Raw genomic sequence first — 144,179 nt, forward strand, 5'->3', positions numbered from 1 at the left:
CGCAGCTTCTTATCTCTAATCATCAGAAAGTGGGGGGGGGGGGGCTGACCGACTTCTGTGGAATCTGAAATCTAGCTGCACTCGCTGCTTTATCCTTGTTAGTTGGCCCCAAGAAATGTTTCATGAGGACACGCTCAGGCATCATGCAGACTAACCCCACCCCCGAAAACCCCCCGATGTTGACAGAGAAAAGCGTGTGGCTCCTCGAATTGTGTGGGAAGCGAAGGCGACGGCGAGCGACGCCCCGGCATCAGCAAGAAGCGAGAGTTCTGGGCGCGCTCTCGCACCCCCACGCGCACGCGCGCGTTTCCCCGCTCCCGTCGCGCGCCGCGTCCCTCCCTCGGCAGCTAGAGCCAAAGCCGCCCGCCAGCGATTGGAAGTTCCTCGCCCAGGCGGCTGCGCGTCCGATTGGAGTTTTGCTTTCCACACTTCGACGCGGGCTTCAAAAATACCCCTGGACTCCCGGAGAGGGAGGAGTAAGTGGGAAGCGCTCTCCCGCTCGCAGGCAGAGTCCGCGAAGGCAGCGGAAAGAAGCTTTGCTCCGAGTCCGGCTGTCGCCCAGCTGCGAGGGACGGTCTGAGGGGCTGGTGGTGCTGCCTTCGTTCGCCCCGCTGCCTTCCGAAGCCCTCGCCCGCTGCGAACGGAGCCGCTCCTCGCGCTCTGAGGCGCCTCACGCCTAGTGTAGCTGAGGCGGCGCTCCTACTACCCACGCCTTCCCTCAGAAAGATGCTGCTGGGCTTCGAGGCGTCTGAGGCTACAGCTCCCAGCCAGGTCCGAGGAGGGCGCGCTCAGCCCTGAAGCGGAGGGAGAGGGAGAAGCGCTGCCACCGACTCGCCGGCCCCGCAGCCACCAGCAGCCCGGGCTCCTTCCCCGCGCCTGCCCTTGCCCTTCTCTATGGGGTTCCTCAGCGAAGGTGAGCAGCGCCCAAGAGGAAGGCACACCTGCCCATGGAGTTTCTGACTGGGAGCGCCGACCTGTAGCCGAGCCGGGTGGGAGCGCCCCGCGCCACGAGCAACCTTTGCCCAACCCTCTTATTGCCCTCTCCCCCCCCCCCCAACATGCTACCTGCCCTGACATCGACCAGGCGCCTCGCTCCCGGGTTCCCGCCGTTCTCTTTCGCCGTCCTTCCGAGGAGGCTGCCCGGAGGCCATCGTCGGGGCGACTTGAAAGTGCAATAATTAAGAGCCCGCGCGCCGCCGCCAGTGACATTTGTTGGCTCGCTTGTTTGTGAACAAGAAGACGCTCGGGAGCCCTTGCCTCCCAGGCAGGTATTTCTGCCGCCCTCCCCCCTCCCTCCCCACTCCGCCGCCTCCTCTTCCTTCCCCTCCGAAAAGGACGAGAGACGGGAACTTCGTACAGGGTTACTATGCAATTGCGACTGGTTTCTTGGGTCTTTATCACTTTGAACTTGATGGAATACGTCGGCAGCCAGCAGAACCCTTCCAGAGTCCGGCGGCAGGGAAGTAAGTGCGCCCTTTTTCCTGGTGCGGGGCTGGGAAGGGTATGGGGATCACCTGTTGAGGATCTCTCGCTTCTCTCGTGGTGCCGGGGGTGTCCCAGGGGGAGTCACGCTGAAGGGGGGAAAGGTATTTTGGTACGGCAGCAGCAGGTCTCGGGCAACCCGACCCTCTGCATGTTGGCTCGCTTGCAGCCTCGGTGAACGACGCTGTTCCTTAGCCGCGCAGCGCTAAGAAGTAAGTGCCGCTGGTCTCTTCTCCACGAAGTGCCGCGCACAGGGCTGCGGAACTCAAGGAGACTTGTCTCAAAGGAACGAGGATAGGATCCACTGCGCAGTTTTTTGTTTTTTAAAAAAACAAAGCTTGCATAGAGGAGCAAAGGAGGATCACGCCCTTCTTGGGAAGCTTTCTCCCAACCAACTTAGAAACACATCATCACTGTTTCACACTATCATAAAGATTGAACTAAAGCTATTTTCCTTACGTATTGTACGATGCATTCCACACACACGTGGTTCAGGATCGAGGAGACATCTCGGTGTCTCCCTCGGTAATGCAGCAAAGGGTCGCGCAGGTTCCTTTTGGGTGCCTCGTGATCTTTGCCTGGCGGTTTGAATGGGATCTGCCTCCCACTTTAAGTGAATAGGGGGCAAGTTGATACTGTCTTGGATGAGTGCTACTACGCTGTACCTAATAAAAAAGGAAGAATAACATTGACCCCAAGCATCTTTTCTCTTTCTCCCTGGTGGTTGCTCGGCTTTGTAATTTCTCTGAAATTTGGGGGTGAGAGAAGCATCCAGTGTACGCATCTCTGTAGGTTATTATAACATCACGTTTTTACAATCAGAAGGTGGTAGAGAGGGCCAATCTGAAAAATGGAAACATGTTATACATCAAATAATGGTGACAATGTTCTACTAGCGAGCAGGAGTCGGCTAAAGTTAAGCACGTTGCAGGTTTGCCTCGAAAGCTAAGTGCATCTGAGTTAAGTTGGATTTGCAGGCCCCATTGATTTCAATAGGCGAGATGAAAGCACCGGACAGGAGCCCAGTTGAAGTTCGTGCAAGATCGAAAAGTGCCCCTGGATCGTGCCCCTGTTTAATTCACACGGGCATCGTCCTCGGAGGAGTTCGGAGACATCGTTGGAAGTGTGTGTGTTGGAAGCGTGGGGCTGTGGGTTGTGTGTGTTTTCCACCGAAGGAAGGCCAAAGCGACCCTGTTTGAACCTTGGATTCCAGTAGATTGGCCTGGTCAGATTACGCAGGAGACACTGGTGAAGTTTGTGGCGAATGGGGCCATTCTTTCCAGGTTAGACAACACCTAGGTAGGACTTGCCCGTCAATGAGCCTCAAGGGAGAAGGCAGGGCGAGTGGGTAGAGGGGTTGAATGAGATAAACCCAGATGAGCGGGTGCAAATTTGGTCTCTCCTCTTCATTTCGTGCAGTCTACTAGGAATCTCTTTCCTCCGTCGACCTCGATAGGGATCCTCCTCCCCTCCCATATCTCCCCAAAGGCCCTTCCTAGAGAACTGGGCGAGATGTTTCTGAGCTTCCTTTGGCGCTTTGTACTACTTGGTGAAAGGGGCTGTGTATTTCCCTCTTGCTTGACAGCTGTGCCCTGATAGGAGAGGCCAACACACACAGCAGCCTGTTTTCATTCCGCCGCCCCCCCTCCAAAAGTACACAAGGTTATTTCCTAGGTTTTGCCCAGCCTTCCCTTTCCCCACCTTGGCACAAGTATCCCTTGAAAGCTTCCTTTGTGCATCGGCTTCTCGAAAACAAGGTCTGATTCACCGAAAGTGCCCTGGAAATATCGCTTTCGCGAGGGATCTCTCCGGGCACGCTCGTGTCCGCTTCTCCAGAATGAAAGGCTGACGACGGGACGCCCTCTTGTTGCCCCGGGGCCACGGAGCGGTTCGTTTCCTCCAGAGCTCCCCAGAGCCCCTTGAGCCCCTTGAGCTGTTGCGAGATCTGGACGTGGTTTCAGACTTGGCAAGTACTGGAAGGCACAGCACACCTTTCAGAAAAGGAGGTGCTGAAGGTTCCTCGTTCAAACAGTGCTATCTAGATGGACCGATGCTCTGGTTCAGTATAAAGCAGCTTCCTCCGTAGAAGGGGGAACCTTCTTTCTCTCTTTCTCAGGCAATAAGCATCTGACTAAGGACTGATCCGAGAAAGACGTTTCGGCATTTGGTTTTCTACACATCTGGACTCCAGTAAATAGACTTATCCAGGAGAAGTAAGGAAATCGTTCTGCAAGACCAAACTAGCCCCGATTCCTGCGCTCCTCTCTCATATATGAGGTGGGGCTGTGGGGCGAGCTGTTTGGCACAAACTTTAGGCTTGCACATCATGGAGCGGTGATCTGCACGCTTGTCTCCGTGGGGCACCACAGATCTAACGCGGAGGACTGGACTTTCGCTTCTCCTCCGACGCGGTGCTTACATCGGAGTCTTCGGCACGCAGATCAGCCCCATTAAGTTCAACTGGGTAGGATAGGGTTGCTGCCTCACATAGCTGCCCCTCATTGAGTGCAGAGCGATTAAGTGTATGCCAGTGTATTCGAAATGTTCATTCATTTCGTATGTCAGGCAGCCGAGAGCGCGCGGGAGTATCTGATATTACTTACTCATGGAAAAAGAAAGCAACGCCCTGAGTTATTCTTCTTCTTGGCATATGAGGATATGTTGTTGTCTCTTTTAGTTCGAAAGGACTGAGGATAAATTTGTTAGATGGTGATGGTGGCACGTTGTTTGGGCGTCATCTGCTCAGCCCAAGGTGGTTTGCTTTCTCCAAAGCCCAAGGATCTTGCCCTCCTTCCCCCTTGCCCTGAATCTCCAGAGTTGTGAAAGGCGCGACCCCTGGCGTCCGCTGCAATAAGAGGGAGAGGGAGGGAGGGAGGGAGCGCTCTTTGCAGGTGCGGGCTCTTTTCATAGGGAACTTGTCCCAAAGCTACGGAAAATTCAGGGATGCAGGGGTGTGGTGTGGCCGGCCGAGCTGCGAGCGCCAGTGTGTTGGTTTGACCCCCCACCCACCCACCCACCTGGCTTCGTCCCCTACCGAAGCTTTTCCGTTGACTTCAAAGGCAACTATATCGGTCCTTAAACTTGGATTTGGAGACAATGAAACAACCTCCCCCGCACGCGCACACACAACCAAAAAACGAGCGCCGGGATCAGATGACGATGACGAGATCAGAAGAACAGATGTTTAAACAGCACGGTAGAGAATAGCTTCTTATCGCTCTTACAAACTAATCAGGCAGCGCAAATCAGGCAGAAGATTTACTTCAAAGGCAGATACACCCCTTACTTGACTTCAGACCAGAGAGAGAGAGAGAAATATTCAAGGAGAACCAACGGGTGCAATTTTAGAAGATGGCTGGGAAGGGGATTGCTACATCTGCCTTCTTTATGCATCTCAATGAATGGTGGGAGCCATATAAAAAGGAGCCTTGGGGCTGTAATAATATGTTGCTCATTACTCATCATGCTGCTGGTATTTTCCAAACTCCCCAGCCTCGTTGTCAATAATTAAACCCATCAATCCCAGCACATGCAAGTCCTGGAGGGGGGTGTCCAGTGCTTCTTCCTCTGCCCACAGAGCATCTGTAGCATGAGAGACAGAATGTTGTGGGGTTATTTGTTGATGGAGGAGAGGCAGGCAGCATGCTGTCTCCAAATGGGACTTAAGTAGAGGGTAAGACGTGAAGGGGACTGGTCCCTCCCTCCCCCCAAATTCCCAACTTCAGTCCAGGAACTTGGGAAGCAGGCAAAGAACAATAGGGAATATGGGAATGGGAAAAGTCCAATAAATTAGGAGGGAATTGGGGTGGGGTGGGATGGGGGTGTCCTGCTGCTTTCTGTTCACCCCTCCCATCCCATCCACCTCACCTGTGAAACGTTATGTTATGTCTGGGTTCCAGACAATGAAGATTTTTTTGACATTTTCCTCCTTTGAGCCCCAGAACCTCAGGCTAAACCATAAACTGCTTTTGAAACTCTTTTAAGTTTTAGACTATAAGACTTTGACTTATGACTGAGAAAGCTAAGACAGTTAAACCACAACCAACAGAAGAACGGGGAAACTACTTCAACCACAATGCAATAAAATGGTGCTATATGGTAAAAAAAGAACCCTCTCCTTTAGTGGGCAGCCAGTTCAAAAAGAACCTAAGCATAATTGTGTCCTGTATTCATAGGGGTTTGGCATTATTTGGCTGTGTACACCATACATCTAAAACACATTTTTCCGCACCTGCCAAAGAATTATGAGAACTCTTGTTTACAGCTCACAGAGCTACAATTCCCAGCATCATTAACAAACTACAGCTCCCATGATTCTTTGGGGTTTGTGCTTTAAATGCGCTATAAATTCATAGTGTGTACACATACTATGTATAAACAAAAAATGGTCTTTCAGCATTAAGTTTTTTAAATGTTTTATAAGACAGATAATGGTGAAAATAACAGACTATCAATACAACCAAACAAATATTATTTACCATATTTCCCCATATGAACCAACCTGGACCCTGTGATCATGATCTGAGGCCCTTCTTTGTGTACCTCCTCCATGAAAGGTCTAGAGGGTGGGCAACATGAGAATGGGCCTGCTCTGTGATGGCTCCCCGCCTGTGGAATGCTTTCCCCAGGCAGGCTCACCTGGCGCCTTCATTACATATGTTTAGGTGCCTCTTCTCCCAGGTCTTTGGATAACGACAATAATGCTCATTTAATTAATCACAATGAAAAAGGGAAAATATTTGTACTCCCTCTTTTACAATACACAGATTTCCTGTGCTGTCAAACTTGGTTGTAAATATAAATTGGACTTTTGAAAATTGTCCTTTCAGAGAAAGAGAACAAATATTTTCTAATTTTCACTCTTTGGATCTGTCAAAATACTTTGGGGCTAAGCCTAAAGAAATTAGTAGCCTCACCGCATTGTCAATAGAGCTACTCACTCCCTCTTACCTACCGTACATCTCCTTCTTCACTGAAGTCAAACATCCATTTCAATTATATATAACACAGTGAAAAACCATTGAAAAATATCAGCTGTATAGGTTTATATTATAAAGGACTCTGAAGGAGAGTCTGTTTATGGAGAAATCACCTGTCTAAAGTTAAGTAAATACCTAGTTTGATGCAGTTAAAGCACCAGTCAACTTCTCCTGATCCATTTTCTTAACATGTTACATGTATGCTCAAAGTAGATTCTGCTAAGAAACAAGCAAGCAAAATCTGCAAAACTGTTTACAATTACCAAGTAGAAATAGGAGTGCATATATATCTTTTGGGAGATAAGTTGTTTGAAGTTGCGGACCCACTCGCAGCGACCCCTTCCCATGGAGCAAGGCCTAAACTAAGGAAGGTGAAGAAACTGGACAAAACAACATTCTGGGCTTTAAAAAGTTCTGGGGTCAGGCGCAACGGGCTTTTATTGGGGGCAGACTAGAGTGAAGCCTGGTCCACTCTGGTCTGCTCTCAAACCATGCCCACCCAGCCTGGCTGGATTGATCCAAATTCAAACACTGGCTGGCGGGAAAGTCTGCCCACTTAAGCAGCTGGCCAGGGGAAGCCCACAATTGCCAGCTGACTGTCCAGCAGTCACCCACCCCAGGATTGGGTAAGCAGTCATTTCTTTCCTCTCCTCTCTCTTTATAGCTATTTGCCCTTACAATTTGAAGGATGGTACAGAGGGCTATTTTGGAGAAGAAGGGGAGAAGTCCCACCTGCCTTTCATCCTATGGGTTTCTGCTCATCCCATCTCCTTCACTTCTTCAATTCTTCCCTCTTCACTTCTCACCTCTCTTCTGCTACAGCCTTCCTTCTGTACAGTACCTATTTTGTTCAGCAGCCACCACAGCCACTTCTGTTTCTAGGCACGAGGTGAATTTATTGTAATTGTAACTAACTCCTGTTTACAGTAATAGCTTGGGTTGTGATCGCTGTGGGTTGCGTGTTTTCAGGTTATGGACGCGCCAAACCCGGAAGTACCGGAACGGGTTACGGCACTCGCGCATGCGCAGAAGCGCTAAATCGTGCTTTGTGCATGTGCAGAAGCGCCGAATCGCATCACGCATGTGCGCAGACGTGGCACTGAGGGTTGCGAACATGCCTCCCGCACGTCAGTTAGTCATATAACTAACTGACTTGCTAAATAATTACCACCTCCTTTCCTGATGCACATGAGAATTGCCTGTGAGAAAAAAGTACACACACTCAGGATGCTAGACAGTATGTCTTCTTTCCCCAGATGTATGCAGTATGGAGAGATAGGAAAGGTGAGTTCCTCCACCCACATGGCTCCCATGCTAGACCAAGAACTGGTTTCATGTATGGGAGAAATGAAGTGAGGCATCTCTGATCAGAGATGGTTTTACTCCCTGTCTCCTTCTCCTTCTGCAAGTCAGTTGTCTGACTTTTCTATCACACTCTAGTGCAGCCTCCCTCAATTTGGTGCACTCCTGACGAAGTAGGACTCTCCTCAACCCCAGCCAGCATCACTGATGGTCTGAGATGGTGGGAGTTGCAATCCAGAAACATCTGGAGAGGACCAGTTTGGGGAAATCTGCTTGCTTTTGACAAAGAAGGGAATGTTGGGAAGTGGCTATAACAGATGCTTGTGTGTGCTAGCAATATAAGAAAGAACAGAATATTGGGAACTGGCTATTTAATACATGAGTGTGTGCGTGCACACACACATGTATGCTGACCTAGATACAAAGAATGGTGTCACATGGTATGGTTACATTGCTAGCAGATGTGAGCCTGGCTAGTGCCTGGTTTGGAAGCTAGGTGCCCCCATGTCTGCTGCCCAGAGTTCCATGAAGGGCAAATTTGACCTTTGCAAGGACCACTGTGGGTTTTCTTCTGAAGTAAGTTTGGTTCAAGTGCTCCTTAAGATGCAGTGGTCCTAAGCCATATCATGCTTTAAAGGCCATAATCAGCACTTTGAATTGAGCCAGAAGCCTGGGCATTTGGATCAAGACTGGCAATATATTTTCTGAATACCTGGCCCTGGTCAGCAATCCAGCTGCAGTGTTGTGCACCAACCTAAGCTCAGGAATGATTTATTGAGTCAGCCAAATGTAAAACACATTGCAGTAATATAAGTGAAATGTCAACACATGGATAAAAGTGACAAGGTTGTCTCTGATGAGGAAGGCTCTGACTCCCTGGGCTCAGCTGATGAACAGTGCCTCATGCACTTGGGCTTCCCAGAACAAGCCTGTAACTAACAGCAGCTCCAAACTGTGCTTGTTTCTTAAGGGATATGCAATCCCGCCCAGTTCAGACTGAATTCCACTTCCCTATTCTGATAAATCTTCAGTTTATTGGCCTTTATCCAATTCACCACCAATCTCAGACACTGGTTCAGGACTTCAATTACTTCACCTAAATAAGATAAAAATGAGTGGCAGAGTTGGCACTGCATACCAGGCCCCCCAATTTAAGAGAAATGTCAAACAGCATGGGGGACAGAATAGTGTGCTGTGATTTACCATGGGGCCCCAGGCTGGCCAGTACTTCTACTGATCACTTTCCTCCTCCCTGTACTCCTCCTCCCATTGCTGTCTTACCTGGGCATCTTTCCATACTAATTGGCAGTGGGAGCAGTAGATCAGCAGGCTGACCACGACCACTTCTGGATGTCTTCTTCCTCTCCATATTGCTCTTCCTGCTGCCGCCTTACCCAGACTGACTCTTCGTCCTAAATAGGCAGCAGCGGCAGCACTGGATCCCCAGTCCAACCACTGGTTCTGCTTACCCTTCTCTGACATTTGCGGGAATGAAGGGGAAAATGGGGAGGAAGAAGGCAGCTAAAATTCACAAAGTTTCCTGGGAAGAGGGATTGATTGTTATACCACTCTGGGAACCATAGCTCTCTTAGTGAAGCAGGAGTCTCCTAACAATTCTCAACATCCTTAACAAATTTCAGTTGCCCGGATTCTTTGAGGAAAGCTATGAATGTTTAAAGCGTTATGATACTGCTTTAAATGTATAATGCAGATGGGGCCTATGGCTGGTTACAGAATACTGTTTATACTGGTTCCAGTGTGCTCCCACTGCTGGTTTTTCAATCTCTGTTCACATAGTATTATCCAGGGGTAGGCAACCTAAGGTCTGTGGGCCAGATATGGCCCAATCGCCTTCTCAATCCAGCCCGTGGATGGTCCAAGAATCAGCATGTTTTTACATGAGCAGAATGTGTGCTTTTATTTAAAATGCATCTCTGGGTTATTTGTGGGGCATAGGAATTTGTTCATTCCCCCCCCCACATGGTCTGAGGGACAGTGGAACAGCCCATGGCTGAAAAAGGTTGCTGACCCCTGGTATTGTCAATGATCCAGATGTATTTTGCAGTTTTTGTGAAATACTGAGGTTTGATGCATATCCCACAAACCAGCTTTGATCCAACTTAGAAACTGTAGCCTTATTCAATTAACAGTGAAGCCCCAGTGTGTATACTTGAGACACTGACCTTTCCTTCTGGGTGTGGCTCTACATGTGTGGTGACAGTATGGGCATGCATGCGCAGATGAAGATGGTGCCAGCAATATATCTGCTTCTGCTTAAGTTTAAATACTTTCCAACTGTTTTGTAGTGGACTTAAAGCTGTTCTCAAGAACCTGTAATATGAGGCTCTGGTTTCCTAGCTCCAAGTGCCTCTGGGCTTAGCTTTTCACAAGTTAGTTCCAGCAGGAGAGAAGGTAGGTGGAAGGGTGAGGACACCCACCAGGCAGTTTGCACTGGGATATCCCCACTCCATCTTCACTCAGTGGTGTGGGCAGGCTGTGGGTGATGTGGAAACATGTCAAAGCATAGGAATGCAAATGCAAATTGAAACACAATGGGGGAAAAACACCTCATTGTGTTTTAAGATGGTAATGTGTAAGGATGTGTAGTTCAGGTAGGACTTGGATATGTTTACCTGCCTGGTATTACCCGGTAACGTCAGGCTCTGTTTTATGTTGGAGTGTTTTTGAACTGAGTCCAAATATAAATCACAAAATAGAAATGACTAGCTGATGTAGAAACACCTGCAGTGCATCCCCGGATCCTCATGCACAAATCCAACTGTAAAAAACATGGCACTTTAATGTATTTTATAGAATTTATGTTATGAGCTCATCCAACAATACAACAGAATTTACTGAAGGTAACTTTTAGAACATGATATTTGATTCCTATCAGCTCTGTGGGTCAAAGAGCGGGAAACCACCCATGTTCCCTGCTGCAGGTCTCCCACAGACACGCTTAGCAACAGTAAACATTATTCCAGTGCTGCTTCTCCAAAGCTACAAATACCAGCATCTGCAAGTATTTTATGACTTTTACTACATCACCTTCTTGACATTGTCATAACTCACCCATAAACTTTCCTCCTATTCCTAAATAAGTGCTTTGAAAACTTACATACTTAGCTGAACACCAAATCAAGCCTAAAACTACTTACAAACAATTGGCTTCAGTGGGATTAATACAACAGGGGTGCAATCCTGTGCATGTATATTTGAATGTAAGTCCCATTATGTTAAATGGCCTTATTCTCAGGTAAGTGTGTTGGAATCCTAGGCAGAGGTTACTTCTTAATAAACATGCACAGAAGTGCAATGTGGAGTATATAAGAAGCAAAGAGCTGTACTATTATTTTATAATTAATATTGTATAAGAAGACAGGGAAATATGATTGCACTACTTAAATGAAATCCACAACTGGAGTAAAAAAAGAGAGTAAACCAAAAAAGTACCGTTATTATTATTTTACTGGAGTAATGACTTTCAAGCTGCTGAGAGCAGAAAGCCCATAGGTTAAATTACTGTATAAGAATACATGTTAAGAGACTTTGTCTGGAATGAAAAATCTAAATAGACAACAAAGGTTGGGAAAAGGAAGCACCTCAGGATTATCTTGAAATATTATTGGGCTTACCACTCCTTACGTTCTTTGCCCCAAGGCATTACACATAGAACAGACCATAAACCTTGACAAAAGTAACCTTGAACTGAAAAGATGATGACAACTAGGGATTGTTCAAACAAACATTCAACTCCTCAGTCAGGATTTTTAAAATTTCTTTTCTTCACAACTCTCAAATACCAACCACAAAGTAGTATATTGCATTATCGTCACCACCATCACCACCAGCTTGCCTTGATCCGTAATAGAGTACTATCAGGGAGTGTCCAGCACTGCTTGGGAATTTAAAGAACTCCCCTTTCAGAATTATGATTTTTAAATGGATTGTGTCATTTGTGAGTTTGGGGGTTATGTCTGTATATACAGACAAGCCAGGGTGCACACACATGCTACACAGGGCTCCAAACTAACCCGGAGAGCACCTGACCGAGTCCTGAATCATTTTGGTGTGTGGAGTTAAAGTGCATTTGGGGTTAATTTGGTCCACTATCTTCATTCAAAATGGTGCCTGGCACTCAAGCCATTGATGAAGACTGCTGCCTCTACCTTGGGAACTCTTGTGTCAAGTAGAGTGATGATATCTTGAGAGGCATCCAAATTGGTACAGGTGAGGATCAGCAAATTGGGCAACAATATCTTCAAAGGCATCCAAATCAGCAGAGTTTGGAACAGTCAAGCCAAAAGCCAGGTGAAGTCATGCCAATGTTATGTTTTGGTCCACCATCTTGATTAAAAATGGTTCCCAGTGACCCAATGTCAATGAAAACCTTGTGCAGAGTTTGAAAGTGGCACAGTTTGGACCCCTTACACCAAAAATCAGGTGAAGTCACATCAAAACCATGCTTTGGTCTGCCGTCTTGATTCAAAATGGCACCTGACATCCAAACATCAACAACAACCACTGAGCCCATCTCAGGAACCCTTGTGTAAAGTTTGGCAATGATATATCTAGAGGTGTCCAAACTCATAGAGAACAAATGGACAAACAGACAAACTACTTTTCAAAATATATACAGTGACCTCACTACGTGAGAGTTCAGTTCCGGGCATCCACATGCAAAGCCAAATTGTGTAAAGCTTCCAGCATGTGTTTGACTAAACTGCGGGAGGCAGTGGAAGACAGAAGTGCCTGGCATGCTCTGGTCCACGGGGTCACGAAGAGTCGGACCCGACTAAATGACTAAACAACAACAACAAAGGAAACCCTCAGAACCATGCCCCCCTCCTGTGCAACCATCCCTACCTGTCTGGAGCGAGCTTAGTCCTCTGCCTTGCTTACCAGGCCTCACACGACCTTCCCAGAGCCCAGTAGGCAAGGTGTGGGGATTAAAAAACTCTGTCCATCAGCGGCGTAGCGTGGGTTATCAGCACCCGGGGCAAGGCAAGTAATTTGCGCCCCCTAACCTGGGGCAAGGCAAATAATTTGCGCCCCCTAACCCGGGGCAAGGCAAGTACAGTAATTTACTCTCCCAAGCAGCAGCAGCAGCGAGGCTTCTCTTTCCCCCGCGCTCTCCTGGAGCTGCCTCTTTTCTTTCCTTTTTTCCCTTTCTCCAAGGCTTTTCGCTTTCTCTCCTTAATTGATTCCTCCTCCACACCACAGCGTTTCCTAGCTGCTTCCCCCCCCCTTCCCCTCTCTCTCCTCCTCGCTCTGCTTGCCTTGCCCTGCACCGGCAGCAGCAGGCGCAGCCAGACCCCCGCCAGCCAGCCCGCCCGCCCACCCGGCTTCCTCTCCTTTTTTTGCCCGCGGCAGAAGGCTTCGCTCTCCCCCTTCCGCGACCTCCTCGCCAAGCCGAGCGAGCGCGGGCTCCCTAACCCGTGGATTTTAGTAGGGGCAGAGAGCTGCTAGTGCGAGCACGCCCCCCGCCCATGTTGCGCCCGGTGCGGCCGGCCCCCCTGGCACCCCCCACGCTACGCCACTGCTGTCCATGGTAAGTTTTCCCCACTCTCCATTTATTTATTTGGAGGCTGCAGTCGCATAAGTAAATTATGTGGAAGTGGCAGGCCCAGTGTAGTAGATAACAAAGCAGGTCCCTACCCTGAGGTGCTTTCATACTAAAATTGACACAGGGAAACATTAGAGGAAGAGAGGGAAGTGGAGGCAGGGATAGGCATTGGGAAGAATGTAGCTTTTTCAGTTGCACATTCTTAGACTTTGTTGCAGGCTAAGTCAGCGTGGTACAGAATGGAAAGCTGGGAATTTCATCAAAGAGCACATGGAAAAGGTGAGTTTCCTTGGATATTTTATAGAAATGTGGGGCATGTGACCCCATATCTCTCCAAAATCTGCCCTGGAAGGCTCCACAGAAGAGAGCGTAGAAGCAAGGGAAAATGCTTGTACTGACAGAATGATATCCTTAGTGCTACATTGTTCTACCCATAGTTTGCAGATCTGCTTTAAGCCATGGTTTGCCAATTTGGATGTTGCAATTAACCACATCTAAGTCTTGTAAACCATAATTTGGCATTTCAAGTGAAAGATATGTTCATATGTGAATAATTGTCAACCAATGGCTCCAGCATTGTGATGACTTACATGTGTGACAGCACCAAAAACAAAAAATGAAGAGAACTTAACCTGATTATTTTTGGGGAATGCATTCCTTTTCAGCAGAGGCAGTAATTTGTGCATTCAGCTGTGAGTTATTAAGTGTTAAGCATCTGAGTGATGAGATACCAAATGGTGTATGTGCATGTGTAAATCAGCCCCAAGTAGAGTTACCTTTTCTTTAAAATGGCAATGTAATCAAAACCAGCACTTGAAACAATGAGTATGATCTAATGAAAGTTAAGCTCTTTTAACTCTCATTGATTCTAATAGGAGGGCTGTAAACATGTGCTTAATACTCCCAGTGAAATTAATGTAACTTCACTGAGCTTTATTTTGGCTGGACTGTGCCCAGCAAGAGTGTCTTGAGTGTGGAGGCACTGCTGGACGTCTTGGTCTGCCTCTACACCAAGTGCAGCCACGACTCTCTGCTCCAGAGGGACAGGCTTGTCTTGGACTTTCTCGAGTGGGAATGGACCCCCTGATTACTATGCTGAGTCAACATATCCTTTACCACTGGTGATAGGCCTGAGAGCCCCACTGCCTCCACCATGGCCCACTCACTACCCAAGAACCCCAGCTGGGACAGCATTTGCCTGAGCTGTCTTAACAACAGGCATTATGTGTGTTTTATTTTATTATTTAAATTCCAGTTATTTCATTTCATTTGACACATTTTCCAGATTTTGAATATATACATCATACATTTCCCAAAACAAAATAATGCAGAACAAAAATCACTTTCTCCAGGACTTCCCAGCCCATCCCCTGTGTTTTAATGAATAGAATGGAAGATAATAAGACATGTGATCGTGAAGAGTGTGTGTACAGACTTGACTGTGCATAGCTCTCTCTCTCTTTTTAGTTGCTATTTTGTTAACGTTGATATTGTTTTATGGATTATAGCGATGCTTGGCTTATTTTTCAGTTGCTGCTTTGTTAATGGTGTTTTATAGATTGCAATTGTTTCGTTGATGATTTGTAAAAAAAATTCTGTGATTCATGTTGTATTCATGATGTTCCGTTCTGTTATTGTTATTTATTGTTTGTAAGCGGCTTTGAGATGATTTTGAATGGAAAGTGGCATAGAAACACAATGAATCAAAATCAAGTCAATTGGATCCGTGTTAGCGACTGATCGCAGCTTGAGCTTAAGGAAAAAAGCCTGTTTTATCTTGCACTTCAGCATATACAGTATTTGGATGTGCTGGAGCTTTTGGAACTGTCTAAGGTTGCTCTCCATCAAAATGACTTGAAATTGTCTAATGCTGATGCTGAAACAACAAAGGAAATACCCCAAGAGCCCGGGGGAAGCAGCTGTAGGGGCATCTGCTGTTTTCACTGTTACATGGGACTCTCCCTGACATATTTTTTACTATTTTTTAAAGTACAATCTCTGTTTCTTATGCCATAAATATATTCCCCATGCTGTAAATAAATAGCTTGCAAGCATCATAAAGCTGATACAGAAGAATAAATCTTAACTACATAATGTCAGGTCAGAAGTATAAATCTTATCTAATATGCCAGGTCAGAAGGAAAGAATACTTTCAGTGAAAAAAATAGCAAGCACCTTCCAGTAACAGAGCTCTGTGGGGTTTTTTTCTTCACTCCTCTAAAAATATGCTGCTGCCAATAAGATGATTTGAACGGTCTCATTTTAGAATTTCCAAAAGAAAAATAAACATGCGGACCAGAATTAATTTATAAAATGCTCCAAGGTTTATTTTGGCAGAACACTTTTCAGCAGTGAGATTTTTCTCTCCCCTGCTTTCTTCCAGACATGCACACATTTACTTTCCTCTACTTTTCTTATAAAATGGACAAGTTATTTAGCTGTAATATAATAGAGCAAGACTGTGTATTCTATTTATAGCTAATACAGTGGTACCTTGGGTTAAGAACTTAATTTGTTCTGGAGGTCCGTTCTTAAACTGAAACTGTTCTTAACCTGAGGCACCACTTTAGCTAATGGGGCCTCCTGCTGCCGCCGACATGCGATTTCTGTTCTCATCCTGAAGCAAAGTTCTTAATCCGAGGTACTATTTCTGGGTTAGCGGAGTCTGTAACCTGAAGTGTCTGTAACCTGAATTGTCTTCAATCTGAATTGTCTGTAACCCAAGGTACCACTGTAGTAGAAGCCATGGTTTTTTCAACATAAGAGGGCTCTCATTTCAAATACAGTGGATTTTGTTACAGCAGGGAACCCCACACCCTTGGTGCTTTAGCCCCAAACTTCATTACTTTCTGTGGGCCCTGCAATGGGATTCTTGCTCTCATCTTACCAAGAAGTAATTTATAAATTCATTTATTTCCCCTAAATAAATAGGAAATCATGATTTGCCATACCAAAAATATTTCTTTGCTGTTGTCCCTTGTCCTTGTCCTGTTTTTCATGGACAAAGCTATTCTAGGTTAATGCAAATGCCTAAAACCAGTAAGCCATTTTTGAAAGCCTTGGGGACAAAAGTAGTCCCTCCACCCAGTTCCCTCCTTCCTGTAAAAGGTTGGGGAGTTATAGCAGGATGCCATAAGTGAACAGCCAGCTACAAGATAGCATTGTTTCTTGGACCTGGTGGGAGACGGGATGCACCCCATTAGGACTGGGAAGAACGTGCTTTTCAGGAACCTTGTAAAAATGATCCAGGAAACCTTCAAACTAAATCCTGTGAGGAATGGAGGCAAAAGCCCAGAGCTGTATACTGAGTCAAGTACTAGGAAGAAGGCAAAAGAAAAAAAGAGGCAGTACAATGGAAGTGGGGCCTGGTAATTTTCAGGTAAATACAACAGCAGGGAAATTGGGAAGGTGCAGTGGCCATGTTCTCTTACGACACAAAATATGGGAAACAAACAGGAAGGATCTGGCATCCTAACCAGGAAATTAAGGTATTACTGAGGTGTGATGAGGGGAGACTCATGATTGGAACATAGCAGCTGAAGGGTATGCCTTGTTCAAAGTGGGAGGGGGGACAGGGAGTCTTATTATATGTAAAGAATGTGTACACCGAGTTCAAATTCATAAATCTGAGAGTGCCTCCACTGGGATCCCCCCCCCCCCCCGGTTCTTAGCAGCCCTTCCTTCCTTTCAATGGTGGGAAAAGCAAATGGAAGCTCTGGATGGAAGGTGACTTTGGCTCCAGGAAGTCTATTTCTCTTATGACCTCTACACTTACAGATTTGAAAAGGTGTAAGTAACTAAGTAAGTAAGTAAGTAAGTAAGTATGAAACTTGATCCCAGGCTTGGCTTGCTACTTGTAAAATTACCTAAACGTAGAGGCCCAGTCATAGTGGGAAGATGCCAGCCACTCCTAAATTGAAAATATTAGATAGTTTTACAAAGTATTCCTCTTGGCTCCTGTAGTTTGTATGGATCTTCCTCACTGCATTTTAAATCATGCATGGCTGCGTTGCTTTCACAAAAATATCACAGTTGAGTGCTGTTGTTGCTCCATAAAGGATGCAGAATTAATAGGCAAGGACTCTGTTAAAATGTTCAGGCAATGGAATGAAAACTTTGGGCAGATTCACTGCACCTTAACAACCCTGACTCTGCATATATTGTACCTTGACCAAATGCATGTGTGTTAATTTGACTGGTAGCTTCTTGGTTCATGTTCTTGACTGATCATCTACCCTGTATATGTACTGACTATGTGTTGCTATCCTTGGCACTAATATTTGCCTCACTAGTATCCTCCATCTGTATTTTTTCAGGGTTTCCCCCCCTACCCTTCCTCCTTTAGCCTAGATAAATTTACCCATGTTACAAATGCTTAATTCCTTGATAATATACTACATACATGCACCTTGTGTTTTGTGAGTTTATGTGTAATCTGCAGAGGAGATCATGTGCTTTAGTTAATTGGCTGTACAAATATTTCTAATATTTTGTTTTGTGCATGTGTCACATTGTGCTACTTTGGATTATGGTAGATTGATAGTGGGACCTCATATCTTTGGGGGTCAAGACCTTCTTGTGTTAGAATTCCATCTCTGATTAATTGCTGACAAATGGTGACATCTAGTGCTATGTATTTATTTGCCATTGGAATTAGAACAGTGATATTGCCATACTTTTCTGTGTATTAGACGAGGGTTTCGATTGGCTGCCGCTTCAGCAATTTGGCTTGCGTTGCTTGCTATTATTAGCATTTGCCAGTTGGGTAAGTGATTTTCGGCATCCCCACCCCCCACAAAAAAATTGCTCAACAGCTTTGGGCCATCTCCCCCCATTTTCTTTAATTTTAGTCCCCAAAAATGGGGGCGTCATACACGGGGGCTGTTATGCATGGAAAAGTACGGTAATTAGAAATGCTTTTTAAAAATTTCAAATGCCTTTTCTGGTTGTCTTTTAAAGCAAATATTTCATTTGTTTAAATATATGTAATTTTTGTTCTGGCGAATTCTAAAATGTGCTTGTCTGTCCAACATTTGCCTTTCTCAGTTCTGTGAAGGGTTTAGCATAAATAGTCTGAAGGAAGGCCACTTAAAATTGATTTCTAGACTATTTTAATTCAATGTAGACTGCAGCAACCAGTTTACTCTCTCTCTCTCTCTCTCTCTCTCTCTCTCTATATATATATATAGGTTTTGGCATTTATATACTGCCAAGTTAACCATGTCCTCTGGGCACTTCACAACTTTTAAAAGCAATAAAATACAGCTGCAATAAAATAAAAGAATTCTAATCAATATAAAGCCACTATGATGGTGGGTAAGATCAAGAATGATAAAAACAGCACTGAAGTCTGGCCAAGGGAGAAAACAAAATACCCTAGGTCAGAAACAAAAATGTTCTGGCAGAGCAACCCAGACTTTAGCCTGGCAGCAGAGGGTGTGGCAGAGCTGTGTACTGCCACCATACCTGTAGTTCTTGGTGCTCATGCAGGCTGGGATGGGAGTTGAAGGTGGTGCAGGCAAAAGTCTCATCTGCAGCAATTGAACCCATATTGAGCCTGATGCCTAATGGCAGTGGCACTGACTCAGGATCCAGCAGATCCTGGGCTCGCTCAGCCCATTTCCATCCCCAGAACGCTATCTTTTGGGCTTTCCATGGGCTACCATTTCCTGCCAGTGATACTTTTGCCCACCTGCACTATCAGCACATGGAGTAGGGAGCTCTGCACCATCTGAGTGATTCTAGCAGAGAGCGTTGGAACTATTCTGAGCTTGGCAGATTGTGGGTTTGGATTGCACCCTAATTATTAAATGACCTGCACGAATAGAAGTGTTTTCCCCTGGCACTGAAATGTCTTTATATAGGTTCCAGGCTGCCAGGCAAGCCTTTATGGAGAGAAGGCTTTATAATGGGGCACCACCACTGTAGAGGTCATTTCTCAGGACACCTTTAGTTCACTAAGGGTGGAAATTTGGAGAAAGTCTGGACAGATTTATATGAGAGGAGGTGATCATTCAGGTATATGGGCCCCAATAAAATTAGGGCTTTAGAGATTAATGCCAGCATTTTGAATTGCAACTGGGACTTAGGGTGCAAATGACAAAACACTGAAGTAATACACTGATAGTTGTCAGTGCCCATCAATAATCTCACTACCCTATGTTGAGCCAGATAGAGCTTCCAGGCAATTTTGAAAGACAGCCCCACAGAGGAGTTTTTGTAGCCTACACCAACCTAGTGCCTGATGGGAATTGTAGTTCAGACCATCTGGAGGACACCAGGTTGGCGAAGACAGTTTTGCCGAATAACATTTCCACTTGTCAGGAGTGTGGTTTCAGTAATCCATACAGCTCCTTGTCTTTTTTTACGGTTAACAAAAGCAAAATAAACCATGCATGTAAAGCTCCAGAAAACCATGCAAAATAATTCAGTTTGCATAATTTTCACAGATAAGGAGGCGCCTGGGAGCGAATTTTTTAGAGGGAGTTTCTGCTAATGTGGCTTGCGTAACAGTCTACAGCTGCCACATATTTTTTACTTGGTTTCCATCTTGCAGAATTTGGGTTTCCTTGTTGCAGAATTTTGTTTTTCTGACTGCAATTTTATGCACCCTTGCCCAAGAATAATTCCCATTAGTGTAGAGCATTCACTGGCCTTCAGGAGACTGGGAAATCACAGCCAGTTGAGCTAAAGTCAAGATGGTAAACCATGCCTGTACTTGGACCCACCAATTCAAACATAGCCATATATGGTGGGTCCCAAGGGCTTGCTGAAAGTTTCTTGTTTAGGTTGCCTGTCTAGGGCTTCAAAAACAAATGGGATGTCAACAAGCACCAAAAAGGCTGTAATACATGGCTGGTGAGCTGTGTTCAGTTTGGTGGGTCACAATTTGTGTAGGCATGCAATAAATTTGAGTGACTACATTAAGTCTTGTTTCTTAACAGTGCAGGCAGCGCTATAACTTCTAAGATGGAATTATGGGCTTTTTGTAGTTTATATTCTCTGGGATGGGGGAAAGGGGACTTTAAATATGCTCCTGCTGTCCCCCCCCCCCGCCGTGGTTTCTATTTCTTAAAAAGCCTGTGTGACATTAAAACGCTTGCCTCAAAAGGCTGTATGAGATACTTGCTACTGTAGTTGTGTAAAGCTGATGGTATGAACTGAATGATCTCTGTACAGTTTGAAAGCTGATGAGCAAATAGGCAGCGTTACTAGCCAAATAGCTAAACTCAGCTTTTGGTTACATTAATACATACTCAGTAACTTCTCAGTATTTCCTACAACTGCATTTTTTGGTATTGTGCAAATTATCAGTGGCAGCTGTAAAATTTGGCAAGATGCTAGGGTTAATTGTAACTATATATTTAGGCCTAAATAAAGTCTGTGGGAAAGTTCCATGCAATTTTCATTTGCATAAGGCCTGTAGTTTGATTGCATAGTGGAGCCTTCCCAAACAGGAGCTTTCCATAACCTAACATTATAGTCCTGGTTCATACCTAACAGGAATCCATTGTTTGCCACTCTGTTACCTTAGGTAGGTACATTTCCCACCACCCCTTATTTTGGACAGCAGAGGATGAGATCAGAATTTTCCATTTCCATTTTTAAACATACCACAGTTCCCACACGGAAGTCCCAATTTGAAGAACCATGATTTGATTAAACTCCAGTTTGTTATAATCAGCCAGGTTTAAACTGTGGCTGAACCACTACATCTGAACGAGACCAAACACTTTAGAGCATGACTGATGGGTTGTAGCTGTGCTTCCCTCTTACTGAAAAGGCATCACAGACAAGATCTGAATAATCTATTTGATCAACTAGTTCCCTAGGCCAAAAGGCAATTTAGATGTTTTTCATGAGTAGCAGCAACTCTGCATTTCACATAACAAACTGCCTATAAACCTGGAATCTCAAAAGTAGGTTGTGATTTGTGTGTTGCCCAGTCAAAAGTTTCAATCTGTGCATGAAAGTCCATGGGACTCTTACGAATCCCAAACCATTTGTATAGGCATGAGTGACTAGATAATCATAGGAATCTGTTATGGCAACAAAGGGTAGGTGTATTTTGCTTTGCATGTCAGAACAATTAAAGATCCCCACAATGCCATCTTGAATGTTCACATTCTTAAAGGGGTACCACCAGAAGAAGCTGGCAGTAAATAATAGGACCGCCCTTGAAAACTGGATATTTTAACACAGCCAGTTTGTATGATGTGTGTTGAGCGAAAGGAATCACAGCCAGTTGCACCACCTGTCAGGAGCACAGTCCTGCCTCTGGGTGCATGTGCACAAATGGATCTCACATTTGAATAGTAGGTACGTGTAGGGAAAACCCCCCAATGTTAATAGGCACAAAATGAGCAATTAATATTCTGTTCCTCCACAATGCATGGCTGGTCAGATTGTCTGAGCCTAGCCCATAGAAGTTAATAACTTCCACAGTCCTCACTGTAGGGAATTCATTATTTTATTCCATAGTCCCTTAATTATTGTAGGCTCTTTTTTCTTGCATGAAAGAAAGGTAATCATACAGTCTGCAGTCTTCAATTATAAGAAGTATCAGATTTTATAGACCTCTTGTCTGAGTAGAACAGGGTCAGATTGGATTGAGAGTGAAAAGTAAGTTGCCTTTGCCAGTAACAATGGTAATTATTTCTAGAAATTTCTGTTAGTGCCTTTCTTGGGGGGTATTGTTATGTCGTGTGGATTTTCCATTCAAATAAACCTCAAGGTACATTGACCCCTGTGGAATTATTTGCATTCTTTCCTGAACTGATCTATAAATATAGGAGAAACTAGATGGTATATTGGAGGAGGGGGGGGGGAATATTTCATTCAATATGAAAATAATTATTATGCTTTTATATTATATTATTATTACCATTATTTTTATTTATTTATTTTAAACCAACTGGATTAAGCTCAAACCAGTTGTCATTCATGTGGCTAATCAAAGCTATTTCTATTGTGGTAAAGAAACTTAACAGACTGAATAAGTTTTGCAGACTTCTCTGGTAGATTTTCTCTTGGAACATTTCTCAGCAAATTCAAGATCCCAGTTTTCATAGTGCAGGTTTAGGTGTTTGACCTGTTATCGAAGAACAGACCCATTTTGCCTGATATATTATTTGGTCTTTAACATTTCGTACTCGGACTGCATACACCCACCCCAAAGCCACATCTGACTTAGCGCCTGATTTGGTGGTTCAGACCAGCCTGACCTAACCTGGAACAATCTGAACCTGACCCAACCCCTGGATCCATATCACGATCTGGAGAAAACAGATTGTCGGAAATCGCACTTACTTGTATTGGGAAATCCAAAATGGTCACATCTTTGCAAGACTGGGAACCTGTATTGGAATCAGATATATTAAATTTTATAGCACAAGTTAAACCTGGACAACCTCCAGTTTAGTTTTTATTCCATTTGAATTACTCTACTCTTATGCTGATTGGTGTGTCACAACTCTCACCAGACTATTTACCCACAATGCTAAATCTGGCCATGTCCCTCTTAGTGGGTTCAAAGCAGTGGTGGTGCCAGTTTGTTTAAATGGCTCCAAATTGCACCCAGTGAATTACAGACCAATAAGCATATTGTCAACCACTGGAAAACTGTATGCCATACTGTGGTGCCTCTGGATACGAACGGGATCCATTTCGGATCGCAACCTGCGTCTGTGGGTCGCGATTCGCTGCTTCCGCGCATGTGCGTGACATCATTTTGACCGTCTGCGCATGCACGAACGGCGGAACCTGGAAGTAACGTGTTCCATTACTTCCAGGTCACCATGGAGCGCAACCCGAAAGCACTCAACCTGAAGCATATTTAACCTGAGGTATGACTGTACATTGAAATTCTATATTGCTGAAGTGGATCAATATCTTGGAAGCTGAACAAATTGCTTTTCAAAAACGCTGTTTTCAATATTAAACAGCAACGTTTGTAAGTTTAGTTTCAGTGATATAGTCTTCAGAATTGTTTAGGCTCAGAAGGACAGTGAAGAAAGTATACATATTTGAACCTTCTCATTTTTAGGTCTCATTGGTGATGATTATGCATACATATGCAATGTGGAGAAGACAATAGGTTATTCTTATTGATTTTTCTTCTTTCATGGCTTGTGATGTTCTTCTTGGATTGGTTGAACCAAGTATTGTTTTAGAGCTGATTGCAAACGCACAAAACCTCAAGATAAAAACCTGGCGAACCAAAGGCTTATATCGCCTAATAGACTTTTATAAAAATAACAAACCCTTGTCAACACAAGAAATACAAGACAAACTAGAAGACACCCAAATGCCCTGGTTAACACAACACCAACTACATGCCCTCTTAAACAACCCAACAGTAAAATCAGCAGCAACTAGGCCCCTGACAACCTTCGAAAACCTCCTCCTAACAACAAAGGGAAACGGTAAAGGGACGGTATCCGCAATATACAAAATACTACTCCAAAATCCCGCAAATCCCCTAGACGCAATCAAAAAACAATGGGAGAATGACATAGGCTATGAGATTAACCCCACTCAATGGACCAGAATGTGGTCTAAACCCCCCTTTAAATCCATATCAACGAAAAGAAAAGAACTCACACTGAAACTCACCTACAGGTGGTACCTAACACCAAGGAAACTAGCGCTAATACACCCAGGAACCTCACCAAAATGCTGGAGAGGGTGCATCTCCACAGGCACATACCTCCACATTTGGTGGGAGTGTCCCAAAATCCAACTATTCTGGACAACAGCCATACAAGAAATATGTAAAATAACTAAGCAAGTAATAGACATCACCCCAGAATTGGCCCTACTAAAAGATCTTCCAAGACAACAATGCCCATTTACACCACAAAGAACTCATAACCCACCTGCTCTCAGCAGCCAGAAACACCATAACCAGACACTGGAGAGACCTGTCAGGAGTAAGCATGGACCAATGGTACCAAATAGTATGGGAAACAGCCCTACTAGAAAAATTAACTAATAAACTGAAACTGACACGGGGACAAACAGAAGAAGACGCCTTCACCCCGGTATGGCTCCCCTTTATCACATACACAGCCCAACAGGACAATGACAATAATCCACCAACAGCATACAAATCAATATGGCTAACCTGATCCAAAACACCCACCCACCTCACTCACACATGAAAACAAAGATCACCACAGCCAATCACAAGCAAACAATCACACCCTAGGCCAACCCCAACCTCTCTCACCACCAAAGGAACACAAGTGAACAACACAAGCAACGCTGACACCAAACTCTACATACATTAAACATAATAGAAACACCGCCACCCGACCCCACCCCCATCCATCTTCCCTCTCTCCACCCCCCCTTTCTTTTTTCTTTCTTTTTCTTCTCCCCCTAATGCCTCAACAAATGAAACGGATTTGTAAAAATGTTACATGAAAAAAAAAAATACGAGGCACTACACTTCTGTAAAACAAGAAAATCCTTAATAAAATATTTTTTTTTAAAAAAGAGCTGATTGCAAACTTAGTTCAATTTTTTTTTTTACGTAGGCAATAACAAAAGCAAGATTGCAAAAACCAGGTGAACCAAACAATAAAATAAGTAAGCCAAAACACAACAAATTACAAAACAATTAAATTTAAAATTAAAATATTCTTAAAACAACATACAGCATTCACATCTGCATAATATTGCTTTGATTTCTCTGTTGTCAATGCAAATGAAGCTACAGTGGTGCCTCGCAAGATGAAATTAATTCGTTCCGCGAGTTTTTTCGTCTTGCGTTTTTTTCCGTCTTGCGAAGCACGGTGTCGGAAAAGCTTTGGAAAAGCTTCAAAAATCACCAAAGTCTTCAAAAACCTCAAAAAAGGCTACCACACCGCGTGCTATGAGTTGCTCCTCGAAGTCAAGTCGCAACTGTATTAACGGTTTTAAGAAAAAGGAAACAAACTTGCAAGACGTTTCCGTCTTGCAAAGCAAGCCCATAGGGAAAATCGTCTTGCGAAGCAACTCAAAAAACCAAAAACCCTTTCATTTTGCGAGTTTTCCGTCTTGCGAGGCATTCGTCTTGCGAAGTACCACTGTACTTTTTCTATACTGTGACTATTTTTGCTTTTCAAAATGACTCCTCTGTGAAGGAACTCTTCCTCGTGTCTGTTATAAAACTCCAGCATGTTCTAGGTCACATGTTCAGTTTACGTAAGGCATTGGATAGGCCTTTTGGGCTTCACCATTGCCTCAAATGAAGTAAAACTGCAATCTGAACATCTCCACAGTATGAGATATAGGAAAGCAATAGGTAACACTGATGGTTTTAATAGTAGTATAATAATCTACTATTATTGTTCCTCTCAGTAGTAAGGTTTTGCAAAACACAGAATTCCCTAGAGCACAGTTTTTTGGGGGGGCAAACTTACTGGATCAGTGGATAAAGATTAAGGCTGTATTAGTCTCTCTTTTTAAAATTTAAATATTTATTCAAAAGTTACAATACAGCTTTGTCCACTTGCCATAATATCACAGAATGATCCAGTCCTCAATCTACTTACTTGGGAGTAAGGTCTAGTTAACTTATTGGAAGGAATATAATTTAGTAAGACTTTTGAATAACATGCACATGTTCTTGAGGTTGCAATCCTACAGACACTTCCTTGAAAGTAAGCCTCATTGCGCATAACATATTATTCCAAGTAAACATATATATGTTCAGGCTGCTGGTATATTTTGTTGTTTTTCTCTCTTTTCATAAGGATTGCAGAGCTTTATTTTGCACGAGAGTGATACTATTAATCATAGTAAAGAAATAATGCCCCTTGTGAAATGTGGGGTTCCAAGCTGCAAAAAAACCCCAAAAACCCTAATGAGGTTTCAGCAGAAGATTTATGGATTACGGAGATGTTATCTAGCTAACTCCCCTTTGTTTGTTTGTGTTACTTTTCTTCTTAGTGAATCTCGATATGAGCCAAGACTGCCAAGGATGTGCAACATGTTCCCAGTTCAATGGATGCTTAACATGTAAACCTCGACTCTTTTTTTTCCTGATGAGGAGTCAAATTAGAGAGATAGGGATGTGTTTTTCATCCTGCCCCAATGGATATTATGGACAACGGTACCCAGAAAGAAATGAGTGTAAAAGTAAGTCGAAGGAAAAGTTGCAGCTACTCTTTTTATGCTGTTTTGTGAACTCTTGTCATGGATATGAGCCACTATTCCAATGCTACCCCATCAGATAGTCCACTGACAATGGGCTCCTCTGTTGTGTTGCTCTCTTCTTGACACCACCTGCTTCTCTGTCAAACCTGGGGGGGGGGGGCAGTGGGGCTCTCAATGACTTACCATCCATTTACTTTAGAGTTGAGTGATGGCCAGCCAAATTCCCAGTCTCCACCACGGAGCTCCTGTCCTTCACCTCTCCTGATCTCCTTTTAACTTAAAGTTAGTAATGTAGCTAAGCATAACCCTCAATGTTAGAAAAAACTGGTACAGCCCAGGAATCCAGTTTATTTGAGTTTATCTAAGGGAGAGAAAGCAGTGGCTATGCACAGTGAAAATAAAATGCTAAATATTGGTCTCTCCTAGGGTACAATATGTTGGCTGGTTGTCTTGCTATTTAAAAAATAAAATAAAGTAGCATAATATTTAAATGTTTGTTGTGTTGTTATTAATGATTATGGTAGGAATGATGAAAGTTTTTTATCTAAGACAAGCCTCATTTTAAAAGAGATGTAAAACTACTATGGTAGTATGTGGGTAATGGGTTTTGTGAGGTTGCAAAGTGGCAGGACCTGTTTCCTTGAACCTTGATCCTGGATAGAAAATTATACAATGGGACATAGTATGTTGAGTGTGCTTCCACAGAGGCTTAACCACTCAAAATGATTCTGTCTGTATGCACCAAGCTTTATAGGCTAGCCACATTGAGAAGCAGAAAGATCATGGGCCAGCCTAGAGCTATAACTGTCAGTCCTTCCAGCCAGATTCTTCTTGCAATGGGGTTGACTCGAGCATCTTCAGTTGCTGATCCCTAATGGATACAAACTCTGTCTTGTATATGGCACCACACTAACTTAAGTAGATCATGGTATACATGGCAGTAATTGCTTATTTCTCGCCCTTCAGAATGTAAAGCTGACTGTGAAACCTGCTTCAATAGAAATTTCTGCACAAAGTGTAGAAATGGGTTTTACTTACACCTTGGAAAGTGCCTTGGAAACTGCCCTGACTGGCTGGAAACCAACAATCACACTATGGAGTGCAACAATATTGGTGAGTAAGCTGTCTGTCCCAAAAAGCTGTACCCAGTACATCATTTCCATTTGTGGAATATAGTCTCTGTTGGTTTTTGCTTAGACATGCAGTTTAAATCTTGCAACGGGGAAATATTCACAAATAAAATGTTTGTACTTCAGAAAAGGGGTTTCCCACCTTCGTAGACATTTGAAAGATTTTTTGGGGGGAGTGTTCTGTGGACTTACTTGTTATGATGGTTGTCATAACTTTTTCTGTGGTTGTATGAGTATGGTGGAGGCCTGCTGGTGTATGGTAGTATTCCTGCTAGCGGATCCTAGTTGAAATACAGTAAACTGAGTGTTTCAAAAGCATGGTGGGATGGGATGCACTGGATCCCAAGCCAGTCTTACAGACATTGATCACCAACATCAGACTTCATCAAGATCACTGTACCAGCTTGGAACTCACAATGGGGTGAAGCCTGGTTGTCCTGCCCCCTCCCTAGATTTTCTGCTACTGCCACCATGAGCAGCTGGGCTGCATCATTTGAATTAAATCCTAAAGTACCAATTCATTTCAAAACATAATACCACAACCCAAATAAATAATTCATTTTTTTTCAATTCTAACAGTTGTGCCATTTTAAACTCACTATATAATATGTATATGCATATGTATATGTATATGATGTATATGTATATTTATGTGTGTGGGGGGGGAACCAGTGGCCCATCAGATGCTTTAATTTCATTTCACTTTTGATTTGCATACCACCTTTCTATACACAATGTGGTTTACAAGCTGGAAAAAAAGCAGAATATAGAAGATCACACCCACTTATAACAATTCAATACGAATGTTGTTGAACTCCCAACTTCCTTCAGCCTCAGCCAGCATGGCCAGTGGTGTGGCATTATGGGAAATGAGCAACATCTGGGGGAGGGTGCTACATGTTCCTCACCCCTGTGTTAAAATACATAAACCAGAGTCAGGTATGACAAAACTTTCTGGCGCAGTTTATTATTACAACCAGCAACCAGTTCCTCAAAAGTGCCAAGTGCAGGAAGTGGCAATCAGATTTCTTGGACCCTGTAGTAGATGATCTGTCTCACATGCCCCACTGTGTATTATTTCCTGGTGCAGTTCTTAAAAGCAGCAACAGAGACAGGGTTGCTGTTCATTCTCTTCCCCTTTGCTCTGGATGCTCCCGGTGCTTCCATACAGTTCAAGTGTATCTATTTTTTATGTGTGCATTTATATTTTGACACATGAACTTATGTCTACATCCTCTATAAGGCATTGCAAGTGTTTAGTCAGAGATGACTGGTCACAACTTGGATCCATTCAATGGCCTCATTCTGCAAGAACCATGTTTATTTGACCAATGCCTAAATCTGTACATAGGAATCAATTCAGCCAGTGCTACTTTCCAAGGAAAGCCTATTCGTTTAGTTCAAGCTTTTTCTTCTTAGGAGTTGTGTTTACTAGATTACATGCTTAGCATATTGATTCAAGCTTTCTGCTGCGAGCAGGTGTGACTCTCACCAAATTAACAGAATCACACCTCTGAAAGCCCATGTTAATATGTCTCAAAGAGTACAGAACATATCAAGTTATGTCTAATCACACTGATGTGCTAAAGCCATCACTATAAGGTTACCATTAGTAGTAGGACCTCTGTTGCTGAATCTTGCATCTTACATTTATCTGAAATACTTGAATGATACTGTGATGGGACGATGAGCTGCTTGTGTGTAAAATCCTAGTCCCTCAGAGTTTGGTCAAGTTTGCAAACCTCTGTCTGTAACGGAGCCCCTTAAACATGGCTCCGTCAGTCGCTGGCAGATTCCGACAGTGGTTGCTTTCGGAATCGCTTCCAACATAAAAGCTCCTTAACGGAAACACGTCTTCTGGACTCTCTGCGTGACAGTTTCCGGCGAGGAGTGGGTGTCCCTACAGGAGGTCCTGAAACCTCCCCACTGTTTTCGCTGGAAGTGTCTCTGAGCCATCCCTCCAGCTCCCTTTCCCTCAGCCCAGCTCCTCTCCCCCTACTGGTTCCCTCTTCAGCTGCTGAGTCTCTCCCAACCTGTGTGAGCCCTTTCACTTCCCTTCCTTCCGATGGCAGTTCCCTGACATCCACCTCCCCTCCAGGGCCCCCTTCATCCCCTCTCGCCCCCTCCTCTACGGGCGGTGAGGAGGCAAAACCCCGGAATGAACTTCCTTCATCTTCCGATGTCCCGAACACTTCTCTCCACCTGTTGCGGTTCCTGGTCTCGAAGTACTCCTCCTCCTCAGAGTCCATCTCCCCTTCCCCTTCCGATTCCGAGAATCCTTCCAACTCCTCCTCCTCATCGGTGGTCCCAAAGTATTCCCTCCGGAACCTCTCCACAGGCTGAGGTTTCCTTGGGAACCTTTGATGGAACGTTTCTATCAATACCTCGTCATTGATATCTTCTGCCATTACCCAAGTGTTTTCTGACTCCGGTTCTCCTTCCCACGCTACCAAATACTCCACCTGATCCCCCTTCCATCTGGCGTCGAGGATTTCTGCCACATGGCTGCTGCATTCCCTTTCTTCTATGACCGGTCCCCGAGTGGCCATCCCTTCTCGTCCCCCCTCATACGGTGACAGTAACGACCTGTGAAATACTGGGTGCAGTTTCATGTGGTTGGGTAACCGGAGCCTGAAAGCCACTGGGTTGACCTGTTGAATGACCTCAAAGGGACCCAATCTCCTGGGTCTTAATTTCTTACAACCTCCTTTGAACGGCAACCCTTGGGTTGACAGCCACACCCTATCTCCCACCCTTATGGTTTCACCTTCCCTTCGGTTCTTGTCTGCCTGCCTCTTGTATTCTTCCTTCGCCCTTTCTAAGTTGAGTTGGAGCTGACGATGGATTGCTTCCATTTCTTCTACAAAATGCTCGGCTGCCGGGACACCCCATCTCTCCCCTTCTCCCCCTGGGAAAGCCCTGGGATGACACCCATAATTAGCCAAGAAGGGGCTCATCCCTGTGGACACATTCTCGGCATTGTTGTAGGCAAATTCCGCCAGCGCCAACTTTTCTACCCAGTCATTCTCTCTGTCATTGACATAACACCTCAGGTATTGCTGGAGGACCCCGTTTGCTCTTTCCGCCTGCCCGTTGGTTTCAGGGTGCCGGGCAGTCGAAAAGTTGACCTCCACCTGCAGTAAGCTCATGAGCTTCCTCCAGAACCTGGAAGTAAATTGTTTTCCTCGGTCTGAGACCACCCTCAATGGCACCCCGTGCAACCTAAAAATGTGTTCTACAAATAACTTCGCTGTCTCTTCCGCCGTGACTGCATGCGAGCAGGCTACAAAGTGGCACATCTTTGTTAGTAGGTCTACCACCACCATGATGGCTGTTTTCCCCTTGGACTTCGGCAGATCAGTCATAAAATCTATCGACACTGCCTCCCAAGGTCGTTCTGGGGTTGGTAAGGGTTCTAATAGCCCCGCCGGTGCCCGCCTCTCCCCTTTGGCTCGCTGGCATTGCTCACACCCTCTTACATACTCCCGTACATCTTCCCTCACCTTAGGCCACCAAAATTCCCTGGTGACCAACCACATGGTTTTGTGTTGTCCAAAATGCCCCGCCGTGGGGCTGTCGTGCAACTGCTTGAGTACCCTCCCCCTTAAGTCTCCTTCAGGGATATACAGTGCCCCTTTGTAATACAAAGCTCCATTTCTTTCCTCGAAACCCCCTGGTTCCTCTCCCTCACCCCTAAGACCTCTGAGCTTATTCTGGGCGTATTCATCATTCTCTGTTTCCTCTACCAGTTCTCTTTGTCCCACCAATGCCGCCCCACACACCCAGCGGTCCTCTGGAATGACATGTCTCTCTTCGGGTGCTCCCTCCTCCTCCAAATATTCAGGTTTGCGTGAGAGAGCGTCCGCCCTAATGTTCTCTGGGCCTGGCACGTAACAAATCTCAAAGTTAAATTTGGAGAACTCCTGGGCCCATCTCACTTGCCGTTGGTTGAGCACTCGTGCCGTCCTCCAATACTCTAGGTTCTTGTGGTCAGTGCACACTTGCACCTTATGTTGTGCGCCAATTAGCAGGTGCCTCCATCTCCGGAACGCCTCATGAATGGCTAGTAGTTCTCGGTCATACACCGTGTAGTTCCTCTCGGATTTGTTCAGCTTTCGCGAAAAAAAGGCACACGGTCTCCACTCTGACTCCTCCTTCCCTGGCTGCAGAAGCACCGCCCCAATCGCTCTGTCTGATGCGTCAGTTTCCACTCTCATCGGTTTTTGTAAATCCACATGCAGGAGTTGTTGTTCCGAGGCGAAGGCCCTTTTTAGTTCCTCAAATGCTCGCTCCGCCTCCTCAGTCCAAACGAACTTCTTCTTACTGCTGAGACAGTCCGTAATGGGCGCCGTCAGGTGGGCAAAGTTTCGGATGAACTTACGATAGAAGTTCCCAAATCCTAGGAACCTCTGCACATCCTTCCTTGTTTTGGGTGTTTTCCATTCCAGCACCGCCTGGACCTTGCCGGGATCCATGGCCAATCCCTTGTCTGACAGGCGATACCCCAGGAATTCCACCTCCTTGGTATGAAACTGACACTTCTCCAGTTTCACCCACAGCTGGTTGGCTTGCAGCCTGCTCAACACTTCTCTGACGTCTCTCACATGCTGCTCCTCATTCTCAGAATACACCAACACGTCGTCTAAGAAGGCCACACAATTCTTGTAAAGCAAAGGCCCCAGGACGTGGTTCATAAACGATTGAAAGCACGCGGAGCCTCCTTGTAGGCCGAAGGGCATAACTAAATATTCAAATGCCCCCAAAGGGGTGAACATGGTGGTTTTCCATTCATCCCCCTTCCTTATTCGTATCAGGTTGTACGCCCCCCTTAGGTCCAGTTTAGTAAAAATCTTTCCCTTCCTGACCCTTGTCAAAATGTCGTCAATCCTGGGCATAGGGAAAGCCACTGGTTCTGACACTGCATTTAAGGCCCTGAAGTCACACACAAGCCTCGGCTTGTTCGTGTTTTTTTTATCCACAAAAAAACACTGGGCTGCCCCCCACCGCCCTGGACTCTCTGATGAACCCTCTCTTCAGGTTCTTGTCAATGAACTCTCTTAGCTCCTGCATCTCTCTGTCTGACATGGCGTACAGCTTGCCTACAGGGAGCTGTGCCCCAGGGAGTAAATTGATTTGACAGTCAAAGGGTCTATGCGGGGGTAATTGGTCAGCTTCCCTTTCGCTGAAGACGTCGCGGAGATCTGCGTATTGTCGTGGTACCTTCACGTTCTCCGTTACTTCAGTCCCTGCTAGGGTGGCTTGGGCCCCTGCCAAACCCTTTCCCTCTTTGCAGTGTTCTAAGCAATGTGCTGAACCAAAAGAAACCACTCTCTGATGCCAGCCCACCAGCGGATCATGTAACGCTAGCCAGCTCATCCCCAATATAATGGGAGCTCCTCCCAAGGTGGCCACATTAAACGCTATCAGTTCGGTGTGCCTTGCCACCTTCATTATCATTGGGACGGTCTGCAAGCTGACTTCTCCTCCCAACAGCTCCCTGCCATCGATCGTGGTCACCTGCAGGGGGTTGCTTAAAGGGATCGTCTGTATCTGGTGTTCAGCTGCAAACTCTTTGCTCATGAAATTGCAGGAGCTGCCTGAGTCCAACAGCGCCTTTATCTTTAGAGGGTGTCCGTTTGGCAGCTCTAGCGCCACTTCTATCACTAGGGCGGGTTTAGGAGATTCTGGCGTGGGCACTTTCACTGCTCTTTGGCCTGACTGCTGTGCCCCGACGGTGGCAGCCAGGCGTTGGCTTTTACTTGCTTCGGTATTTCTTCCTCTCTTCCCTCCACAGCTCCTACCATCCCTTGCCATTCCTTCCTCTGGGGGCAGACTCTGGCAAAGTGACCTGGCTGTTGGCAGAGATAGCATTTCCGGGCGCCTTTTCCCTCCTTCTTTCCCCCCTCACTGGGCTTTGAAACTGCGCGCGCGCGCGCTGTTCCGATTTCCATCGGCTCTGCCGGCGGGAAAGTTGGCTCTGGAATGTCTGGAATGCGGAACTCCTTCCAACGTTCCCCCTTCCCTTCCCGCCTCTCCAATGCTCTCGCCTCCTGGCGCGCTCCTATGGTCAGCGCTGATTTGGTCAGCTGGTCCATAGACTCCGCCCTGGGCGCCCGGGAAAGTTCGTCTTTCACAGCCGAAGAAAGCCCTTCTTCAAAAAGCATTTGAATGGGTTCCGCCGATAGATCCCACCCCAATTTATGGATCAACATGGTGAATTCAGTCCAGTACTCACGGACAGATCGGCTCCCCTGTTTGCAAGCCATTAACTGTCTGCGGACCACTCCCTGTTCAATATCGCTGGAAAACATCAGATCCATGGCGCGAAAGAACTTCATCGTGTCCTTTAGGACGTCACTATTCGCTGCCATCAGGGGTCTAACCCAGTCTCTCGCCCCCTTTTCAAGATGCCCAATCACGAAAGCCACTCTTGATTCCTCGTCAGGGAATTCATCAAACTGCAGATTGAGGGCATATTGCATCTCTGTCCGAAAGCCATGATAGTCTTTGGGCTCCCCCCCAAACTTCTGCACCAATCCTGGTACCTTTCTGACGAGCTGGGTGTCTTTCCCCTTTTTGTCTGCATCCTGAGCCCTCCTCTCCTCAAGCCTCGCCGTCTGCAGCGCTAGCTGGACCTCCAACACCCGGTACCTTTCTTCCAGGCTTGGACCCGCTCCAGCTCCTGCTTCTCCGGTTCCGGCTGGGTTGCTCATGATGCCTTCTCCTGCACAAGCTGCTCACGAAGACTGTCGGAATGCTGTGATGGGACGATGAGCTGCTTGTGTGTAAAATCCTAGTCCCTCAGAGTTTGGTCAAGTTTGCAAACCTCTGTCTGTAACGGAGCCCCTTAAACATGGCTCCGTCAGTCGCTGGCAGATTCCGACAGTGGTTGCTTTCGGAATCGCTTCCAACATAAAAGCTCCTTAACGGAAACACGTCTTCTGGACTCTCTGCGTGACAGTTTCCGGCGAGGAGTGGGTGTCCCTACAGGAGGTCCTGAAACCTCCCCACTGTTTTCGCTGGAAGTGTCTCTGAGCCATCCCTCCAGCTCCCTTTCCCTCAGCCCAGCTCCTCTCCCCCTACTGGTTCCCTCTTCAGCTGCTGAGTCTCTCCCAACCTGTGTGAGCCCTTTCACTTCCCTTCCTTCCGATGGCAGTTCCCTGACAGATACAATACTTGTTTGGCAGCTAACTATTTGCTAAGCTGTTCAAGTTGTCTCACTTAACAGCACTGAAAACCCAGTGTCATGCTAGGTGATGGTTTCCAACTGGCCCAAACAGATGATCTTGCATCAACCAATGAACTACTAGTCACAATGGCTACTACCCACAATGCCTATGTTCTACCTCCACTGTGCAAGCCTCTGAATACTAGTTGCTGAGAATCACAGGTGGGGAGAGAGCTGTCGCACTCAGGATCTGCTTGTGGGTTTCTCATGGGCTTCTGGATGGCCACTATGAGAATAGCATACTGGGGCGGATGGGCCTTTGGCCTGATCTAGCAGGGCTATCCTTATGTTAAGCTTTTTGCAGCATGGAGACAAACATTACCATTTACTAATGTTTGTGGATCAGAATGCTGCTAATGGCACAGAAACAGACGAAAGTGAAAAAGTTGGCAGTGCTACTCCATGAAATTGCCCTTAGCTTTTACACTCTGATTTGAGCAAGCACCTCATATGAAACAAACCTTTGAGAAAACATACATTCAAGATCATAAAGATTAATTTTCTCTAGACCTCTGACGCACATGTAGATTAAATATGTGATGTGCAAGGTGTGAAAAGAATATATTGTGTAAGTTCTGCATAAATTTGGGGCTATTTGGCCATACTTACTTGCTTTCTTTAAATTTTTTTTTATTAAAGATATGTGTGTGTGTGTGTGTGTAACAAAAAACTACATATAGCGTCTCCACTTTAAATTTATAGAGGCCATACTTAATTTATGTCATATTTTTGTTGCAGTGCATTGTAAAGTTAGTGAATGGAGCCCATGGAGTCCATGCATGAAGAGAGGGAAAATGTGCGGTTTCAAAAGGGGGAATGAAACGAGGAAAAGAGAAATCTTACAACTTCCTACTACAAAGGGCAAACCATGCCCACATACAACTGAGACAAAAAAATGTATTGTACCGAAAACGAGATGCCAGACAAGACAAACAGGTACTTGCGATCATTATTCTTTCATATTTTGGAACTGATGAATACCAATTCCTTATAAAGGCGTGATTTCGTTGGAATTTTTGTTGGGGCTTAATAGTACTTTGGTTTGAGAAAATCCTAAAACTTGGCATGTTGGGAATGTTGACTCATGATTTTCATTCCTTTAAACAAGGTTTGTTTAAACAAGGTATTATCCGGAAGCTGTAAGAGTCATTTATGCCATTATGCCATTCCTCAGTTGTGACACTTGGAGTTAAGTCACTGTTTAAACAGTCTGGCAGAGGAAGACTAGAGAATAGCTAGATATTCTGAATGCAATATTAGCTACAGTGTTTACAAGTTGTGAGTAGCTGAATACGATGACTAACCAAGCAAGCCATTACTCCAAGTATGGTCCAATTATGCCGGATGGCGTGGGGTGCAGGGAGGATATAAGCCGCTGCAGCAGCAGGACAGTGCCTGCCATATCCTTTCCTGATCCAGAACAGGAGGAAGAAAAGACACAACTCCCCAAAGAACAGAATGGAACAACAGTGACAACCACTATGTGCATAGGAGCACTGCTTACAACCCCCCCATATTGACTGGTGCAGGGATGTTGCGGCAGTGTCATGGAGTGAATGTGACAACATTATGGCATTGCCTTCATGATGGCCAGATATACTGTAGATGGAAACAATGCATTCAGTCACAGGGAAAGCTTGCCAGCCTCCCCCCTCCATGATGCCACAGCAACATCCCCACTCCTGCACTCCACAAGCTCTCACTGCTGAGTCAACAGCAGGACCATAAAAGCCCCGCAGGAAGGGGTTTGAGTCACACCACCCACATTTGAAGCTTTTCGACTGCATACCACAAACAAAGTCGTATAGGACACAGTCTCCCTTTACAGTAGATGTTTTGGATGGAGGCCTGCCGAAAGAGTTCAGAAATCTTTCTGTGGAAAGTGGGGAGAAAGGAGCTTTTTGCCAGGCAGAAAACTGGGGCGTGCAGCAAAGAAAGCCACAAACATACCCCCTGTGGGATAGCTTCCCCAAAACTCAGTGCATAGGGCATGGGGCATGCAAACAGGTTGGATTTCAAGGCCCACCATAGGGAATGCCAAGAAGTCCCACTCAGCTTTGGCATTTCTAGCCAGCAGCAATCATGTCAGAGACAAACAATAGGAAGCTGCCAGGACTTTGGGTCACACCACAAACTCCACAAAGAAGCACCCAACTTCTTCAGTCACAGCAGTCAACTGAAGGCAGATACGTAATATGACATTCATGGAGAAATGTCTCAGCTGCAATATGACCAATACATAAACCAGGATGACCATGGCTGCAGAATGAGGCATAGCTCTGTGGAACAGCTCAGATGTTACATGCAGGAGGTTCCTGGTTTAATCTGGGAGAGGAGCGCCTCCTGGAAGAGAGTTCCCAACACACAGTGTCCCAGAGAGAGAGAGTCGTTTCTGTGCTAATCAAGGTGTGCTATGTGAGACGGTAGCCTAATTCATGTATAGACCAACCAGCCCTTTTGGCAACCATTGTGATCAACCCTCCCCTGCCATTTGGCCTGGTAGACTAGCCACACTAGATAGCAGGCCTAATCATTTATCACTTTCCCCTTGCCAAATAGTAGTGGCAGCCATCTATTTGTGTGTCATGAGAGGTCTAGCTGTTTGTGCCAAGTGCTCCCTTTGTATGTAAAGTTCCCTTTCTCTATGGATTCCATTGCCAGAATTCTTCTTTGTGTGCTCTAAGTGTTCATGATATGTGAGGCCAGAGAGATATAGCCCCATGCCAAATGCTTTGTCATCTGAGTTATGGCCTTTGTTGGGGAGTTTATAGACAAGTCTTATGGGTTGTGATTGAGTGCATAGTTATGCCATATCCTATGTTCTGTTGTAATGATGTGGATGGGGCAGTGGGCAGTAGGTATAACCCTGAAATGAGTTTTATAGATGGAATTGTTGTTATCCCAACTCTGTGATCGCCTAAAGTTTCGCCATTGTTGAAAACATATTTGAGGTCTGAAGAAATATGGGATTTGGTGTAAGCATGGTCGTCTCCTGTCCTTCCCATGTATCCACCTGTTTTGGTTGCTACCCCTACTTTCCTAGGTTGTATGTAGAAAACTGTGATGTTGCTAACTATAGCTAATTGAATTGACTGCTGCATGTCCTATATAGTCGTTTGGTGAAACTCTTTTTTTCTTTAGAGTGGTGCTTTCATGAAAATATCCCTTTGTGTGTGATGTGTTTTTAAAAAGGTGGGGTTTTTTGTCTTAGTAATTTTTTAAATTCTGTCTTGTGTTGTTTTGCATTTATTTATTTCATAAAATTTACACACCTCTTGATTGTTTTAAAAAAACTTAAAGCAGTTTACAAAAAGAATAAAACAATAAAATTATTGGTAAAGATGGTTAAAAGCAACTATTTAAAACATTTTTTAAAAAAATCAAAATCAGTGATAAAATATGTTAAAACACACATCAACATTCTACATACAGTATATGGGGAGGTTTGCCTAAACAAAATGTCTTTAACAGGCACCCAAAAGAATACAGTGAAGGTGCCTCTCTGGTGTCAATATGTATTAACGTAGAAGACTGTTAGCGGCGAGCCAGGTCTCAGAAAACTCAAAAGTTTAAGTCAGAGTGGGGACACAACCCAGCCCACAGCTATGATATAACAGAGCAGTTGTGGATCAGAAGATGGCCAGGCCTGCCAAGGGTCATTGCAGCAGCTTCCACCACTCACAGTTAGTGTCGAAGGCTGTTTTATGAATGCTGGGCCATGTGGTATCTGGATCCTTATTGTGCCTGGTTATAATAAGGGAGAAAAGGAAGAGTAATAAGCAGAACACAGTGTTGTGTACTGCAGTGCTATACAGCACAGTTGATTTGTGGACCACACCCTGTAAAAGTTTTATATGCCTTCCTGTTCGTCTGATCTCTTTTCTACTAAACCACAGTACCTTTTAGTTCTTTTTCATTGCTTTATCCTTCCTGCCCCACTTAGTGACTTGCATGCTGCAAACTGGTTTGATATGCACAATTCTAAAGGGATCCCAACAGCTCATTATATTAATGTGATTTCCAGAGATATTCTAGATACGCTAAGGAAGTATTTGCTATTTAACGACTCCATTAACTTTCCATTGATTTTTCACTTCTAAAAATAAATGCACATTAGCAATTTTCACTTTTTGCAAATGGCCTTGGTTTCTACTGGCTAGCATGTAAATTTCAAAGTTGTTTGCAAGAAACCAGTGTTATGTATTCACACATTTTATGATGTGTCTGTTCACCTGAATGAGCCAGGAATCTATTTTATGGGATATGCCTACACGTCCAATTATCAATACCTTTTTGTTAGGTACTATTGGGGAACTTTAAGAGAATATGAGATGATAGACTTCTAAAATACAATAAGCTGTAGTGAAATATTTCACTTGACATTAACGGCTATAGAATTCAGCACTACAGGATAGTTCAGAGATGGTGTGAAAGGATGGGCAAAAAGGGGCAGCCTAGTGCAAATGAGACTAATGTCCTCTTCCATTGGCCATGAGTGGTTATAGATATATAGCTGGATCGAGGTGTCAACATGCACCTGCTTCCTACATATGGCTCATCTTTTGCCCATATGTAGCCCACAGGGATTCAGTTGGAACACTTTTAATTGGAAGAGGCTTTATTCAAAGCCACAGACTTTTGAAATATCTTTGGGAAACTTTTCACATTTACTTGTCTGCCAAGGGTTCTTTATACATTGCAGATAGTTCTGGATCATATTTTAGGCCACATGCATTGTACTGGACAGCCCTGCTAGGACTCATCCTTAACCTTATGTGAACTGAATCTGGGAGCAAAGTCTGGAACACACCCAGCCAAAGTGGAAAATCTTCAAAGGTGAACAAGATGTCTTTCATGAAAGCTTGCCTACTATTCTTGCCTTTCCCACTGAGGAACTACAGATATATTTCCAAGCAATCCTGGGGACACAGTTTGCAAACCCACTTATTTGAGTGATCTAATGATGGAAGGCATACCCTCCAACATCTCTCTGGTGAAAATAGGGACATCCCATTCCATAATTATAATTTTACTATTTATACCCCACACATCTTACTGGTTTCCCCAGCCACTCTGGGCAGCTTCTAACATATATAAAAGCATAATAAAACATTAAACATTTTTAAAAAAACCTTCCCTATACAGGCTCAGGGGTCAGATAACTCCATACCGTCCAACATTTCTCCAATGAAAATAGGGATGTCCTAAGGAAAAGTGGGACAAACCGGGATGGCTTCTCTAAATCAGGGACGTCCCTGGAAAATAGGGACACTTGGAGGGCCTGTGAAGGGATTTTTTTTTTTTTTTTATGCCTTAAGTTATGTCAAACATTTGAATTCATATAAAGATTTCATTTGGTTTTGAAGAGAGGAAGGCCAAAATTTTGGCCACATCTAATAGTTTTATTTATTTTTTCAGATCAGTTCATCCATCCCTAATTAGTATATCTGTCCATGTAGTGCATCCAACATATTTGTAGACCGGATCTGATAAATATGCAGTTGACTCTTGTATATACAGAGTCCAGTCGGACGTCCTGTTGGGCTTTCAGTAGATTTCCTAGAACACTGTTTAGCTAAAATTCACAAAGCCATTCCTCAGTGTTAGTGTTGCTGTGGTTTTAGATGAAGACAATGTAACACAATACCAGCAGGCTCAAAGAATTAAGCAATTAAATTCCTCTTATTTACGCCCACTCTCATACCACACAGATTCGGACATCAGTGAAATGCAGTGAGTTGCAAAGAAAAGTGGGCTGCTCATTTAGCGTTCCTGTGGGACACGTTGTTGCAGAGTTCATCTCTGTTCACTTTTCTTTGTTTATGAGCAAAGATTCAATTAACATTCTGTGAAACTGCTCCAGAGAAAAACAACAGAAGCAGCATAATGCAGTTTATTAAAAGAGAAAGAGTTTTCAATTCTGTGCACATGTGCCCTGGAATAAGATGCCTTGCTCGGATGTCAGACAAACTTCTGAATAAATATCCTAACTAGGCATAGGTTAGGCTGAATATGAAAGAGGGTACAAAATATTTTACAGGCTGACATACATATGCAAAAAAGTTAAACCAGAGTACTTCTGATAATAATCCAAAGCAATCAAATCCCACTGACTTTGGCTTCCATCGAAGTATTTTGGTGTTACCATTGAACAGTCTTTTACCAACCAAAATTTATGTTGGCGGTATGATTTGAATTCATGAATTTATAGTGAGTTTCCGAAACATTCAAAAATGTGTCTGAAAATTGCTGTTATATAGTTTTTAAGTATGTTTGCTGTGAGCATGCTACAATATTATTCTGGAAGCTCTTTCATTTCTACCTACCAATATGATTACCGCACTTTTCTGTGTGTAAGACGATGTGTTTTTTTTACTCTAAAATAATGTTCAAAATCAGGGGTCATCTTATACGTGGATAGTGCTGAGGAGGGACGGGCGATTAGTTACAGCCGCGAGCAGGAGCTTGTCAGCAGCGATAGGGTTGGTGATTGGTGGCTGCGGCAATGGCTGCTGTGGATTGGCTGCCACTGCGTCAGTTGGGCATGCACTTGCCAGCTGCTGGTTTATGGCTTCTGTGACGCATGCAATTGGCAGCATTTGTCAGTCTGGTGAGTGATTTTTGGCCCCCCCCCCCAAAAAAGCTCAACAACTCTGGGCCATCTCCCCCCATTTTCTTAAATTGGATTCCCCCAAAATAGGGGTCGTCTTATACATGAGGGCATGTTATACATGGAAAAATACGGTATGTCATGCCTGCAGGTTTGGATATCTTTTGTAGATAAGAAATGCCTTCTCTTTTACAGAGGGTATTTTTGGCTTTTAGTATTATTTTACATTGTTTTATTATTAGTATAATCAAGGGGAACAAGCTAAGGTTGCTTTTTTTTAAAGCTGTGATTCAACAGCTGAGGACTCACATAGGCGTTTTGGGAACCACTCACTAGAAACATTGCAAGAGGTTGCCCCAGGTTCAAGAAGAGAGCCCTCATCAGAACCTAGGCATCTTCCTCTTGTAGTTTCCTATCAGATTCCAGCATGGTAATGAAGACATTATAACTACAGTGGCCAGTGGCAAAAGAGGAGCACATTCATGCACCTTATATAGATTAAGTTAGAAGAAGGAATTTCAGCAGGATTCTACCCCCAGTCTCAAAGTGCCCTCTGACAGTTTACCAGGTAAATAAGGGCCTTCTGTGGGTGCCACCCTGTGAGGTGAGGTGGGTTGGTATCTGGAAGAGGACCTTCTCAGTGATGGCAACACAACGATGTGTGTTGGAAAGTATGCCTGTTGCCTACTTTGTTGTCCTTTTGGCGCCAGGAAAGGGCAATCTTCAGCCACCATGACTTCTAAATCATTTTAGCCCTGCAGATTGCCTTTATCTGGCAGCAACCATTTTGCTATGTGCTTGGGCCCCACACACATTGGCAGAGCATGCATAAGCCCATCCCATTGTGTTCCACCTTGTTCTGCCCCTGTTCTGCCCTCTTCCAAGTCCCAAAAGACCCATGCATCAGCAGCAGCGCATCAATTGGGCGCGAGCAAAATGGTCGCTGCCTGTACCTGTATTTTAATTTGATTTTTCTTCTTTTAATGTAATCTGTCTTGGAAATTTCTTTGGAAGGGCAGTATAGGCATTTCTATACTTACAGAATGTTCTGAAGCCTATTCTCAGGATCAGCCTTCAGTTCTGGATTATATGACAGTGTGTTTCTCTCTTTTGTAAATATCGGCAGCCTTTATTGGGCACCTCTTACTAAGCAAATAAGGGTCCATCTCTCTCCCTGCACTGAAGGATCTCAAGCAACTATGCCTGCTGCTCCTTTCTCTGCCCTTCCCTTCTGGCAACCTAAGCTGTTCTCCTTCAAATATAGTTTTGCATGCAAAAGAGACCATGTTAGTCCCCAGCAACTCCAGAAGTGTTTGGGAAAGTCTCCTTGGCTGAACCCTCAGACAGCTGCTGCCAGACAGAGGAGACAATACCAAATTAGATGGACTACTGATCTCAGTAGGGATATGGTTGTTTCAACCCAAAGTGGCATACATTGAGTGAGTGAATAGCCAGGACTGGATATGACCCACAGCTGTCCAAGATTTTAAAACATAAAAGGGATTGTGCAAAACCTTTCGTCAACACAACTCAGTTCATATAACTAAGATACACTTCCATTTGGCAGTATGATTTCAGCATGTTAATTATAAGATCTTCATTTGGCATTTAGGGAAGATCCACATCATGCACTTGAAGTGCATTCAACATATATTAAAAGCACAAGACACCCCCCCCACCCCCAAATCCTGGGAACTGCAGTTTACCCCTCATAGACCCACAATTCCCAGGACCCTTAATAAACTACAGTTCCCAGAATTCTTTGTAGAAAATAATGAGCTTTAAATGTATGTTGGATGTGCTTCAAATGTATGCTGTGGTCCTGTCTTTATTTATTTACTACTAGCACAAAATATTTTTGGCAATATTCTCTGCCACTGTTTTGCTCTAGCCCAGTATTCCCTGTATTGGAAAAGGGTGTGTGGACAGAACGCAGCATTGCCCTGGATTATTCTAGTGTGTCAGGAGTGTACAGTGCATAGTGCAGCAGGAGTCTTGGATGGCAAAGAGTTAGGTGCAGCTCAGAGCTACAAAGCCTCTTCCCATTCCTATGGGGTAGTAACAAAATTGTAACCTGCAGTGGAGGATAACCTGCCTCTAGTATTCAAAATTTGAAACATGTGTATGGTGGAAGGCGAAGCATTTCACTCCCAGTCTACTTCTTTCCCTGTCCCCACATCAAAAAACATGCTGCCTTGAGGAACTTGGAGCAGATGCTGAGACTCTTGCAGCTGAGGCGTATCACGCCAGCACGATCCTCTAGCAACAGCATGTGAATGACACCAATGTGGTTACGGTTAATGCCCTTTCTTTGTGGTTATTCCCCAGGCTGCTGAGGCTTCAGAATTAACATGAAGCTAATTACCGTATCTCAGTGTTGACATTTTGCATACGCTGCTGGGTCATCATAACTTGGATTCTGTGACTCCAAGCTACTACTATAATTATGAAAATCCTGTGAAGGGTTTGGCTGTTTATTTTTAATGGTTTTTTTCTGCCAGCAAATCCTCTTTTATTCCCCCCCCCTTTCTTCCTTGCAGCAATTTCCCCCCCTCCTAAGGTAGCACATTTCTGCTTCATTTTGAGTACTCCTGAGAGCTCAGTTGCAGGCTCCCAGTTATAATCGTGTTGTGACAGATTGGCTTCAGCTATGATGACTTAAATACAACCAACAGAGGGGAAGCATGAGAGATAATCCTTACCATCCTTCTCCATTAGCATAAGCAGCTGCCTTAGGGACAAGCTAGACATGAAGTTAATTATGTGAATGTGGTTAAGGCAGGGATAGTGAATGTGGTGCCCCCTCAAGATGTTGTTGGACTACAGCTCCCATCATCCTTGCCCATTAGCCATGTTGGCTGGATCTGATAGGAGACAGAGTCCGGAAACATCTGGAGGGCACAATCTTAACTGGGTTAAGATGCACACCTAAAAAACAGTAAATAGCAGTCACAGAGGTTCTAGCAGAAGCAGAACTGTAGAGGTTGTGGAAGAAGTTTAACTCTTTTCTTCCCTGCCATGTTCACCCCCACCAAATCTTCCACAGCTTCTATTTGCATCAGAAGGGAATCTTTTTATTGGTGCCAACAGAGTCAGTACATTAGTTTGTTCACTCAAGGAGACAGTACTTTCCACATCCTTTTTATTTACCATTGGTGGCCAATGAGGTGATTCACCAGTAACCATTCTGTGGAGATCAAGGAGTACCATGGGATTCATTTCCATGCTTTGTTATGACTGACTGGTAAAAGAGACGGGATATAAATCTTTGTGTATAAGGTGCATCACAGCACTGGGAGGTTGTGGAAGTGAAGAGGGAAGAGGCCATAGCCAAAGCCATCCGAGCACATGGTTGCTGATATGATATCCCAGTGCAGATCCAGGCTGCTTCTGCCTCCACTACCACCTCCCATCTCTTACGGTACAAGTGGGAATTCCATTCCTCTCTTGATTGTCAGGCAGCGGCTGCAGGCATAGCAAAGCCACCTCACCAGCTGCCACTGCTTGCTACCTAAGATGCCAAGGATTGAACCTGGAACCTTCTTCATTCAAAGCAGATGCTCTCTGTTGCTGAACCATGGTTCCTTCCCCAGCTAGCAGTATACTAAATGAAAAATGCCTGAGAAAATCTGTAACACACTTGAGTTACCTATACACAAACAGTGCATTGGGATTTGCAGTGCGCTGCAACAGGGTTTTTGTGGGGTGTAGTTAGCTAGTTTGCACAACACGATAAACCAAACCATGGCTTAGTAAGAATGCATGGGCTCCAAGAGAGGAGTTTACAGCTGCTTTTCTCGTTTTGACTGTTGTGGTTTATTGGGCTAAGCCAAGACTTGGTTTAGCATGTCCAAACTGGGACTCATGGTTAAGCTTTATCCTCACTAACCACAAACTGTAGCCAAGAACAAACCTTGACTACTGCTCATGGTTAGTGAGGTCAGAGCTTAACCACAGACTACATGCTAAGCCAAGCCATGGCTTACTTTAGCATAGCAGGCCAGCAAGAGGAATGGGCAGGAGGAGCAACGTGGCTGCAAGCTTCTCTTCAGGAGCCCACACATTCGCATCGTTTTGGTAAGCCATAGTTTTGCTTACTGTGTCATATGAACAAGGAGGATGAATACGGGAGCCCAAGTTGAAGAAAGAGCCGAATATCTCCTTTCTAGCATTTCTGTACCAGTTCTATCACACATTCTGCATCTGATCCATATATGGACAAAAGTCAATCTCCCCCGGGTCTCAGAGTGGTGCTTGGTTGCTCATTGCATTAGCAGAAAGCTCACCTCTTTCTCCCCCAGCTGTTCTCTCTGCTTCTTAACTCCTCAAACGGGCAAAGATGTAGCAGAGGGGTCACTTGGCAGCCTTCCCCCCTCCTCTGAAGCTTGTGCTGAAAATGTGTTGGACTTAATGCAAGTAAACAACTTTATTAACCAGATTATAAATCATTTTGAAACTTTAAAGCATATGTTGAACACTCTTGTACTCTGCAACCAGAGAAAACATTTTTTAAAAAAATAAAGAATAAAGAATTGACCATATAATAGCTACTTTCCCCCAAACTGCTAAGCAAAATAAATTAATCAATGTACATTTTTATGAACTTTTTATTATTCAGAGCTCTGATTTCAACATTCTAAATACTGCCCTTCCTTCATCAGTGGCTGGCAGCTTATTAAATGCTGAGGGCCACGTAGGCAAAATGTAATGAGCTGGATCACTGCAGTTAATTTAAGATGTTTTTAATTGCTAATTTACATAATTATCACATCAAACTCTAATTGATGGGTATGTTAACCTCCCCCCACCTCACCTTTGCAATACTTTTATAGTGAAGCTGATAAGCTTGATATTTGGAGATAGACCTAATCTTCAAGTTGTGTGAATGGTATGGGAAGTAGCTGTCTTGTGGGTTAGTACATTCCTGTTAGTGGAACTGCTCATTTTCAGGTGGTTCTATTTATGTGGTTTAAATTTATACCAAACCATATGGGAAATGCTTCACTCAAGCGGCTTCTGACATGGCTTGGGACCTCAGTGCCACTCCAGTAATGTGGAAATAGAGCCTTGCAAACCAAGAAACCCCAAATGTGTAATACTGCGGACAGCATTCAAGGCAGAGAAAAAATAAGAAGGGACTGCATAAGACAACTTTCAAGGGTTTCATATATTTTATTTTATTTTACTCTTATGTTTGACTGACTGCCACATTTCAGGATTCTCATAATGCACATTTTTTCCCCTTCAGGAGTTGATGAATGCATTAGATTTCATAAATAAGTATTTTAACCACCTTTTAGTAGTAAAAAACTAGTTGACTGATTCAGGATACTCATCTAGAAATTCACAGTTCAAGGCGTGAAACTTAAATGGTAAATAGTACCACCTTCTGACACTCATGTGTCTGGCAAAGGGCTTATCCAAACTTCCTATTATTACCCCCCCCCCCCCCATTCACCCAAAGGTCCCAGGGTAGGTCACAACAATTAAAACACAACATGGATATTAAAAACACAATATTACTCAATACTGAAAACAGTTTAAAACAACTTAAAAGTATGCCTTTGTGTCCGTTTACACAGAAGTTCACTGCTTGTTTGCAGCATTTTATCTTATTTTTAAAAAAATTATTTGTAATTTTCATTTATATACATTACAACAATTATTTTGCCAAATTTTAACATTTTCAGTTTTGACCCCCTTTCCCCTTTTTGCAGTTCTTTACATTTATTTTCGTCCTTTCCTGCATACTCCAAATTGTTTTAACTTATTCTTTTATTCTCTCTCTCTCTCACACACACACACTTGATTTCTTATTCTTCCAGTAAGTTTTGCCATTTCTGCATACTCCATTAGTTTCTGTGTCCACTGTTGGTATCTTTCCTTCAGAAAGAATATGAAGAAATGGTTATAGATATGGAGGAATATGGAAGAACAATATACTAACTATTAATTATGTTTTATCTACTTTTAGAACAAATGAGTGAGGAATAAGATTTTCTTTTTTGGGGGGTGGGAAGCTCTGTTGATGATCCAACGTCATGTTGAGCATGCCAGGCAAACTTGGCTTTAAGCCAGTTTAGTGTCACATAGAGGAGACTGCGTGGGTTTTAGTCACTTGAGGCAAAACAAAACCATACATTCGCACATAATGTTTGCACCAAGAACCAGTCTGCTCCACCAGACCCTTCCATGCACCCAGTTTTCCTTCGCCTGGCATCTTTCCCAGGACTATTCTAAACAAGCAGTTCGCCCTGCTGCTGCAACAGAAACAAGCAGCTTACTTTCCCCTGCGCTCCCCGAATGACTGCTGTTTTTCTAGAGAATACTGACACATAGTGGAAAGGCCAGGAACTGGACGGACTGGGTGGAGGAGTTGCTCCTGGCTCCTTCTCTTCTTGGATCTGGCATTTCAGCCTTTGAATGTTGAAAATATCGTGAGTGGAGGGGAAAGGAAGGGCAACGAAGAGAAGGAGAAATAATTTATAAGTACCTCCAATAAAACACAGCCAAAGTATGCAAAACATTTTGGAAATGCCAGCCGCAGAGGAGGAAACATTTTTAAATGTAATGAAAGCAAAATTTAGTACTGTTTAATTATTTTTCCATGGAATATTTCCTTGTATAGCAACGCTGTTACGACGCTGCTAACCACAGAATTCAGTAGTATTTACTTACTATTACTAGCCGGAGTCTTTATGGGCCGATTTCAAAGTGGAACAAAATCACTGGCATCTCTTTCCCTCAGACAAACTATTCCAAGCATCACCTTTACCAACGTTTTTACAAAGAGAAGGCCTGAAAGGCACAGGCTGTTCCACTTATTAGGAAGTGGTCTAGAAAGTGTCCAAGTCAGCGTAGGCATTAGAAAAATGGTTACTGTTTGAGAAATGGACTGACATCAGGCCCAAAAGGGACTGGTAAATCTTCATCTAGTCTAGACTCTTGCCTAATACAAACCACATTTATCAAGCTATTGTGGTACTACGTGCAGCTAAACTAAAGCACATATTAGAGGGGGCGGTGGAAAGACATCCAGGATTGAAGTAAATAGCAGTTTGGGTTTGGGTTTGTGTATCGTCTCGGACTGAATTAAAATGGAAGTAACTCTTCATTTTAGGTGCATTTCTTTAAAAACGTGAGTTTTATGTTCTTGCGCCTATGCTGAACTACTGTATAAGGGGTGAGGGACACTGCTTTTACAGATGCACAAAAATATATTTCAAAAATAAAATTATCCTTTTGAAAACAGTTTTTTTCCAAGCAGGTGGGGTGGTGGGAGAGTGGACAGAGAATATTTTTTATTACCAGTAACGAAACAGGTACTAGTTCACATGTGCCTAAGATGGCTACATAACCACAGTCCAAGAAAAGCAGTAGAATAATCAGCTTTGGGAGAAATGGCATACTTCTACTAGAAGTATGTAATGATAGATAATGTAGTTTCTCTCAATAGACAGACTGGAGTGTGCATGTGTGTCCCCGCAGGATCTGACTAAGAAATGTGCATTCAGTTGTATGCAATACACATTTGTCTCAAGGCAGATTTAGACCTGAGCTGGGCTGAATATTCATAATCACTCAAAACAGGAGTTTCTTTGGGGGAATATACATTGTGAAGGGTTAGAAAACTAGCAGAACAACTGGGACTGAGAAGCAGGCATCTGTAGAACTGAACAACATTTAAGAGAAGGAAACCTTCATTGGTACTGAAATGCAGTCGCATCTCTGCTCATAAAGTTTTTTTTAGATTCATCTGTTTTTCCATTGTTTTATTTAGACTCATCTATTTTTTCTGTTGTGGCATATCTGCTTAGGTTAGCTGGCACTCACCTATGCATATGTACAGGTGTATGGGTAAATAAAAGATAGCTAAGGTGAGTGGATAAATTTTATATACACACACAAACACACACTGCCCAAAAGTTTTTGTCTATGGACATACGTAGCCTCAGTATAAAGATAATCAGGTATATCAATGCCTTGGCTTAGAATTTCTTCAGATGGTTTGCTTTCTATTTGTCATCATCTGAGGGATTCGGTTTAAAACAAAAACAGGCTTCCAGCATAAAACACAATGCTACATTCCTGAAACATGAGATGAACAACCTTTAATTTGCACAAGCTTTCATTCGCAGGAACATGAAATGGATGGCGCACCATCATTATGGACAATGTCTCTTTTTGCTTTTAAGCCAATACAAAAGGCTAAGTCAGATGTTTAAACATTTAAAGAAATCTCCTGGTGGTCTCTCCTATTCTTTCTGTCTCCCCTTCATTTCTACTGATTACATGGATTGCATGCTGTGTTCTTCAACCTCTACTTACTGTTGGCTTGGAGTATAAGGCTCCCTCTTAGCAGAACCCTTTCAAAACTCTTAAGGTCAGATTGCGGAAAAATCTCAGCTGCTGGACTTGGATCCTCTGAGCTAGTAACCATTTATAATTAATATTAATGAATGGCAGATGACAGCTGTTTATTGCTTAAGTAGAAATGCGCATTGCAAAACCAGAAGGATTTAGTTTAAACTCCAAGAATTGACTTCATTAGTGGGACAGATGACTGGAGAAGGGAGAAATTGCCAGTGTGGGATCCAAGTGCTGGAATACCAAAATCTGTACAATGCAGTGCAATCCAGAAAAGGTGCTCTGCTTGTTCTTTATTATGAGTTCATCATACAGGGCACTGTCTGAAGAATTTACCAAAGTATTCCAAGGTTTAGCTTTATTACGTTTATATATTGCTGTCCACTGGAAAAAGTTCCAGAGTGATTTATAATAATAAAAATACATAAACATATTAAAAACATCAAATCACTGATGCAGCGCATATGCCTGAGAAAACAAGAATGCATTTGGCTAAGGTCGAAACAATGAGAAAGTTGGCACCAGACTGGCCTCCTTGGCGCCATAGACAGGAACGTACAACAGAAAAGGCCCGTTCTACTGACTTACCCATGCACTGAAGAATTCAAACTTTTGCCAAAGCAGCTATAGTAATGGTAGTTTTTAATACTCAAATGTTACCCCTGCTTTGCGGATGTGGTACACACACACACAGTCAAGGCAGTGATAGAAAATACAGCATTGGAATTTAGGTCTCTTGGCTTTTCAGTCCAATGCCTGATTGATTGATTTATTACATTTGTTGATTACATTTGTATCCTGCCTTCCTTCAAGAAACTCAAGATGGTGGACACTGTCCTCTCACCACGGCCACCCAATTTTACCTTTATAGCAACCCTCTAAGGTAGGTCATGCTAAAATATAGTGAATAGTCCATTATTACCCATTGCGCTTCATTGCCGAGTAGGGTTTTGAACTGGGGTTCCCTAGTCTAATACGCTAACCACTGCACTACAAAGCTCTGGTTCAATCAATCCCTTATTAACTACCCTTCAACTGAACTTGGTTCCAGTTCTGATAAAATGTTCCAGTCTCAAGAACAGACTGGCATGCCAGTGAATCTGCAGTGATCATACCAATGAATCCCTCTTTGCCTGAACCTTTGGATTCTCCTACCCTGCCTCTCAGCATCTTCAACCAAAGAGTTGCCAAAGATCAGCCCAACTGCAGTTGAGTCCTCTTCTCATTAAATTAACCCTCAAGACCACAAACCATCAGGGGGTTGTGAATGAATTATTTATTACGATCAAAGGCCAATATTATCAGACACGCAAATAAATCATACGGGGGGGTTGTCATATTGCCTGTGTGACTAATTGGCCCCAGTAGTGGCTTTAAAAACACACCACACACTAGTTTTTTCCATCCAAATCCTCAACCACTAATGTCCTGTCCCCTCTGCCACCCAAAATAAAGCATTTTCAGATACCTTTACAGATGCATTTGTGGAATGGTTATTTTCATGTGGGAGCTGTGATTTTTTTCCCCTGGGCATTAGTGTGAGAAGAACCAATTCAGGTTCTTGACTAAATGGTACTAGTGGAAAGAACAAAATAATTGTCTTGTTAGGTCAAGTCATAATGCTAGTCTGGCATTCTGTCTCCAGCAATGGCTAGCCAGGCTGTGTAGGAAGCTTACTAGTAGGACTTAATAAAGGTGTTGCTTGTCCCTAACATTTGTAATCCAGGGCATACTTCCTGTGAACACAGAGATTTCACTTTAGATACCATAGCTAATAGCCATTGATCATTTTATCCTTCGTGAATCTTCTTCTTCTTCTTCTTCTTCTTCTTCTTCTTCTTCTTCTTCTTCAAAAAGGCTATATAAAGTCCAGTCATACAGTGTGGTGTGATTTCTGCTTGCATAACACCACAGCGGTTACATCTGAAGCTGGCAACTGTGTGATCCAGAGATCTCATGGAAGGTATTCTTCCAGGGGGTCTGTCCCTCAGAAGAGTAAGGGTACCTAACCCTCTCCCACCCTAGTAACCCAGCAACTGGGATTCAGAGACACACTGCTTCTTCTGCTCCAGACACCCTATAGCTGTAATGATTAATATCCAACGACAGCTCTATCATCCTATGAATTTTTAACCCTCCTTCAAAACCATCTAAGTTGGTTGGCAGCATTACATATTGTGCCAAGGAATCATATAGTTTATGCTTCATGAATAAGTGCTTTAAAAAACAACAAACCTGTCCTAAATAGCTAATCACCAAGTGATGAACTTCCCAGCCGATAATATGCTACACAAGCAGAGTGACTTGGGATCAAATGCACTATTAAAATACGGAAATGTTAGAGAGTCATTGTGATGTTTTGGGGCTCTTGTAAGAGCACGACTGGATAACAAACTGGTGAACATATTGTTAAAAACCCCACAGCGGCATCTATTGAATAAAATGAAGATGCAGCCTCTGTCTCCACATGAATGAATCAGAGCATTAATCCTTCACATTTTCCCTGTCTCTTTATAAACAGTTGGCTGCTAATTTCAGTTTCTGTAAAAGCTATGGCACTACAAACAACCATAAATTCACTGCTCATTCTTTTGGGGGATTTGGAAAAGAATAAACTTGCTACATTCTTGCAAAAGTGAAACTGGATAGAACCTACATGTAGAAGTTTGTAGTTTGCATTTATATTCCCATCAGAGGAAACAACCATAATTCACAGTATCATGATTTTTATTGCTAAGGGGCTGCTGGCACAGTGCAGAGTGAAATCAATATAGAACATGGATCTTACTTACATGGTTTTGCTCATGTTTAAAACTAACTTCAGTTTAAGGAGCAGTAGAAAGGGGGTATACAGTGGTACCTCGGGTTAAGAACTTAATTCGTTCCGGAGGTCCATTCTTAACCTGAAACTGTTCTTAACCTGAAGCACCACTTTAGCTAATGGGGCCTGCCGCACAATTTCTGTTCTCATCCTGAAGCAAAGTTCTTAACCTTTCTGGGTTAGCGGAGTGTGTAACCTGAAGTGTATGTAACCTGAAGCATATGTAACCCGAGGTACCACTGTACTGTACAGGAGATTCATGCAGTTGCGAGGTTTATGAATGGAACAAATGAACAGCAGCTAGTGAGAAAATTGATGAAGCATAAATAGTTAAATGCCACTTCACATATTACAGACAACTGTGGAATAGAGGGCCATAGTGATGGCTGCTTCTCTGCACAAGATTTTAGCTCAGAAAGGATGCAACCTATTCCCTTTTTCAGTTCTGCTTTCACTCCAGGAGCTAAGGTGGAAATTCCACTCCAATACACAGGATCAATCTCATTATGTTTGAGAAATGCCAAAAAAGTATACTGACTTTTTCTCTGGTAACCAGAACAAACCTTTTATTTCTGAAACTGAACATCTAAATATTCCTGCCACCTATGCTTTGTATTCAGTTCAGCATATGCTGTCTCATTCCATCACTACACGGCAGCATTTGGTGGTCTACTACCTTTTGAAGCCTAAACACAAACTGAATAATAATGTGAATTAATTCCACTATATCGAGTCCTGCAACAAATCCCATTAATGTCCCCAGTGATTCTCTCTGCTAGCATTTTTGGTGTCAGCCGTAGCAACCAATCGCTTCAAAGCAGTTTCACTAAATAAGACCTACAGTTTATATACAGCTAAAGGGTAGTGATGGTTGGGGAGATTCAGAGCCCATTCAAACAGAAAAAACCCCTCTTCTCTACATCAGAGATGCCCAGATCTGCAAGTGCCAATGGACTCAAGGAAGTGTGGCAATTGCTTGGAGTTCTGCAATTTGATTTGATTTGATTTGATTACAGCCCCCTTCGCAGGATAAAGGGGCTACAGGGTTGCACCTTTTAGGCCCATTCCTGGTGTCACCTGGCTTCTTCTGACCTGTCAAGTGCAAGCAGGCTGCCCCTATGGGTTGGAACCCTGACTGTTCAGGGCTACAGTGTATGAAGACAGCTTGCACATCTTCAGCAGACTTCCATCCTTCAGATTGTCCCCCCCCCCCATGCATGAACAGCATGGGGTCAAAGCCAGAAAGGGGTGCACCACTACAGAAAGGGGGAGCATTCATTTATTTTTCAGCTTTATTGTTTCATTCATCTCATAGTGACATTCTGTTGGCAGGTAATACAGTATGAAATTGAGTCAATAAATGCTCCTGGACAGAGAAATGGAAGCTTTCAGAAATTACTCTTTCCACATATCACCATACATTTAAAGCCCATAGCCTCCCCCCACAAGGAATTCTGGGAGCTGTAGTTTACCCCTAACAGAACTGAAATTTCTGTCGCCCTTCATGAACGACAGTTCTCAGGATTCTTCGGGGGAAGATGTGCTTTAAACATATGGTATGGCTGTCAGTGCTTATGTGGGCTAATGCTATTCAAACCTGATCTGAAAGGGTGCATTCGGTTCCCTACGCTGGTTTTGCTCCCATATTTGGTATCAGGAAGTAGTTTAGAAAATATTTAACTCTCTCCGCCCCCTCTTCCTTGTAGCATATTGTGATGGGACGATGAGCTGCTTGTGTGTAAAATCCTAGTCCCTCAGAGTTTGGTCAAGTTTGCAAACCTCTGTCTGTAACGGAGCCCCTTAAACATGGCTCAGTCAGTCGCTGGCAGATTCCGACAGTGGTTGCTTTCGGAATCGCTTCCAACATAAAAGCTCCTTAACGGAAACACGTCTTCTGGACTCTCTGCGTGACAGTTTCCGGCGAGGAGTGGGTGTCCCTACAGGAGGTCCTGAAACCTCCCCACTGTTTTCGCTGGAAGTGTCTCTGAGCCATCCCTCCAGCTCCCTTTCCCTCAGCCCAGCTCCTCTCCCCCTACTGGTTCCCTCTTCAGCTGCTGAGTCTCTCCCAACCTGTGTGAGCCCTTTCACTTCCCTTCCTTCCGATGGCAGTTCCCTGACATCCACCTCCCCTCCAGGGCCCCCTTCATCCCCTCTCGCCCCCTCCTCTACGGGCGGTGAGGAGGCAAAACCCCGGAATGAACTTCCTTCATCTTCCGATGTCCCGAACACTTCTCTCCACCTGTTGCGGTTCCTGGTCTCGAAGTACTCCTCCTCCTCAGAGTCCATCTCCCCTTCCCCTTCCGATTCCGAGAATCCTTCCAACTCCTCCTCCTCATCGGTGGTCCCAAAGTATTCCCTCCGGAACCTCTCCACAGGCTGAGGTTTCCTTGGGAACCTTTGATGGAACGTTTCTATCAATACCTCGTCATTGATATCTTCTGCCATTACCCAAGTGTTTTCTGACTCCGGTTCTCCTTCCCACGCTACCAAATACTCCACCTGATCCCCCTTCCACCTGGCGTCGAGGATTTCTGCCACATGGCTGCTGCATTCCCTTTCTTCTATGACCGGTCCCCGAGTGGCCATCCCTTCTCGTCCCCCCTCATACGGTGACAGTAACGACCTGTGAAATACTGGGTGCAGTTTCATGTGGTTGGGTAACCGGAGCCTGAAAGCCACTGGGTTGACCTGTTGAATGACCTCAAAGGGACCCAATCTCCTGGGTCTTAATTTCTTACAACCTCCTTTGAACGGCAACCCTTGGGTTGACAGCCACACCCTATCTCCCACCCTTATGGTTTCACCTTCCCTTCGGTTCTTGTCTGCCTGCCTCTTGTATTCTTCCTTCGCCCTTTCTAAGTTGAGTTGGAGCTGACGATGGATTGCTTCCATTTCTTCTACAAAATGCTCGGCTGCCGGGACACCCCATCTCTCCCCTTCTCCCCCTGGGAAAGCCCTGGGATGACACCCATAATTAGCCAAGAAGGGGCTCATCCCTGTGGACACATTCTCGGCATTGTTGTAGGCAAATTCCGCCAGCGCCAACTTTTCTACCCAGTCATTCTCTCTGTCATTGACATAACACCTCAGGTATTGCTGGAGGACCCCGTTTGCTCTTTCCGCCTGCCCGTTGGTTTCAGGGTGCCGGGCAGTCGAAAAGTTGACCTCCACCTGCAGTAAGCTCATGAGCTTCCTCCAGAACCTGGAAGTAAATTGTTTTCCTCGGTCTGAGACCACCCTCAATGGCACCCCGTGCAACCTAAAAATGTGTTCTACAAATAACTTCGCTGTCTCTTCCGCCGTGACTGCATGCGAGCAGGCTACAAAGTGGCACATCTTTGTTAGTAGGTCTACCACCACCATGATGGCTGTTTTCCCCTTGGACTTCGGCAGATCAGTCATAAAATCTATCGACACTGCCTCCCAAGGTCGTTCTGGGGTTGGTAAGGGTTCTAATAGCCCCGCCGGTGCCCGCCTCTCCCCTTTGGCTCGCTGGCATTGCTCACACCCTCTTACATACTCCCGTACATCTTCCCTCACCTTAGGCCACCAAAATTCCCTGGTGACCAACCACATGGTTTTGTGTTGTCCAAAATGCCCCGCCGTGGGGCTGTCGTGCAACTGCTTGAGTACCCTTCCCCTTAAGTCTCCTTCAGGGATATACAGTGCCCCTTTGTAATACAAAGCTCCATTTCTTTCCTCGAAACCCCCTGGTTCCTCTCCCTCACCCCTAAGACCTCTGAGCTTATTCTGGGCGTATTCATCATTCTCTGTTTCCTCTACCAGTTCTCTTTGTCCCACCAATGCCGCCCCACACACCCAGCGGTCCTCTGGAATGACATGTCTCTCTTCGGGTGCTCCCTCCCCCTCCAAATATTCAGGTTTGCATGAGAGAGCGTCCGCCCTAATGTTCTCTGGGCCTGGCACGTAACAAATCTCAAAGTTAAATTTGGAGAACTCCTGGGCCCATCTCACTTGCCGTTGGTTGAGCACTCGTGCCGTCCTCCAATACTCTAGGTTCTTGTGGTCAGTGCACACTTGCACCTTATGTTGTGCGCCAATTAGCAGGTGCCTCCATCTCCGGAACGCCTCATGAATGGCTAGTAGTTCTCGGTCATACACCGTGTAGTTCCTCTCGGATTTGTTCAGCTTTCGCGAAAAAAAGGCACACGGTCTCCACTCTGACTCCTCCTTCCCTGGCTGCAGAAGCACCGCCCCAATAGCTCTGTCTGATGCGTCAGTTTCCACTCTCATCGGTTTTTGTAAATCCACATGCAGGAGTTGTTGTTCCGAGGCGAAGGCCCTTTTTAGTTCCTCAAATGCTCGCTCCGCCTCCTCAGTCCAAACGAACTTCTTCTTACTGCTGAGACAGTCCGTAATGGGCGCCGTCAGGTGGGCAAAGTTTCGGATGAACTTACGATAGAAGTTCCCAAATCCTAGGAACCTCTGCACATCCTTCCTTGTTTTGGGTGTTTTCCATTCCAGCACCGCCTGGACCTTGCCGGGATCCATGGCCAATCCCTTGTCTGACAGGCGATACCCCAGGAATTCCACCTCCTTGGTATGAAACTGACACTTCTCCAGTTTCACCCACAGCTGGTTGGCTTGCAGCCTGCTCAACACTTCTCTGACGTCTCTCACATGCTGCTCCTCATTCTCAGAATACACCAACACGTCGTCTAAGAAGGCCACACAATTCTTGTAAAGCAAAGGCCCCAGGACGTGGTTCATAAACGATTGAAAGCACGCGGAGCCTCCTTGTAGGCCGAAGGGCATAACTAAATATTCAAATGCCCCCAAAGGGGTGAACATGGTGGTTTTCCATTCATCCCCCTTCCTTATTCGTATCAGGTTGTACGCCCCCCTTAGGTCCAGTTTAGTAAAAATCTTTCCCTTCCTGACCCTTGTCAAAATGTCGTCAATCCTGGGCATAGGGAAAGCCACTGGTTCTGACACTGCATTTAAGGCCCTGAAGTCACACACAAGCCTCGGCTTGTTCGTGTTTTTTTTATCCACAAAAAACACTGGGCTGCCCCCCACCGCCCTGGACTCTCTGATGAACCCTCTCTTCAGGTTCTTGTCAATGAACTCTCTTAGCTCCTGCATCTCTCTGTCTGACATGGCGTACAGCTTGCCTACAGGGAGCTGTGCCCCAGGGAGTAAATTGATTTGACAGTCAAAGGGTCTATGCGGGGGTAATTGGTCAGCTTCCCTTTCGCTGAAGACGTCGCGGAGATCTGCGTATTGTCGTGGTACCTTCACGTTCTCCGTTACTTCAGTCCCTGCTAGGGTGGCTTGGGCCCCTGCCAAACCCTTTCCCTCTTTGCAGTGTTCTAAGCAATGTGCTGAACCAAAAGAAACCACTCTCTGATGCCAGCCCACCAGCGGATCATGTAACGCTAGCCAGCTCATCCCCAATATAATGGGAGCTCCTCCCAAGGTGGCCACATTAAACGCTATCAGTTCGGTGTGCCTTGCCACCTTCATTATCATTGGGACGGTCTGCAAGCTGACTTCTCCTCCCAACAGCTCCCTGCCATCGATCGTGGTCACCTGCAGGGGGTTGCTTAAAGGGATCGTCTGTATCTGGTGTTCAGCTGCAAACTCTTTGCTCATGAAATTGCAGGAGCTGCCTGAGTCCAACAGCGCCTTTATCTTTAGAGGGTGTCCGTTTGGCAGCTCTAGCGCCACTTCTATCACTAGGGCGGGTTTAGGAGGTTCTGGCGTGGGCACTTTCACTGCTCTTTGGCCTGGCTGCTGTGCCCCGACGGTGGCAGCCAGGCGTTGGCTTTTACTTGCTTCGGTATTTCTTCCTCTCTTCCCTCCACAGCTCCTACCATCCCTTGCCATTCCTTCCTCTGGGGGCAGACTCTGGCAACGTGACCTGGCTGTTGGCAGAGATAGCATTTCCGGGCGCCTTTTCCCTCCTTCTTTCCCCCCTCACTGGGCTTTGAAACTGCGCGCGCGCGCGCTGTTCCGATTTCCATCGGCTCTGCCGGCGGGAAAGTTGGCTCTGGAATGTCTGGAATGCGGAACTCCTTCCAACGTTCCCCCTTCCCTTCCCGCCTCTCCAATGCTCTCGCCTCCTGGCGCGCTCCTATGGTCAGCGCTGATTTGGTCAGCTGGTCCATAGACTCCGCCCTGGGCGCCCGGGAAAGTTCGTCTTTCACAGCCGAAGAAAGCCCTTCTTCAAAGAGCATTTGAATGGGTTCCGCCGATAGATCCCACCCCAATTTATGGATCAACATGGTGAACTCAGTCCAGTACTCACGGACAGATCGGCTCCCCTGTTTGCAAGCCATTAACTGTCTGCGGACCACTCCCTGTTCAATATCGCTGGAAAACATCAGATCCATGGCGCGAAAGAACTTCATCGTGTCCTTTAGGACGTCACTATTCGCTGCCATCAGGGGTCTAACCCAGTCTCTCGCCCCCTTTTCAAGATGCCCAATCACGAAAGCCACTCGTGATTCCTCGTCAGGGAATTCATCAAACTGCAGATTGAGGGCATATTGCATCTCTGTCCGAAAGCCATGATAGTCTTTGGGCTCCCCCCCAAACTTCTGCACCAATCCTGGTACCTTTCTGACGAGCTGGGTGTCTTTCCCCTTTTTGTCTGCATCCTGAGCCCTCCTCTCCTCAAGCCTCGCCGTCTGCAGCGCTAGCTGGACCTCCAACACCCGGTACCTTTCTTCCAGGCTTGGACCCGCTCCAGCTCCTGCTTCTCCGGTTCCGGCTGGGTTGCTCATGATGCCTTCTCCTGCACAAGCTGCTCACGAAGACTGTCGGAATGCTGTGATGGGACGATGAGCTGCTTGTGTGTAAAATCCTAGTCCCTCAGAGTTTGGTCAAGTTTGCAAACCTCTGTCTGTAACGGAGCCCCTTAAACATGGCTCAGTCAGTCGCTGGCAGATTCCGACAGTGGTTGCTTTCGGAATCGCTTCCAACATAAAAGCTCCTTAACGGAAACACGTCTTCTGGACTCTCTGCGTGACAGTTTCCGGCGAGGAGTGGGTGTCCCTACAGGAGGTCCTGAAACCTCCCCACTGTTTTCGCTGGAAGTGTCTCTGAGCCATCCCTCCAGCTCCCTTTCCCTCAGCCCAGCTCCTCTCCCCCTACTGGTTCCCTCTTCAGCTGCTGAGTCTCTCCCAACCTGTGTGAGCCCTTTCACTTCCCTTCCTTCCGATGGCAGTTCCCTGACACATATGGTTTGGCCTGAGTTGGATGGAACCATCTGTTCTACAGGTCTCTTGCTATGTTGCAGTCCATTTCCTTCTGTTCTCTGTGATATATGGTATTCCACGTTATGTGTTAAGTAGTGGAGAGGAGAACGCAACAGGACAAATGGCAAATGGTGCGTGGATTGATTCTCTCTTGAAGCAAGGTCATTGGACTTTACAATAATCTAGCCCTGATTTCGGGAACTAAGGAAATAGATGGCCAATGGCATAAGAAAAGTGTTGCACAAATTTCAAATAGTGCACAATGTATTTACACATTGGTTTATTTCAGTTATTTTTAAGTGCGAGTTCAAAAAGAAGCAGTATCATTGTTCATTACAAAGTGGTTGGATTGCAAATCCTTTTAACATGAAATCAAATTATTCCTTTGGGTGCTCTCTCCCATTGTAATATTGTTCTAGAATGAGTTCAGATTATCTGCCAGGATAGAAGCATCTGTCTCTTATCATGTATAACTTTTCCTGATTATTTCTCGAAGGGCAGACTAAACATGCAGTTCTGACATAATACAGCATCAGATCTGTGTTTCTGGTTTGCTCAAATGCCTCCACTAGCTGAACTAAAATCTCAAAAAGAAAAGGAAAAAAGAAAAGAGCAATAGCCGTGACCTCAAGTGAATCTAATGGGAGAGGTTAGAGTGCTGGAAGACCAATAACAAACATCACACTCACCTTATGTGGAAATGTTGCTGCTGAATGCATACCTGTAGCCATAACCTTTTTCAGAACAATTCAAACTGTGTACCACCTGTTCAGTTCCTGTCCTAAGTGGTGGGAATTACTACAAAACTTGGTTGGTTGTTTTCTTCATGGTACGTCTGAAAGAAGATGGTCAGATCATGTTGAATGTGTAAAGTCATTTGCAGCTCCCTTGCCTAGCATTAAATTAGCACTGGAAGACTTCCTAGGACTAAATTTGACAGCCCAAACGAGAAATGAATTCCATGGAGATTTAACATGTGACATCTTTTGCTTGTGTGTTACTGGCAGTCATGCAGTATAAAATATTAGCTGGCATTGATATATACAACAAAGTCATCCAAGATAAGAGATGCCACACTGGATATTGAAGTAGCAAACATAGAAACTCTCTTCACAGAGCTGATAAAACTTCAAAACAACTGGAAATGCCTGTGGAATGAAGCCAAACTGGTTGCATCAAACTTAAATACAGAAATAAAACTCTCCCATAGATGTGATGGAGTCAGGCGCAAGAGGGCAAGGCTGCATAACGACAGCACACCTACTGCTAACATGGAAGAAATGAATAGCATAGATGATATTCCAGAAGAGGCCTACTTCAGAAAGTGTGTGTTTTACATTTTGGTAGCAGGATTAACTGTCCGCTTCAATGCTTTTAAGCGCTTGGCAGAAAATATTGATTTCTTATAGAAATATTTCACCATGTCCAAACGTGATGTGGAGAGGAAAGCCTTATCTTTATCAGAGGAATATCCTGCTGACCTTAATGGTGAAAATTTTGGAAAGGAAATGCAACATTTACCCTCAGTATATAAAGCAAATTTTGTAAACGCACAGTTAAAGCCATTAGATCTGTTGAACGTGTTAACAGACTACAAAGTACAGATTTTCAAATGTTTGTGTTAGCTTAAGAATACTATTAACAATAGTAAGCAACAGCAGCTTCTGGAGGGAGGTCATTTAGCAAACTTCAGCTAATTAAAAATTATTTAAGGTCCACAGTGTCTCAGGAACATCTTGTGGATTTGGCCAGGATAAGTATTGAATCAAACATTGCCAGAGCAAGTAATTTTCATGCTGTCATTCAAAATTTTTCACAAAAAGGCCAGGAAATATCTTTTTAAAAAGTAAATATTAAGTTTATATGCCCTTTTAAAAACTAATATGAATACTTCTGCATTCTTTCTCCTTATCTGCATTGTAGCATAAACAGTTGTTCAAATCAAATTTGCTTTATTATCTCTGATCTTCTTTATTTTATTTATATGTGTCTAAATTTATAGTGGAAGGGGTATATTAGCATAAGGCCTTAAATGCAGAAAATTGACAGAGCACCCCTCTCCACTCCTTTCCCCTCTTCCATATCCCGTTTGACCTTACAGGCTGCAGCTCATGGCCTAAAACTGTGGCGGATAAAAACAGAACGACTAAGAGGCCATGTATGCTTCATAAATTGTGTTTGTGCAGATACATAATCTGGCTGCAAGGATGATTTGCCATAAGGTGGACCAACGGGATAGCCTGTTGCTGCTCAAACCTCTCTCTTTAAATGATACGGCTGTGTGCTTGAGCCCAAGGGAAGAGTGCAAGTGTGTGGCTGCTGACAGACAGCATGATGTAGTGCTTGGACTAGGACCAAGGGAGGCCTGAGTTGAAATCCCCATTTGGCCATGAAACTCGCCTGGGTGACCTTGGGCCAGACTCTCACTCGCTCAGCCTAACCTAAAAATGTCATTAGTAATAATAACTTGGAAGCCACATGTTCTAATGCCAGCATCCATAGAGCTCTTCATTCTGCTTCCCGTGCCAGCAGGACTGTGCTAGTAGATAATTTCATCCCAGCCTGCAACCAGGGTAAAGCTTCTGGGAGGTTGGGGAGCAGGCTTGGCATTTACTCTCTTCCTTTAGAAATGGCACAAGTCGTTGAGTACCTGAAATACTGGGGAATCATGCTGTTCCTTGAATGAATTAAAAAAAAGGCTGGCAAATGAAAATGCAATCACTTTCGTGCTGGATGGGAGCCTTGGGAGAAGGGGTCCTTAAAATTATGTTTTTGGCAGACATCTGTGGAGTTCAGTCTGAGTGTATTTGAAAGTTGGCCCTTCTCCAAAAAATTGGTCATGCTTCTTGGAAATGAGAAAGGAGCTAGGAATTTACGTAACGTGGCATTAATGGACTATAGGTGACTTGAAGTTGACCCAGGAGTAAACAAGAATTGCATCAGTGGTTTTGGAGACACTGGCTCTTCCAGAGCATTTTCCCAATCGGGGATTGTTAATTGGAGTTATATATCTGTATGCTTTCCTTTTTAAGCCATATTGAATTGATTTATGGAAAGAGGCAACAAAAGCACTGCTAGCTGGGTGCACCTTAACGAAGCTTTCCCCACATAGCCTTGCACTATTATCATTGTCCTCCTACCATGGTGGACTTGCAGGCTAGTAATTCCAGTGGGACAAGCTCATGGAGCTTTAAATTATACACCTTCCCCTACCGCCTTTGCATTCCATGCATAATTCAGTGTGCAAGGTTCAGCAGGTGAAAGAGTAGACTTCATTTATACAAACATTCAGCACATTCTTGCAATTGTTAATAAGAATCTGCATCTCTGGTTCACGGTTTTTGATTACAATTCCCACTCTTGTTTCTTTCTGTGGGTTAAGCAGTAATACCACAGCACATTGGACTGGGAGTAATTCCCATTGAAGTCAATGGGACCTACTTCTGAAAAGTCAAATACAGGGTTGCACTCTTAGTTGTTTTATATTGACATTTCTGCAGCTGAATACCACAGCTGACTGTGTGAGTGCTATCTTCCTGTATCCTCTCAGTGTGGTAAACCAGATTGATTCACAGAGCACCAGTGTGGTTGAAAGAAAAAGAACATATATAATGTATACACCCAGGATAATAGTGCTCTTCACTCTCCTTCCTGTTTTAACCCCAGACTTCTGCACAAGAGGATGAGTTTTTTTCTTTTCACATTGGAAAGAATCCTATTCTCTCTGAACAGACTGCAAAAGATGGGTTCAGAAAGCTCAATGGTGCCCCTTAGTGGATTTTTATTGCTACTTCACCTAAACCAATGCAATTTGTGACATTCAGAACTACAGGAATTGTTCGTTATCCACCTTAATTGTTGCATTACAAATAATACTTCCAATACTGAAATCCAACTTAGTTTCATTTACATATTTCTTTCCCCACATATTTGTAGATGCAGGTGTCTCAAACCTACAAATGGGCACACACTTTTGAAATCCAGTTGCCACCAGCTGATTTATATTTCTTCCTAGCAGAATATATACAAATACTTTATGGGAAATATATTGCTATAGGACATTACTAATGGTTAAAATGTATGCAGCAAAACTTATATTGAATTCTAGCACATTGCCATTTATTATGTCTAATTTATTTTTACTGATATGGCGGCTGCAGGCTATAGAATAACTCCTATTGGAGAACAACTGGAGCAATCCTAGAAGGAATTTTTTACAAGAATGATCACCAAAATGTCTATGAAGTGTGAAATACTTAAAAAAGAAATGGGTGCATTTTCTGTATTGGAGTAACGTGTCATGATTAAGACAAGAGTTTGAAGTGGTGTGTGCTTCCAGTTACTGTTCACATTTGTAGAAATGCAGAGTTAAAGGGTGGGGGAGGGAATAACAACAACCTCTGAAGAACAGTGAATATACCTTTTAAGGAATGGTCTTGTTGCTTTTTGCTGTAGGAAGAAGAAGCAGAGAGGAAAGAAGAAAAAACCAAAAGACAGAAGAAAGCAAGGAAAACAGGCAGGAAAACAGTGGTCGAGAATCTAGAAGACAAAACCGAGAACGGGACAACAAAAGTAAAACACAGTTGAAGAAGAGAAGAGCACAGGATAAACAGCAGAAACCAGTAGCCACCAGCACTGTACACTAAATCGCCTTTACACCACTGTTTAAGACTTTTGCTGCTGCTATTTCCACCAGTTCTCTGAGGCTGGTGCTCCCCAATTAAGCCACAAACGGACAATATTTCCAGTTATTCTTAAATCTTAAATGACATTCCAAATAATTCCTATTATATTCTTCATGCAGTCATAGTTTATTCAAGAGACTGACATGAGCCAAGATTCTTTTTAAGTAAAAGAAAAACCCTTTAAATGGGATACTTTCAAACTGTTATATTATATGCTTCCATGCATCTCTAAGAGGCAATTTAAAAGTTTTGTATATAATTATCAATATGGTATAAGGTATAGCAATATATTGAATGACATCTGCGGGGGGAAAGTCTTTTTCCTTTGTAAAATATTTTTTCAATCCAATGTTTATGAAGCAAGAGATATCTAAGTAAAATATACAGTATCCCTTTGTGCATAATTATATATGCTACATTAGAGTCCGGAGAAAGAGGAAATCTGTTAAGAGGTGTTGGGAATCTAAGCTTTGAGGCTGCACATTCTTATCAGAACTCAGCTACCTGGTGGTTCCCTGGTTTTCATCCCAGACTCATGTGAGAAACTCCCAGCTGAACAGTTTCAGGGCTCTGAAAGCCAAGGGGGTAAAGTAGGGGAGGCAGAAGCCACATTAAACACACCAGAGACTCTTTTTCTGAAGAACAAGCAATAGCGCTTAGCTATATAGCGCTCCTATCCGCAGGACAGCACAATAGTTTCTGGTCTAAACCATGATTATACAAGGTGTGCTGTTCTATCCTTCTTCTTTTTTTGTAACTCTGTGTAACTTAAATCAGCATTTCAAACCTTCCAGTGACTGAGAAATCATATTTGTAGGAAAACAAACGAACAAACAAAACACGGAGCGAATAAAGAACAGAGAAGACAGACCACGTAAATATAATGTCATTTTGCACTGTTGATTTTTCCCCCTTTCAATTTTTTTTAAAAAATTAAACACCTATCACACAATCTGCTTTGTAAACAGAGAAAAAGATGTTCTTTAGAAATGTGCTATCTAATAAACTAAGGCCACTTTACTGAATCATGTATATTTGTGAGTGGAATACATGAGAATTAATTAGAAAAAGAATACTTCCAGACAAAGGTCTTTGGGGTGGCAAGCATCCTTATTCAATATAGATTGTGAACTAACCAGCTGTTTGGGGAGATGTGCAGGGGGAAGTTGCTAGCAGCACAAGACAACTTTCAAACCAGCCCTGTAGCTGTGCCTTCAACAGGCTCCTGATCTGTAGCAATTAGCAAGCAAAGCTTTTGACAGCATGGAGGTTAATGTCGCTACCTGCTAATTCCTGCAGATCAAATTGCTTTTAAAGGCATAGCTAGAGGTGCAGTTCATAAGTGGGCGACTCTAGCACAAACTAAGAGTCCAATCCTTCCTGTACACAGTCTGGTGTAACTGGGGAGTTTGCACAGTACAGTTTACATTATAGTGGTACCTCTGGTTACGAACTTAATTTGTAACCAGAGGTCTGTTCTTAACCTGAAACCGTTCTTAACCTGAGGGGCGCTTTCACTAATGGGGCCTCCCGCTGTCGCTGTGCCGCCGGAGCACGATTTCTGTTCTCATCCTGAAACAAAGTTCTTAATGCGAGGTACTACTTCGGGTTAGCGGAGTCTGTAACCCAAAGTGTATGTAACCCGAGGTGTTTGTAACCCAAGGTATCACTGTATTCACAAAAACAACAAGCACAGTAGAAAAACTCATTCTGTTTCCCTCACTTCCTATGATTCAAAATATGATTTAAGTGACCTTTGGGTGGTGGTGGGGAACCTGGAGTAAGGCTGCCACAAACTGGAAAAATCAGTTTTAGCATTTGTTTCACAGAAAGCTGAGCAGATGCTACACCTTAACTCTAGTTCCACATTGTGAGGGGCAGCTGTATATTCATTTGTCATCTCGAGCAAAATCGGAACTTTGGCGAAGGGCCCTCCCTACCCAGATTGGTTTGTGTGTGTGTGTTCTGCAAAATATCACTGAAGCAATCATGGTGCATTAGTGATACACTTATGCTAGACTGCCCACACATCAATCTACTTCACTAATTGTTCTGAGATGCTCTCTCAATATTAATGCATTATTGCCATTTCGAGGGGCACTCATGTTCTATAGTGCAACAAAAGTGGGATGAAAAACAAATAAATAAAATATTTGTGGGGTGAAAAATTACAGGATTTCAGCAGAAAGTTATGGGATGTGCCCTGATATATTCATTTTAAAAAAATTACAGTACTGAAAACAGTATAATATATAACTGCTCCAATGCTGTCTATATTCACATCTTTTTCTTTCTCAATTTTAGCAAAACATTTGCCCCTCTCTCGGGTAGGTCAGCATAGCCTCTAAAACAGAGGTCGGCAACCTAAGGCCCATGGGCCAGAAGTGGCCCATGAGCCACCCCTGAACCAAGCTACCTGCTCAGCGAGTCCCTGCCTGCTGCACTAAACCAGTGCAGCACAGAGACTCTCTTCCATGGCTCCAAAAATCGCTTCTGCTCATGCCCAATCGCCGGAAATCATGTCTGCACATGTCCGCAGTGCCGGAAATCGCTTCTGTGCATGCCCAGATGCTGAAAATCATATTTTCGGCGTCTAGGCATGTGCAGTAGTGGTTTCTGGTGCTGTGGACATGCGCAGGCGTGATTTCCAGCATCGCACTGAGCCGGCCCGGCCCACAGAGGATCTCCACGGGAGTGATCCGGCCCATGCCCAGTATGCCTTGCCAACCCCTGCCCTAAAACCACCAGCTCTGCAGAACCATATAACAAGACAGGTCATTACTGACATTGAGTGAACTCAGTATGAAAACAAATATTTGGCCTTCTCCTGCCCTCTCTCCCTAAAACGGGAGCTTAATCAACTGGTCATAGAATTGACTATACAGTTGCTCACGTCCATACTTCTGTTTAAGTATGTGATTTATGCTGCTCACATTTGTAGTGGTAGGTAGGTGAAGAAGTAGTCGCTTCTGTGTGAAGCTATAATGAGTAACATTAACAATTTTTGAAATAAAGTGCAAAAACATGCCAATGTCGACTGTCACATTGTCATTGCCCCTGGCTGCCAGCTCTCCTCACTGCATTTGTTAATTAAGCAGTAAGATATAACAGAAGGTGGAACACTGCTGATTAATGCATGCCTGGGGAGTGTAGAAAAAATCCTGTTATCATGAAGCTGGTGTCACCCAAAGAGTTCATCATTCTGCACCTCAGAATAGCACCATCTGGAGTGCCTGTGCTTTGAACATGGACATAGAGTCTTCTTTTATTATATTCATAGGATGCCAATAAGAAGAACAAGATTACTAACAATGGACAGATCATCCTATTTCCATTCCAGGTCAGTTTCCTATGTGTTCAATTATAGGTCTGTTCTGCTAACCCATATTTGTGGATTCTTATTTTTTTTAATGAAACACTATTTTGTATGCATTCTTCCCCTAAAACATTCATTTCTCCATGCTTTTCCATGTACATTCCCTTAATATACACATTTTTGTGCAGATTTTTGAACCCAAACTGCACTGCAAAAATTGGAGAAGTGAGAAATCCGACACAGATTGGAAACTCAACTAATAATGAGTCCAGTTCACTTTAAAATATGGACTGAACAAAATCTCCATCTCTATTATGGTCTCCTATTTCAACTGGAAAATGTCACTTTTCACAGGACTTAGCAAGTGTTTATCAATGTTAGACATGATTATGGCAGCTGTGGTAACTAACTGGAGTGGCCTGTTTGTGTAAGCAGTGCAATGCATGAGCTTAGATGCTAGTGGATCTCAACTGTGGGCAGGTAAAGTGGCTGGTATCTATCTCTAGTTCTGAAGTACTACACAGATTATCAGCATATCCTGCGCCATGGTGCAAAGATCCCTCCTGCACACACCCCAGAGTTGTTGACCTTTTTTTAGGGAGCTGATACATTATCTCTGCTTGGGAAAAGAAAAAAGGAAACATAAGCAAAGAACCAGTAAGAAGCTTAACTACTGTATCAGAAACTTACCCAGTCAATTTGGTTGCCAATAAATATTCCTGCAAACATTTCTGAGATCATGGTCTTTCCAACTAGTGGCTTTGTCTTACTTTAAATGTTGTGATGATCCTATGCCCTTTTAAAATGTGGTTTTTGGGAGTGGGGGTTATTAGGGTTGTTGTTTTTATTTTGATTATGTATTTTGTGGTTTTATATTTTGATTTTATTCAGTGAAGCACCCCGAGACCTTGGGGTATAGGGCGGTATATAAATTCAATTATTATTAATAATAATAATCCCACTTCCCACCATCCACATGCCCCTTTTTGTTCCTTTACACTGGCATGTTTTGCACCAGCTTTCTTTCAACTAGCATAAATAGACAAAACTGGAAGTGGGGAGGGGGGAGAGAGAGGTAGCAGTGAGAGAAGAGAGACAGACATCCCCTCCCATATCCTATGCCTTCCTGTAGCACTACTCAGAAGTAAATCTGACTCTGTATACAATGGGTCTTACTCTCAGGTGCATTTACATAGGATTATCATTGCTGCAGAAATTATACCTTTATATTGCTTTTAATTATCACCTGCCCCAGGAAGGTGACCTTTGCAAAATGAAATCGCAAGGCTGCGTTGCAAGATCAGAAATACCGAATATAAAAGTGGTAGGCAAGGGGTGAACGGTGGAGACAGACGGCTGGTGACGCACAAACTACCAATGCTTCATCCAGCCCACATCATAGAAACGGCTCCCCCCGCTTTAAATTTCATGGTGGGGGGGGGGAGAGCAGGGGACCCTTATCAGCTGCACTCAATAGAAATCATACCCCACCACATAGGTAAAGGTAAAGGGACCCTGACCATTAGGTCCAGTCGTGGACGACTCTGGGGTTGCGGCGCTCATATTGCTTTATTGGCCAAGGGAGCCGGCGTACAGCTTCTGGGTCATGTGGCCAGCATGACTAAGCCGCTTCTGGTGAACCAGAGCAGCACACGGAAACACCATTTACCTTCCCGCCAAAGCGGTACTGTATTTTTCGCCCTATAGGACGCACTTTTTCCCCTCCAAAAATGAAGGGGAAATGTGTGTGCGTCCCATGGGGCGAATGCAGGCTTTCGCTGGAGCCTGGAGAGCGAGAGGGGTCGGTGCGCACCGACCCCTCTCGCTCTCCAGACTTCAGGAAGCTATCCGCAAGCCTTGAGACTTCAGGAAGCTGTCCACAAGCCTTTTCCCAAGGCTTGTGGACAGCAGCCTGCAGCCCCAAACCGGGGAGCACAGCAGGGCACACCCCGGGCTTCGGGCAGCTCTCCGCAAGCCTTGGGAGCCCGGCGCGACTTCCCGCCGGGCTCCCAAGGCTTGCGGACAGCAGCCTGCGGGCTTTTGGTAGAAAAGCCAATGGAAGCCGCACAGCCCCTTTAAAGAGCGTGCAGCTTCTGCGGGCTTTTCAGGGAGGTGGGGGAATTGCACCCCATCTCCTAGAAAAGCCAGTAGAAGCCGCAGAGCCCCTTTAAAGAGTGTGCGGCTTCTGCGGGAGGTGGGGAATACTCCCAGAGCTTGTCGGGGCTGGTGGGGTAAGCTCCTGAGCAGCTCTGGGGTAGCCTGCAAAGCCTCTGCAGGGCAGCAGCGAGCCTTCATCCCGCTGCCCTGCCGAGGCCCCGCAAGCTCCGGGAGTGATGGCGAGGTTGAGCGCAACCTCGCCATCGCTCCCGGACCCGTTCTGGGGGCTGGGGTCAGGGGACGCTCGGGCTTCCCCCGACTCCAGCCCCACAAGCTCCGGGAGCGATGGCGACGTTGCGCAACTTCACCTTCGCTCCCGGACCCCCAGCCCCAAGGCTAAAAACGAAGCCAGGACAGCTAGCAGGATACAACCCGCTGGCTGTCATGGCTTCTTTGCTCTTTGAAGCTTGGGGTGGGGATTTTTTTTTCTTTATTCCCCGCCCCCCCCAAAAAATAAGTGCGCCCTATGGGCCGGTGCGCTCTATAGGGCGAAAAATATGGTACCTATTTATCTACTTGCACTTTGACGTGCTTTTGAACTGCTAGGTTGGCAGAAGCTGGGACCGAGCAACGGGAGCTCACCCCATTGTGGGGATTCGAACCACCGACCTTCTGATCAGCAAGTCCTAGGCTCTATGGTTTAACCCACAGCACCACGTGCGACCCAACTATTAAAACTCCCTCTTGCCAAGCGGCGCATGGGGGGCAGACGCAGCAGCGGAGGAAGCCTCTTGGCGACACCCACAGAGCGGGGCATGCACATGGCACCCATTGGGATGGCATGCGCAGCGCAGCAGGGGTTGTGATCGGCGGTGATTCCTGCCCAGGCAAGAGGAGCTGCCCAGGAGGCAGCAAAAGGGGATGTGGGGCTGGGAGGGATGCAGTCCTTGGCTCCCCCCCACAGCCACCTACGTCTCCTCCTCCTCCTCCTTTCGGGGCAGGGCAGGGACTCGGAGCCTCACTGGAAGCCTGAGGAAGCTGGAGAAAGCCTCTCTCAGCATGGCGCCAACAACGGCGGAAGCCCCTGAGCGGGCCTCTTGACAGCCCAACGCCAATCCCAGGTGCACAGGGAGGAGCTGGGCGGCCACCTCAGTGCCTCGCTTGGCCCTGAATTCACGCAGAGCCCACAGCAAAAGAGCCCGCTCAGCATCCTTGGGAGCCCAGCGCTGTGCACCACTAGAGACAATGGTTAAGACGTCCCTGCAGATGATTGTGGGGGAGGCAGGATGATGTAATTATTCATGAAGTCAGATACACATCCATGCCTCTGTACAGATGCCAAGCACACTGAAACAATCCCAGGTTAATATGGAGATACAGATAACCTAATCAACCAATTGCAAATTCTCAATGCGAGCATTTTCGAATCAAATGAGCTCAGTCCTCCAGGGAAATCCGGCTCTGGTAGGTTTTAACAAAAAAGATATACCTCTAAATTACAATTCTCAAGGCAAATTTCATCGCTGAGGTCATGCTGAAGTATCATCCAGTGATCCAAATTAGTGTCAGGTATTTTTCTTAGTTATGTAGCAACCTCAGTATATATGACACTTTACAAAATATCATAAGCAAAAAAACGATGGTCCCAAGAAGCTTACAATCTAAATTTTGACAAAGATAGAGGAACAGAGAGAGAGGAAAAGAAGGGGGGTGGGATTCAGAGAGACCAGAGTATCAAAGGAAGACTGGGGATGGGATATAAAAGCAACAGGCATAGTCACATCAGATAAAGTGGAAACAAAAGACTTTTAAGTACCGTATTTTTTGCTCCATAAGACACACTTTTTTCCTCTTAAAATCTAAGGGTAAATGTCTGTGCATCTTATGGAGCAAATGTGTGGTCCCTGGGGCTGGGGAGGGGGAACAGGGGCTTCCCCCGTCAGCCCCAATCTGCTCTTTGGGGCTGGGGGTGGGGGAAAGCTGGGCTTCCCCCACCTCCAGCCCCACAAGCTCCTGAGCAGCTCTGGGGTAGCCCGCAAAGCCTCCGCAGGGAGCAGAGAGCCTTCATCCCACTGCCCTGGGGAGGCTTCGCGTGGCTATCCCTGGCTTTTGCGGGAGGTGGGGGAAGGGACAGAGTGAGGCTCTCTCACTTCCCCCACCTCCCGCAAAAGCCCCCAAGAGCCGCATATGTTTTCTTGAACCCCCCCCCAAAAAAGTAGGTTCGCCTTATGGTCAGGTGCGCCGTATGGAGCGAAAAATACGGTAACTTACAAATGGAAGTCGATTAGAATAAAAGGTTGATTCACATGTTAATTCCTATGTAGCAATTTTATCACATCATTTACACATGGGGGGTTGTTGGTGTAAGCCAGCAGTTCCTTGAAATACTGTGTTGCAGTTCTTTGACATCCCTAGTCAGAAGTGACCCTTCTCCCGTGAGCACTATGACTGGTCCATTCATCATGGTTTGAAGGTTGTTGCTTTACTAATTTATCTCAGCTGCAGAAGTTGCAGAAGCCAAAAGCAACCTGGGTTGTTAAGTAAACTAAGGTCTATCTTAAACATGGTTGGCCTCCAGGAGTAGCATCTTGTGTCCCCTAGCATGTGGTTCAAGTGTTTGGAGGTGTGCATTACCACCACCACCATCATCATTATTTATTTTTATTTATTTTATTAGTTTATTGAATTTATATACCGGCCTATACCTGGAGGTCTCAGGGCAGTTCACAGAACAAAATCAAAATATTATTAATTCTTATTAATTGCCTACCCTTCAACCTAAGGTCCCACAGCAGGTGAAAACTTAAAATACATTAAAAACCAGTTGAAAATAAATTACAGTCACAAGAAAAGACAGTGTCCTAAAAGTATACATTTAAAGTGTCAAAGGCCAGGGTAAAGAGGTACATGATGGAGACAGGATTCTACTGTGGCTTTGTGCCCTTGGAACACTACCTTAATCATCATCGGTCATTATTATGCTGACTTAGCATACAAATAGGCTAGGAATATAAGGCAAAATGGATGCAACCCACCAGAGAATTAGCTAATTGACAGTGGTCCATTCCTGTCGATGCCAAGTATGAATTATTTATGATATATTAATTTGCTATAGTAAATGCAGCGGGGGGAGGAATCCTAATTAAGGTTTGGTGTCCCATTGTGTGACATATTGCATATGCATGGATGCACCCTAATTAGTCCCACTGATGTCAGCACAGCAAAGAGATAGAGGGCTTGAGTTCTCCCTGAAAAACACTCTCAGGAGCAGCCACAGATGTTTTTCATTTTTAATTATAACCCTTATAACTGGCAAAACATCATCGTCATGGTTACATACCACACTATTATTTTAAAAACAAGAGCCACTGGAATGTTCAGCAAGTGGAGCAGCCGAAACAGCTTGGGATTCTTACTGTATAATATAATAGTGATTCATTAAAAGAAAAGCTCAGGTGCTTTGCCGTGTTGCTCCTTGCTAACATGCTTTGATTGCCCCTCCTGCCCAACCTACCATGGCTCTCATGTCACCAGAGAGATGCAAAGTGTTAACTAGCACTCCAGAGACTGAAACTCTGATATTTCCAGACAGAACTTCAGTGTTAATTTTGATAAATGAAAGATTCATGTCAGCTCTTTTTAGAAACACACAGATTTGTTTGAAGAATGCAAACAGGATTTATTTATTTTTTACAGTTGAATAAGATTGCCTGTCTATCTATCTATCTATCTATCTATCTATCTATCTATCATTGTATCATGCCTTTGAAGCCCCCAGCCCCTAAGCCACAGTTGGCAAAAGACGTGATACCAATACAGAAACAACTGTTTGCCATGCTTATTGATAAATAAGGCAGGGATGGAAAACATTATTCAGCCAAGGAGTCAAATGCAAACATTTCTGTATGACCAAAAGCCATAGGCTTCCCATAGAATCTCAGAAAAGCCCCCGCTCCAAGCTTTCTATCAACCCTGTGGTCTTGATCCCTGATGAAGGTGTGGAGGGTGGCCACACAAGAACAGGCCTTTTCAATGTTCTCCCCAGGGAGACACACCTGGAACCTTCCTTGTATGTCTTTGGGTGCCCTCAGGCCTTTCATAGAATCATAGAATTGTAGTGTTGGAAGGGTAATCTAGTCCAACACCCTCCAGTGCAGGAATCTCAACTAAAGCATCCATGACTGATCCAAGCACCTTGGTCCACATCCTTGAGCCTTACTAACTGAAACTCATCCAACATAATAGGACTAGACAGTGCTCTGGACACCTCTTGAGATTCATCTGCCATAGCAGTGGAGTCAAGGTTGTGGCATATGCAAGTGACCATCCTTATATGTCTCTTGCCTCTGCAGAGGGGAAAAGGTGCCAAAAGCCTAAATCTCAACAGGAAGTGGCCTGACCATGACAAGGGGTTGATGTCAATATCTCCCACTTTCAGATCACCCTCTTCCTGCCCAGTTGACGGGGGGAAAGCCCAGAGTGGGGCTAGCCACATGCATTCGGCCAGTGACAACTTGGGATAGCCCCATGATCATCATGGCAGCCATGAAGTTCTGAGCCATCCAAGAGCCAGTCGCCTCAGCATGGATGTTGAAGTCCCTTAAAACCAGTAGTCTGGGAGTCCTCAACATCATTTCCTACACCAGCTCTGTCAGCTCAGGCAGGGAGATTGCTGGGCAGCAAGACAGATGGTACATCAGCAGAATCTCTAATCTGTCCAATTGCCAAATGCCAGGAACACACACTCTAGATATACCCTACCCCTCCGCCAATCAACTGAAAAATGGAATAAATTGAGAACTCTCATTGTGATTTGGAAACCTCACTGTGAACTGACTTTAAGGTCAGTTACAGAGTGTTCTAGAAGCATGAAATCAGAACACTTCATAGCCGACTGGAAAGTGGTCATACTGAAAAGAAACTTCAGAGTGAAATTTGAAAAACAGTAATTAAAAGGTTCAATGTGAATCGATTTTTTAAAAATCACCCTACATGTGTTAATTGGCTTAACAACAAGTGGTTTGGTTTTTTTTTTGAATGGCCTCTGCTAATAATATAATTATTACTGACTGTAGTTTCTGCATTTCATTCCCTCTGACTTCACTGTTTACAGTCCCGCCTCAACCTAACTTTCTCTGTGTGTGTACAGTGGTACCTCGGGTTACGAACTTAATTTGTTCCGGAGGTCCATTCTTAACCCTTAAGAATTTAACTGTTCTTAACCCGAGGTGCGCTTTTGCTAATGGGGCCTCGCGCCGCCACTGCACGATTTCCCTTCTCATCCTGGGGCAAAGTTTGCAACCCAGAGCAACTACTTCCAGGTTAGCGGAGTTTGTAACCTGAAGTGTTTGTAACCCGAAGCATTTGTAACCTGAGATACCACTGTACTTGAGGCTCAGGGCAATATTTCATGCATATTATGTATATGGAAGTTTTTAATGTCTGGTGTCTTACTGTGTTTTAATAGGATGGAAGCTGCCTTGAGTGGCTGGGGAAACCCAGTCAGATGGGTGGCATATGATGATGATGATTTCTACCAGTACGGTTTGCTTACTGCTATTTTGTTAGTTAAGTACTGTGTGACTACAATTACATTTGCTTTATAATAGAGAATTTAAAGCACGAATTTTAATGCAATCTTCTTCTCAGAGTTCTTTTTAGAAATACAATGCTTTTCTACTTTGCATTTATTAATGAAGAACATTTAAAATACAATGCTGCTATTGTCTTTAGACTAAAGAGCGGAAGTAAGGTTAGTAAAGGGTTTATGTTTGTTATCCTTATGTTAGCTTTTAAATATTCATTATCTTAACAGCACAACCATATCTTCTACTGAGAGTTGGAAGATCGGGACATGATCACATTCAAGTCCCCTTGTCTTGGCATAACACGGGTAATTGCCAGCTTGTGCACCGAGTCAAAAGCTGTGCTGTTCCAGCAGAAGACAATTACACATGTAACTATGGCAGCTGAACCATGAGGCGCAAGGGGAAATATGGGCATGCAGGCCTGAAAGAACAGATGCCAGCTTATTTAGCATTTCAAGGTTGGAGTTGTCTCTTGTGCATCCATGTTCTAACAATAGAATACAAGAACACACCAAGGATCCATCAAGCCCAACAGCCTGCATCCAACATGACCAATCAGACATATTTGCAAGATGGAGTAAGTCCTATTTTGTGTGTTTAAAACATCAGGTAATCACACGCATGATAAGTATGATTAAGACTACAGTGCTGAAAATATGGCAATGCCAGTGAAATACAGTGGTCCCTTGGTTCTCAAACATAATCCATTCCGGAAGTCCATTCGACTTCCGTAAAGTTCGAAAACCAAGGCAGGGCTTCTGATTGGTGCAGGCGCCCCAGAAACAATAGCCAACAGCCGCATCGGACGTTTGGCTTCTGAAAATCATTCGAAAACCAGAACACTTCCGGGTTTTTGGCGTTTGGGAGTCAAAATGTTCAAGTACCAAGGCGTTCGAGAACCAAGGTTGCACTGTACCATAAAAGCAGTGTTGGGCTTGGGCATGTCTACATTATGAAGCCGTTTCCAGAGAAGTAGCTGCATTGGGCTACAATCCTCAGCCCATTTACCTGGGAGTAAACCCCACTGAACTCAATGGGACTTAGGCAGAGTTAGAAATGTTAGTCTTACAGCAAAAACAACAAAAAGTGTTGTGTGGAACTTTACAGACTAACAATTTTTACTATGGAACAAGCTTTCACGGACTACAGTGTCTGCTTCACCAAATGCATGAGGTGTAATCCTCAGTTGCAGGGATGTAACATAGTTGCAAGGGTGCAGGGAGTTCTTTGCAGTGATGTGGGGGGGGGATGAAAATGCAAAAAGAATAGATAGCGATGGTTTAATTAGGTAGAGAATGTATGCAAAATAAGCACAGTACAGTGTTACCTCGGGTTACATACGCTTCAGGTTACAGACTCCACTAACCCAGAAATAGTACCTCAGGTTAAGAACTTTGCTTCAGGATGAGAACAGAAATCATGCTCCGGCGGCACAGCAGCAGCAGGAGGCCCCATTAGCTAAAGTGGTGCTTCAGGTTAAGAACAGTTTCAGGTTAAGAACAGACCTCTGGAATGAATTAAGTACTTAACACGAGGTACCACTGTAGCTATTTACATCAGCGCATTTTGGGAAATGAGACAGTGCTGAGCTGACACAGAATCTGCTGGCTCTCATCTGGCCTTGATGCTATCTTGTGACAGGACTGATGATCCAGGTGGGCGGGGTATAAATGATGATGAGGATGATGATGATGCCTCTTTGTTGCAGCAGCCTGGGGATTGGTGTAGTAAAAAGCTTTCTCCCATATTTTCTGCCCTGACTGGTGGGGCTATGGATGCTGTGAGGGGGCAATGCTGTTCTGCCCCACTGCTGCTAACCAGGAGTTATACTTGCATCCTTGGAGTTTAACTTATCCTTGGAGTTTAACTTATGGATGAATTGCAAATGTACAGTTTCAGGCTGGAGTCTCCCCGTGGCATTCCTTTGTTCCTATTTTCAGGTAGGTAGCCGTGTTGGTCTGACGCAGTCGAAATAAAAATAAAATAAAATTCAGATACATTACACTGAAACAGAAATCACCAGACTGGGTGATTGACTCAATTGACTGCGTCAGACCAACCTACCTGAATCTATTTACCATACTCATTGAGTCCATCACCCATCTCCTACTACCCTTCTGAGGAAAACCCCACCCCACCCTCCCACTATATATAAGGATCTGGTGACTTCTGTTTCAGTGTATCTGAAGAAGTGTGCATGCACACGAAAGCTTATACCCAGAACAAACTAAGTTGGTCTCTAAGGTGCTACTGGACATTTTTAAAATTTATATTTATTTCGATTTTGTTCCTATTGCGATTGTTGCTGTTATTATTATTATTATTACAGCGTGACCTGGCGGACTGAAATGTTCCCCTACTGGCTTAGGGTTATATTGCCACTGATTTCTCCTGCCAGGCTTGAGGCTCTAGCGAAACCCTCTCTCACCTGCCACACAATACAGCTGCCATCCTGGGGCTCCTACACACGCTGTATATAGAGAGCCGGTGACTGTCCTACTTCCTCACCCGCTCTCTCGTAAAAGGAGGGAAGTGACCTGCGCAGCCTCATCCGCAAGGGGCGCTAGAGCGCCCACACCATCCCGCGAGCCCCACCCCTTCCTTTCCTTTCCGTTCCGTCCGCGCATCTCAGTCTTGGCTCCTCCCACCTCCGGCGCCACTTCTACGCCCCTCCCTTCTTGCGTGCTGACGTCTCCGGAGCTCGAGCGCCTGCTCGCTGCCCCTCACGCGGAGGGAGGGGGGGCGGCGGCGGCGGCGCAGAGCAGTCTCTAATCGCCAGGCAGAGAGAGAGAAAGGCAGACGACGGCCGGCAGGAGGAGGAGGCGGGAGCAGAGTGGCGACGGCAACGACGCTTCTCCTTCGGCTTCAACCGCCTGCGGAGGGATCAGGCACAGCGGGAAGGCGACTCCCGTGAGGGAGGTGAGTGCGCGAGTGAACGCTGCCCTTCGGGGGATGATGGAGGAGTCGGCGCTGTGGTGGCGGAGGCGGCTCTATTGTGTCCGGGGCCTTCTTCGCTCGCCCCCCCCCCCGCGCCAAATCCCCGCCTCTCCGCGGCCGCTTCGCTTCTTCCGGGCAGCGGCAGACCCGAACAAAGGCCCCGTGTCGTCGTCGTCGTTGTCCGCGCGCCCAGAGTGCACGAGCCGGCCTTTTTTTTGGGGGGGGGGAGGAGGAGGTTCGCTCGCCAGCCCTCCCTCTGGGTCACCTATTGGCTCCGGCCTCTCGTCTCCCTCTCCCCTCGGATAGTCACTTGTTTGGGGAGCCATTAGCTCCCTCCCTCCAGCCCCCGACACGCGCAGCCACACTGGGGAGGTGCGTGGGGTCTCCTCCTCCTCCTCCTTTTTGAATGGTGTTATGGGGAGGGGGGGTGTTTCTCTGCCTGACAATCCTTGCTGTCAAGTGCGCATTTATTTCCTAGAGATGTTTTTCTTCCTCTCCCATAGCCTCAGTCGCTGCTGCTGCTGTTGCTGTTGTTTTTCCTGGAGGTGGGGGGGAAGCGTAAAACAAAAAACGACTCCCTCCTCCAGGCAGAATTTGGGGAAAGGCTGTCGTACTTGATACCCGTAAATAATAATAATGTGCGATGACAACTTCTTGTTGGGCCGATTGTTGTTTACCATGGAAAGCTCTCTTCCAGGATTTCAAATACTGGTTGGTGGAAAGAGATATTGTTCCACTTGTGCTTTTCCTCTCAAATGAACAGTGGGGGGTGTATGAAAAAAACACACACACACTGCCCTGGCTCTCCCGTTGCTGCGCCACCTTTGAGGGGAGGGGACTAGAACAAAGAGCCACATGATACCATCGTTTGATACAATTGACAGCAGCTGATATTCAGGAACTGTCATTGTGAGGGGTAAAATAATCCGTATAAATATGATATTGTTATAAACCGAGAGAACGGCTGTAGTTGAAAAGCAGTACACAAATGCTTTTAAATGACCGTGTCATTTGTATGCTTTTAATTTTACTTTTTTTCAAAATGTTATTCAGTTAAGAGAAAATGAGATGCTTGGCTAAACATAAGTATTTGGCCATGGGGCCTATTGGTAATTGTTTCTAATTTGAAAGGACTGCAGTTGGAAAACTTTACATTTAAGTACTGTAGTAGCTGCTGCACAGGGTTTTAAAATCTAACATTTACGCATTTTTGTCACAACCACATTTTTTTTGGCATTGAGATCAAATGAAGCTAGCTCAATTTGAAATAGTTCAAAATATGTAATTTTCAGGTAACATAGCCACAGCTTTTGGAACAAGAGGTTTGAAGTTTTTAAAAAGTGAAATGATAAAGTTTGCTGGACAAATTACTTAGGCCATAGCTTTTTTAATGTTGATGGGTGCAATTGGAGGTGTACTCATTGACAATGTGAGTGTGTAAAGGTGCTTCATAAGTCCTAGAAGTATTAAACACTAAATGAAGAGAGGACTATCCTGGCCTGGAAATCATTAAATGAGGTTCATTGTAGTCCATAAGAGATGGCTGAAAACATCAGAGGTGCCCTGATCCAGGTAACTGTAGCTACAGTATGCTGCTTCATGTCCATTGCTGCCCTTTGTACTGCACTCAACACAGCTCAGTTGAATGCAGTAATGCATGTTAGCCCACAGGTGCTGGCCCATAACTAGATTTGTACCATTTCACCCATCATCTTTTGCACCTTAGAACAGTAGACATGCAAGTGGAAGCTCAATAACACTAGCTTTGGATTGAGAATATTGGCTTGATAGTTCATGTCCTGATCCTAAATTTATATTGTTAACATGAAAACATGGCTTCACGTTAGGAGTACTGTATCTAGCTTTTTCTTTCAGCCTTTCTCAATGACGTTACAAGACTCCCGATAAAATACTTAAAGTTAAAGTTAAATTGCAATGAGATAACATGGATAGAAAGCACCCAGAAGTACTTTACTTCCATGATTCACAACTCTGAAATCTGACAACTAAGTGCTTTTAATGCTGCTCTTTATAGCAGTCAGTTTGAGTCTTGCTGTTTCCTCTGTGTATAAATGGGAGGTGAAAATAAGTTCCTGGTCTACTTTGTAACAAACACAAGAGATTGCTTCTGTGCTGAATGTGGAATACTATTAGGAATAGATAGTAAGGAGATCTTATATTTGAACAGCAGCAAATTGGGTAATCTAGGCCAGAATAATAATTATATGCAGTGTGCCTATTAGGATGCTTTAATGTGCTTTATACATAGTTTTTTTTTGGTTTTTTTACCAGCAGTAAGATGGGCTTCTATGTTTTCGCTGTGTTCATATTTGATCTAGATGACAAAGTCCAAATGAAGAACAACACAACAACAGACACATGGGTTAAAATCTGGTGGCCACTGAGAATACATGATCAGAACCAAAAAGCATTTAAGAACTCCCATAAGCAGCACAATAAAGTGAATTGAAATGGAACCAGTATTTTCCCACTGGAGCACATCACAGTAGGATATATACTATATCTGAATTTAGAATTGAACATTCTGGGTCTGTAATCAGTTTCTGCTGAAATGAGAGGGCCGATTGCTTTTGCGCCTACTAAGTAATAAATTGATTTGACTGTGATTGTTGAAATTTATTCTGTTTTAGAGAAATGCCATAGCATGTTTTTCCTGATGCCTCTTGGTCCACAAGGCCTTTCAGTTGTACGTGTTCCATCAAGTTAGTCTTTTTTAAAAATAGGGCACATTATTTTTAAGCTTTTTAGTAATTTGAGATGAGGTACCCAATGATATGCAGCTTTAGAACTGTGGCTTCATATGGAAAATCAAGTTGGTATCAAGGAATATCAACTTAAAATAGAAGCAAATAAATTTATTGTGTATAAAAAGATTAACACACATAACCTTATGAAAGATAGTTTAAAAAAAATTACCTACAACCCTAGGATGCTACATATCCAAAGAAAACAGTCATTTATCAAATGCAGATGTGCAAACAACTCCTGGTATCTTATGCATTCTTTTCTGAGAAAATGCCTATTGGTCTGTAAGTGCTTAGCCTGGAACATAGGGTAGATGAGAGCATCCTACATGAGTATTGTAATATGAGTAAGTCATATTGGGGGACTTAATGGCAGTGATATTAGACAGTAGTAATTTCAAAAGAATGAGACTCTAATCTCATAGATTTCACTGGGTCCACTAGCTGTATGCCAGTCCCCTTGATCTAGAGAAGTTGGCAAATATCAGAGTGAGCACCTGAGTGCAGGTGCTATTAGCACTGCATTGTTTTCAATGGAATGTTAATCCTCTCCCTGTAATAAACTTTTTTAGGAAAGTAATTACAGGTGCCAGTTTTCACTTGTATGACATAGAAGTCATAGTTTGGAAGGAATAGACAAAATGTCCAGGTTGGCATAAGCTACCGTATTTTTTGCTCTATAGGACGCACTTTTCCCCCTCCAAAAATGAAGGGGAAATTTGTGTGCGTCCTATGGAGCGAATGCAGGCTTTTGCTGAAGCCTGGAGAGCGAGAGGGGTCGGTGCGCACCGACCCCTCTCGCTCTCCAGGCTTCAGGCAGCTATCTGCAAGCCTTCTGAGCGCGGCGGGAGTTCCCACCGCACTCCGAAGGCTTGTGGAACGCAGCCTGTTCTCCGCAAGCCTGCTCTCCGCAAGCCTTCTGAGCACGGTGGGAGTTCCCATGACACATATATTTGCAAAAAGTTTGTCAAGCTGTAAGATTGGGGGTGTTTTAAGAATGGCTGATGTAATATATTATTATTTATTGCCAAATTTCATGGACTCCAAAAAAAGTTTCATGACACCACAAATCATACACATGTCCAGAATAGTGTCCTTTTGACGTGGCAGTGAATTGTGTCTTTTCCAGCAATTTGGGTGCAAGACACTATCAAAAGTATCACTCTATCATATAACAGACAAAATATGTAAACAGGAGCTGGAGTTGTGCACCCCACAATAAGGAGACTGTTTCCTACAATAGGACATAAAATAAACTTTGAGAGTCTCATTGAGAATTGTTTCCAGGAGATGTAGACATATAAGTTATAGTGGCCCAAAGCTGAACTTTGTTCTCTCTCTCTATTTCAGCAATTATTGGCATTATTATATTATAAGGACAAGGAACTTAAAAAACTTTGATTCACCTCAAGTGGTACAGGAGAGTGTCTTCTACAAGATGACTTAAAATATGTCAAAATATATAGAATATAGTCAAATTATGTAGAAGAGAATAAGGAACTGGGGGCTGTGTACCCCATAATATATTTGTCCTACCAGCAATCGTATAAAACATACTCAAGATATATGTCCTGTATAAGGTGGCATAGATTCTAATAGGCTTCATATTGGGCACAATATGTTTTCTAGTGTATGGGTTCACACCAATAACTACAAAAGGGTATAAACTAACTGCTGATGGTTTGAGTGTATTTTTTGGGGTGTGGATATATGATTTGTAGTGATCTAAAGCTTATTTTGGGGTGCATGCCCTCAGTTTCTTGTCCTCATCTACATACAGTATTTTGGCAATTAATGCATTATGCCATTATAATTTAATTTAATATAATAGGCTATTTAAGAAGTCCTCTCCTATAAGCATATTCAATATACATCTCATTGAAAGCAATTTAATGTGGAAGATGTCACATAAAGATGTGTGTTTTGAAATGTGTCTGAATTATGCACATACAAGCATCTTGCTCATACTTGTCTCCTCCAGATTGTGGAAGTGGCTGCGTTTTCGTGCATATGGTATTTTATACTTGATAGATGTGGCAGGACCATCTTTCTACATTGTGATTCGACATGGCTGTGGCCAAATAGTAGAAATATACGATTGTGCCAAACCTAGCTATGTTGATGGTTCTTAGATGTGATGGTGTCTTGACTCTCTATCCTCCATACTGTTTTCAGTGTAATGCCTTGACTTTAGATCTAAGAGAATTACTTTAGTTGAAGTTCATCTGCCAACACATTTTTTTCTGTGAAATTTCAAATGAGCTACACAGTCATATTTGGTTTTTCTGTGTCAACTGGGGAAGGGAAACTTTTGGGTTCTAGGAAGAACTTTTGTTCTGTACAGCAGCTCACCTGACAATAAGGAATTACATTCCCAAGGTTACTAGCTAAGATGCTTTTGTTGCATTTATACAGCACCATTCTAGTTTTCAGCCTTCTTATTTCTCTCTTCCTGACCTATTTCATTGCTCATTTGTGCCCCTTTCATGCCTTAATAGATGAATAGCTTACCTTTTCTGGGTGTCACCAAATGACATAGGAACTGCAGAAAAGTAACTCACAACTTACATGCGTTTAACTTGTGCACATTCAGCTTTATGCACTTGACAAAAAAAATTCAAAAGCGGCAGGCATCTGGGAATGAAGACTTTGGGAATCGCACTCACCATTGAACCCAATGTGTTTTGACTATATGTGATTTTCATTTTACGCACTGTCCCTAGAATGTAACCCCAGCATAAGTTGAGAGTCACCTGTATCTAATACACCTCTTCCTCTGTGTCGTACACTTTCTTGGTGGTTAATCTCTATTTGTCAACCCATCTATCCTGACAATCTCCAAGACTGAGAATGTTCAGATGTGCCGTAAGACTTTCCTGATTTAGCCAGTGTTTAGTGAGTGGAAGTAAATAAGCAGTGGTCCACAAAATAAAGCACACAGTTCCTTTATATAAAGATAAATGAACATGTAATTGAAGTATTTTAATCTTGCTAGGAGAGTTTGTAAGTACTGGATCTTCAGTGCATCATAGGTTAAATACAGTGATTGAGTGAAATCATTTTCTAAACTTGCCTTTAAAACATTTATAGCCTTCAAAAATATTATTACCTTATTTTTCGTCCTATAGGGCGCACCGGCCCATAGGACGCACCTCGTTTTTTTGGGGGGAAATGAATAAAAAAAGATTATCCCCCCCCCAGTTGCGGCTGCTGCTGCAAGGCTTGCGGACACCCGCCCGAAGCACGGGGCACCCTCCGGAGGGTGCCCCGTGCTTCGGGCTGCAGGCTGCTGCCCGCAAGCCTTGTGAGCCCGCGGGAACTCCCGCCGGGCTTGCAAGGCTTGCGGATAGCTTCCTGAAGCCTGGAGAGCGAGAGGGGTCGGTGTGCACCGATGCCTCTCGCTCTCCAGGCTTCAGCGAAAGCCTGCATTCGCCCCATAGGACGCACACACATTTCCCCTTCATTTTTGGAGGGGAAAAAGTGCGTCCTATGGGACGAAAAATATGGTACTTCAATCTTATAATTATACTGTGGTCCGTTTCCTAAAGATAATTACATGCTTATTTCAATAAAAAGCACACTTTCTTAACTCTATGATAAATCTTTAATTTTTTATCTCCTCTTTTAATTATTCATCCATCTTCCTTCCATTCTGTCCATTGGAGGCTGGTTTATCCTTGCAGGTGGAAAACATTTTGACTTTCAAGTAGCATGCACTTATGATTCAAAGGCTGTTGCACTGCAACATTTTTCAGAACAAATTTGTTCTGTCTGATAGGCAACTTATGAGGTGGTGGATGGTTAATGGTATTAACCTTGATGTACAACGTAAGGCCAAGTGGACTGGTTTTATCTCTCCTGGGGAAATTCCAAATGCCTTTTGTTTGCAACCTTTTCCTGTGCTTTTTGGGGAAACAAGGCCTGCAAATATGTATCAAAATTCGAGATGGGAGAATGACTACATCCCTATATGTATCTTGTTTCTTCCTGAATTTAGAAGCATGTTACAGAGTTTGTGACAGTTTTTCTAGCCTCATACAGCCAGAGCACCTGAGGCACATTTACCATATGGATTTCTGGGAGAATGAAAAGCTAGTATGCTTCTGAAGCAGAACACTGGAAGAAGGGGATAGGGATCAGGGATGTGAAAGAAGTGGCGCAAAACAAGACAGTGAATAAAGGCAGAACTGAGACCTGGTTGAGAAAAATAGGGCCTTCAGCAAGACAGTACTGTTACATTAGAGCTGGGAGTGCAGGAACCTGCAGTGTTGCAGATAACGAACAGTTGTGGGGTACAGAAAAAGGGGTAAGATACTGGGAACAAGAGAGTGCACTATGAGGAGTTCAGACAGCTGTGTAGATGCAGAGAGGAGATCCCACTGTGAGGTGCAGAGAGAGACAGAAAGTTGTATGATAGATTAAAAAAACATATGGAGTTACAATTTTAACTTAAACTATTTTTTATTGTTAACATAGCACCTGGCTCTCATGAGTTAGTAGAAATCTAAAAGTGGCACTCCAAGTGAATTGTGTGTCTCTGCCCTAAAGTAATGTTTTAAAAAGAAAAATCACATGACACCTGTCTGCCTGGTTATAGCCTTTTTTATTTTTTTAAAAAAGGAAAAAGGTTGTGAAACAATTACATGCAGCACACAAGGGACTTCAGTGCAGAGGTTATTACTCAAAAGTTTTAATTGGAAGTTCAGCCAAAATCTTCCCAAAGCTCTTTTCAATTATGTACATTACCATTAACCTCTCTGCAGGACTTGTCGATTTCTTGACTTTATTTAGCAGTATTCATATGAGATGAATTTAATGTATGCAGTAAAATTTCACTTAAATAGATCTGCTTAGGCAATTGAAAGTTCTGCATCCCCAAGTTCAATAAAAAGTGCCTTTCAGTGTAACCTCTCTAGCAGAAAATGAAATGTAATGCATCTTGGTTAGATAGCCGTCTAGACATTGTGTTTTAAAACACTAACTGCACAGGACTGGTAAATGCTGTGAAGCAGAACCTTTCAGTTTGGGATGAGTTTGAGGTTTGCCATGAGAGAAGTCTGCATATGATGAGGAGAAAGGAGAGCATTGTATTAGGTTAAGTGGTAAGATTTGAATTTTGGGTGCCTTTGCCCTGGAACCTGCAGACCTCAAAATATCCTTCCCTAATAGTCCAATAGAATATTCAAGAAATAATATGATGGCTTTTGACGTTCAACAGACTGGTTCCCCAGCCTTCCAGTGGACTAACATATTCTAGAGCAGCTTACTTTAATTGCCAGCATGAATTGATTGATTTTTATTTTATTTAGCAAAATTAATTGTATACTGCTTGATCGTTTTATTTTTGTAAACCACTTAGCAGTTCTACTGGCAAACATCAAAACTGTCAAGAGAATACAAAGTTAAATCAGGTATTTTTAAAAATTCAAAATGGAAATAAAATAAGCAGTTAAGCAATAAAAATAGATTAAAACACATGTCAGCTTCTACATATCTGGATAGGCTTGTCTGAACAGAAATGTTTTTAGCTGGTACTGAAAAGAGTAAAGTGAAGCCTCCTGCCTGATGTCAATAGGCAGGGAGTTTCAAAGTGCAGGTGCTGCTAAACCTAAAGACTGATTTCTTACAAGTGCAGAATGAATGTTTTGTGATGTTAGTCCTGCAGATCAAAGTGGTCAGGTAGATATATAGGGTATGTTGATCGCTCAGGTAAACTCGTCCTAAGCTATTATATGCTATAGTATATGCTAATAGTAACACCTTGAAACTTGCTTGGTAACAAATAGAGAAGTAGTGCTATATGTTGACAATGTTTCTCTTCTGCCAGCAACTTTACTGCATCATTCAGCACTAACTGCAGTTTCCAGTTCAAGCTCAAGGGAAGACCCACATTGAGTACATTGCAGTAATCCAGTTTTGAAGTTACTAATGCTTGAACTGGGATGCGGGTGGCGCTGTGGGTTAAATCACAGAGCCTAGGACTTGCCGATCAGAAGGTCGGCAGGTCAAATCCCTGCGACGGGGTGAGCTCCCACTGCTCGGTCCCTTCTCCTGCCAACCTAGCAGTTTGAAAGCATGTCAAAGTGCAAGTAGATAAATAGGTACTGTTCCAGTGGGAAGGTAAATGGCGTTTCCGTGTGCTGCTCTGGTTCGCCAGAAGCGGCTTAATCATGCTGGCCACATGACCCGGAAGCTGTACGCCGGCTCCCTCGGCCAATAAAGTGAGATGAGCGCTGCAACCCCAGAGTCAGCCACGACTGGACCTAATGGTCATGGGCCCCTTTACCTTTACCTTAATGCTTGAACTACTATGGAAAAGTCCTCCCTGGCTGTAGGTGTTGTACAGGCTGCAGTTGGTAAAGGACACTTCTAGCCACTTAAGTTGCCTGGGCCTCCAGTAACAAAGATAGATCCAGACTGCAAACCTGTTGCTTCAGAGGGAGTGCAACCTGTCCAGAGCTGATCGGTTTCTCAGACACGAGAACCACTCACCTACACAGTCTCTTTGATCTCAAAACTGTTTGCTACTTTGATCTTAAAATGACTTAAGAGAACATATCCATGAAATAAAAGAAAATGCTTCAGATGTAATAACTGAGTAACTGAGTTCACTGTGGAAGAACCTCCAGCTGGCTTAACTGAAACTTTTGCCATTGCCTCCTCTGCTCCCAGAACCAATTCCATTCACATCTGTTCTGTCTCATTGAAGCAGCAGGAGAGGCAAGACGGTGTACGTAACGCCATCAATTGAACTGACTGGGACCAGCTGCCATTTGGCTCCTTCTCTCCCAGAACTGTTTTGTTCACTGATTCTGACATCCTTGTCTATGGCACAGTGGGTCAGTGCGGCTAGCTGCTAACCACAATATTGGCAGATACAGGCCACTCAGAGATGGCTGTGGGCAGGATTGCAAGGGGTTGGACTAGATGACCCTTGGGGTCTCCTTCAGCTCTACAATAAAATAGCGGACTACTAAATTTGCTTATTTTCATCCCCATCTCTTTTTGTACTTGTATTGTAAGCCACTATTATCATTGTGTGTTATCATGGCTAGTTGGACAGAAAGCTGCTATTTATAAATATAGTTCATATTTATAGTTCATAAATATATTTATATTATATTTATAGTTCATAAATATAAATAACTGGTTACTCTAAGTCTGATAGCTCTTTATTTTCTCCTTAACTTGCAGTGGTACACTGGCATTGCCCATGTCCAGAAAGCAGCATGCAAGAAGAATAAGTTGTTAACTGGGAAACAAGGCACTCAGCTCTGATTAGATACATATAAAGATGGTTTAATTTTGCAATATGTTCCAAGAAGAGTGATAAGAAGAAGAAAAAGAAGGTAAGGTCAATGTGATGTAGATCTTGTGTGTGTCCAAGTATGGAGTTGGCATTTCAAATGTGACTTGTACTTGATATGGTAAACTACAAGTGCATAGTAAAAAATTCATCCCTTCTCAGACATCAAGCTAGAGAGAGGTTAAAACTAGCTCTTTTGTCAGTACGTGGCTGAGGAACTCTGAGAACCTTGGCTGCCCACTGCCGAAACAAGCTCCATTCTTTTGTTCTGTCTTCAGGTGGGGAGGGTGGGCTGGCTTTTGAAAATGAGCAGCTGAGGTATTTGGAGTAAGTGGGCAGGCCAGCACTGTAGAAGCCCCTTCTGCCTCGCTACAGCTGTAAGCTAGAGAATGAAAGGGATTGTCCCTGGTCATCTGTGAAGATGCTGTGTGAGGTTGGGGACTAAAGCTGCAATCCTTAAAAGTTCTTACTTGGCACTAAGCACTACTGAATGCAGGGATTTACTTCTGAGTAAATTCATAAGAAGGTGGTAAAGGGGAGTAGGTGAGGAATGTTTAACTGTGTTTCTGGTCATTATTCTTTTTACTTATTTTGGTTTTCTGTACACTACAATATTTTAAAATGTGAGCCATCTTATAAATCTTTAAAGTAAATAAATGTTTCTGGCAATCTCATGTTTTTGTTTGATTACAGGGGCCAGCCTAAACTTGTTGAACTCTGTTCCCTTGCTAAACAAATGCTTTTGTACTGTTAATGGGCATTATGAGGCTCTCAATGCATGCTGTCACTTTTTAATTGTGGAATTACTCAGGTGTACCAAGTTCTCCTTTTTCTACTTGGTTTCCCAACCTGCTGGGACACCCAAGTAAGTGGATATAGGATTGCAGCCTTAGTCTATGTGTTGCCCAAACCTTCACACAAAATCTCACCTTGGAATTTGTAAAATCCGGAATACATAAGCCAGATTTTTTCAACCTTTTTGTGTCCACGGCCCTCTTGACCAACTGCATTCTTTCTGTGGGTACCCCTGTGGGGCTCAGAATCCCAGTTATGTCACCCCTTGCCTGCAGAGCTGGCAGCCTCTCACCCTTTTTCGAACACCCTCCCTTGTGGAGTGTTCCCTCAGCCTCCTCTCCTCTCCACTCTCCTTGGGAGTCTTCTGGGCAGCTGCTGCTGCAGCCCTTAGTCTCTGAGCTGCCCCCCCTTCCCCAAAGGGAGGTGCCTCCTCACACTGCCCCACAGGGGTCTGGGAAGAGGATGCCCCCAGCCTTAGTGGCTCAATGGAGACTGGCCAAATGTGAACCTGAGGCCTGCACCTTACCTTGGAAGCCAGCCCCAGAGGCACCATTTGCTTGCGGAGGTTATAGCCAGGGTTGCTACAACAAACAGTTGTGCAAGCCTTTGGGAGGCAGAGATGCAAGAGGGCATCAGAGGAAGGAGGGAAGGAAAGAAGGCCAGAGGCCAGTGTTGCAGTGGCACCCCTGACCATCATTCAAGGCACCCCAGAGTGCCATGGCACACTGGTTGAAAACCACTGATGTAAGCAGATAACCATGGTTTTCTATTCCTGAAGTCACATGTTCAGACATCCTAGATGAATCAAGCAACTGTTGACTGAATTTTGTTAAATAAATACAGTAGACTTGGGCTAAAATCTTAATTCAAATATTTTTCTGGCCTTGTGTTTGCGAAATCCAAACATGTAATCAAGATTTGGGACCCAGATCCTCTGACTTAACTGTGTCCAATTTTTTGATGTGTGATATTGTGCTGTGCTATATGCAAAAAGTAGGGAGTCAAGACTGACCAAGGCCAAACACTCTTTTGTACAGATTGTGATGGGTTCATTAATTCTTTGACAAAAAGCCATGACATTTGTTCACTTCACTGTCATCTCAGCAAAAATTGGAAGGAGCATGATTGACACTTGTTTTATTTATACACATATGCAGAATATACAATCTACTGAATGTAAGCAACATGCTTCAAATAAATAAAATGCCTACAAGAATAAAAAGTTGCAGTAATACAGATGTTATAAACTCCTTGGATGGGGAGTATGGGGAAATAAGGAGATCTGTGCTTATAGCACTGAAAATACATTAAAATGGGTGCCAGGCAGGCCCATCTGGGGAAGGAATTCAAGTAAATAAAATGCAATAAGAAGGTCATTTCTCTACTTGCCATTTACCTGAGATGGCAGGGTAACTAGAGAAGACTTTTGGTGCATGGGCAGGTTGATGCAGAAGCATGTTCCTTCAAGTATTCAGGTCTCAACCTCTGCAGGGCTTTAAAGTTAAGCACCAGTGCAGTAAATTGGCTCTACAAACAGACCAGTAGCCAGTAGAGATCTTGACGCACAGACAAGATATGATCCCAATAACAAGTCCTGGTTAGTACCAAAAACAGCTGCTAAGATACTAATGGCAGCTTCTGAGCAGAAAGCCCCTGAACAAGGTACTGTGGTAGTATAGCAAAGTTACTGTAGGTAGGCTGTATCTCTCCAGGAGGGGCTGCATCTGACATAGCTGGTGGAAGGTACTCTATACCATACTGGCCCTGCATTGATGAAGATGGATCTGTGGGCACCCCTGTCCAGAACAGATGACACATAGGAACTACTACCACCATTTACATATTCTCAGTTTATTCATCATCATCCAGCCCCCCCCCCCCCCGTGATCTCAAGTATCAATTTTAAACTTCATTGCCTAACTTCAATCAGAGGCGAGGGAGCTGAATGTTTCATGCAGATAATTAGGGACCAGATGGGACCCTATAGTGTAAATTCCTAGGGCTTAGCAGTAGTCACCCAGCACAATGTTCCAGAAGTTCCCTGTTACTTAACCAAGCACTAGCAGTGGTGATCAGAGGCAAAGTAGTTATGGAGGACAGCTGTCTTGGTGTTGAAACATTAATATGCAATTTTGTTTCACCCTTTCTCTAGTGTGGTACTGTAAACTATCATATTTGCATCCTGTCGTTTATATATATTAGGTTGCTCATTTACTTCATTCTTGTAGAGTGAGCTTCATGTGCAGGCAGCAGCTTGAACCCCTATCTTCCAGCCCATATTTTCTGCAGCACACTGATTGTCCTTGCAGATTGATATTTTGTTTTGTCTGTATATGATGCTGTTCATGTACATTTTTGTAGCTTTTTTCAGTTGTTATAAACTGTTTAGGATAAAGTCCTGTGGTTAAGCAAAGTAGGCTAACGGTAGGTCCTGCCAAATTATGATACTTTTGTTGTTCTCTAGGATGGCCGGTTGCGGTGAGATCGATCACTCAATCAACATGCTTCCCACAAACAAGAAGACAAATGAATCATGTTCCGGTGCAGCACCATCTCTCATGGTCCCTGAATGTGCTATCTGTCTGCAAACATGTGTCCACCCTGTGAGTCTGCCTTGTAAACATGTCTTCTGTTATCTGTGTGTGAAAGGAGCTTCCTGGCTGGGAAAGAGATGTGCACTCTGTCGTCAGGAGATCCCGGAGGACTTTCTTGATAAGCCAACCTTACTGTCACCTGAGGAACTCAAAGCAGCCAGTAGAGGCAATGGGGAATATGCCTGGTACTATGAAGGCAGAAATGGATGGTGGCAGTATGATGAACGTACCAGTAGGGAGCTGGAAGATGCCTTTTCCAAAGGTAAAAAGAGCACTGAAATGTTAATTGCTGGGTTCTTATATGTGGCAGATCTAGAGAACATGGTTCAGTATAGGCGAAATGAGCATGGACGTCGCAGGAAAATAAAACGGGACATAATAGATATTCCAAAGAAGGGAGTTGCTGGGCTTAGGTTGGACTGTGACGCTAATGCTATCAATCTAGCAAGAGAGAGCTCTGCTGATGGTGCAGACAGCACACCAGCTCTAGGAGCTGCTGCTGGGCAGCCTCTAGCAACTGCTTCTGTTAGACCCCTTCCTTCACTAGATGGTCAACCGACAAGCCCTGCAACGCCATCACCTGATGCAAGCACTCTAGAGAACTCTTTTGCCAACTTGCAAATAAATGGAGACAGTATGGTTGAAAGGAGCCATAGGGGTGAGGGAGAGGAAGACCATGAATCATCGTCTTCTGGTAGGGTGCCAGTTCTTGACACCTCCATTGAGGAAACAGAATCGGATGCTAGCAGCGATAGTGAGGATGTGTCTGCCCAACTTCAGTTGCCTGTATCCTCTGCTCAGCAGAGACATCTGAATGCAAGTCAGCCAGCCTTGGATAGACCAGTGGTGGGGAGTGGGGTGGGAAGCACCAGTGTAAGGTCTAGAAGGCCTGATGGACAGTGCACAGTAACTGAAGTTTAAATCTAGAGCCATGTTTTGAAAACTCAGTCTTGTATATGTACATTTTGTCTGTATTGGCATTGCATTCCAGCCTAGCAATGTATTCAAAGTGTTTCAGGGTGGGAGGAGGGGAAAGGGAAAACCAAGCCTGGTCCTTGAGCTTGTAAGAAGATCTCTTAATGTCTTGGCTGGAAGATTCAATGTTTGAAGAAAAAAATAAAACCCTGGGGTGTGTTAATGGTTTGACAGCTACTTAGCAATACCCAGTTTCGTAAATGTCTCACGTTTTATTTTGTAGTATATGCTCATCCCCAGTAAAACCCTGTCCCCCTTTTTGACCAGTGTATATTCACTGTACAACTTGGAAATGTCATCATTCTTCATTGCATTAAGTATCTTTACTATCTGCATGGATTGATGTATGGAAGGAAAACTAAAGCGAACTGGAAATGAACAAGAATTGGGGGTATGAACCAGATGCTTAATTTTAACATAAAGTAGGTGTGACTTCTAAAGTTCAGATGTTTTACTAAACAAAGAGCAATCATCTTCCTGAATGAAATGTAAAATAACTTCTGTTGCAGAGTTTTACTTGTAAACACTTCATGGTGTCTTCATCGGCTCTTCCGTCTAGTCCCTGTAGCTTGTTTGTTTTCTTGTTCCGTCTGGTTTTTGTTACAAAATTTATAATTTAATAAACTACATTTTATCAACCACCTGAGCTCTGTTTCCACATGGGTCTGCACCCATGTCATCTTGAAGTTAGTTATGAAAGGAGGAATGGACACTGCCTTTGGTTAATTGTAGGACTTTGTGTGCTGAAAATCAACATGAAACACAATGTGCTGAAGATTACACAGTGCTTGAAAAAGATGGTATAATATATGGCTCTATAAAAACCTATTCATTTCTCCTGCCTTGCCTAATCTGCCAGGATAGGGAATCTGCAGAAATTTGTAATGTAGTGAGATAGACAGAAAGCCAAACTACAGCTTGCTATTTTGGTTAAGTACCATCTGTGAAAATACACCTCTCACAGACTTTCTGTACTATTGCTAACATTGGGCAAAGACATCCTTTCGTGTGGGGTGTGGATAGATTACTTGGTGGAAAAACCATCACATCCATAGCCCTGCAGTTGGGTGGGTGGTAGTCCAAAGCTGATACGGTGTCAGGAGACAAAAGGAACATTGGGTCCTGTGGATTCACAGCTATTATAGAACACTCTATTTTGCCCTACACTGTCACTAAGAACACCACTGCTGGAATTTCCAGTGGGTGTCTTGGGAGGCCACTGGAAGTGTGGTTGTCTTGCCCACAGCCCATTTTGTTCATCAACAGAGCTATACCTCTACTAGCGCCTTTGGCTTTGACCCTCTAGCTTTGTAACTCAAACAATATATGAAGGGGATATAGATGCGTGCAATTTAGAGCAAAAGAAAACACAATTATCTTACCTTCCCTACATAATAAGACATCTGGCAATTAGAATAAGATGGCCTGCACGTTATATGCAAAGGATAGGCACCTTGTAGTGAGAGCCCTTTTGCAGATACTGTTTTCTGCTATAAGACTGTCAAATGTTCAGAAAGCTACTTCTGTCAGTGCACTGGTTTCTGTGATTTTATGGATGGCTCCTTTGCAATTAACATATGCAATAGCTGACTATCAATAGTGTTCAGTACTGAAAATGGAAGGCTAAGAATTGGAACTCCCCCAGTCTTTCATTCTAGGTACAGTGTTTGCTTCAATTCTTGGTGGCTGCCACTGAGCACTACCTCCTTTCACATTTAACATTAACCTGCATAGACATTGTAAAGTATCAACAAGTGTTATAACTAGCTATGTGAACTCAGTACCATTTATACATGAAGTAAATGACAAGCAGGCCTCCATAGTAAAGCCACAATCATGGCAGCATGAAGGAGATTCCTGACCTATCCATTAAATACAGCTGAATAGCTACTGCACAAAATAGAAATCTCTTTTGTTATAAGCATATCTGTAAGTGCCAGGGTACTGTGTATCATTTGGTGGTTATTTATCAGTCATTTCTGGTAATACTGTCTTCAACAAAAACACAAACCTAAGTTTGTGCTTCTGCACAAAGCTATTCTTTCCCTGGTCTATTCTCAAGCTTAACATCCATGTGATCCCCATATCAGAAGTGGCAGCTAACTACTTGAGTTACACATAAATAGGGGCCTGGATATAGATGCTACCTTCATAAACATCACAGTACAAACCTCATTTTAATCAGCCTGTTTGCACATGGATCTTTTGCAGCTCTGAAAAAAATACTCTATCTCCATATGTACTAAAAAAACAAGAGATGATACTCTTTAAAGTACAGTTCTCCATCCACAATAAAGCAATTTAAATAATTTATCCTAGTCCCATAATGTGAACTAGTTTAATAAAAGGCAGCTGATGTTTTAGGTCAGGAAAAGAGAGGGCTCCAAGGAAGAGTATACAGTGGTGCCCCGCAAGACGAATGCCTCAAAACTCGCAAGACGAAAGGGTTTTGCGTTTTTTGAGTCATTCCGCAAGACAAATTTCCCTATGGGCTTGCTTCGCAAGACGAAACGTCTTGTGAGTTCTTGCGAGTTTGTTTCCTTTTTCTTAAAGCTGCTAAGCCGTTAATAGCCGCTAAGCTGTTAATAGCCGCTAAGCCGCTAATAGCCGTGCTTCGCAAGACGAAAAAACCGCAAGACGAAAAGACTCGCGGAACAGATTAATTTCGTCTTGCGAGGCACCACTGTACCTCTAACCAGGGCTTTTTTCCAGCCGGAATTCAACAGAACTGAGTTCTGGCACCTCTCAGGTGGTTGCCATTGTGATTCTAAGAAGTGGGAAGTGTTTATGGTCAGTTCCGGCACCTCTTTTTCTAGAAAAATAGCACTGCCTCTAACATATTGCCAGTTTTTCAGCTATCAATGTGTTTCACATAGCTGTGGGACATTGATATATACTGATATTGAACATGCTCTGCTTTTGCACCCTGGCACCATGCCTTCATGTCAACAATGCTGCTGTATCAAGCAAAATGAAGGACGGCTCTAATAACACTTTCATCAGGAATGATTCTGTAAATTAAGTGAATTCAGAGAGCCTAGCTGTAGTTATTGTGGATTCTCTGTGCAAGTCTCCACCAGGGATTCACAATCCTTGGCTTGCCTTGATAACAAGCCAAAATTCATGCTTGTTATGACTCACCATGCTGAGAGATGAGCAGGGTCTTACTTCATATCACACCATTCTCCGAGCTAGGAGGTTGGTGGGCGTGGGGGGACTCTTGCTGCTTTCCAAGAGTCTCCAAGGCTCAGTTGTTAGCTGTTGAGCACCTGCTCTTCTCAGGAGAAGCACATACATTCTTTCCCAGTATTGCACTCAATAGGTTAGAAATGTGCTCACCAGTGGTATGTCTGTCTATGAGCACTTCATTTTTTCTTTAAAAATTGAGTTATGAAAAAGCTGTGCTGTAGAAAGCTTGAGGCAAGAGGTTGCCATGCTTCACCCACCACTGCAAATGTCTTGCTGTAACAGACTTTCTGATTTGCCACAGCTTTGTATGCCGAGTGTATCACCAAAAAGAACAAAAAAATAAAATAAAACAAATCTGTACTCCTCTTTGCTGGATCAACTGCTATCATTACTGGCTCTCATAAGGTCTATTCCACACCCCGCCTCCCAGGTGACATAAAAAGAATAACAGTAGGGTCATCATTAGAAAGGAAGAACTACAAATAATAGTATTACAAACAGAACAGAAGTAATGACTTGTTTGACTCAAAGTTCTTGCAGTCCTAACACAAATACGAGGAAGTTTATACTATAGAAACTACAGCTTTAAATGCATCAAGGATATTGTGTACAAAACCAATTTACTGTTTCCACAAAGCAGCTAGATTCTGGTTTTGGCACTTTGAATGCAATTGAAAGTTTGCAGATGCATGTCATCTTGGAGATGCTTTCTTGTATAGGCTGAAAAAGGTAAGGTCAATTAAGTTAACCAGGAAATCCATCAAATATGCCTTTGATCCATATATGCCTAGACACCATCACTAATATTTGCAGATACCGCATAAGATTGTGTGAAAATCCATTTTACATTTAACAATGTGTCTGCCAACTTTATCTACACAAAGACCTAAGATGAAGGTGAGATGTTCTTGCACTTAATACAAAATCCTTCAAGAATAACAAATGCATAAGCTTTTGTAGATGAAATCCACTTAATCAGATACAATGTGGACTTGGGTTCATGAAAGCTTATGGCATAATAAATTTGTTGGTTGTTAAGGTGCCTCAAGATTGTTTTTCCTGCAACAAACGAACACAGTTTACCTTTCTGGTGTAAGTTTGAGATGGTTTAATAAGCTGAAGGCAGGAGCTCTGGGCCTGTGCATGTAGTGTATGAGCTCACTGAGTACCACCTAGATGAAGTTTGAGGAAAGCTATGCTGTTACTTATTTTAGTTCTGACCTGGCCAATTCTCAGTGTACATGTACACAGGGCTAAAGTTGCTTTTAGGTTAAACCTATTTTTGATCAAACTATGTCAAACTTGGACATGATTGTTTCCAAGAGCTTTGAACTGGAGCCATCAACAACAACAACCAAATCCATTTGAAAAGGATATCATCTTACATCCATCTCAGGTCTTTGCAAGGATAAACTTGGCTAAAATGTTGCACTTGCCTTTCAAAATATTATGCCCGTACATAACATAATGCACATGAAAATAATGCATTCAGTGAAGATGCTTTGAAAGAGTAAGTTTAATTACTGCTCCAAGTATGATAGCTCTTACTACGAGAGAGAGGAACATCTTACATATACTCACTGGGATGCAAATGTCTCCCGGCTGATTTGCAGACTTACATATACATACAACCTCCACGTGCAATATGCAGCAAGTTGCTGGAAGGGGAATATATATACACACACACACACACACACACACACACACACACACCCCCTACCTGGGACTAAGCTCCCAGCATTTCTTTTATTTTTCAAGAACAAATTTCCCTAATCTCCACTTTAGCTGTGATCAGAGTATAGGGGGCTTATAATCAAACGTCCCAGAAAGTTAATGCCCACTGAGTTGATACAATTCTTAACAGTTTCTCCCAAATCCCTGTTTGGCAGCAGCTGTTTGTTTGGGAAAGAAAGATCAAAACCATTTCTTTTGTGTGTCATTTATTTATGTTTTGTTCTCTGAGCCAAAGCCTGTAAATTGGCAGGCCCACCCCAAACAGTTCCAAAAATCTCTTTTTCGGTCATCAAGGCAGCTTCTAACTGCAGCTCTCGTCCTGCAGAAACCACTTTCTTCACAGCCTGAATTACTGCAGGAGGGCCCTTTGTGTATGGTCTGAGCCATGTACGTGTTTCTTCCAGTGACTCAAGTTCATCAGATGAGGACAACACGGCTTCTACCAGGCCAATACGAAGGGCGGTCTCTGGATCCACTTTTAAAGCACCACTCAGCAACTTGAGGGCAGGGCTGCTGCCAAGGATTTGTACGAGCCTGGCAGCTCCTCCCCAGCCTGGTACTAAGCCCATCTGCTTGTGGACAAATCTAATTTCGCTCTCCGGGGTCATTAACCTGTCAGTGAGAAACAAGTATTCAGTTGTTAATTTATACTGAAGCTTAGCAGTCAAGCCATCTCAGTTCTCTCTGCCTCATTCCTATGCAAAGCACAATTTCGGATGGCAAGATGCAGACTGTAAGTGTTTTCTAACGTTAGGCAGGCTAATGCTACATCAAGCAAGCAATTTGCAGAGACTGAATCCAAAGTAAGGCAAAACAAATGGATCACTTTGAAAGGGAAGACGACAACCTTTAATCCAAAATGAGAATCCAGCATTTTTATATTAGGTTGAATATTACCTTTCAGATCAGAAATACGCAAGGACAGATTCTTACTACCACCTCAGCATGGGTCAGGGGTTGTTTAAGGACAACCTATGCTCATTTTCAACGACTTCAGTCTGAGGAGTTGCAATGAACACATATCTTCTCTGGCGTCGTAGCCGAGTAAGATTGTCTTCCATTAACACAGTTTTAACAATGAGTCCGTAAGTGACTGGAGGCCAATTCTGGACCCACACGTCCTTCCACAGTGTGGACATTGGTTCCCGGGTGGGAGTTGATCACAGTGTGGATTTGCCAGATGTGCCTTCCTCTTAGCACGTTTCTCCCTTGAGTTCGAGTGTCTTCAAAGTCCATGACACCTTTGGTAAAGGCTGTTCTCCGACTGGAGCACTCGCAGACCACTGGTTCCCAGTTGTCAGTGTTTATACTACATTTTTTTAGATTTGCCTAGACAGTCTTTAAACCTCTTAATGAACACACATAAAACCCTATGGGCATGGGGCTGAAATCAGATGGCAACACTGGGAGGGATTGTTTTGCCATGAAGCAGCCCATGTTTTGCTGGGCTTTCATAGCTAAGCAAACGTTTGTGGTCATCAGGATTCCATTGGTCCCATTTTTATTTTTTTAAAAAGGAATGCCAAATATGCTAAATGGGGCTTACTCCCAAGTAAATATACACAAATTGTCAGCCCTAGTCCTAGTCTGTTCTCCTCCTAGTATGAACATGTGGATGTGATGAAGGAGAGCAGGGCTGTTTTGGAACCAGTTGGCTAAGATATAACCATTTCCTTGGCTGCCTGTCACCAAAATGACTATCCCCAATCTTCTCTCTTGGAGCCACAGGGACCGTCTGGAGTTTATATTAATAATAGCAGTCAAGTACCTCACCATGAAACAGGTAGCTTCAGACCTACCTAAAGCAAACAAATTAATAATTACTGGATTAGAGAACATCTCTACCACTCAGAAAAAGGGGAGGGAATATATATTTCCAAAGGAAGTGAAGAAAATACTATAATAAAGCAAAATAATTTCAAAGGCTTTCAGTAGCTAAATGACGTTTCAGTGGCCAAGGGGGGTATTTTTAAAAATCATTTGTGGAAAAAGGAACTTCTTGAGGGATACTGCAGCTGTTAGTGGTAGCTGATAAGTAGAAGAAATCTTCAGATAGTATTGGGGAAAACGCATAGCAGTATAACCCACATAATGGAAGTACAGCCCAGTAAAATAAGTGATAGATATTATATAAACAATCAACAAAAGGACAAAGCTTTTTTCAGCCAAACCAGTTGGATAATAGAACTGAGAAGACAGCCAATATTCCATGTACTTTTTTGATAGAGAAAGAGAGCTGGTCAACTATATCCTTGTAATCTGGACAAGATCAAGGGGGTGGCATTTTAGAATCCATTGCATAATTAAAACTTTCTTGATATAAGATTTAAAAAAGAAAGAAAGAAAGAAAGAAAGAAAGAAGAATGAGAAATAAAAGAAAAGGGCTTCTGATTTTCTGTCTGTCAGTTACATAAAAAGATTTATTCAAAACATTCACATTTTAGTGAAGAATCCAGGCAGCACGAGAATCAAGAAGTGATGGGGAAAACAAGAGAGAAAAATGAGATTTTGTTCTATAGTTCAGTAAAAGAGAGAGAGAGAGATGGCAATTGTATAATGGTCAGGACCTTGCCTTTTTTTGCGTCTCATGTGAATGCTCTTTATTGTGCTTTAAAAATAGAGAGAGAAGCACAATGCTGAGGTTAATGCCACTTTACAGAGGAAAACTAGTGCAGTTACTAGCTGAATTGGAAAAGGGAAAGCAAAATGATAAAGGGCCTGAAGTAACTCCCATATGAGGAAAGGCCACAACATCCAGGACCCCTTTTTTTGGGGGGGGGGATAGGGCAAATAAGGGAGAGAGAAAATGATATGTGCAAAATTATGCATGGTGTGCAGAAGGAAGGTAGACTTTTTTCTCTCACGCAATACTCAGGGACACCTCAGGAAGCCGAATGTTACAGGTTTCAAGGCAGACAAAAGGAAGTGCTTCACCCAGCACACAGGTAACTATAGGATTCGCTACCCCACAACATAGTGGTAGCCACCAACTTGGACAGCTTTAAAAGGACCTTATACAGATTAATGGAGGACAAGACTATCAAAGACTCCTGCCCATGATGACTATATATTAGCTCCAAAATCAGCGGCGATGTGCCTCTCACTACCAGTCGCGGGGAGAACAATTAGGAAGAGCTGATGCTGCACTCATGTCTTGCTTGAGGGATTCCTGCAGGCAGCTGGTTGGCCACTGAGAGAACAGGATGCTAGACCAGGCAGGCCTCTGGTCTCTTCCATCAGGGCTCGTCTTATGAACCTGACGATGTTTCTGTACTTTGTTGGAATAGGGCCAGAGAATTGAACAGGCTTGCAACAGTAAATTGTTCGGCAGCATCCACTGGCCTTCGCAGCTCACATCTTCCACAACATCTTTGAACTTACCTTATTGCGTACTATAGTTGTGGTGATAAAACCTTGGCACAGGGAGGAGAAAGAGAGACAGTCACACATAGGTCAGGAAGCAGGAAGGAATGAGGGGTGGATAATGGAGGGGAAGAAGAGAGTGAGCAGCAGGCAAGTATGTTTGTGGAGCGGTGGTTACGAAGAAGGAAGAACGAGGCTGAGATCAGGATCATACAGAAGAGAGAGACAATATGCAGTCTTAAAGCTTCTGGAGGAGCAACAATACATGCATAGGTTTTATTTGCTGGGTAGGCAGAACTCTGAGTTTCTCCCACTGATTTTAACTGGAAAAAAAGATTAAAGGAATGTATGCAGTAACAACCTGAACATGGAAGGCATAATTTTTGAGAGAAAGAAGCTCTTATAAATGTGCAGCCACTGCTGCCACCATTCTCCATTCTTCCCTCGCAGGCCTACACAGGGAGAACATTATGTGGACATAAGCCAATATTATCACGTGCGCTACACAGAACTCAGTCATGCAGACAAATAATCTTCCGCACTGAACATGGACTTTTAAGGTTGTCTGGAGAATGCCCTGTTTAATATGTATCTGCTTGAATCTGCTTTCAAATATAGACAGATTTGTCTGGATTATTGCTATTAATAGGTAACAAACAGGAAAACACACCAGCAACTAGACAATAATCCAAAACACTGTGGTCCATGCTGCTGGGAAAATGGCAACTCTGGGCTATATACATAGAATTGTAGAGCTGGAAGGGACTCTGAGAATCATCTAGTCTAGCCCTTCTCAACCTGTGGGTCCCCAGATGTTGAACTACAGCTCCCATCACCCCTAGCTAGCAAGGCCAGAGCTCAGGGATGATGGGAGTTGTAGTCCAACAACATCTGGGGACCCACAGGTTAGTCCAACCCCCTGCAATGCCGGAATATGCAGCTGTCTCATACAGGGATTGAAGCTGCAACCTTGGCCTTATCAGCACCATGCCCTAACCAACTGAGCTATCAGACACATTGTTTGAAGCAGGATGGAAATTGACCAGCACACAACCAAATTAAACATAAGGGAAGGCCTGTGGCTCAGGAGTGGAGCCCATGCTTTGAATGCAAAGAGACCCAGGCTGAATCCCCACCTTCTACGGGTAGATCTGAGACAGGCTGAGGGCAGGCAGATTGAGTTAGGTGGAGTCATGCCTATTTTTCTTAACAGGACAGCCTCCATGGCTTGCAGGTCTAAAAACGTGTTTAAAATGCAAATGATTAAAAAGGCCGGTCTGACTTTTGCAGGTCACTGCAGATATCATGAACTCAGCTGACCAATGGAAGATTAAAAATGAGTATCCCTCACACTTCATGCATAAAGCGATCCCTCTGTTTCTTAGCCTGCACCTTATTTCTGTGAGCACATCATTGGCTCACATGAACACACTGCACCAAGCTCGCAGCAGTGTTTTGTCAGCTTACATTTCTCAAAAAGAGCTCATATGTGAATGCTCAGTGTGAAATTTAGGCCATATATTTGTAAGAAAGGAGAACTGTGAACAGAGGAAACTTCATTTCACATTAAAACCATCTTGTTTACTGGACCGCTGCTTTGGATTTAAAAAGAAGAAATAAAAAGAGCATAACAACGCCTGTGTGTTCCTCTCTAACGATATGACTTGTGATTCAAGTGGCATGGTCTGGAATACTAATGATTTTTACAGTTTTCCTAGAAGAGAAGGATAAGCAACCTAGAAAATGCAAGAATTTGATCTGCCATAGCTCCAAAGCTTTATTCACGGGCAAGCAGGGGGAGTGAGGAGAGGAAGGGCGTGTGATGGAGCCACATATCTCAGAATCTACTTTGGTATCACTTACACACACAACAAAGCTGTGTGTATTCTGCCCATGTACAAATGTGCTTTGCAAATATAAAATTCAACATGTTTCTAGTTAGGAGATGTGTAGAGATAAGCTCTCCCACATTTTCAGGCCTGTTGAAGTATCAAGAGTTACAAATCCCAGACACCTCTGGCAGTATTCTAGACTGACTGGAGGGGGGGCACTTTACAGATGTAGAGTCTGCTTCAAGAATATCATAGGAAAAGCTAAAGGACCCCTGGATGGCTAAATTCAGTCAAAAGCGACTATGGGGTTACGGCGCTCATCTCGCTTTCAGGCCGAGGGAGCCGGCATTTGTCCGCAGACAACTTTCCGGGTCATGCGGCCAGCATGACTAAACTGCTTCTGGGGCAATGGAACACCGTGACGGAAACCAGAGCACACAGAAATGTCGTTTACCTTCCCACCACAGCGGTACCTATTTATCTACTTGCACTGGCATGCTTTGGAACTGCTAGGTTGGCAGAAACTGGGACAAAGCAACAGGAGCTCACTCCGTCGCACAGATTCAAACTGCTGACTTTCTGACCTAAAGTGTCTATAAAGGTCTAGGCTGTGCCTCCTCCATTTATCCAGAAAAGGTAAGTGTGGGTTATTCAGGATAGAAACCTGCTCAGCATTTTATTTTCTAGTCCAATTCAAAGGTCACCTTCTCCCAGAACAGGGTGATCAGTGGAACTGACCTCCAGCTTACAAACTTCTGCTTCCCAGCTCTGCATCTCCCTTGAACTGCAACAGAGAAGGGGGACCTGAGGACTTTGTTCACATAGAGTGTGTGCCAGCAAGTTCCTCCCTATCTTCCTCGGATTTCTTTATTCTTCCCTTACCAGAGCACTGTGAGACAGAGCTGCAGAAAAGCCAACCATGTAATGTAGTAATCAGACCTATGTTAATGCCCTATTCTCTGCCACCCCCCCCCCCCCATTTCTATATCATTGCTAGTAGCACTGGGCGGAGTTCGAAAGTGATTGAAGTTAAAGCCATATCTTCAGTTAGCAGAAGCATTAAACATGAGATATCAAACTGAAGTTTCCCACCTCAGGCCAGCTTGTAATTATACAGTATTTCATGCTTGTAATTATACAGTAATATCTAAACTGTGTGGCTAAATGCAAAGTTATTTTTAATTGATGCTTCTCCCCCCCCCCCCCCCGCTTCCCCTTAAAAGAAGTTGAAAATTTGTTTCTGCACAGAGCTCTTCAACTTCATTTTTTCCCGTGCCAAATAACCTGATCGTGGTATGAGGCCTAATTACATAGATTCAGACACAAGGAGCTGACATTAGCACAGGAGTCGAACACAAAAGGAGGATGGTGGGTAGAGGAAGTGATCCATGGGTCATGGGTGTTTTAGTTGAGATTCCTGCATTGCAGGGGGTTGGACTACATGATCCTCAGGGTACCTTCCAACTCTACAATTCTATGAACACCCAGTACCCCTGACCATTGCCCAAGCTAACTGGACCTGAACTCCAAATGGCCGGCATTCTTCTGGCATGCCTGTAACATTACTCATCCCCCAGCAGCACATGAGCATGGTGAATGCCCAGCCACCTGGAGAGCAAAGCCAGCCTGTGACACTTCCACTTCCTCCCCAGCTACCAGAAAAAGGAACTCCCAAGAGTTACAGGTTAATTCACCACCTGGGAGGGGACAACTAGGGCTTTTTTCAGCCAGAACTTGCCGGAACTCAGTTCTGGCACCTCTCAGGAGGTGGGCGCCATTGCCATTCTAAGAGAACAAGTGTTCTAGAAAAATGTCACTGGGGACAACCACTGGCTAACTCTCCTGTCACCAATGAGTGAGTTCGTTATTTATTTAGTAAGTGTCTATCCCACCCTCTCCCCAAGGGAGAAGTTCTCCCTGCTTGTCATTTTATCCTAGCAACAAAACGATGTGGTAAGTTAGGCTGAAAAACAGTGACTGGCCCAAGGTCGCCCAGTGAGCTTAGTGGAAGAGTGGGGATTTGAACCCTGATCTCCCAAAGCCTAGTCCAATGCTTTAACCACTGTACCAAACTGGTTGTTCAGGTCAGCCTGTTTAGCCCTCCCCTGCTTTCCACCAAAGCATGAAGTCTGAAAGAGCAGTCTGACATGCAGGGGGAAGACCCTTGGGTCGTCAGAAGTATTCAATCAGCACCTCACCCCCAGGTTTCAAATGAAGAAGTTTTTTATTAAAGTCAGAGATGAAGGTATAAGGAGAGGAGAGAGAGAACAGGTAAGATAGCGCAAGCAGAAAAGCAAACAGTTTACTGTCTAAACAACCCACACTAGACAACAGAGCAAGGATTACCCATGATGTTGAGGAGATGACCGGGTTTTTTTTAAACCCTGTAGATACAATTCTCTATGCAGGTATGGCTATGTGCACTCAGACAATCACTACAGGCACTTGGGGACTTGACAAGGGATGCCCAAGAGGATGAAAGGTTGATACTTCTCAACAAGCTAGGAAGGAGGAAGTAAAAAGGTGACAGCAGGAAGAGATTTCCTAATTACTTCAGGTAGACAGAATCTATGGGGGGGGCGTTTCAGCTTGCAATGCGACAGGAAAGTTACTATGTAATTGGGAATCTATGCCATTAAAGAGACGGGCATTTCGTTCTCAGGCTTTTCTCCAAAATGAGCTGTTCAAATATAAAGAAAGGGGGTAGTGGAATTGCTTGACTTTATGACTAAGCAACAGGAAGTAGTGATGGCCACCCATTCAGATGGTTTTAAAAGAGGATTAGACAAATTCAAGGAGGATATGGCTATCAATGGCTTCTAGTCAAAATGGTTATATTCCACTGCAGTATCCCTCTGTATACTGTATAGGTGGGAATAATGAGCAGGCAGAGGTCTGTTGTACTCATGTCCTCTTTTGAGCTTCCCATAGGCATTTGGAAAGCACCTGAGGGAACAGGATGATGGGCTAGGTGGGACTTTGGCCTGATCTCTTCTCATGTTCTTATGTAACCAGTTTTCTTATTGTGGAAGTTAAAAAGATTCCTTCTAATCCAACATTTTTACAACATAGGACACAACACTCAAATGGGTGTAGGCGTTCCCTTTGAAATATTCCCTTTTATTTATAAAAATTTGTTAAATTGCCGTTCTACCAACATACACTCAAGGCAATCTATTCTATTTAAAGCCAAGGGCAAACAGCACAAAGGATTGTTTAAAAAACCCCACGATACTATGGCAGCTATGGCAGCACGAAAGAAAAGTGCTAGGAGAATGAAGTAGATGAGATTGTATCTGCCACTCTTTCCCTGGGCACAATCCAAATGTGAAAACAATGTCTGAACAGAGTCCCAAGTCTGCTCAGGGATGCATTTAACCCTACCTGAAGTCACATGCAGTGGTGAGTTCTGCTCCTCCTCCCAGAGCTTTCCCTTGCACTAGAGCAACTGTAATCAGAGGTAACCTACACAATACGGGGAGCAAGAAAGAAACCATTCAAAATTAGAACTACAGTCAAAGGGTTAAATGATAAAAAGGCATGCTATTCCAACTAAGACAAACAACGGTTTGTCTTGGAAAGTAAGCATGACACATAAACATCAGAAACAAAAGCAAGTATCATAGCAACAGTAAAAATACAAAAAAAGCAGTAGATCTGCTTCATATTTGTTTTACGGTTCTCTTTTGTAGGCTATCTTGAAAATCTAGATGAATAAAATTACGTTTTAATTTTTAATTTTTATTTTTTAAAAAGGTGAAAGTAAGCATTAAAGTGCACACACATTGTGAAGACTGCCGGGTGGGGGGGGGGAATTGTAAGCTTTTATGTTTTTCAGACTTTATGGAGGACTGGGACCTGTTTAGTTTTGTCCATTTATGGTGCCCTGTCATGACACCCCCCCCCCCCCGGAAAGCTACCTTATCTCTGCATATATAAATAAGTTTCTTTTGGGGGAAAACACATAAGCAGAGTCAGACATTCTGTTAAATTTTCTAATCTTTTTTATTCTGTATGACACATTTAGAAGAACAACTCAAAAGCTAATACAGTGGTACCTCGGGTTTCATATGCTTCAGGTTACATACGCTTCAGGTTACAGACTCCACTAACCCAGAAATAGTGCTTCAGGTTAAGAACTTTGCTTCAGGTTGAGAACAGAAATCATGCTCCAGCAGCGCAGCAGCAGTGGGAGTCCCCATTAGCTAAAGTGGTGCTTCAGGTTAAGAACAGTTTCAGGTTAAGAACGGACCTCTGGAACAAATTAAGTACTTAACCCGAGGTACCACTGTATGTGGCTAGTGTGGTTTTGAGCTCTCAAGAGGCCAAAATTAGAAATAGTATATGAAAGCTACAGCCCCCAAAATTGACATGAACTGATAATGAAACTCAGTTATAAGACTATTCCTTCAAATGTGTCGTGAAGAACTGGGGACTGAGAGGTTACTGGCTACGAATTTTGGGGAATTCGTTTTCCGAAGCTCCCTCTCCCACAAGTTTGCCTCACGGTCCTTCATCCTCTGTCACCTTTTTCTCATGTGACCTTGAGGAGTGATTCTTCTATGCAGCAGTAAGTCTACATTCTGTTATAGAAACGTCTGAAACAATGGGGAACAGGATTAAATGTCAGAGAAGGATGGACTTTTGTTTCTCATCTGGAAGTCCTTAGGTCATTCTACAAAAAAAAAGCCCTCTCATAAAACTGAAGGTCAGAAATAATCCAAAACAATAGCGGCACGAGAAATATGGCTTCCCAGTTACTAAGAGAGCCTTAAGAAATGCTGGAGAGAGAGAAACCTTTGTGGGGGTGGGGGAACAGATGGTGGATTAAACTAACAGTCTCCTCCTCTGCACATGTTGCTTCCATACCCCTATGTAGGTTGTGGACATACTGCTTGCCAACTTTTAAGAGATGACTTCAACACTTTCTAGAAATTGAGACAGAAGTTTCAGGGGGTGGTATGTCCCTGCCCCTACCACCAAAGGCTTTGTTGTCATTTCGGAAAACTTCAAGAGTTCTAAATGTCATCTGCTTATAAGAACCAACGTTTTAGTTTCCAACATCTCCAGGCTTACAAATCATGCAACATGAGATGCCACTTTTGGATTTATTTATTTTTTGCTAGGGCTACAATTCAAGCTGTTGAACATTTTAAAAGTTAATCAGACAAAACACACTAACCTCATGAGTCTGGTTAAGGTGTTTTGCATGAACATACACATGTCCATCCCATCCTATAAAGAAGGAGGAAAACAGTTAAAATTATCCTGAGGTACACAAATGCCCAAAGGGAATAGCTGCTCTGGAACGTTCTACTGATTCCAACTGAGCTTACATATAATAAATTTCCTAAACGTTTTGCCTAGGTTCTGTACTCTAAACTGTACCAAAGACATTGTGCTCCAAATCAGCTACTGACTGCTACCAATGGCTCCATAAAGATGCTAAATAGCACTGGAGACAAAATAAGCACTGGGACATTCCACAGCATAACTGCCAGGACTCTGGTGCTCGGGTCCTGTTTACAGGTTTCCCACAGCCATCTATCCGGTTGGCCACTGTGAGATCAGGATGCTAAATGAGATGGCTCACTGGCGTGATCCAGCAAACTCTTCTCATGTTCCTTAGACACATAGTCATCCAGTGCTACTCTATGGAACCAGCCCTGCAGGTGAGTACAGAACCAGTGCAGAATAGCATCTGCAATCACTAACCTACAGAGCTAATTCAGGAGGAATCCATAGTTGATGGTCTCAAATGCTGCTGAAAGATAAAGCAAGACTCACTTGACCTTCTCCTGATGGTCATCCATCAGGGCTAGCAAGGTCAACTGGGCTGCAAAACCAGGTTCTACCCAAAACTGGTAAGAGCCAGCATAATTGGTTTCATCCAAGAACATCTGTACTAAGCACTTTCCCAAGAAAAGAGGTCTTTGCATTTAGGTGGAAGGTGTTGCCTGCTACTGGATCCAGAGCAGGCTTTATTAGGAGTGGTTGCAGCACCACCCTGCCACATAACGATGCATTAACCACTTGCTGGACTATTTCCCCCCATCCAAGTGGGTTAAGAGGGCAAGTCAGCACTGCTACAAGCCCGCTGTCCACATTGTCAGCCCCAGTGGAATGAGTGACTGGAGAAAGTATTTGGTGACCAAGTGGGAGTGACTGGGTTAATGGTGTGCTTGTGTGTGCTGGTGAAGATGCAGTATGGGTTGGGTGATATTAAATTAGTGCACATTGTATGATTTATGCAGATGTAGCACAGAATTTGGGTGGGATGGTGAACAGTGAGGCGAGTGTTGCATTTTGGGTCAGGGTGTGCCTTGGCAAGGGAGAGGCTGAAGAGGGAAGGGGTTCCAGACTAAAGACAATTCAAAATGTGCTGCTGTGTTTTTGCTTTGGGCATTTTTCTTTTTGTTATATTGTATTATCTTGTAGTTTCTCAGGCTGTTTGTTATATAAGCATATTGCATTTGTTACTTTGTACACTGCTTAGTGGCTGAAATAGGACTCTGCAGTCTCTAGATGCCGATTCCTAGCTTTTACAATACACAGGCTTTTTTATTTTGCAAAACATTTTTTAAAAATGAATTTGAGACCCTTAGCCTTTTCTGTTTTTATTTCTATCTATTTGGCACATATTTTTGTTCTCTTCTTCATCTACCTAAAGGTAGCCTGAGTGGCTGTACATCTCTCTCTCTCTCTCTCTCTCTCTCTCTCTCTCTCTCCAATTTTATTGCTGTTTTGACATGGTATTGTTGTTGGCTTGCATTCACTTTTTAACTGTTGTAAGACACTGCAAGACAGCTCAGGGTGAAAGGCAGATAGCAAACCCTATATATCAATAATATAATTAGGAATACAAATTCTATTCATAAATGAAATAGGATTGAATAAAGCTGAAGAACAAAGACATTTTCCACCCTAAGCAGTGATCTCACTATTTAACTTAAAAAACACCCTGAGCAGTGCACAAAGCAGGCCAGAAGAGAAGTCTAAAGTGTTGATGAATACAAAGATGCCTGTGTTTATGGAAGGGAAGGGGGGGAAGAGGAACTATTCATAGTGAAAAGTTTCAAAACAAAGCCACATTAATGATCTCAGAGCATTTCTGCTTCTACAAAGTAAGACTGTCAGCTGGTGCTAACTCTTGAATGGCAACCAGAAGGCGGACTGGGGAGTGCAGGCCATTATTAATATCTTATTAATTAAATGCCATGGAAGGCAGAGACTGAAAAGACTTTGGCTCTTGGCTTCAGTTAAATGAGCCTAGCAGATTGAAGAGGAGCCCTTGATGAATAAGACCAAAAGCACCTATCTGGTTCAACATCCTATTTCCCATGGTGGCCAATCAGATTCCTCTAGAAAGTCCATAGGCAGGTGAAAGGAGGCTGCATATATAGCCGTCGTGACTAGTAGGTAGCCACTCATGGCCATATCTTACATATCAAACATTCTCCTCTGACAAAACTGGCTGCTACAGAAAGGCATATCCAGTGGTTTGGGTAGTTCTTTCAGAGAAGATTTCCAGCTAACATTTAGCTGCTCTGCACTGCACAGTAAGTTAAACTATGGATTACTGAAACCACACAAACATGTGAACTCCCAGAGAAGAACTTTGCTTCTCCCCAGTCCTTTTTGCTTCTCCCCTGTGTTAAGCTAACCAATGCCAAGTAGCCAAGTCATCAGAGGGATGGCCTTTTCACCACTGTTGGAAAAGACCAGTGACATTTTTCGTATTTTCTCAACACCCACAGGGCAACACCATTCCCCAACAACAAAACCTGTTTGCGACCCTGTAATATGCTGTACAATAAGCCTGCAACTCACACACATTTAGCTTGTGCGCTTTAAGCACTTGGCAATTTATTTATTCTTTAACAATTAAAAGAAGGGAAGAAAGGAGGCAGGCATCTGGGAAGAAAGACTTTGGCAGTCCCACTTGCCATTGTACCCAATGTGTTTTGACTATATGCATTTTGGCTTTAGGTGCAATCCCCAGAATGTAGGACTTACTGTAATTATTTTCAAAATGTGCAGTGAGAAACATCAAGCAAGGGTGAAAATAAATTACTGCCATGCAAGATATGGTCTGAAAACTCACACTCAAGGTTCTTGAAAGACACTGGGAGTTCTGAGCCATTATTTAGAAACAACTTTCCTATGATTCAGACACCAGAAAGCAAAAGAACCTCTCACTGTAGTTAAACAGAGGATGATATGCAACATTTGTCATATTCAGAGTAGGCTTAAATCCACTGATTTCAAAATGACTAATGCTGGATATCAGGGAATTCAGCCAAGTGAAAGGAATTTCAAAAGGGAGAGATTACAGCACATGCTTAGCTCTCCTATTGTAATCAATGGGACCTAGAATGTGAGATAACTTTACACAGCTAATTACCAAAGTGATTTGGGAAGTCTGACATATTTCAGAGAATGGAATTTTACAAATACAACTAAAAAAACTGGGGTAAGTCTGCTGCTGAGAAAGTGTTTTAACCAAATCAAGTCAGACCTCCATTTCATACTGTGAGGAATATACAATGTGTGGTCCATGCCAACAAACCCAGGAAACAATTTTATTGAACCAAATTTGGGTCACAGTAATTGCACAAGTTTATGACTCACGCCAAGGAGTAAATTTATTTTATTTCTCACATTTTGGAAATGAGATTTCCAAAGGATAGAAACATACAGCGATCAGTTAGGAGAGCGCTGTCTTTTATTCTTGCTGTAACAATAAACAAAGCCAGTCGTTTCATTTTGTCCTGAGGAAAGTGAGAGCACTTTTCAACGCTGGCTTGAAAACCACTGTGAATTGACATGTTACAGCACTGGACAGGTTACTCAGCACTAATGACAGCTTTTAGTTGTCCTACGTCGCTTTATGGATCCAAGTCCTTTTTTAAAACCTAGTATTAATCCTGCCATTATTTAAACAAAGGCTGTGGCTGAATTCTTGCAATGAGTGAGATGTGATTGCAGGGAATAAAATGGACAAATATCCTCTGTGGCCAAGAACAACAACCAGATTGATACTGGGAATTTCTGCCTCATCCTATGTAGGTTTACTCAGAAACCTATCTCAGTGTGGGACTTACTTCCAAGTGTGCATAGGATTGCTGCCTGAGGAATAAAATAAACCTTGCAAAAATCTTCTCAGAAGTTGTCCCGTTCAGTTCAATGGAGCTTGTTCCCAGATAAGTGGGTACAGTGGCACCTAGGTTGTTAAATGGCTTGTCTCCTGAACAAGTTGGCTTCTGAACGCCGCAAACCCGGAAGTGAGTGTTCCGGTTAGCGAATGTTTCTTGGAAGCCGAACATCTGATGCGGCTTCTGATTGAGTGCAGGATGGTTCTGCAGCCAACTGGAAGCTGCGCCTTGGTTTTCAAATGGTTCCTGGAGTCGAACGGAGGCCTGGAATGGATTAAGTTCAACAACCAAGGTACCACTGTATTTGGAATGCAGTCTAAATAGCTTCCTTTTAACAGGAGTCTCCCTCCACATAGATTTCTTTCCCATTAACTGAACTGCAGGTGAAGGAGACCAATCCACTTTAACAGCTTGGGAAACCAATCAAGCTCATCTTACTGTCTGCAACCAGTCTCATTTCGCTGAAGATTTAAAAAAGTTTTAAAGAAGAAATGCAATAAACTGAGGGAAGAATTTCCAGCATGGAAATTCTGAGTAATAAATCAAAGGCACGACCCCTACACTTGCACTACTTGCAATTTGTCATTCACTTCTGAAATGCTGACAGCACATTCAGCATCCAGACACAAAACAGAATAATTGTTATTGTTTTCTTATGATGATTTGCAGGGTCATCTTTCATTGAGTGGCTCAGAACATTAAACAGTGCATGAGAAATTGATTTCTACTATCACTTACCTGTGGGCTGGACAGCGCCCTGACAGCATTCAGATCAGACCCTGAACAAAAAGTGTTTGCTGCACCACGGACAATTAGCCCTTTTCCATCTGTCCAGTTTTCCAATTCAGCAACCCTCTCCTGTAGCTCTAGCATCATCACACCTGCCATCAAAAGAAGGAGCATGTGAGGGTCACCTTTAGAATGCACTTTATTAGAAAAACTAGTTTGAAAACAATTATATGGTTCTATGATAATGATATATGATTCTATATGAAAAGGCTATACTATCAGCATCTATACTTTCTATTTTTAAAAAACAAAACTCCTATTGTCGACTCTGTCCTGGCTGCACCTCTGCACCTCTGGCTGCACTTTGGAAAGTGCTGGTGGAAGGAAGGTGCCAAGTGTCCGTCCAGGGGAATGGCTGGGTAGGGGTAACCAACCTTTTTTAAGCCAATCGGCACATTTGGAATTTTGAGGAAGTGCTGTGGGTGCCAGTCACATGCCACAGGGCATATAGTCTCACAAAACGATGCTGTGGAGTGTGACGTAACATGAAATGGCTGCTGGGAGAGCATGATATAATGGCTTACACATCTTTTTAAAAAAAACAAACAAACTAGAAAAAGAGACAGGACTAACCACAAAATCATGGTGGCCACACACACACCCCCAACCTCCCAGAGGAAAAGCATTATCAGTCACTACTCTACATGCTCACATGTAGATGCTCCTTGCACTTCTCTAGTGAATTTTCTTTCCCTTGGTAAACTTGTGGCTTGACACTTTTAATACCCCCAGATGATTTAATGGATTCTCGATATGGTATATTTATTGATTTGAATCCTTTATTAATTTATTTATTAGTATCCTATCCAAACTCTTGAAAGAACATAAGCATGCAGTGGCCAAACGCCAGCCAATGGGAGAATGTATCAGTATTCCAGGGTCTCCACTGTTATAAGCTTCTAGCTGTAATTCACAGTGAGAGGACTTGACCTATGATTTCCTAAATCCTCGACCCCTGTGGTCATATTTCAGTTTCCATGGTCAGCAGTGATTAGCCTAAGGTTACCAGATTTTTTCCAAAGAATCCGGGGACACTTTTCAACTTCAATGGATTTTGTATGGGTACTGATTTGTAAATCCGAGGACTGTCCCCAGGAACGGGGACGTCTGGTACCCTTAGACCAGCATACAGGTCTATAGAAAAGTGCTTGTCCAGCTTTTATGCCCTTTCTCTGGAACACTGAGGAAGTCAGAGCAACTTCCAGAAGCAATACAAGACTTTTTTTTAAAATCCATGATGGCATTCAGTAGCAATTTCTAGATCAGCATTTGGTTAATCCACCTACATTTCTATATTGAAAATCCTTATGAATATTGCTTTGGACTTGGAGCCTTAAGAAAAGAGCAGGTTACGAATTTAAATAAACCAAGAATTAAGTACATTTGGGCAGATATATAAAACAAAGAGAAAAGAACTGGAGCATCTGGCTTCAGGCTCACTGAACCGTTGTGAGAAAAGGCTTTTTCAACATCTAAAGTGTGGTATTACAGAGTCCCTGTGAAGAACACGACCCATTTAAAATCTCTGTGATTGCAAGATAATTCTCATCACATTTGAAGGCAAGTGTTAAGGAGTCATTTCTGCCTTTGCACATACTGAAGAGGAAGCAAACACATATTATTAAATGTATTAATAATTAAGAAAGCATTCACTTATTTGCTATACTAGACACCCAATAGCTATCACTCTCTGGGCATCATACAAAGAGGAGAGAGAGAGAATATATAAATGTACATAACAAATTGCAAAAACCATCCACAACACATTGCTAATACCTGTAAACGCATTCATAAACCTTGGATTGTTCAATGTCAGTATCCCAATCCCATCATCTTCTTTAGAAAGGTCAACAGATCCACCTGCAAATTGCTGAAGCTTCTTCTTTATTTTCTCCTCCTCAAAGCCATGAGTATGGGTATGGAGGGACAAACTCACTTGTGGCAACAATCTGCCATGAGTAATTCGATGAAAACTCTTCCATAGTAAAATGGTCATTTCTGGAAAGGAGCACAGAGGAGAAATCAATCCAGGTTGATGATGCCTAATTGCATCTTATTTTTCAGACCTATCTAAACAAAATAAAAAAATTCCTTCTAGTAGCACCTTAGAGACCAACTAAGTTTGTTATTGGTATGCGCTTTCGTGTGCATGCACACTTATTCAGATACACTGAAACAGAAGTCACCAGACCCTTATATATAGTGGGAGGGTGAAAGGGTGGGAAGGGGTATTACTTAGAAGGGTGGTGGGAACGGGTGATTGGCTGATAGGTGTCATCCACCCTATCAGCTACCTGAAGGTACAGGTATATCCCTATATGAGCCTGCCTGGGTGTCAAGATCTTCAGTGAGGGGCCTTCCTCTTGGCTCCACCACCCTTACAGACACATTTGGTGGGGACACGAGAGAGGGCCTTCTTGGTAGCTGCTCCCACAGAAGGCTAGGCTGGCCCCCTCTCTGCTTTCCTTTCGTTGACAAAGACTTTTTTGTTTGGGCAGGCCTTTGGCCACTAATTGGCTGTTGCAGCAGGGTCTTTTAATGGCTGGCTTTGTATATTTATTTTCTGCTTCTCTTGTTGCATTTTCAAACAGTTTTAAGTTATTTTGATTCAGTGCTGCTTTTAATTTAGAATCTTATTTAATAGTTGCTGTTATTTTTTACTATTTATAACTAACTGGTTAGTTTTTTTAGCTATATTTGTTTCTAATTCATGTTGCAAGCCGCCTTGGGTCCAGCACTGAAGGAAAGGCAAGATATAAATAAAAATAATTTTTAAACACCGTAACTACGGTAATTTTGCCTTGGCAAGTCAAAGGGCAGGTAGCAAATGTGGACATTACAGCCAGGTGATGCTCAGGAGTCACAAACAACAAGTAACACAATACAAGGTACTATCACAAAATTATTTTTCTCTCCCCGCACCCCACCCCTCTTCTCTAATGCTAGTCATTGGCACACCATGATTTGGGTCAAGCACAAAAAGATTGATATTTTCAATAGCTTAATCTGAAAAACACAATTGCCCTGGAAAGTCTGATGTCGAAGCTCACGTTTAAACCTCTTTAAAAAAAAATTAAGATATTAATATTTGATTTTGAATAGGGTTCTTAATTTATGGAATGTCTGACATTTTATCTTGCAGGCGTTCAGCAAGATAAATGGCCAATTAGCATTTTCATAATGCCTCCTTGATTTATTCCACATGAAACCAACCAAGTGTGTTTTGAAGTTCTCCAGCAATAACTAGGTCAGCCCTTGAAATTTTTGTCATAAGTCTAGTAAAGCATAACCACTAATAGTTCAACACCAACACCAAGAACCCAGTCAGCCATCAACACCACTCTCTAGCCACAGTCCCCACCTTCTCTACTAAACTATGGCTACTCAATGGCTTTGCTATATTGAATGCTGGAGAAAAACCAGCAGCAACTTTAATTGTTATGTTGCTACTGCTACATAGAAACATTCCCCTATAGCTTCCAGTTACAACTATAAGATTAGCAAATTTGATAAAATGGAATTAGCACTCATGTACATCCCAAGGGACGCGGGTGGCACTGCGGGTAAAACCTCAGCGCCTAGGACTTGCTGATCGCATGGTCGGCGGTTCGAATCCCCGCAGCGGGGTGCGCTCCTGTCGTTCGGTCCCAGCGCCTGCCAACCTAGCAGTTCGAAAGCACCCCCGGGTGCAAGTAGATAAATAGGGACCGCTTACTAGCGGGAAGGTAAACGGTGTTCCGTGTGCTGCGCTGGCTCACCAGATGCAGCTTGTCACGCTGACCACATGACCCGGAAGTGTCTGCGGACAGCGCTGGCTCCTGGCCTCTTAAGTGAGATGGGTGCACAACCCTAGAGTCTGTCAAGACTGGCCCGTACGGGCAGGGGTACCTTTACCTTTTTACATCCCGAGTAGGTTCACAAAGTATTCATATCAAAAACCATGGTGCCTGGGTGATGCCTTTTAAAATATCTATTGGATTTATTCTAACCAGATACTCCATTGTTTGCATGTATTCCACTGACATCTCCAATTTAAATAATGCTAATCTTGTATCACTGTTACTTGATTTATTATTTTAAATTGCTTTTATTTTATCTCAGTTGCCCTGATAGAAGCTATTGGGTACTTTTTCTTTCTCCCTCTCCTTTTTTTAAACGTGGAGGGCCTGTTAGGCCTTTCATTAACAAAACAGATGAATAAGTCTGAAGGTATATGTTAAAATCAGCATTCTTCCTAGTTATTTCCCCAACAAAGTGACTTTCTACCTAACCTAGTTTCACCTGCAACTGCTAAGGTTTTCAAATCCCATTCAGGAAAAGCAAATCCTGCAGCATTCTGAGGGACGGGACTCCTCCCTGATACAGAGGATATGAAGATTCAGGGCCAAATACTATCCACAAAGCTACCCTACGATAATTGATTTGTTTCCACAAACAGGAGAATGGTTAAGGTACAGCATTTGTAAAGACAACATCTCAGAGTTAGGCTCTGAGGCTTCCTGAATTAATACCTGGCAAAGTTCCCCCATCTCTGCAAGATTCATGAGCCTAAAACACCAAAGTACTGGACGTTTTCTGCTTTTTATAGTTATTAAGAAAGATTATATTATAACCCAACAAAACCCTTACTTTCCTTTCCCTCTGGTAATAGCTAAGAGGAAAAGTCCTCAGCTTTTAGACAAATAAAAACTGGAATGGGCAAAGGTATTTTTTTTCCATTCAGTTTTACCTCTGAACAAGACACGCTTCGCCTAACCTAAATGAGAAAAAAGGAGATGAAGATAGCAATCACCACCAAAAATTACATCTGCTCTCTTTATTGTTTTTCCTTTTATCTAACTTAACATATATTTCACTTCCCTAATTTCATCCCATTTCTTTTTCCCCACAGGCATCATTACTTTGAAGTGCTCAATTTTTTGGATGGCAAACCAAGTGCTTTCAGATTTACATAGAATTCATTTGTTCTGTCTCTTTCATGTTCTATCGAGATTTTGGATTTTCTTTAGCCAACTGAAAGCCCACACATCTCTTGGCCTGGTTTGAGGAAAAGTTAGAGGCAAAATATTCCACATGGAGTTTTATGGTTGTTTTTATGATGGCAGTGACTCCCTTGTTAATTAATAAAATTATTTACTTTTGATGTTATTTATTTTCAAATGAATAATTTGTTTCTTTCTTTCTCTTTCCCAAGAGGGCTGATAACATCAGAACATCTATGTACACCCTTTTTTTCAGATGAATGTGTATTTACTTTTTACCCTAACACTAATTTTGAGTAATTTATAAATTGTCTCTATATTTTTAAAAGAATCTAACATGGTTCACAGCACACATTTTTAACAGCCAGATACAAAAGCCCCACATTTGCTTCCCTACCCACATAAATTCATCTGAAAAAGAATAATAATCTCCCTTCTCTCCAGAACCATAATCCTAGCTAAAAATAAATATTGAGTTCATTTGAAGGACAGGTGACAACCGATTTAAAAACAACAAAAAACACCCAAAATGTCTTACTTAGAATTCAATTAAATATAAAGCAAAAGCTATAAACCACAATGGAGATTTATTGATTATTTATTTGATTTATTATCCACCCATAAGCCTAAGGTACCAAGGTAGGGCGCAACCATTTAAAATACAGCATTAAAAATAGTTTAAATGATATGACAATCACAAGAATAGGGTGGGTCCTAAAAATACGCATCTCAAGTGCCAAAGGACAGGGTAAAGAGGTGCATAATCAGAATTCAGTGTAAACTGTACAGTGAAGGTGTCAGGCACGTTCTGTGAAGAGGGAGTTCCACAGCTTATGGGTTGCCACAGAGAAGTTTTATGGTTGTTTTTATGATGGTAGTGACTCCCTTGTTAATTAATAAAAAAAAAAAATCTGGGGCAGCAGAACTACCAAGAGGGTGCCCTCTGCTGATCTTAACATGTGAGAGGGTCTGGAGGTAAGAAGGCGGACTTTCATATATTTGGGGCCTACCACATTTAGGGCTTTAAACACCAACATGTGCACCGTGGATTGGGCCCCAAAACTAACCAACAACCGATGCAGCTGTTCTAAAAGGAGGTTTACTGTTACATGCCACCCTATTTCCAAGCGGTGAGAGATGCCAGGGGCTCCAGCGGTTACTCAGGGTTTGGTATCCTTGGAATATTTATTTACACATATATACAACCTGGGCAGAGGTTGGAGGGGTTCACAGAATTAACACCCCAACAGATCTTGCTTCTCCGCTGTTACCAGGAGAGCCCCAAAGTCCAGCACAGAGCTAAATGTGTCTTGCTGTCCTCAGCTTTACAATATCCTTCTGATTCTTTTGCTCACTCACACAATTCTCTGCAATGTAGCAGCCCTTCCTTCCTCCCCATTTGGATGCTCCTGACAGCTTGACCCTCTGAAGTGCATATCAAGGCTCTAGAAGTGGCCATCTGGTCTCTGTGTACAAAGGACTCGCTGGACCGGTTTCTTATATTTGCATCATATACCTTAATCTTCACCCCCCTAAAGTCAGCAAAACTGAAAGGTCTCAGCTGATTTTCAAGAGTTGTTCTGGCTAAGCCTTTGGTGTATTTTCAAATGTTGTTTTGAAATAGTAAATGTGTTGGCTCTTTAACCCTGTCTGTATGCGGCCACTACACAGGAGCATAGAAGCCGGAAGCCCAAGAACTGAAGTCTCATAAATGCAACCAGTGCTGAGGAGTCAAAGTGCAATTTTTCTAGAAAAAGAGGTGCCGGAACTCACCATGAACCCTTGTTCTCTTAGAGTGGCGCCCACCTGAGAGGTGCCGGAACCCAGTTTTTAAAGAACACATGATCAAATGCTCTGGGAGCTGTTGCTTAGTACTTACTTTGTGCTAAAGCCAGGAAGCAGTTTCTGTCTCCACCAGGTGAGCAGCAATGGATGCCCAGTTCATAGTTACAGGAGCGATTTACGGCAAATTGTAAAATGTTTTTATTGTTCTGACTACACAGGCTCACATCAGCAAGATCAGTCACAGAGGTTGGCTGTAAAAACCCTCACTATAGCCAAACCATTTCCAATTAAAATTCACACAGTCTCACAAAGGTGAAGTAAACCTATATTCCTTCTAATACATTTTTGCTTTGAATACTGAGCTCCAGACTCGGAGGTTTTGTTACAATCATGTGGTTAAATAGATTTTGTTAAACACAATTAGAAAAGCCGTGCCTTATAGATATAGACACATGCATGCAGGACATTCATATGTAGCAGCAGGAGTGGGACTGTGCTATTGGCCCAACCCCCAACACTGCGTTCCCTTCATCCTGACTTTCACATGTTGAGCAAAGAGGTCTGAAAGAGAACTGTTGGCACAAGCTCTACACAACTGGGAAGCCCATGCAATCAGAGATGCAATGTTGGGGTGGGGAAAGAAGCATAGCCCTGTTCCTGCTGCTACATTCAAGTGCCCTAGACACAAGTCAGTGTGTGATTAGAGCTACACTGAAGGTCCTTTAGGACGCAAAGTGGGAACATACTGATCTTTAGACCACAGCAGTGACAGAAAACACCAGGCCTCTCTTGTCTTCAATGCCGTTGGATCAATTCTAATTGACGTTTCCCACACTCATCCCAGTTGAGCACTACACTTTAACCACAGGGCATGGTACCAAGCAACTGAAGGATCTATTTAGCATGGTGGCTTCCCTTGTGTGAGTTGACTACCTTCACTGACAGAAAGGGATGGAGGAAGGAGAAAGGGAGATTCTCTGGTTCAATGCTTTAGACTAATCAGTGCAGACTGTGACCTATAGCCTGAAGGGTTGGCAGATGCTGAATCAATGCGTCAGGAAACTGGAGGAAATGTGCCAACAGACCCTTAGAAATGCCTTCTGTGCCCACTCTCATTTAGCTGCATCATCTCAGGGTGGGATTTTTAAAGGAAAAAGCAGAACCTGGATCTAGTGGAGATAAGCACAGCAAAAAAAAAAAAAAAAAAAAGCAAGAAGCACTCCCCTCCCTTAGTCACGGCTTTCTTTTGTGCTAGAGCCAGGAAGCAGAGAAAACTGAATTGGGCACCTGTCCATGGAATCTACGTTCATGACCTCAGAGGAGAGGAAAAACCAAAGCCAATAACCACACAGCACACTTTTATTTGAAATGGTTCCGACAGGCAAATATACATTTGTCCCAATTTTGGAAAAATGTGCATCTAAGTATATTTGCTAAATGACATGGGCAAACTACGAGTGTATATTTGTAGGATAAGAAACTGTTAGCAAAGTGGTTCTTTAGGCAGAGGTTGGCTATAAAAAGACTTTTGGCCCTTTGTAAAGTGTCATGCACACCAGTGGGGGTTGATAAATAATAATAATGTTCACAAATTTTAACTGCTTTTTCATTCATCAAGATGACATATCATATAATCAGAGAACTGGAAAGGACTATGAGGGTCATCTAGTCCAACCCCCTGCAATTCAGGAATCCTGCCCACAGTCATCCCTGGATGGACTTGAACCACCAACCTTCTGGTTAAGAGCCAGATACACTGACACACTGTGCCACTGGAAGGATTTTAATGCCTTTCCAGTTGCTAGGTAGACTTGAGGCATCTACAAACGCAGTGTTAGCAAATTATTATCAAAGCAGCTTTTCTTCATAGGGTTTCTATTTTACATTCAATATTCATTGGGTACTTTGAATGAGAACACAGGAGAAATGACTTTGGAATGGTGGCTTTGAAAATAGTGATGTTCTAGATTTTTAAAACTGCACAGTATTAACCTTTGTTTTTCAAAGAACAAAAGTAGTCAGAAAATCATAGGATTGTAGAGTTGAAAGGGATTCCAAGGGTCATCTAGTCCAACCCCTGCAATGCAGGAATCTCAACTAAAGCATCCATGACAGATGACCCTTTAGTGTTTTATACATTTCTCCAATTGGGAGCTCAAAGCTTCTTTTTAAACAAGATTGCAGTAAGGATTTATACAGTGCACAACAAATGCCCTACATACCACACAGTGTCTCAACCACCTCTCTAGGTTAGAAGCATTTTTAAGGTAATAACACATATTAGCCTAAAAAACCCCTCACATTTTTTTAAAAGTTGCATCTCTGGATTTATGGCTCATTCAATGGCTGCAAACTTTCCCAAATAGGAAGCAGATATAAACCTTAAGGAAGAGATCTAATCTACTCTGGTTTGAACATAATTTTTGCCTTAGCAGCTGTCATTGTCCATCTCTATTCCCCCACCCTGCATGATATTTACATTTACAGAGGTTTCTCAAACTTCTGTGGGTTAAAATGAGCAAAGACATTCATAGCACAGCAAATCTGGAAATAATCAATGCAGTATAGATTAAACTGGTAGTCAGTTTGGTAATAAAATTCCAAATTAGAATTTCTTGCCTGGCACTGATTTAGAATTCTGTGCACACTCTACACTGACATTTCACTGTCAAATCTTTGTACATTAAGCTTTAGGAAGAGAGAGTGTGCAACAGCTTCAGGATATGCTTGAAGAAAACCAATTTTTGTACCATCAACTCTAATTGCCTTTAAACTAATGGAAAAGAGCGAAAATAGTTAAGAGACGATGAAAAAGGGGGAAACTAGAAAGTTTATGCTGCAATCCTTAGAAGTTCCATAGCACATTTAGGCAAATAAATACCATTTTTTCTTCATTTTAAACACAAAATATCTTACAACCTCTTATTTTTCCTTATTGTCTATTATTCAGGTATATCCCAATTTAACAGGACAGACTCAAAAAGCAGCGAAGGGGATCTCTCTCTCCATCACACACAGTATACTCTATCCCAGCCACGAAGAGTTCAAGGGCACATTAATTTAAGGGATAAACATTTGGAGAGAGGAGGTGTGGTAGACAATGGGGTGTGGCCCAGGAAGAGTCCCAAGGGGCAAACAGAGAGGCTCGGAGGGTTATGTTTGGTCACTGAGCATGAGGTTAGATACAGAAATATACCAAGCCAGATCATCCATCCACACTGGACTGGTGGGAAGCTTCTAAGGTTCTTAGGTAAGAGACATTCTCAGCCCTACCTGGAGATGCCAGGGGGTGAACATGGGACATTCTGTGTGCAAAGCAGTGCTCTACTGCTGAGCCATGCCACTTTCCCAAGAAGATTCCCCATTCCTGCTCAAAAGGGTTTCAAAAGTCATCTAATTCAATCATTGGGCAAAACTCATCCATCACGCCTGTACCAATCACTCCACTTAATCCAGATTGCAGTATACTAGACAGAGCACTTTCTGCCCTAAGCATGTTTCCTTGGCTGTTAAGTCCTACCAGATTCAATATGGGTAACTCTGAAATAAATACACTTATGGTCACAGCCAGTATTTCAGAACCTTACAACTCCTTCAGATTCCGAAATTACATCAAACCCTTTACTTTTGAGATTTTGATCATGACACTATAAAAAGAACAAGCCTGAGAACTGTCAAGAGGCAGCAGGACTCTTCTTTCCATAAAATATGGAAATAAAAAAGTACGTAAGGAGATGACTGTATCACCCCCTGCAGCATATTAAGAGCTTAATTTGAGCCAAGGTTAATGCCTAGATTCCTCTTAGATGAGATAAAACACATTTCCCTGCCAAACTAATTATCAATGCATGTGGGAGTTGCACAAACCTGCCACACAATAAACGTTTATGTAGAATTTTGTAATTTCTAACGCTACTAAAAGGAACCACGACCAAGCTGTACTCCGTTTTGGGGGTGGGGGGTAAATGCTATTCCAGCTAACACTGGTCTCCAGCAGGTGGGTCGGGACCCACATGGTTGCATTCCAGGATGGGTCGCAACAGCTGCGCTACCACCGTGCAAGTACAGGGCAAGAGAAAATCAAAAGGCGTCCTCACGCCCCCGTTTAAATTAGATGTGGGTCCTAAGTCTGAAAGCACCCCAGACTAGGGTCCCACGCATCCTCCTTTCCCAACCAGGCACGGTTTATTTACTTATGTAACCATCACGCGTTAATACAAAAGGGAAGACAGGAAGCCAACCAACAGAAAGCAGCAACTTAATTACAGGAGAAAGGGAAAGAAGCCAACAATTAGCGTTCATAATTCCCGAAGGGGGAATCGAAAGCTCATTTCCCCGGAGTCTGGCGGTAGGGTTCTTGCAACTAAGCGTTATGTATTTGCAGAGACTAGTCCACAGCAGCAGCAGGAGGAGGAGGAGGGAGAGGTCTGGGCTGCCGCATTCGCGTCCTCAGGCGAACGTGCCTCGCCAGGATCACTAACCTGCAGTCCGCCAGCAGGAAGCGCCGCAGCGAGACGGGACGCGTCGTGTGACCGGGAAAGGGTTCCTCCAGGAAACCACCCCCCTGCACAGAGGTTCCGTGGAACGGGGCGGCGCAATGGTAGAGCTTATTTGTTACATACGGATCTAAGGAAAGATCCTCGCAAGCCTGCGGTGAACGGGGTCGGGACCAGCTGTTTTCAGCCCTCAGTTTCTAAAGCTAAAGGGTTCAACGGAGTGGCTTCTCCGGTGCTGCTGCTCGTCAGCAACAGATCGGTGATTAGAAGCACGCAGCCGTGTTTCCAGCGGAGCAATTGCAGGCATGGTCGCACGCGTGCACGCGCCCCCCTGTGGCTTCGCCTTGCACACGCATCCAGAGCCGCAATAGCCCGCTGCTTTCATTTCTTCTGCCTTTTGCAGAGTCGGACCGTTGACCCTTCTAGGCTCCAGTGCCGGATTTACGTAAAAGCTAAACAAGCTATAGTTTAGGGGCCCCCCCAAAAAAAACTAAAGAAAAAAAAAACCCTGGATGTACATTTCCAAAATATAAGATAAAAATAAAATAAAATGAAACCTACATACAGCAACAGTGTTTTGTGTTCTAGGCTCCTATGATGTAAGTAATAGGCCCCGCCTGCTAGCCTGCTCCCTAAAATATCACTGGTTTTTTCATTTCTATATATAGAGTGCTTACATAAAATATGTATTTTATGATAAAATACATATTTTATTATGTACAAATGGCTTTAGATGCCTATTAGGTCCATAAATTACCATATAGCATATATTCAACACAAAAACCAGTGACAATTTGTTGACAAAGGACAGCTGGACATCTAAAGGGCCCCATTACCTTCAGTAGCTTAGGGCTCCATCAAACCTAAATCCAGCCCTGCTTCTAGTCCAACATTCTCCTGGTCTAATTGGGAGCAGGTTCTTGCTTTGTTGCCTGAGAGCTGCAGAGATGCATGTGCTTTCCAAGGTATAGCTTCCTAGGTGGAGATTGCCACAAAATTCAAGCTAGGACCATACTAGTCTGGACAGCAGGAACTGACCAAGCAGCACCACTGATACTGCTCATTAAATGGCCAGGGAAGTATGAGAATGTAGGCCTCCTTCAGATGACCTGTTTATTGAGCATTTGTCCTGAAAGCTAACGCAGAGGTTAGATTAGATCTCGTCTTTCTTTATAATTCGTTCCTATTCATTTGGAATGAGTGTTCCACACAAGGAGCATTCATCCTGCATTGTTTTGCAGGGTGTTTATCTGTCTTCCCGTTAATCATTAATTCAGCCCACCATTTTTAATGCATTTCCCTGCCACTTTCCCAACTGCCAAAAATCATTTTTTTAAAAGTGGATGTGTTGTGCAAGGGCAACAGAGCACATGAATCCACTTTGGTTGTGCAAGCCTTTCCCAGTTTGTGCTTGGATTCCTCCTGCAAAATACTGACTGTCTGGAGGTGACCTGACTGCCAGCACAACCAGGCAGTATTTTACTGATGCATCCAGTAAAATTGTGTTCTCAGCCAAACAGCCAATGTCGTGGTCTGAAAAGCCAATAAACTCCTAATTCTGCTCTAGCTTGACTCTTTTCAGGGGCACTAGTTAAATCACAACAGAGAAAAGAATCCTTGTGTATAATCTGCTGCACTGGATAAAATCAGACCCATCTGAAAATTTGTAACACACATACACACACACACACACAGAGAGAGAGAGAGAGAGAGAGAGAGAGAGAGAGAGAGACTGGTGGATGACTAACCAAACAGTATTGATCCTGGTGTTTTTGAAAGTGCCAACTTTGGGGAAATTCAGATAGCGAGAACTTGGTAAGCATCCATGCTGTTTACTGTTTAACGATTCTGTTCTTTCACACTCATTTTAATGGGGTGAAATGATCATATTATGGGATTAATCAAAGTGCTTGTGAAATCCACACAGGTGTTCCAAACACAAGAAAAAGAAATCCATACCTATTATATTCAAGAAGGCTAACAGTGTCAGCTAAGGAAATAAAAAAAAATCCTTCCAGTAGCACCTTTAAGACCAACTAAGTTAGTTCTTGGTATGAGCTTTCGTGTGCAAGCACACTTCTTCAGATACTTCTTCAGCTAAGGAAATGTTAATATTACACTAGCTATATGGAGGGTCTGTCATATACCAACACATTTCATAATTGTAGACTGCAGTAAATTAGTGTAGTGTTTCTCTAGGTAGTATGCTGTCACCTAGCAGCAGAACAGGGAACAGCATGCTTAATATCCCCAAATAGGTACTGTATAAGGAGAGTCTTTTACCAGCTTTATTTTTTATTTCATAAAATTCATATACTGCTTGATTTAAAAAAACTAAAACCCTCATAGCAGGTTACCAAATGAATAAAACAATATGATTATTAGTAAAATTAATTAAAAATTAAACCAATAAACTAAAAACACTGGCATTCTATATATCTGCATCTAAGCAAACATGTTTTTAGCCAAAAAGAGTACAGTGAAGATGCCAGATCTGAATCGGAATCACTTGGTCACTGTAGTCCATCTATCTGTAACCTCAAGACTGGATTGCTGTGATGTGCTCTGTGTGGGGCTGCCCTTGAGCCTGGTCCAGAAGCTGCAGCTGGTAGAAAATCCTGACAGCATGGTACTCCTCTCCTAAAGCATGTGCTTACTGGGCCAGGATCAAGGTTCTTTGGTTGATATAGAAAGCCCTGAACAACTTGGGCTCAGGATAACTTAAGGACCACCTCAAACCTTACTGTCCATCTTGATCACTGAGATCTTCCAGAAGAGTGATGTTAGTTGCTCCCCATGGCCTCAACTAGAAAATGCCATTGCCACTCTTCTAGCAGAGATGTAGCAGTTGTCCTCTCTTTTTATTTTCTGGTGTTTTTTGAAAATAATTTTGAGCTTAAAGCTGTTTAATTTTTGATTAGTCAGTCACCATAATGATTATCTGTATACTTTTTTTTAAATTGAATGATGTTTTATGTTTCAATAGTATAATATACCACTTTGATATATTATGATATGGTGGTATAGAAATACTTCTATAAATATGAATATTAAATATGTTGAATAATCATATTGGGTATCTGTAGAATTTGAAATGGAAGCCTTTTAGTGTGTTTCAAGTATGACAGCTCTTGGTCATACATGTCTCCTTCCCCCAAGGAAATAAACAGTAGTGTACTGCTCAAACTTCGGATGATGCTCCCTTAAACTTTTGAACAGGCTATGCTGTCTTTTATTTTAAAGGTGCAGCACTACTGTTTTGCAATATCACAATCACAAAAAAAGGCTAAGCTAATATGTACCGTAATCATGAATAGGACTGACACACCCAGACTTACATGTGGCAGCTGTCAATCAGAAGTCCTGCAGCCGTGAAGGGAAATAACACTTGTGGAATTTAGTATGGTGATTACTACAGCACCGGCAATGTGAATGACACTTCCAGGGTGCACGAGGACAGATCTCTGCCCCTAGAAGCTTACAGTCTATAATTCACATTGTTGTGTGGGGCAACAGAGGGAAATGGAGTCTTCATTTGGGGAAAGGGGATGCCTGAGTTATTCCACGTACAGTAGAGCACTAGGATGACCAGGTTGTGCCAAAGTTTCCTTCGAAAAGCTAAGTTTTGAGGCAGAAACTAAAGGAAGTTCTGTGAATCAGGAGTGAAGCAGTTTCAGGCATGAAGGGCAACAGGGAAAGAGGCAGAAGGGGTACGAAACCTTTGGACAGCGGCGGGTGCTAGAGCTTGAGAAGCAAAAGCCACAGGTGGGGATGTCTTGGTGTAGGAAGAGCAGAGAGAGAAAAGAGGTCAAGTTAAGCTCTGGAGGACCAAAGCTCAGTGGTAGAATATCTGACTTTCATGTAGAAGGTTCCAAGTTCTTTCCCTGATGACATCTCCAGGAAGGAATGGGAATGTTTTTTTTCTAAGACCTTGGAGAGCTCCTGTCAGTCAGTGTAGATGGCACTGAACTGTGCAGACCAAGTGCCTGACTTGGTTTAAGGCAGCTTCTTATCTTTCTAATCATGTCTTCACATCTGTAAAAGGTACAAAGTCTTTGGGAGGGGGTTTGTTTGGCAGACCCAAACGTGCACAGACAATCCTAAAAGTGTTTTCTTCCTTGTTGGTACACCGCCTCCCAAAAAAATGAGTGGGACCCCTTCACACAGAGAATTCCACACTGTTCTTCAGGAAATGTAGAGTTAACTCAAAGCCAGCAGGCCCCTCTGTTTTCACATTCAAATGCTCTTGGGAAACTGGCTTCAAATCCCACAAGGCTGCTCCAATTCTCACTTTTGTTTCCATAAATTAAACGTATGCTTTCAAACAAAACCTGCTAAGAATAGCAGGTGGGCTGCTTTTCTGTATCCATGTGCAGCATTTCCATGTATGATGTTACTAAGAGGTACAAAATAGAAGCATCTTTAAAAGAAAAGAAAGATCCCCCCCCAAAAAGAAAACAAACAGCAATAAAATGCCAGCGCTGATGGCAATTCACATACAGAGCAATCTTTTGAAGGCTTCCAGCTTTGACACAAATAGAAATTACAGAGTATATAATTCATATATCCATACTACAATTAACTTGTTGAGAGATATCCCCTCCATAGCATGGTGTGGGTCACTGGGACCTGATGGGGGTGTTATTTCTGTATATATGTAGCTGGAGAGTGGCAACAATAGTGTCAAACCTACCATATTTAGCCACACCTCTTATTATACTATGATGAGTCAAGTGTTCTGAGAGAGCTACTTCCTGTTAGAATTCCTGCTCCATGAATGCAGTCATGGGATTGTTGTCTTTCACATGACAGTATATGTTTTGACTCCACAAAGTGGGAAGTGATGGAGACAGGATGTTTGTGTTACTGTGTTCCGTGAAGTGGGATTATTGTCCTTTGTTCTTTTTCTCTTTGCTGTTTGATGCTAGAGAGAGAGGGAGCCATGTTGCAGTGCTCCGTGTGTGTTTATATGTAAATAAAGTAGATTAGGCAAAATGCTGAGTTGCTGAGGTCTGTTACGCAACTGCGCAAACTCTGCGGATCCCTAAGCGCGCCAGTGTCGGGTGGCATCAGTCATTGTGATGTTTGGGCTGAAGAAAGCTTTTGAAGCTCCTGAACCATCGACCAGGAGGGAGAGAACATGCCAGTCGGGCATGTGTCTCTACCAGGGTCCTACTCGAGTGTAGGCTAAGCTCCTGACTCGTAATCTGGGGAACCGGGTTCGTGTCTCGGCTCCTCCACATGCAGCTGCTGGGTGACCTTGGGCTAGTCACACTTCTTTGAAGTCTCTCAGCCCCACTCACCTCACAGAGTGTTTGTTGTGGGGGAGGAAGGCAAAGGAGAATGTTAGCCACTTTGAGACTCCTGAAGGGGAGTGATAAAGCGGGATATCAAATCCAAACTCTTCTTCTTCTTCCCACTCTTTGGCCCACCACTCTTCTTTTTTGGGGGGGCCTTCTGCTGCCCTTCACCATCTGGCCACCTCAGCCTGAACAGCTGACAATAGTGACACAAGTTCTTTTTGATGAATGAAGGTGTTCTCTTCTGCAAATTAGCATCTCTGTGAACCTCTTTCCCACCCTGGTGCCCTCCAGACGTTAGATGCTACAACTACAACCACCCACCCCTAGCCAACAGAGGTGGATGGGGCTGATGGAAGTTGTAGTCCAAAGGAGGGCAACCTAGTTGGGATCTTTCAATCCTACATGTCTGCAGTTGCTCCGTTGCAAAGGATCAGGTACTTAGGCTTCTGCCAAAGTAACTATCTCTGTAGTAGAAGAAATAACATTTGAATCATCTATGCTCTTGCATGTTCTTTGCTCATTTCTGTCCTACGCAACAGCTATGAGTTATCGTGCAAGTGTACATATTAAATGATGATCACTGTTGCTTTCTGTTCCATCTTTCTGTTCAGACTAGGAACTCTTTTTTGGGGGTGGGATTCAAATTATCAGTTTCATTCTAGATGGCTATATTTAGGGAAATTTTATTTGTGGAAGTTGTTTCTGGAAGAGACATTATCTACCGTACCTTCTGATTCCCATGCTATGTACATACGCACACTCATGTTTTGTTGTTTCCCATAAAGTCACTAGGTGGCACATAGCTCTTGAACAGTGTATTTGGAAGCAAAGCCTGACAATGCCGAATCGCTGTGAGTTCATTCACTATATACTTTAACAGTACTGATCATTTATTAGTTTGTAGAAACGTTTAACAGCTCGCTTGAAAAAAGCCCATACAGGTAAGACAGGACACAGCTGCATTATTTCATCACAATGAGATAATAAAAAGAAACACTCTTTTAATGCTTTCTCTGCTAAATCCATTTCCTGTTTCTCTCTTTCCCTAAATTATCTTTGTTCCTCAATGTAAAATGTACTTTTCACAAGGGGAGGAGTGCAAGAGGAGGAGAGAATATGTGCAATACAAAATAGGGGTCTTTTTAATTTCTTCGACTGTATTCATATATTTTCAGTATATGAAGGAGCCTTGGGCATGTGCACTCCTTCCTTCCCTGTCATCCTCAGTGCAGCCAAGAGATGGAAATGGGAAGCATTTGCTTCTTTCTTCAACTAACCACAATGTGACATTTTTTCAAAACTGAAGCACATAGTTTTTCAATAGGGGGACAAAATGCCATCTTTTTATTTACTTTCTTTTTTATTAAATACAGAATCATTGCAGAAAACAGGTAAGAAATATCAAAGCAAAGGAAAAAAGGGGGTAATACATTCCACATGTGACATCAGGTGTGAGCAGATATAGACATGTCTGCAAAGGAACAATCAAAGTCCTTACAGTGCATTCCTAGTTATTTCTTTAAAAGTCCTGCTAGCATTGGCCATACTATGGTGTTCCTGATCAAGAACTCTATAGTGCAGTTGGTCAGAGCTAACTCTTTTTAAAAATAAAATATTACCATGACAAAAAACTCAAAAGTGCTGTTGGAGGGTATTACTGTTATTAAGTATAATTGTTTCTCAACCTTAGATCAGGTATTTGGTTGCAAATCTCCATTTTGAAAGAGAGTTGCCTTTAGTCTTTTTTCTCAGGCTCTGTGAGAGTAAGATGCCTTCCCAGGACCTGCATACCTTAACGGGCTGGAATGCAGGCTAATGGAGCCTGTGAAATAGAGAGCTATGTTTATCGGCTCTGATTATAAGTTTATTTCTAAGAAGATGAACCTGTGCAGGACTTGCACAGGATATTGTTTGGAATTATTTGGATGCATTATTTACTGCATTTTGTTCTGTTTAGAAGAACGTTCTAATGGGTCTGGACAATGCTTCATTCCAAAAGGACCCAGTTTTTATGCATCCAGTCACTTCAAACTGCACAATATTAATATCTGCAATAATTACATCATACTGTATACAAAGCAAATAAACAATAAATAAGAGAACTAAATGGTGGCACACCAATATAAACCAAGACATCCATATTTCCGGTGCTAGCATGGATTGTGAATGTTGAGCATCTAAGTCCAAAGCAAAGGAAATAAAATCTCACCAGATTACATAAAAGCATTCTGGACACACTCAATTTATGTGTAATCTTTTCTGCCCTAGCCAAAGTCTGTAAGTTCTAGTTAATTCTGTCCAGATCTAGTTCTCTGTCTTAAACAATGGTTTCCTATTTGGATGCCATGGAAAACTACTATAAGAAACTAAGATACCTTAAACAGCTTAAGAGGGGATGAGAAAAGGGAAGGGAGAAAGGAGCATACAGGCACATATATCATATTCAAGGTGGCAAACCATGGTTTACTGGACTGGGAATGTTATGTCTGAACCATGCCTAAGGCTGCAGTTCAAACATTGCCTCTGTTCAGCAGCAAATTTCCTAGCTGAAGCCTGCTCAACCTCTACAGCCAGAAATATGATGTTTTCAGAAGAGTTTTGCCATTTCAGCATCAGGCACCTGTCCAATTTCATCAGAATTGTGTCTGCAACATTTTAGCAGATTCCCCCCTCCCTCTAATGATTAAACTACATGCCTGCTCTTCATTTCCCAGTGCTGACCCTCTGCAGCTGTACAGCTGCACTGTGTAAGCCGTACCATGGAAGCCCTCAGCTTTCTCTCTCTGGACAGTTATACTAAACATTTATTTCATTTCACAAAGAGGGCAGCTTCTCTGTTCTTCCCATATATAGTCATGTCGGGGAAGAGCAGGAGCACTGAGGCATTAGTTACAATGACAGGTTTACAAAGTGAAAGCAGAAGGTAAGTCTTGGAACAGTATAGGGGGAAGCAGCAGAGGAAAACTGCCTTAGTACTTCATAGGCTTGTCTGAAGCTGGCAAGAAGCTGGCATTCAGCTCTCTGCTCTTGTGATTCCCTTCACGCATTGGCAGCCTGAAGCAGGCACAGCGACAAGAATCAATGAATGAGTAATGGTGCAGCATTCTGTTTTTCAATGTTGAACTCGACACAAAACAAGGCATGGATTTCAATGAAATATTATGGCCCCAAAGCACAGCTCATTGCTATTGAAAGCTATGGGACTTAGTTACAGTCCAATTGTTAGTTATGGGATTGCAGGGGGCAAGGATCACCTAAAATTCCTGGGTGCCAGGTTTCCGCCACAATTGCTGAAATTAGTAAATGTGGGGTTTGATCAAAGACCTTAAAAAATCCAGCCAGCTTCCTCAGGAGCTTGGTTTAGAAAGGTGCCATCAAAGAACAAGGACAGGTGATTGCAGAGTCATTACCCTGACAAAAGATGAGACATTCAGCATCAGACAAGAAGGCAAGTTCCATTCCTCCTCTAGCTGTGTGCTAGTTGGCAATAAACAATAGCAGATTGGGGAAGGGGAGGTTGTCAGGGCAACAGAGGGTGTGATGTCACCACAGGAAAAAAGGTGTCCTTTAAAACTGGTTTTTGAGCAAGGGTTTTTGGGAAGAAGGGAGGGGCCAGAACGCCACGTGATGCTGGCTGGGAGAGGCAGAGAACAGCGAGCATGGCTGGCTTCTGCTCTGGATCCAAGCTTGCTGAAGCTATGAGAGGAGATGCACTTGGGGGTGTAGTGTTCTGCACTCCGTCCATAAAACTCAGGTGCAAATATGTGTGAATAAACCATATTTCTTAAAGACACTCGCCTCGGTTGTGCCTCGTTTTCCCCAAGGGAACAAACCCTGGGTAAGTGTCAAGGCCCCTGGAAACTCTTGCTACCGTTCAGCAGGCATTGGGTTCCACTGGGAGGAAAGATGAGGCAGGCATTTAATAAGTAAGAAACAAGCAGCTCTCCAGGCAGGAGTCTCTCCTAGCCCTACTGGGGACAGAACCCAGAACCTTTTGTTTGGAAGACAGATGCTCCGCCATTGAGCTATGGCCCATCCCCACAGGAAGGGAAAGGGATAGGTAACTACAATGCTTGTTGCAAGTGTATTGCTAATGGATATTAAGTCTCATATTACACACGCAGTACAGTGGTACCTTGGGTTACAGATGCTTCAGGTTACAGACTCCGTTAACCCAGAAATAGGACCTCGGGTTAAGAACTTTGCTTCAGGATGAGAACAGAAATCACGTGGCAGCGGCGTGGTGGCAGTGGGAGGCCCCATTGGCTAAAGTGGTACCTCAGGTTAAGAACAGTTTCAGGTTAAGAGACTTCCGGGGTGGCGCCATCGGCAATGGCGGACTCCCTCTGATCTGGAGGGACTAGCTCCGCGCGAAACGGGTCTTTTCCGCTACGGCGAAGCGGGGACCCTTTTAAAAATCACAGGCGGATGAAGCCTGTGACCATGGGACTCGGCGGGCACCCTTAGCGCCCCCCCAACCCTCAAAGGAACCCACTAACGGGCTCCGAAGCGAAGAGGGGAAAGTGGCGCGGTGCTGAGAGTCAACTGCTTTTTCCGTGGAGCGAAGCCGCATAGCCGTTGCCGGAGAGCACTGCCTTTTTCCTGGGACAATTTGGCTTCTAAAATAATCACCCGTGAGTACTTAAATTTTGGACAATTGGACTTTAAATAAGGACTTGCGAGCAGAAAGGAATTGGACTTAAAAACTTACTTCAATTTGGCACTGAAACGGGAAGGTCTAAACAGGAAGTCAGCCTTCCGTTTCTTTGTAGACAGAATAAAGCAAAGACAACGTAAACTAGAGCTCAGAAAATTGCTTCTAAAAGATTAACTTTCATCATTTAAAATTGTTGAACCCCCCTTCGGAAGCAGGAGAAGAAGGGGGATCTTTTTCGGACTGTTTAAACCTGCAGAAGTGAGTTTAAAGTAAAGTAACTTTCCACCGTCCTGATCCTGGAGCGGGGTGTCAGGACTGACGTTTGAAGCTCATTGACCAGAGACAAACGCTTTTGACAGATAGCTAAAAGAAGAGAAACATGGTGATTCCACTGTTCCCTTTCACATTTTAAAGGAACAAATATTGACAAAATATCTCAAAAAGGAAACTTTGTTGCTAGATTCGTCCTTAAAAGAAAGAACAAATAGAAGTTTTCCCCCTAGAGGGAGACTGTGAAACTGTAACTAATTCCAGGGAGCTTGCAGCTGTTACAGATTACAATCGTGGGAAATAGACTTGTGACCTTGTAGGACAATGTATTCAGAAGCTCTGTTGTGTGCTCTCTGTAAAACAAATGCCCTACTGGAACAGTTAAATGAGAATACGGATTTGATGACTAATGCGGTCAGAATTTTTGAACAGGCAGTGGGAAACTATATGGAGCCCACCCAGGAATTAAATCAGGAGTGTGCCCTGACAGATCAGATGAGAGAAGAGGATGTTGCTGAATCTTGGGCGCCAGAGATGGAGGGAGCTGTGGCCCTGCAGGAACATGAGCTTTTGGATTTGATAAATGAACTTGGAAAAAGCCAGATTTGGAAAGATAAGGTTTGGACTGGTTTGGAAATGGGGGGTTGGATAGACCCCCCTATGCAGGGATGTTTGGACTTTCCAAGTCTGGCAATGGGCCGTGAGATGTTTGGGGCTGTGGGGTCTCTTAATCTTGGAGGGATTCTGAAACATGTTTTTAAATACCACATGGAGTTTAGTCTGGACTTTGGAAAAGGGGCTGATTTGTTGAAAAGGGTCAAAAACATTACCAAGCTGGAGTTCCCACGAGTGAAAGGAGAATATGAAGAAGAGCTGTGGAAGGGACATGGAAGAGACTTAAGGGCCTCGGATATAAGGTTAATAGGTTAATGCGCTAGATCAATGGGATAAAGAGGACTGACAAAACCCGGGACCAGGAGGAAGGGACGCTGGATGAAGATTGGATTGTTTTTATTTCTTTCTTTTTATTACTAGGTTTGTTTTATAAAATTGATGAATGTTAGAAAAATGTTGGAACGAAATTACTTGGCTCTAGCAAAAATGTTTAAAGAATTAGGTAAGAATATTATGGTTATGAGAAGTTGGTAAAAATAAGAGTTAAGTTTTAAGTTTTAAGGTTTTCTATAAGATAAGATGAAAATAGATCAAGGTAATGTAATGACAGAATATTATGAAATATGGAAAGGATTTGCTGCGATAATTAATAACTAGGATACAAAAAAAGGGAGGAGGAGGAGGTCAAAGAAAGAAGGTAATGAAAGTTGAGGATTCGAGAATGATGGATTTGTTTTTATCTGTTTGTGGTGTATTTTTGTTTTTTTGAATCTACATTGTTTGATGTGGTTTGTTTTCTCTTTGTTTTCTTTTTTTTCTTTTTCTGCTGTGTTCTTTTCTGTAATTCTAAAAAATTTTCAATAAATATCATTTAAAAAAAAAAAAAAGAACAGTTTCAGGTTAAGAACGGACCTCCAGAACGAATTAAGTTCTTAACCCGAGGTACCACTGTAATACCATGTGAAGTAGAAATAGCCTTGATTCCTTTCTACTGTTGGTTAAACAGTCTGCTCTGAAACTAATATTCAATTTATGCAAAAGAAGTGTTGCAGATAATAAAGTGATAGACACTGAGGAATTGAGGCTGGCCAACACACCCTGTGCATTTTATTTCTTTGATGCCATTCTTCTGCAGGCTTTTCAGCAGGAGGCAGCAAGAGGATGTCATCCTGAAAGGACCACATACAGAGATCATTTCTACAAATAAGCCAAGAGCAAGGAAAGGAGCAACAGGAGGCTGTGGCTGGGCTAAATCCCTCAGGGAAGGAGGGGCATTTGCCAAGGAGGAAAGTAGGCAGGGAAAGGGTGAAGTAATCTTTTTTGGGCCACTGATTCACATATTTGCTGGGACAGAGGGAGTTGAGATCCCACACCTGGGGGCACCCGCTTGGAGAAAGCTAATCTTTGGCACCACCTCCTTTTTCTCAAGGTGATTGCTATTTGTATACACAGAACACATAATCCCACTATCACTTACAATACTTCATACTTCAGAATAGACCACTCTGCCAAGGGCATTTTCTTTATATGACTGAAATGTCAATGCCTCATAGCAATAAATACTATTATTTATATAGCCCTCTCACACCAGGGAGGCTCCTGTCTTCTTGGCCCTGGGAGGAAAAGGCAGCCCAGCCTTCTAAACAAGGGGCAAACTCGGGGTCTAAGTATGTATCTCCTCTACCCTTTGCCTATTGAATACAATGAAAAGATGTTCAAAAGCTTTCCCGTTTCCTCAGGAGGATTGGTCTAGCTGGCTCCAGCCATTTCCGTTGCATGCAAGGAATAGACCATATGCAAGCCTATCACACACATCCATCAAGATCAATGGGACTTGGGGAGCATTGTGATAAGCAGCTGGATTAGGATCAACCACATGCAGAGACCTCCGTTAGTCAATTGCGCTCTGTGTGTGTGTGTGTGTGTGTGTGTGTTAGAAAGAATCCATTCTGAGAGATTGCTCATGAAAATCAGGAGAAGTAGGGTGGTCGCTTGCACATTGCAGACCCCTCAGCTGTCCTGATTTAAGTGGGACATCCCATTTTTGGGCACTATGCTCTTGCACATGTCACCTGGCTCCCATGAAATCACAGCCCCAAAAGACGTGCGTCCCTGTTTTCCTCTGGGCCTAGTTGGAGGGTATGACATTGTCCAAAGAGGAAAAGAAAAGAGGGCACAGATTTCTGTTTGCATGTGCCAATTTACAAGCAAACTATATTTATGCGCTCTGTGTTTGAAAACATCGCAGAGCCTCCAGGCAAAGCTGCAAGAGTTAAATTGCTAGGATGCCTAATGGAGCAGAAGACCGCCTGATCTGCTCTTGTGTCTTTAACGCAGCAGATCAATTTGCAGAAATGTATTCATTCCATTTATATCCCACTTTTCCATGTGAAGGCAGCCAATGTAAAGTCTGACACCTAGTGTGCATAGCCACCCGTAGTCCTTTAACTATTCTGGCCCCAAGTCATTTAGGGCTTGAAGGGAAACGTGGGCTATAGTGGGTGAAGGTCTTCATGAAATGGATATAACTATGACCCTGAATATCAAACTACCATTAAAGGGACAGCTAGAGATGCCAGATTAATGGCTGGCAACCTTCTTCTGTTTTAAATTTTTTATTTGTGATTTTTAGTTATATACATTTCAATAGTTTTACAGTCATTTTAAGATTTCAAAACTTGACTGACTTCCTCTTTCTGTGGTTCCTTAAATTTATATTTATCATTTCTTGCATATTCTAAAGTAACTTAACTTATTATTTTATTCACCTACTTTAATTATTTACTCTTATGAAACTGCAGATTATTATAATACCTGTTTACAATTTATTTGTACATATTCAATAAACCATTTCCATTCTTTTTTTAAAAAATGTGTTGTCTTTATTTTGCCATTTTTGCATAGTCCATGAGTTTTTGTATCCAATCTTCTTTCATCGGGACTTCTTTCCATTTGGGGGCAAATAACATTCTTCCTACTGTAATCGCATACATGAATAAATTTCTATTCTGTTTAGGTAGTTCTACCCCTATAATTCCCAGAAGGAAAGCTTCTGGGGTGTTTTTTTTTTTACAAATGTTATTTTAACATCTTTTTCAATCCATTATATATCATTTCCCGGTAAGCTTTAACCTTACTGCAAGACCACCACATACGACAGAAAGTACCTTCTTTCTCTTTGCATTTCCAACACTTACTCCAACTGATTTTAAAATCAAGGGCATGTAAAAGCTACTCATGCATTAGCCACAGGAAGGGTTAACATGTGAGTCCTGGAAAAAAGTGACAGGCAGGGTGCCACAAGAGGCTGCCCTGGGTCTGTTGTTGTTTTAACATCTTCATAAATAACATGGATGAAGGTATTGAGGGGATGCTTATCAAATTTGCAGATAACAGCAAACTGGGAGGGGTAGAAAGTGTCAAAGAAGACAGAACTGGGAATCAAGGTGACCTTAACGGATTGAAGAACTGGGCCCAAACTAACAAAATGAATTTCAAGAGGGACAAATGTAAGATTATGCACTTGGCCAGGAAGAACCAGCTGCACAAATATAAGATGGGGGACACTAAAATGAACTAGAGGTTCTCAGTAGACCACAAGATTAACATGAGTCAAAAGTATAATGCAGCAGCAGCAGCAAAAAGAAAAAGAAAGAAAAGCTAATCCTATTCTAGGCTTCATCAACAGAAGTATAGAAGATGGAGGATGGAACAAGCTTGTTTCGTCCTGCTCTGGAGACTAGGACCTGAACCAATGGATTCAATTTACAGGAAAAGGGATTCTGACTAAACAGCAGGAATAATTTTCTGGCAGTAAGATCTGTTTGACAATGGAGCAGACTTCCACGAGAGATGGTGAGCTCCCCTCCCCAGGAGATTTTAAAGCAGAGGTTGCAAGGCCATCTGTCATGGATTACCCTTAGGGTCCCTTCTAACTGCAATTCTATGGTGTGTGCCATGCACCTTGTCCTCCATCTTTACCCCTGCTGACCTCCCTCAAGGGTAGTACAGTCCCGCAATGCCAGTACTGAAGTAGGATTCACTGCCATATGTGGAATGGGTGCATGTGTATACCATCTTGCCCTTTGCCCCAGGCAGCAAAATGTCTTGGGTTGGCCTTGGTTGGGAGAATGGCGAAGCGTATAACTAAGGCTGCTGCCTTTGCTCATTCCCCAACATTGTGTTTGGTTCACGTGTATGTCTCACTACAGGAAAAGGCTGACACCACATTAGATGATAGCATATGTGTGCACAGTAGTTTATTTACAATCATCTCCCATTCCGTCATGCTTTTATTTTTAATATGGGACTGTAACCTAGATGGCTCTTTCAACATTGCTGGCATAATTCAGGAAAGACCTACCAACTTGGGCTGGCTCATGAGGTGAGTTAATTTTAAGTTTCAATAACCTTGGCAGCACAACTATTAAGTAAACAAGGCTATTTCTGAGCCAATAAAATGTGTTCATTAAAGAGAACTAAACATATACAGTCTGCATGAGTTAGCTACTATCTTTGACCTTCACACTTCAATGTCAGCTTTTCCCTGTTATCACAGTTTCCCTCTAATACTTTGTGTCACCTGAACCAGTGCTTTTTTTCTTAAAAAAATGTTTAGGGGTATGTGTACTCTGTGTCCCCCCAGGAAAAAGTACTGACCTTAACTATAATTCATATGCAATACATCCTTATTATACCAAATACATGGATGCAAACCAATGTTAACCAATATAACAGGTGTGTGCGATGAGCAGGAACCAGAACACTGGATCCTAAAATTCATTTTTTAGCTGCTGCAGAAAGTAAATATCACTTTTTTGTTTCTGCCAGCTGCATAACAGGCAGAAATTCACTAGCAGACATTTTCCTTACCTTGCAGTTATATTGCCAAATATATTGATAGTCAAAACAAGCTGGCGTAGTTGTAGCTGAAGTTTTGTTGGTTCAGCTTGCTGGGACTTATCTGATTTTGGTCACATGAACACCTTCCATTTAAAGCACTCATATATTTATTTATGAAGAGCAGCTTACAGTTTACTGTAGTTCTGTGAGACCAGAATCCTTAACAAACTAGTTCCCAGGATTCTTTGGAGGAAGTCATGACTGTTAAAGTGGTATAAGAATGGTGTGTGTATGCCCTTTGAGTCTGTACCTTTGAAGAGAATTGGTGCCCTGGGCTGGATTCAATATTTGGTGTTCCAATCTCTGAGCACAGAACTTTTTGAGAGGAGAGAAAACACCTGGTCAACTTGTAGATCATACTTTGATATCTGATGATGCCTGGCAGGCTGCCCCTTGCATTGAAGGAAAGGGAAATGTTTTTGTTTGTGCATGTGTGGTGTAGCCTTGTCAAATGCCTGTGGTGGACTTGTTTGTATCTCTTAAAACAGGAGAACAAGGTTTAGAGATTGCATTAAAAGTAGATGGGCTACGTCATGCCGTCTGCATAAAGTAAACAGCATATTCTGAATCCCAAGAAGTGATTAACAGCTAAATTTATGAATATATTTAAAGTCATCATTTCAACACACTGTTAATATACCATACTTCCATAGCAGTGGCAATGGCAAAGGCCTAGCTATTGAACTGGTTGCTGCCTGTGAGCTATTTCTACTGATCTCCTGATCTCCTGATCTGCAGTACAGATCAGGAAGCAGGACCATCTGTTGACTTCATTTATCCAGGGCATTGACTACAGCGCCCAAGGACTCTGAAATGTTATTGATGCTATTAGCAGTATACGTATACAGCTCTATGTTGCCATTATGAAGATGTGCTATACAACAGTTATGAGAAACAGTCCTACTGAAATGGCGCACCACCGCAATGAGATGATACCTTTTTGTTTTGCTTTGTTTCTTTCCATCACATAGCCACTAAAAACTTGTAATGGTTTGTCTGAACTCACTTCCTTCTTGAGATGATAGTAAAGGCAAAAAACTAATCCAGAACTCTCTGAGCATGATCCAGCAAGGTTAAACACACTTCTAAATTTGTTTATTTGTTTATTACATTTATATTCCACCTTCTCCTCCAAGAAGCTCAAGGTGGCACCCATGGTTGCCACCTCCTCATTTAATCCTCACAACAACCTTATGAGGTAGGCTAAGCTGAGAGCAGGTGACTGGCCCACAGTCACCCAGTGAGTTTCATGGTGGAGTGAGGACTAGAACTATAGTCTCTTGGAAAGAATTAAACTACGGCATTCTCTTTCTCCATTGATATGTTTACTTTTGTCTGGATTGTGTCCTTGATTTGCATCCGTTACTTTACTACACATGCCAGTGCCAATGCTTATTCTAAATTCTATTCCCTTAACTTTGTTGCACAATGACATTGTCTTTAGTTTTACTACAAACCATACTATTCCAATTCAGTGCTGGGAAAAAACATGAGCTACAGTCTACAAATAATGGAGCTCTGGTATACAGTGCAATTTTGCCTTATTTAATTTCCGCCTTTGTGTCACACTGCAGGCTGGTTCTGATTCCCCACCTCCGCCCAGCAGGCAAAGAGTGGATGCTCAGTTTAGTTGGAATCCATCTGATTATAATGAAAACAGCATTGTCAGACCAAAGCAAATAATCTCCTTCAAGAAATGTATCAGATTTAATAGCAGATCTCTGGAAGAATGTTAAATTATAACTCACCCTTCTTTTTCAAATTGGGTTAGAGAGTTGAAGTGCTGTGCAACCCAGAATTAAAAATCACAGAATTAGGCAGGACTCCCAGATGACTCAGAGAATTCCTAATTTAGTCATTCAAATTGAACCACAATCAAGGGCATGAATCAGTAGCTTTTTTAGGCAGCTTTCTGAATCAAGTTTGCTTACAGGGTGGGTATTCCTGTTAAACCACTGAGCCTCTTGGGCTTGCCGATCAGAAGGTTGGTGGTTCGAATCCCCACAATAGGGTGAGCTCCCATTGTTCTGTCCCAGCTCCTGCCAACCTAGCATTTCAAAAGCACACCAGTGTAAGTAGGTAAATAGGTACCACTGTGGCAGGAAGGTAAACGGGGTTTCCGTGTGCTCTGGTTTCCGTCACGGTGTCCCATTGTGCCAGAAGCAGTTTATTCATGCTGGCCACATGACCTGGAAAGTTGTCTGTGGACAAATGCCAGCTCTCTTGGCCTGAAGTGAGATGAGCATTGCAACCCCATAGCCACCTTTGACTGGAATTAACCATCCAGGGGTCCTTTACCTTTTTTTTTTTAACCTTACCCTTAGTTTCAAGGTGTTTTTTTTACCTTACCCTTAGTTTCAAGGTTCAGGACCTTCAGAGTGCTCAAATTGAAAGGTGAGAAGGAAAGAAAGAGTGTACAGTAATATGATATCTTATTTCGTCTATTTGTGGTTTTCAAGCGTCCTACACACAACAACATTTCCATGTGGACTTGCTTGCTGAGGAGCCCACACACATCTACCTGGGTATGTCAGAAGCTTCCAGGCTCAATTAGGCTCCATACTTCATTCATGAACAATGACGGCCAGGTTTCCTGTTGCTCCAGTGAACTGAAAGCATACTCGGGATATGCCTAGTACTTTGCTCATTGCAAGGAGGATTGGCAATAGTAAGGCAGCTGTCTTCAATAACAACTCATCTGCTGTTACTGATCTTATCTTAAAATGAGAACTTGCTGTAAAAAAAACTGGGGGGGGGGGAGGAAGGAGCCCCTGTTCAGATTCAGAGGAACCCCAGTATTTCCACACACAAAATTGAGAGCCACTGCTCTGCTTCCCTTAGTTATGTCTGTCTATCTCAGGGGTGGCGGACATTTTTTGAAATCAATGTCCACATAAAGAGCCCAAACCAAAGGTCCCTGGGGAATCCCTTCTCTCTCAGCCATCCACCTTATTCCAGTTACCACATACTGTGCATACTGTACTGCACTTTCCACCAGATTTCCCCCATTCAGCTTTACTTCTGTGTCGGGTGGAGAAGCAGCTGTTTTTCTGTCTTCCAGACCAGCAAGTGTGCTAGGGCAGGAGAAAGGCAAAACAAACATCTGTGGGGAAGGGCATGACCAGGGCAAAAGAAGCAGGTCAGAGATCAGGTGCACATGGTGAAGCCAACTGGCCACAGGCAGAAGGTCTCCCCTACCTGCTCTAGCTAAAGGGTGAAGAGCTTAACTCTAGCTCAGATGGTCTACCTCCTGGTTCATTTGCACAAAGAGCACCCTCTTACTCCAAGAGAAAGGAGAGACTTTTCAGAAGGTCAGGAAGAAGTACATCTTTGGAAAGTACTGGTCTGGCTGGAGCTGGACAGACCGCTAAAATACTGTAGCTTGACAGGCCAGACTCAACCTTTGGGTTCATCACCCCTATGCTAAACCATGATATGATGCAATGTAAGCCCCAAGGCTTACATGTCACCCCTACCTTCTGCATGGCTAGGAAGAGGAATTCCAAATCTTTCCCACTTGATTTCCATTAACTGCAGGGTTGTTGTTTTTTGTTTCCCAGCTAAGGATCCTGATTTATCCCTAACAATGGTTAGTTGCAAAATAAGCTAACTTCAGACAATGGTTGGTGGGGTGGGGGATGAGAGGCAGCTAGGCTTGCTTCACATAGCACCAAGCCATGGTGCCCAAATGCAGCCTATGCCAAACATGTCTAGAAGCCAATGGGCACAACCTTACCTTCCCTCTTCTGCACACATTCAGATGCATGTCTGAGTGATCCCATATTGTTTAGCCTGGTTGGTTGGTTGGTGGGAAGCATGCACATATAGACACTAATCCATCTGGAAGTTAGGCGAGTTTCCTTTCCTGAAAGTGTAATGTAGCTCCATTTACACAGAATTTATTAGAAAAGCCATCCTATACTTTTGCCCTAATTTGGCATTGCTTCATCTGTTGCTGCCACTATTGAATTTTCCTCCCAATGATCCAACACTGGGGACCACCCTTTAACTCCATATGGGACATGTTTGGCATCTGCAAGAAATCAAATGCCAACTGGAATATGTTTTCGGCAGCAGCAGCTGGAACTGAGTCTCTCTACTTGGCTGCTTTCCTGGGTGATCTTGGTTTCTTTTCCTTATTCAACTGCTGGATGGGGTGGTGCCTATAGCTCTGCTTAAGGGTTAATCCATGCTGTAA

General features: G+C 43.4%; 3 protein-coding genes across 8 annotated transcripts; 2 read left to right on the forward strand and 1 right to left on the reverse strand.

Moving 5' to 3' along the window:
* Nucleotides 1-377: 377 nt before the first annotated feature.
* On the forward strand, nucleotides 378-65,561 carry RSPO3 (R-spondin 3). The gene is made up of 5 exons (XM_080999758.1): nucleotides 378-1,463; nucleotides 26,266-26,454; nucleotides 27,439-27,585; nucleotides 35,569-35,766; nucleotides 64,307-65,561. The coding sequence occupies exons 1-5, from the start codon at nucleotides 1,367-1,369 to the stop codon at nucleotides 64,495-64,497; spliced, it is 822 nt and encodes a 273-aa protein (XP_080855884.1). The 5' UTR covers nucleotides 378-1,366; the 3' UTR covers nucleotides 64,498-65,561.
* Nucleotides 65,562-77,934: 12,373 nt separating this feature from the next.
* Nucleotides 77,935-93,550, forward strand: RNF146 (ring finger protein 146). Of its 2 annotated transcripts, XM_080999749.1 has the most exons (4): nucleotides 77,936-78,456; nucleotides 88,434-88,588; nucleotides 89,239-89,410; nucleotides 91,805-93,550. In XM_080999749.1, exon 4 carries the CDS (start codon nucleotides 91,806-91,808, stop codon nucleotides 92,853-92,855), a length of 1,050 nt encoding a protein of 349 aa, XP_080855875.1. In that variant the 5' UTR covers nucleotides 77,936-78,456; nucleotides 88,434-88,588; nucleotides 89,239-89,410; nucleotide 91,805; the 3' UTR covers nucleotides 92,856-93,550. The 2 variants fall into 2 exon arrangements, with proteins under 2 accessions (XP_080855874.1, XP_080855875.1); XM_080999748.1 differs by lacking the exon at nucleotides 89,239-89,410 and having other exon boundaries at nucleotides 77,935-78,456.
* A 4,471-nt stretch (nucleotides 93,551-98,021) lies between these two features.
* Nucleotides 98,022-124,534, reverse strand: ECHDC1 (ethylmalonyl-CoA decarboxylase 1). Of its 5 annotated transcripts, none has more exons than XM_080999757.1 (6): nucleotides 124,361-124,534; nucleotides 114,748-114,969; nucleotides 112,921-113,063; nucleotides 108,210-108,262; nucleotides 106,412-106,492; nucleotides 98,022-98,444 (listed from the first exon to the last, which is right to left on the reverse strand). In XM_080999757.1, the coding sequence occupies exons 2-6, from the start codon at nucleotides 114,965-114,967 to the stop codon at nucleotides 98,039-98,041; spliced, it is 903 nt and encodes a 300-aa protein (XP_080855883.1). In that variant the 5' UTR covers nucleotides 114,968-114,969; nucleotides 124,361-124,534; the 3' UTR covers nucleotides 98,022-98,038. The 5 variants fall into 5 exon arrangements, with proteins under 5 accessions (XP_080855883.1, XP_080855880.1, XP_080855882.1 ...); XM_080999754.1 differs by lacking the exon at nucleotides 124,361-124,534 and adding an exon at nucleotides 124,220-124,353; XM_080999756.1 differs by lacking the exon at nucleotides 124,361-124,534 and adding an exon at nucleotides 124,005-124,198.
* Between the last annotated feature and the right edge of the window lie 19,645 nt (nucleotides 124,535-144,179).

This window comes from Podarcis pityusensis (genome assembly GCF_964106645.2).
Source record: "Podarcis pityusensis genome assembly, chromosome: 3".
Classification (NCBI taxonomy): domain Eukaryota; kingdom Metazoa; phylum Chordata; class Lepidosauria; order Squamata; family Lacertidae; genus Podarcis; species Podarcis pityusensis.

What these genes read in the sequence shown, in the direction of transcription:
- RNF146 (XM_080999748.1), top strand. Translation starts at nt 91,806, where the DNA reads ATGGCCGGTTGCGGTGAGATCGATCACTCAATCAACATGCTTCCCACA.
- ECHDC1 (XM_080999753.1), bottom strand. Translation starts at nt 123,042, where the DNA reads ATGTCCCATGTTCACCCCCTGGCATCTCCAG. An exon ending in GTTTATGAATGCGTTTACAG is followed by an intron (nt 113,064 to 114,747) that starts GTATTAGCAATG and finishes TTTTGATGGCAG; the next exon opens with GTGTGATGATGCTAGAGCTA. An exon ending in GGGCGCTGTCCAGCCCACAG is followed by an intron (nt 108,263 to 112,920) that starts GTAAGTGATAGT and finishes CCTTCTTTATAG; the next exon opens with GATGGGATGGACATGTGTAT.
- RSPO3 (XM_080999758.1), top strand. Translation starts at nt 1,367, where the DNA reads ATGCAATTGCGACTGGTTTCTTGGGTCTTTATCACTTTGAACTTGATG. An exon ending in CAGAGTCCGGCGGCAGGGAA is followed by an intron (nt 1,464 to 26,265) that starts GTAAGTGCGCCC and finishes TTTTCTTCTTAG; the next exon opens with TGAATCTCGATATGAGCCAA. An exon ending in ATGCCAGACAAGACAAACAG is followed by an intron (nt 35,767 to 64,306) that starts GTACTTGCGATC and finishes TTTTTGCTGTAG; the next exon opens with GAAGAAGAAGCAGAGAGGAA.